Source organism: Tursiops truncatus, chromosome 14 (assembly GCF_011762595.2).
Source record: "Tursiops truncatus isolate mTurTru1 chromosome 14, mTurTru1.mat.Y, whole genome shotgun sequence".
NCBI lineage: Eukaryota > Metazoa > Chordata > Mammalia > Artiodactyla > Delphinidae > Tursiops > Tursiops truncatus.
In genome coordinates this window covers 25,125,925-25,247,898 of record NC_047047.1, presented here as the reverse complement: position 1 = coordinate 25,247,898, position 121,974 = coordinate 25,125,925, and the positions used below count along the sequence as shown (strand labels likewise).

The 121,974-nt window shown below is 46.4% G+C and overlaps 9 protein-coding genes and 1 non-coding gene across 28 annotated transcripts; 3 read left to right on the top strand and 7 right to left on the bottom strand.

Moving 5' to 3' along the window:
• Positions 1 to 2,218: 2,218 nt before the first annotated feature.
• On the bottom strand, positions 2,219 to 3,908 carry LBX2 (ladybird homeobox 2). Its single transcript, XM_033838300.2, has 2 exons — positions 3,636 to 3,908; positions 2,219 to 2,604 (listed from the first exon to the last, which is right to left on the bottom strand). Exons 1-2 carry the CDS (start codon positions 3,838 to 3,840, stop codon positions 2,219 to 2,221), a joined length of 591 nt encoding a protein of 196 aa, XP_033694191.1. The 5' UTR covers positions 3,841 to 3,908.
• A 5,663-nt stretch (positions 3,909 to 9,571) lies between these two features.
• On the bottom strand, positions 9,572 to 11,855 carry PCGF1 (polycomb group ring finger 1). Of its 2 annotated transcripts, XM_033838298.2 has the most exons (9): positions 11,687 to 11,843; positions 11,162 to 11,267; positions 10,852 to 11,004; positions 10,626 to 10,697; positions 10,394 to 10,499; positions 10,176 to 10,209; positions 9,991 to 10,077; positions 9,778 to 9,858; positions 9,572 to 9,674 (listed from the first exon to the last, which is right to left on the bottom strand). In XM_033838298.2, exons 1-9 carry the CDS (start codon positions 11,777 to 11,779, stop codon positions 9,627 to 9,629), a joined length of 780 nt encoding a protein of 259 aa, XP_033694189.1. In that variant the 5' UTR covers positions 11,780 to 11,843; the 3' UTR covers positions 9,572 to 9,626. The 2 variants fall into 2 exon arrangements, with proteins under 2 accessions (XP_033694189.1, XP_033694188.1); XM_033838297.2 differs by having other exon boundaries at positions 9,572 to 9,858; positions 11,687 to 11,855.
• Positions 11,856 to 17,466: 5,611 nt separating this feature from the next.
• TLX2 (T cell leukemia homeobox 2) lies at positions 17,467 to 19,236 on the top strand. The gene is made up of 3 exons (XM_004326310.4): positions 17,467 to 18,141; positions 18,587 to 18,824; positions 18,927 to 19,236. The coding sequence occupies exons 1-3, from the start codon at positions 17,742 to 17,744 to the stop codon at positions 19,141 to 19,143; spliced, it is 855 nt and encodes a 284-aa protein (XP_004326358.1). The 5' UTR covers positions 17,467 to 17,741; the 3' UTR covers positions 19,144 to 19,236.
• Positions 19,237 to 20,823: 1,587 nt separating this feature from the next.
• On the bottom strand, positions 20,824 to 28,258 carry DQX1 (DEAQ-box RNA dependent ATPase 1). Of its 3 annotated transcripts, XM_033838142.2 has the most exons (13): positions 28,143 to 28,258; positions 27,537 to 27,614; positions 26,916 to 27,171; positions 26,449 to 26,642; positions 25,659 to 26,043; positions 25,073 to 25,306; positions 24,882 to 24,981; positions 24,618 to 24,776; positions 24,349 to 24,540; positions 22,392 to 22,511; positions 22,026 to 22,216; positions 21,499 to 21,689; positions 20,824 to 21,278 (listed from the first exon to the last, which is right to left on the bottom strand). In XM_033838142.2, exons 3-13 carry the CDS (start codon positions 27,150 to 27,152, stop codon positions 21,122 to 21,124), a joined length of 2,160 nt encoding a protein of 719 aa, XP_033694033.1. In that variant the 5' UTR covers positions 27,153 to 27,171; positions 27,537 to 27,614; positions 28,143 to 28,258; the 3' UTR covers positions 20,824 to 21,121. The 3 variants fall into 3 exon arrangements, with proteins under 3 accessions (XP_033694033.1, XP_033694032.1, XP_073647313.1); XM_033838141.2 differs by lacking the exon at positions 24,618 to 24,776; XM_073791212.1 differs by lacking the exon at positions 24,618 to 24,776 and having other exon boundaries at positions 27,537 to 27,611; positions 28,143 to 28,255.
• On the bottom strand, positions 28,076 to 31,083 carry AUP1 (AUP1 lipid droplet regulating VLDL assembly factor). 8 transcript variants are annotated; one of them, XM_004318482.4, is made up of 12 exons: positions 30,950 to 31,014; positions 30,731 to 30,868; positions 30,501 to 30,651; positions 30,117 to 30,301; positions 29,785 to 29,857; positions 29,620 to 29,693; positions 29,325 to 29,391; positions 29,127 to 29,229; positions 28,877 to 28,993; positions 28,645 to 28,760; positions 28,339 to 28,457; positions 28,076 to 28,253 (listed from the first exon to the last, which is right to left on the bottom strand). In XM_004318482.4, exons 1-12 carry the CDS (start codon positions 30,997 to 30,999, stop codon positions 28,217 to 28,219), a joined length of 1,230 nt encoding a protein of 409 aa, XP_004318530.1. In that variant the 5' UTR covers positions 31,000 to 31,014; the 3' UTR covers positions 28,076 to 28,216. The 8 variants fall into 8 exon arrangements, 5 of the variants coding, with proteins under 5 accessions (XP_004318530.1, XP_033694036.1, XP_033694037.1 ...); XR_002177725.3 differs by lacking the exon at positions 28,076 to 28,253 and having other exon boundaries at positions 28,412 to 28,550; positions 28,855 to 28,993; positions 30,950 to 31,083; XR_002177724.3 differs by lacking the exon at positions 28,076 to 28,253 and having other exon boundaries at positions 28,412 to 28,519; positions 28,855 to 28,993; positions 30,950 to 31,083.
• Positions 31,084 to 31,374: 291 nt separating this feature from the next.
• HTRA2 (HtrA serine peptidase 2) lies at positions 31,375 to 34,515 on the top strand. Its single transcript, XM_019942146.2, has 8 exons — positions 31,375 to 31,880; positions 31,994 to 32,198; positions 32,288 to 32,482; positions 32,706 to 32,738; positions 32,969 to 33,074; positions 33,218 to 33,287; positions 33,956 to 34,051; positions 34,159 to 34,515. Exons 1-8 carry the CDS (start codon positions 31,375 to 31,377, stop codon positions 34,322 to 34,324), a joined length of 1,377 nt encoding a protein of 458 aa, XP_019797705.1. The 3' UTR covers positions 34,325 to 34,515.
• On the bottom strand, positions 34,464 to 52,499 carry LOXL3 (lysyl oxidase like 3). Of its 8 annotated transcripts, XM_033838133.2 has the most exons (17): positions 52,232 to 52,463; positions 50,505 to 50,829; positions 48,602 to 48,765; positions 47,755 to 47,969; positions 40,850 to 40,906; positions 40,159 to 40,218; positions 38,133 to 38,177; positions 37,727 to 37,943; positions 37,327 to 37,507; positions 37,038 to 37,192; positions 36,635 to 36,802; positions 36,338 to 36,500; positions 35,850 to 36,093; positions 35,642 to 35,757; positions 35,425 to 35,561; positions 35,205 to 35,316; positions 34,464 to 35,021 (listed from the first exon to the last, which is right to left on the bottom strand). In XM_033838133.2, the coding sequence occupies exons 2-17, from the start codon at positions 50,815 to 50,817 to the stop codon at positions 34,948 to 34,950; spliced, it is 2,421 nt and encodes an 806-aa protein (XP_033694024.1). In that variant the 5' UTR covers positions 50,818 to 50,829; positions 52,232 to 52,463; the 3' UTR covers positions 34,464 to 34,947. The 8 variants fall into 8 exon arrangements, with proteins under 8 accessions (XP_033694024.1, XP_033694025.1, XP_033694026.1 ...); XM_033838134.2 differs by lacking the exon at positions 38,133 to 38,177 and having other exon boundaries at positions 52,232 to 52,462; XM_033838135.2 differs by lacking the exon at positions 40,850 to 40,906 and having other exon boundaries at positions 52,232 to 52,462.
• Positions 52,500 to 53,013: 514 nt separating this feature from the next.
• On the top strand, positions 53,014 to 55,902 carry DOK1 (docking protein 1). Of its 2 annotated transcripts, XM_033838143.2 has the most exons (5): positions 53,014 to 53,220; positions 53,573 to 53,872; positions 54,020 to 54,113; positions 54,283 to 54,467; positions 54,665 to 55,902. In XM_033838143.2, the coding sequence occupies exons 1-5, from the start codon at positions 53,149 to 53,151 to the stop codon at positions 55,475 to 55,477; spliced, it is 1,464 nt and encodes a 487-aa protein (XP_033694034.1). In that variant the 5' UTR covers positions 53,014 to 53,148; the 3' UTR covers positions 55,478 to 55,902. The 2 variants fall into 2 exon arrangements, with proteins under 2 accessions (XP_033694034.1, XP_033694035.1); XM_033838144.2 differs by lacking the exon at positions 53,014 to 53,220 and having other exon boundaries at positions 53,736 to 53,872; positions 54,024 to 54,113.
• Positions 55,903 to 57,011: 1,109 nt separating this feature from the next.
• Positions 57,012 to 61,830, bottom strand: LOC101328943 (polyadenylate-binding protein 2). Its single transcript, XM_073791759.1, is given in 5 exon segments — positions 57,012 to 57,120; positions 58,589 to 58,704; positions 59,810 to 60,016; positions 61,263 to 61,732; positions 61,735 to 61,830. Coding segments are annotated over 5 exon segments (972 nt in total). The 5' UTR covers positions 61,805 to 61,830.
• A 13,659-nt stretch (positions 61,831 to 75,489) lies between these two features.
• Positions 75,490 to 80,620, bottom strand: LOC101334244 (uncharacterized). Its single transcript, XR_012325636.1, has 3 exons — positions 80,530 to 80,620; positions 76,488 to 76,650; positions 75,490 to 75,538 (listed from the first exon to the last, which is right to left on the bottom strand). It is a non-coding gene; the product is annotated as an uncharacterized protein (transcript).
• Between the last annotated feature and the right edge of the window lie 41,354 nt (positions 80,621 to 121,974).

Sequence of the window (121,974 nt, the reverse complement as noted above, 5' to 3'; positions counted from 1 at the left end):
CTGAGCTGCTCCTTGCTCTTCCAGCCCCTCAAAGAAATGTCCCCGCCCCAGTACCTCTTAGACTGTCCTGGACTCGAATCTTTCCCAAGAGCCATAGGACTCCTGACACCTTGCCTCCACTTTGTCCCACACTCACACTGCTGACTGGTAGGGTTCTGACCCAGCAGCCTGAGGTCTGAGTCCCCAAGGCTGGAAAGCAGAATAACCAAACATCCTGGTTTTCCTGGGACTGAGGGATTTCCAAGGCTGTGGAGCTTTCAGTGGTAAAACTGGGAAAGCCCTGGGCAAACAGGAATGAATTAGTCACCCCAATCTAAAGGTTCCAGAGAGGCAGTCTTTAGAAGGGGATGAAGGGAATACAGATGGAGCCCTGAACAGGAACCAGGGGAGGTATGTGTGTGTTGTATATGTGTACTGTAGAGGCAACACAGGTGCAAAGAATACTTTTTGTATATAATAGGTGACAGATTCTTAGCTCTGTACTAGTAGTCATTATCTGTTCCTGTCAATGATGTCATTTTCCTTCCAGTGGCCCAGGGTTTCAAGGTTGTCTTTGACTCCTCCAATCTTTGGTCACTGGAGAAATTACACTGATTCCTGTTTCATAACAACCTTCCTCCCGACTCCAAGTCTGGCCCTGAATTCTCTCTGCTCTTACTTTTTGCAGTGGCCAGAGCTACACTCTTTCATCAGGTCTGCGCCAGTCACCCTGCACATGCAGCCAGATGCGCCTGCCCTAAACATTGCTCTTATACCTCTCCTCCCTAAAACCTCCAAGAACCATGACCTGCTCTGTCTACAGTACAATGCCTAAATTCCTACCTTTGGCTCTTCCCTCTCTCTGCTCTGTGAACACTTCTTTCGGTTAGTAGTCCCAGCCCCCACTTACAAGCTTCACGACATGATCATGGGCTTCTGTGATTTCATTCTCCTTATCCTTACAATGAAATTAAAGTCTCATCTCATGGGATTTATTGTAAAGATTAATCCATGCAAAGCATTTGGAACTGTGTCTGAAAATGCCAGGTTCCTTTCTGCCTTCCAGCCTCGTTCACTTCCCTGAAATATCCTTTTCTGGGACTTCTACCTGCAGCTGAGGCCCTAGCTGACACATACCCCTCCCCCACCCCCAGCGCTGGGTGGATTATTCCCAGAGCATCCTGAGGGTGGGATTGTGGCACCTGAGCATGGGAAGGTCTGGGGAGGGAGGAAGGACTGATGAGGAGGGACTCCTAAAGATGAACAGGGATGACCAGGCATGGGGGAAGACTTGCATCACGGGGAGTGTTCCTTTTCCCTCCCCATCACATGCAGGAGGATGATTCATTACCAGCGTTAGAAATTAATCTCAGAAATATCTGTTGGAGGAGGTGGGCTGGGCTCTCTACCCTGCAAGCAGCTACTCTAAGCTCTGCCTCAGCAAGTAGGACCAATCCTTCCCACCCTCCCGCCACCACCATCATCCTGGTGGTGACATTTTCCGCCCAAGTGCGGGGTGGGATGGAGGTCCCAGAAGCAGGGGTATGTCCCCTCTCCCAGAGCTCATCACTTTGCCTGTGTCTCAGTGTAGGATTCTCTCTGTGGGGGCGAGGAGAAGGGTCAGGACTCTATTAACAAATGACCTCAGGGTGGGGAAAAAGGAGAGTCAGGCAGGACGCTGTCACTCTGGGGCCAGTCTATTAGTTAGGTGCAAGGTCTCCCAGGTGGCAGCTGATCAAACGCCGGGTGGAGACCTGGAACTAAGGCGGCCAGTAGAGGAGGAGTACGCGCCCGCAGCTACCAGAGTCCCTTGCCCTTCCCCTCATCCCGCAGTCTCCAGAGCATAGAGCTGACCAGCACCAGCTCTGAAGGCTGGTTGGATGCCTGGGTCCACATCCTGACCTAGGGGTTGTTCTTTTGTAAAATGGGCATAATTATATCACCTACCTTATAGGGTTGCTTGAGGGTTAAAGGAAACATCGGATTTAAAGCGCTCAGCACGGTGCCAAGCACGGAATCTTCGCAATAATCAGCAGATTTTGCTCTTACTGCGGGGAGCGTCAGGATTGAGGCGTGCTGCGGCGGAGTCTCAACTTTATTCTCAACAATTGGGAAAGGTGGGCGTCTGGACTGTGAGCCGGAAGGGGCCCGGGTCGACACCCTCCCTTTACCCCGGAACCCAGACAGGACGCGGAGGCGCGGAGTCCAGGGCCCCAGAGCCCTAGAGGTAGCTTTGCCTTCAATCTTCCACCTGTATCTCCTCGTCTGACAATCGGGGCCCAGAGTCAGGCCGGGCGGGGCCCGGGCAGAGGCCTGGGGCGCCGTCAGGCAGCGCGAGGCGGCACTGGATTTCGGGGGACAGCGAGCGCAGCGAGGCCAGGTCGGCGCGCATCTCCTCCACGTCGCGCTTGAGCTTGGCTCGCCGGTTCTGGAACCACGTGACGACCTGCGCGTTAGCCAAGCCGAGCCTCGCCGCCAGCCCGTCTCGCTCGGATGGTGCCAGGTACTTCTGGAAGACAAAGCGCCGCTCCAGCTCCAGCACCTGCTGCGCGGTGAACGCCGTGCGTGACTTCCGCCGTCTGCGGCCGGCCCGGCCAGGGCCCAGCGCGCCTGGGGCCGCGCGGCCTGCGGGGACAGGGCGGGGGTCAGCCTTCTTCTAGCTTGCGGGAATCAGGCTTCGGTCCGGGAGGAAAAGCGGGGGTGGGGTCAAGCCAGCGAGGGGGGCGTTGGTGCGGAGCGAAAAGACGGACGGGAGCCAGAACCGCCGCCCCTTCCCGAACTTTGCGAGGGGGGAGGGTGGTATTTCAGCCCGGGAGTGGGGCACAAAGTGGAACCGGCCACTGGGGTACTGGAGGCAGGAGGCTGAGGGTATCTTGCGGGGACCGGGGAGTGGGAGGAGGGCGGGACAAGCCAGAGAACTGGTGCACGGTCAGGCGGTCTAGGGCGGGGCCTTTGAGGCCTTCCGGAGCCCCTGGTGGAGCGGGCTTGCAGGTCTGGGCCAGTACCAGAGGCAGGGGCCGACCATGGTCAGAGTAGGGGCATTCAGCTGGAATGGTGAGTGCAAGAGAACCTGCACCGTGCCCTTCTTTAAACTCGTGGGTGTTGGGCACTCTCGGCTTATTCTTTTTGGGTGACACGGGCGCCCCCTCCTCGAGCCCAGAAGGGAGAGAGTGGGGGTACAAAGGGCGAGGAAAGGCGGAGTCCAGAGTCCCGCGGCCCTTGAGGCTCCAAGGAACTTCTGCTCCTTGCGCCCTCTCGAGAGGAGAGCGGCTTGGAGTGGAGCTCGGTCACCCGGAGAGGCCCGAGCCTCGCCTCCCTGCACTTTCTGCGCCGCCCTTGCCCTAGCTCACTCATTTACAGCCTCCGGGCCAGGCCTTTTGTCTCCTCTCTGGCCTTTCTCTGTCGCGATTGCCCCGCACAGTTCTCGACAGACTGGCCCTTCCCCTCGGCGCTGGCGGCCTCCAGGAGCGGGCGCGGAGCCTGGGAACTAACGGAGGGGAGGGGAGAAGAGGAGAGGCAAGCCCCAGCACGTGGGCTGAGGGCAGGGTGCGGATTAGGGTGGCGGCCAGGGTGAACGAAGGTTCGAGACCGGGAACCTGGAGGAAAGAAATGGGGAGAAGGCCAAGTCACAGTGAGCGACCTCGCCGGCGCTATACCTTCAGAGGGCTGCGGAGCGTGCCCGTCAAGTACGCGGAAAGTTTTACTAGTCAGCTCCTCCAGCGCGCACAGCGGCGACGTGGGACCTTGGTTCGACTCTGGAAGCTGCGACGCAGAGGGTCCTCGGGGAACCATGTGCGGGCCTAGGATGTCTGCGATGCTGAAGGGTGTCCGGGGTGTCCGGGGTTCGGATCCCGAGCTCATGGCCAGCCGGGCTGTGGCGGTCCCGCCGCCCGCCGCGCTCGGCTCCGCAGCTGCCTGGGCCCCAGCGCGGCTCCCGATCTGGGCCCCCAGCCTCGGACCCGCCCCCCGCGCTGGGCCCGAGCCTCGAGTGCCCCTCCTCCTGCGCCCCCACCCCCCAACCCGGCCGGGTCCGCGGTGGGTCTGGAGCTGGTAGACGTTCCGGCAGCGGTATTTCTACAGGGTGGGGAGGTGTGGAGAGAAACCGGAGGAACAACCCGCCAGGCCGGGCCGCAGGGCTGCTCTGCGCTGCCGGACGCGGCGCAGTGCACACTCGGGCTGGACCCTTCCTGGGCGGCCCCCAGATTCTGTATACCACAGACTCCCCGCCTAGCCGCAGCTCTGGCTCATAAACTCGTCGGCAATAAAATTGCTTTCCCTGGCCCCAACGGCTGGGGAGTTGCAAAATTCCGAAAAGGGAGAGCAGAACTGGCAGTGGTAGGATACCCAGTCTCACCTAGTAAGGACCTCTGTCTCCTGACCTGGCCCCCTCGTTCCGCCCCATCCCTGCGGAACGCTCTTAAAGAGGTCGGGCGGCTGGAAGTTATTAGCGCGGTGCTGGGGGCTGGGGGACTTGCAACTTGGAAGGACCTGGCCAGGCAGAGCGATTGTAACCGGGAATACTGGGGATGCCATGGGGAAGCAAGTGCAGGTGAGTGGACTCTGCCGGCTCTCTGGCTGGACCCAAGGCTGTCCCGCTAGGGCTCAGAGGCCCTGAGGAAGTCAAAACACATGGAGAAGGGGCCGGAGACCTGGGCCTCAGGAGAGAGGACACAGCAAACCAGAGCTAGTGTTACTGCCCAGGAGGGGTCTTTGCCAGTGAAGCCTGGGCTTCCCGGTTACTCTTTCCATCTATCAGTCGATCTGTCTTTGTTTTCTTATTAAGCTCCTGTAGTTGGAGTAGAGGTCCTTCAGCCTGGAGAGGCCCAGAAACCACCCAGCATCTACAACAGTGGAGGCGGCCACTGGTCACTGCCCAGGAGCGTCAGGGTCACTCGCTATAGAAGAGTGACTTGAAGGGCAGACTTCATATACCCAACCAGATCCTGGGACAGAACCCCTACCAACCCAGGGGCAAATTCTAAGACCTGGGATATTCATTCCTATCTTATCTGGGTTCTGTCTTTCTCACTTCTCTCCCACAGCTAGTCCTGGGCTTATACCACAGCCCTCCTTTGTAGGAAGAAGACAACTCTGGGATAGCACTGCTCACCAGTGGAGGCCCAACAGGGCAAGGGTTTTGTTCACGTCTCACATCCCAGAGGCAGAGAAGCCCCACCACTCCTGAGGAACTCACCACTCCTAAGGAACTCGCTGCTATGATCTCTTCTGTTTTTTTCAAACAGTGCCATGAAGAAGTGGACAAGTCCCTCCTGGACTGTGCATTATGTCACCTTCTCTGTAGACTTCTGTACCTCCGACCGTTTGTGCAGTGATACTCTGAGTCCACCTGTCTATTCTCTGGGGCAAGTGGAGCCTGCAGTTGGGGTGCCCTCAACAGAGCTTGGGAGATCCAAGACACCTGGGTCAAAGACTCCTTGACAAGGACAGGAAAACACTTTGATAATGGGGGTCAGGGAACCTCATGTAACCTGAGGCAGTGACATAGCCCACACCCAACAAAGGGTATTCTTGGTAAAGGGCTCCCTCCCAAGTCACCCCCCATCCCCTAAGACTCACACAGACACTCACATAGTACCTTCATGGCAGCCTAAGCAATAAACTCAGCCCAGTGGGCCACTGTTGGATCAGAGAGCAGACAGTGGAAAGCTGAGATGCCAGGACCTTGTTAATTGGTTATTAATGGTGGCAGGTGGAGGAGGGCCAGGAGAGATCCTCTTAGCTGGACGCCTCAGCCCTCTGAACCATCCTGGGGGTTTCCCTTAATCTGCAATTAAAGAAGGTCTCAGGAGGCTGCAGGAACTGCCTAGCCTATGTCCCAGGCCTGTCACCAAACAGACACTCCAGCCTTCACTCATGCATCTTCTTATGTAGCTTTTATGTCATCTCTTCTGCTCTCAATTACTCCTGTGTGTCTGTGGGGCTCTCCTGAAGGGCCTTTGCTTTCCTCCCCTTCTGTCTCTCCAACATTTTCCCCCTTGCAACCGGGCTTAGGAATGGGGTTGGACAATGGGGTTGGGCAGTCCCCAGATGTGGGTTTGGGGGAGGAGAGGGAAGGAGAGACTAGTAAAGGGAAGAGGCCACTTACAGCAGAGCCCAGCTAAGGTCATCTCAGCAGCCAGGGACTTGTCCAGACAATTGTGGGGCCACAGGAGGGGACTTTTCCCAGCAAAGCCCCTGGAACCTGAGCTGGGGAGAAACCAGATCCTCCGAGGGGGGTAGGAGGAAGGGAATGATTAATGAGGGAGATTAAGAGATTAAACCTGGGTCCTGGGCTGAGGAGCAGGGCGCTTAGCTGTCTCATAGGCTTCCCCCAACCCCAGCTTGGCAGTGCTGCTGCTTTCCAGTGCACCTCTTCCCACCATACCTCCCACCCCCATGGTCTAGCCCTCTCTGACTTGGGTCCTCCCCAGAGCCATCCAAAGACGTGAGCATACATTGCTGCCTGCCACCCCCCCTTCTGCAACAGACTCTCCCCATTGTCCCTTCAGACATTTGGGGGTCCTCTGCTCCCTCCTCTAGCAGAGATCCCCTCTTTCTCACTTTCCCTCCAGAAGGCACCTCCATTCCCACTTAAGGGTGCCTTCTCACCCACCCCCAACACCCTCTTTCAGAATTCCCTTTCCTCATCACCCCCATCTTATTTCACATTCCCTGACACTGCACCTCTGGCCCACCTTGCCCTCCTCAGCCTCTCAGCTTGCAGATTCCTCTACCCAGGCCTGCCCCAGGTGTACCCCCTCTTCTTGGCATCCATATCTGCTCAACAAATGACCTTCAGTCCCCTGGATTTCCCACCCCACGCATTTCTCTGAATTCTGTGAGTGTAAAGGGGGGCGGAATCCCCAGAATAACCTCCTTGGGTTGGTGGACGGCCGAGGACAGTCCCAAGAGATGTGCTTGTCCTCCCCACCCCCCCCCCCCCAGGGGAAATCCCTTAACCAGAGTGAGAGGGAAGTGGGCATTTTAGAGAAGAAACTCCAGGCAGAGGAGCTGGGGTGGGGAGTCCATACATCTCACACACTTCTGGGATGGTTTTCTCTTTCAGAAAACGTTAATGCAGATATAACCGATTCAGACATAAATTTTAGTTTTCTCACTTCTAGGGCCTCAGGTCTGTGAGTTCTTTTAGGCCTTTACGCTGGCTCACAAAAAGCTCTGTGCAATTGCCACCAAGCTGGGAGTGTGCAGGCTGGGGTGCAGGAGCGGCGGGATGCTCAGACACTCCCCCACACCCCTACACTGGTGTACCCCTTGGAACCCATTGTTCCAGGGAAGTCCCTTTTCCCTACCTCCTCACCCCCGCCCACCCCCAAGTCCTGGGAGAGACTGGCCAGGCTGAGAGAGACGGGTCCTCCTCTGTGCCAAAGGCCAGAGCAAATCTTGGTGCCCCCTCCCTCAGGTGAGTGTGGACCACGAAAGGGGTTTGGTGAGAAAGGGCATGAGGGGCAAGGGCGAGCTTGGCCCTGCAGGTGAGGACCGACGCCTCCACCCGGGCGCCCCGCGAGGTCCCGGGCGCCTGAGGGCGGGCTGCGTGCTGGGAAGGCCCTGCGGCCGCTTCTCTGAGCACGGCGCCGGCGTTCTAGGTCACCAAGCCCAAGAGAACCGTGGGCTTGATTTGCCCGCTGTGGCGCAGATCGAGACCCGAGTGACCCCGAGGGTCGGGATCTGCGTGGGGCAGGCCGGGGAGGGAAGTAATGGACCCACAGATGGAGGGAGAACGGCGCGGTTGCCCGCAGCGGGTCTGCATCAGCCACTTCGGGAGACGCACGGCAGCGGCGGCTACCGCCACCACTGCCACCCCGGCTGACAGACAACAAAAAAGGCCCCACTGAGCTGGGGACGAGGAGGGGATCCGCGCCAACCCAGATCCAGGCCTGAGCGCCTTCTGCTGCTTCTTGGCCGCTAGCCATGTGTCATCAAAGGCCTCATCCCAAGGCTTGGATCTCAGGTCTCCCGTCTCCAGCAGCCTTATCTTCTGACTGGGCCTGCTAGATGTCAAGCTGCCGCCAAGGCCCTACTGGACTCCTCTGTAGGGGCGTTTCCATTCTCCTTACCTCCACCACCGCCCCCCGCCCCGCCCCCGGAAATGCCCTTTCACACACAAATGCCTTGAGAACAGTCTAAGTGCTGCGTGCTTGAGTGGGCCTGGGAGTACCCAAGCTTAAATTCAGGGAGAAGAGAATGGGGAACCCTGGGATAGATATAATTCATCAAAAACCTCCAGATACATGCTGGTATAGAGGCAGGCCAAAGACACTGAAAAAAGCCCTGATTCTGGCTGAGGGAAGGTTTTCTGTAGGAGGTGACACTTAGGCTTTCAAGGACAGCTGGTGGGGGTGGGGGGTGGGGGTTGGCGCGTTCCAGGCCTGAGGCCTGAAACATGTGAGGCTCGGGAATCTTGGAGATGGTGCCAGGAAGGAACTGGGCCTGGGCCAGTGGCCCTGCAGTGTCCCTACCCTGGTCCCTGCTGCCTGCCCAGAGGTCACCAGGGGTTCTGCCTTGCTGTCTGCAGTCTCTCCACATGTGCCTTTCTCTTGGCCTACAAGCTTCATCCATGGGGAGGGAAGCCCACGCCTACTGTGCCCTGGGAGAGAGCTCAGGTTTTTGCCCCTGAGTCTCTGGCTCTTTTAGCCAGTTCAGGCCACCTTCACTATGGCCCTCCCCTGAGCCCTCTGCCACCCAATCTCCATCTGGGGAAGCTCAGGCACCTTCAGCCCTCACAAGCTATACCCAATGAGCCCCTTGAATTCATGAGTCAGACTTTGGCCAGCGCCAGATTTAGGCTTTAAAATAAGGTTTAACATTTATGCTGCCTATGCCATCCAGTTTGTCCCAGATTCCACAGCAGCCCATTAGCTTCCTTCAGGAGCTCCTTGCTTTGGCCTCCAGTCCCCTCCTCTGTTACTGTCTGGCTCAAACAGACAAGGAATGCTTGCTGAATTACTCAGTGGAGTTCTCGCCTTGTTGCGTCCCTCTTGTTCCTAAAAAGTGCCTCTCCTGAGCACCAGTTCCCTCTTTTCAACTACCCTCTCCACACCCTGGCTTCACCTAGCCCAGGTCCCTGAAGGCCCACTGAATCTCATATGGACAGCGAGGTTTCCAGCTGTGACTATCCCCATGTGTTCTTGCATCCCACTTTTTTTAAGGCTCCTCCCATAGTGCAATTCTTTGTATTTTCTTTCAAATATCACTCTTCTTCAGTCCTGCAGTGGCCACTGTCAAACCCTAGCCCCATTCTCACCACTATTGAATTAGGATACCTCCAACTCAGGCCTTCATTATATGTGGCAACATTCAAGGATGGTGAGAGCTCCCCTTCCCTTCACCAAAAAGAGCTGGTATGAATGACCTGGTTTCACTTAGGTCACCTTCAGAGTTTTACATATGTAGGGTCCTCTACTGCTTTCCTTTGGCAATTCACTGAGGGAACACCAACATAGAGAGGCCCTCCTTCTTGATGAAACTCAAGAGGGAAGCAGGACACAAGACAAAGCATGAGTGTGTGGCAGGAAAAAAAGGAAAAATTTGCTTTTTTTAAAATTTTTATTTCAAAAAATAAAGCCAAGGTTAATTTCACATAAATATCTGGGGAGGGAAGGGCAGAGGGATAGGTGGGGGCTTGGCCCCTACCTCCTCTTCTCTTTCACACTGTATTGTAAAAGCAAAGGGGATGGCTAAGGAGAGAATAAAGGGAAGAAGCAGTCAGTGGGAACATTCTTACCCAAGAGGCCCCCTCAGTCTGCCCCTGCCCTGGAGACTGCCTTGGCACTGGCTCACCTTGCCGAACCAGCGGGAGAGCCATATCTGCTTCATGGTCATGTGATCAGGGAGAACTTCATTGTCAAAAAGGAGCTGCACCTAGAAGGGAGACAGGGGCACAGTTTCAAGAAGTATCCTCTTGCACAGGTCAAGAACTACCCTGGTCTACCCTATACTCTGTTCCTCCTTTCTTAGCCGCCCTCCCCAAAAAACTTACTATGGGATACTCACATGTTGGGGATTTAGCATCAAGCGGTGACAGAGCACCCTCCGGAGATGGCGAACTTCAGCTCTAACAGAACATCGGACATATTTGTTCTGGGGGTGGGGAGGGAAAGGAAGAGAACAGGTGTGTGAGGGAAGGGCCATGGGGAGGTGAGTCTCCTTAAAGAGGCCCTCCCCTCAGCCCCTCTCACCTGCAGGATGCTTTTATTCTTGTCTTTGCCAGAACTGGGGGGGGGGGGGGAACAGACACAGGTTAGGGAGCTCTCTTTCCCCTGTCCCTTGCCCAGACCATGATATACTCTCTTCAAGTGAACAGACACTCCCTTACTGCTCGCCCTCTCCCTGAGCCCCTCCCTGCCTCTGGGTCATTGTCACTGTCACTTCTGATAGCCCATGACCTGTCCTTCACCTCAGCCGCTCCAGGCATAGGCTCAGCTGCTCATCATAGCGATAGTAGTGGGCTTTTGAGTGGTCGAAGCTGCTGAAGGGGAGGCCAAGGTTGCTCAGGGCTGGCTCTGAGAAAGACAGAGTAATGAGGAGAGTGGCACATGTTCCATATGCCTTTTTCCCCGGGGAGCAAAACTGGGCAGGAGGAATGCTCTGGGGGTTTTACCTTACCCTCCTGTTACCAAGAGACATACCTTCCCCACTGGGCTGGGTGACCCGGTCCAAGCCTCGGGACTGGTAGAATTCTCGGATCCGTTTCTCTTCACCTAGAAGAGAGTGGAGTACAGGAAGTAAAATACAAGCCCTCCCTCATTCTTTGTCCCTCTAGCTGTCAACCTCTTTACCAAAGCCCTTGTCATCTCAAGCTGTCACCGAGCATCAGTCCTCTAGAGGCCCCTCAAAGTCAGGTTGGTTACTCACTGTCTTGCAAGCCTGGCACTAGCTTGTACACGATGTCCTGCATGACCCGGTCCAGTTTGAGGTTGAGCAGTGGCTGTGTCTCGTGGATCTTGATGTTGCACATGGGGCAGTACTTGCTGGTTTGGAGGTACTTCACAATACAACTCTTGCAGACTGCAAGAAGAGAAAAGCAAACTCTCAGGCCCTCTGGAAATCGGGCTCATGGGCTGGGTGGGTCGCCTGGGTGGTTGGGGCAAGCAGCCTAGAGGCTGGCAGCCGGCTTAGTGGGAAGTGGGGCCTGGAAGAAACAGCCAGGGTCCTGGGCACTCACACGTATGAAGACACTCTGTTATGGTGGTGGCATCCACGAAGTACCCTGCGCACAGGCAACAGACGATGTGCTCATTCAAGTCTTTGATCTTTACTCGGACCTCCTCCTGCGGACACACCCTCCGTCAACGATCACTCTCCCAACCCCAACCCGTGCGCCTTCACAACTTGGAAGTCGCCTCTCATCAGACCCCACGGCCAACACCGCACCCTGCGCCGTCAGCCGATTAGCTCCCGGGGATTGACACTCCCCCTCCGCCCAGCAGAGGGCTCCGCGCACAGCGGGGTCTCCCTCCAAGCCAACTCGCCCCACCTTCCTTTCCCAGGGGAGACTACAAAGCGTGAGCGGCACAATGCGCAGGCGTCCTAGCCTGGAGTTTGGCAACCCGACCGCAATCGCGCAGGCGCATTGGGCACCCTGTCTCTGCGCAGGCGCACTGGCACCCGGCCAGCCACCGCCCGTCCTGTAGCCGGCCGCAGTTCGCACCGCTAGCCGACCACAGTGGTAACCTTGCCGCCCCTGCACCTCGTTCCGTAGCGGGTCCATCTTGTACACTGACTGGAGCTGGTTCCGAAGCCTCATCGCGATCGCAATCTGGCCCCCCTGAGGAGACGCCATCTTAAAGGCTGATCCCGGCCGGCCACTTCCGGTGCCGCCTGCGGGGCGGGACTTGTCGCCTCGCAACGAAGGCTTAGGTCTTTTCGGATTCGCTGACCCTCTGTAAGGCCCCGCCCATGTCCCTTTCTCGCCGTGTGCTCACCTGAGCCCCACTGGCCCCTCCCCCTCCTCAATCTGTAATTAGGGAGTCGGGGGGTGCCTGGGAAGGGGTCCTATCTCTTTGAGCTCCTGTAGTAATCATCATAATAGACCCGACATGACCTCGGGACTAACTTTTGGAGCCTGCAAAAGACGGCCGCCTTCAACTCCCAAAGGCCCGGCGGTCTCCTCCCGCCACCGCTCAGGGTCGTCGATCTCCTGTGATGATGTCCCTGCTAAAGAAGCCCCTCCAGGGCCCTCTACTTGTGTCGCCCTCCGCGGCTGACGCGTCCGCATTACGGAGCTTCATCCCGATGGTGGGCCTGGTCCCGGCTTCACAGCGGGGATTTCTCGGAGCTTTGCGGAATCTCGTAGAAGGTGGAGGGGAAGGAGGGACCCCCAGGGACTTGGTAGTGATCGTACCCCCGCCCCCACACTCTCCCCTGCCGCCGAGGATGGGGGAGCAGGCCCTGGTTAATGATGATGATTCAATCATCGGCGCCTGCGGAGGCCTGGGACAGACTAATGCAGAGCAGATGCCCAAGAAGGAGGGGAGGACGGCTAGGACACTACCACACATGGACACGCTGGGGCAGCGAACTCCTGCGGTAGCATAGGCCCAGTCCCGTACTTGGGGAGGACGCAGGGGCCCTAGAGCTGGTACACCGACGTCCATAGTTACTTTTTAAAAAGTGGGATTAAAAAAAACAAAAACAAAGTAAAGATAAAATTACTGTGGAGTATTAACATCAGGTGCAATTGGAGACTCAAGAAGGGAGAGATACCAGTGGAGACCCCGAAAGACTTTCTGGAGGAATTGGGTCTTTGTGTGGGCACAATTTAGAGATTGGGGGTGGGGTGGGGAAAGGAGTGTGGTGGAAATAGAAAAGAAAGGCAAAGTGGGGGGAACGGAGTGAACGGAGAGGGACTGGACTGAGGCCCAGGTGTAGATCTGAGTGTAGTGATGGAAGAAGCAGAGCCTTGTGGAGTTGGGACTTTAGCCTGAGGGCAATAGGGAGCTAAAAGACGTTTTGGAAGAGGGTGAATTATCCTATGAAAGAAACATATTTGTTCATTTATCTTCAGAGTGAATTAGTGGTAAGGAGTTATGAGATTGGTGATATTTTAATCAACTACTTCTCGCTACAGCCACTGCTTACCTCTCTGTTCGAAGACGGCATTATCTCTTCTCTGGATGATTGCAGTGGCTTTTTGCCTGCTTTCCTTGCTTGTACCTTTACCCCTCTTTAGCCTATTCTAAACATAGCAGCTCACAGTGATTCCGGTAAAACATGAATAAAAAAAGGATACGTGGGGGCTTCCCTGGTGGCGCGGTGGTTGAGGGTCCGCCTGCCGATGCAGGGGACACGGGTTCGTGCCCTGGTCCGGGAGGATCCCACATGCCGCGGGGCGGCTAGGCCCGTGGGCCATGGCCGCTGAGCCTGCGCGTCTGGAGCCTGTGCTCCGCAACGGGAGAGGCAACGGCAGTGAGAGGCCTGCGTACCGGGGGCCGGGGTGGGGGGAAGGATACGTGGAAAGTTTTTTTGAGTTGATGGATGTTTATTATCTTGATTGTGTTGATGGTTTCATGTGTGTATACATGTCAGTGTATCAAATTGTACACTTTAAATATGTACATTTTATTGTATGTCAGTTTTGCCTTAAGAAAGTTGCTTAAAATAAAATTTAAAAATGAGGTTTCTTACTTTTCTGTTTAAAACCTTCCAATAGCTTCTCTTTTCAATTAGAATAAAAGTCCAAGTCTTACAATGGCCTTCAAGGCCTTGCATGGTCTTTCGCAGTCCCTCAGTCTCTCAAGACACACTGGACCCCCTCACCATTTGTTCCACAGATACACCAGGATATACTCTCGTGTCCCCAACTTGAAATGCTCAGATATCCAAATGGCCCTTTTTTTCCTTCAGGTCTTTACTCCATGAGGTCTTCTAGATAAATCATAATCCCCCACTCTTACACTTCTTCTTCCTCCTTCCTTGCTTTAGTTTTCTTCTTAGCATTGTTATTATTAAGTTTATTGTATATATTTCCTTTTCACCTGCCTCCCCCACTAGAATGTAAGGTGCTCAATGGCAGGAATTTTTGTTGTATTTACAACTATATTTCGTGGTGGTGATGATGGCCTAGACTAGGCTTTCATCTGTGGAAATGGAAAGGAAGGACTGTGTATGAAACATTTCAAAGAAAAGAATAATAGGAGGAAGTGAATAAGGAGCTTGAGGGGAAGAATTTCCTCCAGCCTGTTGGACTTAAGGTGGCTAGAGTGAAAGCAGGTGGAGCTTGCTAGAAAACTAGAATGGTGGGGTGGAACACAGCAAGTGTCAGAACCAGGGACTGAGGTCTTAGAGTTTTCTGGGTAGCTGTAATAGATGGAACTATTGGAATGGATGAAACCTGAGCAGAGGTAGAGATGGGTAAAGCTGAAGTCTGAGCTCTGAAGAATGCTCACAGTCTTTGGTGGAAGAAGAGAAGTCGGTGGAGGAAAAACATAAGCAGTGACTGTGAATGTCCAAAGATGTAGAATAATATGATATTATGGAAGCCAAAAGAATGGACATTTCAAGAAAAAGTTGATGGTCAGCAAAGTAAAACATGTCAGAGGAGTCCTGGATAACAGACACTGGACACGGGAGCTCTCTGAGAAAGGGTCCATGTAGTGAAGCCAGCTTGCGGTGGGTTAAAAGAATAAATAATGGGGAAATGGAGGCAATGGGTATGGGCAGTAAAAGGGAAAAGGAAACACATAATTTCTCTTGAGAAGTTGGGCGAAGACTTTGTCCAGATAGTAGAGACTTAAGACAGTTGGGGGTAGGAAGGACTAAATTGATAAGAAAAATGATGATACAGGAGTGGGGACATGGCACCAACAGCAGGACGGAAGACAAGATTCAGGAGGATGGGCTGGGAATGTGGCCTCTCCCTTTGAAGCTGCAGGTTTGAAGGCCTGAACAGAAACTAGCAGGAACCATCTTGCTAGAGAATCAGGGAACTAGCAAGGTAGAGGCAAGCCGAGAAATTCCTAGGACTGTGGCTGACAGAATTTTTTTTTTTTTTAATCCCCAGAAGATGTGTATATACTACCAGGTTTGTGACCATTCTCCTCCAAGGATCAGTTGGGTAATCTCTGGGTGGCCGTGCCATCTGTGCTGACCTCAAAAGGCAGGATGTAAAAAAAAAAAGGCAGGATGTAGAGTAAGCAGGTATACAGGTCTGCACAATGCTACCTTTTTCACCTGCATTGATTCACTCATTGATTCATTCAAGAAGGATTTATTCCGCTTGATTGGAGACACACTAGTGCTCACTGTCTCCTGAGGCCCACCCCTGGAGTGGGAAAGGGGACTGACAAACTCCTAACCTGCAGGCCAGTCCCCTTGAGAGACTTTATTTACTTTACTGTCTCCCTAGGCTCTCTGTTCTCATCCAGGGAAATCCAGCCCATTGCTATCTCTGAAGGGTTTGCCTGAACAGTAGAGGTTTCATGCTCTCTAGTAGCCCCAACCCCTCTACTGCTGAGAAAAGATGCTTGGAGTTCTGTGAAGGCTAAGGGGAGGTGGTGATATGTTTCCTTCACCAAGACAAAAACAGCTGCCACAGTAGCAGTACCCGCCCCCACCCCCCCCCACCCCCCCCCCACCCCCGCCGCGCCCTCAGCCCCAGCAACCCTTTCAGAAGGGATTGTTGGCAGGGTGGGGGAATAGCTGGAGAATTGGATGATGGAGGTGGACAAGACTGGGGGAGGATGTCACCTATTATTGATGCCCACTGCCTCCCTCCCCCATCATTCACCCCCTTCAGATTGAGGTTTTCTGAGAACACTGAGGGGCTGGTGGCTTTGTGTGACGAGAAAGCCTACTCCCTTCTTTCTCTTCCTTATCTTCCTGCCCAGATGCCCAAATATCATTCCTGGTTCCCTGGAGAGAAAAGACCCCTTACCGTGCCCTAAGCGCCAGGCTGCCAGCCCATCTGCTAGGGAGAAAGGAGGGGCAGAGTTTTCCCCAGGAGATCCTGGAGAATCAACTGGAAGATCCGTGCTCCCAGGGAGACCCATCTACTAGACTTAGAAGGCATTTCGGCTCACACGGGTAACTGGCAGCCTGTAGGGAAGCACCAGAGTGGGCTGCAGCGGAGGGGCTAGAGCTGGCACAGTGGGGTGGGGTACTTTGGCCACCACGTGCCGAGGCAGGCCAAGCTACTCATCGTGCCCACCCTCTGAGGGATGGTAAGAACATCCCCCTCCAGGCGCCCAGTCTCACCGGCTCAGAGGCGCCAGGAACCAGCCCCCCCAACCCCGGGGTCCGGGGCGGGCCGGGGAAGGTAATGTAATTCCGACCCAGCTAACCCGATTATGGCGGCCTGCACCGGGCTGGGTGGCGGCAGGGGCGGGTCTAAGGCACAGGGGCCCGGCCGGCCCCGGGTCCCATCCCGGGGAAGGATGCAGAGTTCACACGCTCCCAGCTCCTGGGTCCTCGGCAAGAGGTCACAAGGTCACCGAGCGGCTTCTGTCTTTCCCCACCTCCCTTCTCTGACACGCTCCAGGCACAGTTTCCTGGGCTTGGGTGGAGTGAAGCAGCTTTGCGAAATGAGGCTGTTAGGACCCTCCGAAGACTTCTGTGAGGTCCCAAGTGTCGCCTGTGGCGATTTCGTCCTCCCGCCTTTGCGGGGGTGGGAGGGAGTGTGTGAGAATAGACTTCCTAGGCGCAGAGTGGAGGGGCAGAGTCCCGCGTTGGTGGTTCCCTGTTGGGGGCAGAACGCCAGCCCCAAGCCCCACTGACCTGAGTTGGCTCCGGTGGAGCCACGGGTCCGCTTTACACCGATTTCAGAAAATCGAAATTCTAAGAAACACTGGGCACCCATTACGGGCGCTCCCGAATGCAGCTAGGGCCCCTATGGGAGAGGCCGGGAGGAGCACCAGGATCACTGGCCCAGAGTAGTTGCTCCCCGCCCTAGCCCACCGGACGCCCCGCCACCGCCTTCCCACACCTGTCCTCTTCCCGGGCCTCCAACTCGCCGGCCCCGTTCCCCAGCCGCTTCCCATCTCAGCCAGAAAGCCACAACGAGATTTGGTCTTCGAGAGCATTTAGGCGGGGGCCACAACGAATTCGGGAGTCGTCAGGCAGGACCCATCGGGAGGCGAAGAGTGGGGGCTGTGGGAGGAGGCACCTGCAAGGAAGCCGGTGAGGCCGAGGAAACCCCAAAGGCGGAGGCCAGCGAGGATGGAGTTGCCTTGCGCATCTCGGCTGACTCAGCGCGTAGCGGCCCAAGCACCGGCCCCTCCCGTGCAAGTTCATAACACCCTCGCCACCTTCCCCCCTCCAACACCCCCACCATTCCCGCCGGCCAGTCTTCCCCGCGCTCAGAGCAAACAGGCGTCTCTTCCCCTTTAACAGGCCCGGCCCCGCCCCTGCCCTACCCCCAGCCCCCACTGCCCACCCGAGGCTGATCTGTCAGTCACTGCCCCAGCCCGAGCCGGCCAACCCTCTCCACCCCGGACTCGGGCAGAGGCCCTGGCAGTCCAGCGCCCATCTGCTCTTCAGAGTCAGCAAGGGCGCTCCTGGGGCCCCAGTGGGTCGCGCTCCCCCGGGATGCGAGTCCCTGCGCCGACGCCCGGCAGAGGCCGGCACGGGCGCGGTTACTCCCCGTACACAGGGATGAAGATGTCCTGGGGGCCCCGGCGCCTCTCCACGGCCAGCCCCGCTGACCCCTGAGGCCACCGCCCCAAACGCTCCGCTGCTGGGCTCCCAGAGCTGTTTGGGGCGCCCTCCCCAACTGCCAAGCCTCCTGCGGTCCTCCTTGACGCGGACCCATGGAGCCGGCGGTGCTGGCCTCGCACAACCTCCCGCACCACGAGCCAATCAGCTTCGGAATCGATCAGATCCTGAGCTGCCCGGAACCCCCCGGGAGCGGCCTAGGCCCGGGTCGAGCGGGCCAGGGCCATGGGGAGAGTGTGGCGTTCTCGGGTGGATTTCACGGAGCCACAAGCTACGGCCCCGCGGGCTCGCTGGCCCCGCTACCAGGCAGCTCTGGCGTGGGCCCGGGCGGCGTGATCCGCGTCCCGGCGCACCGCCCGCTGCCAGTGCAGCCGCCCGCTGGAGGCGCGCCTGCTGTTCCTGGACCCTCGGGTTTGGGCGGCGCCGGGGGCCTAGCGGGACTCACCTTCCCTTGGATGGACAGCGGCCGCCGCTATGCCAAGGACCGGCTCACTGGTGAGGTTGCCCGATCCCTCCAGCGTCATGCCCCACACTGACCCGGTATCCTCATCTTTGATCCTTCTGCTCCAACTCAAGATCCCCTTTCGTACCCTCCGTCCCTAATCCCAGGGGATCCTCCCTCAATTGGTATCTCTTGGTCCCGCTGCTGAGAGGCGCTGGGGAGGTAGCTGCCGTCGATGCCCGCGCCCTCCTCTGCAGTTCACTGTCCACACCGCGGGAAGGGCAGGGTGAAGTTACGGGGGACGTCTCTCCCTCACCCAAGTGGGAGGGCCATTTCCGAGGCCTTTTCTTGTCTAGAAGCCTCTACTGGTGCGGGGTCGAGCTTGGGGCACCGTAGGGACCGGGCGCGGGAGCTCTGCAGCATTGGCAGCCGCGCTCTTCTCAGTGACACCTCGGGCCGCCCCGAAAACCCTGCCTTGCTCTTTCTTCCTCCCTGTAGCGGCGCTCTCGCCCTTCTCCGGGACGCGCCGTATAGGTCACCCCTACCAAAACCGGACCCCCCCAAAGCGGAAGAAGCCGCGCACATCCTTCTCCCGCTCGCAGGTGCTGGAGCTGGAGCGACGCTTCCTGCGCCAGAAGTACCTGGCCTCGGCCGAGAGGGCGGCGCTGGCCAAGGCCCTGCGCATGACCGACGCGCAGGTCAAGACGTGGTTCCAGAACCGGCGCACCAAGTGGCGGTGAGGCGCGGGGCGGGCGAGGGACCGGGCCGGGCCAAGTGGCGGTGAGGCGTGGGGCGGGCGAGGGCCGGCCTCGCTGACCCCGCGTCTCCGCTCGCCCAGGCGCCAGACGGCCGAGGAGCGCGAGGCAGAGCGGCACCGTGCGGGCCGACTGCTTCTGCACCTCCAGCAGGACGCACTACCGCGGCCGCTACGGCCGCCGCTGCCCCCGGACCCGCTCTGCCTGCACAACTCGTCGCTCTTCGCGCTGCAGAACCTGCAGCCCTGGGCCGAGGACAACAAGGTGGCTTCCGTGTCCGGGCTCGCCTCAGTGGTGTGAGCGACGCCTGCCCGACTGGCCGAGCGCTCTTTTCCGGACTGAGGCGCCGCGTGGAGCCCCGGGCCCAGGGCCTTGGAGCGCACGGCCGCCCACCCCGTGGTTCCGTAGCAGTGGAGCGTGTGAGGAGGAGGTGGCCTCGAGGCTATCGTCAAGAGCTCCTCGGCCACTGCCGTCTCCCAGGCCAGCGTTGCGCTGTTGCCCTGCGCGCTTAATCGTGACCTTTCCCGCCATTTTTCACTTAGACTGTTGCACCGCGGCTGGAACCCGAGGCGCTGAGGGGGCGGGACCTGAAGTATGATAGCCAATGAGATGCGGGGAGGGGGGCGGGCTGGCCAATGGCTGCTCTCTTGAGGGACTCCGGATTCTTCCGTGGGTGTGTTGGAGCTGGGGTTCTGTGTGGCTGGAGTAGGTTTACAGGCCCGGCTGGAATCAGGAGGCTGCAGCCCGCACAGGCCGGGTCTGTAGCAAAGGTGTGAAGGAAGGAAGGAAGACGTCAACGACAGAGGAGTAATGGAGGAGGTGCTGGAAAGCGAGTCTGACTGACCGCGACAGGAACCAGAGGGTTATCTACGCTGGGCGTCTCATCCTTCAACTGTAAAATAATCGCTAAGGACTTTGAGCCCCATGTTGTCTGTGTGTTTAACCGGCTGACTACGTCCTCTCACTTGAGCCTTACAAGTGGGTGGCAGGCGAGACGGATACTTACACACTCAATGGAAAAGAAAATCTGGGAACACTAATCTGGCTCTGGTGTCTCTCGGGGACAGAGAGGGAAGAGGAGGAAGCAATGGACAAAGTTAATGGGCCCAATGGAGTTAGGGTGAGCAGAATTTGGCAAATAATTAGGAAGTGATAGGCCTAAAAATAATCAAAGATAATTCCCAGGTTGGAAATGTAAAGGATCAAGAAATCAATGGTGTTGTGGATGATGAAAGGGAAATTGGGAAGATAGAACCAAGATTAACTCTGCAGGCAAAACTAAATGCTAGACGTAGAGAGAATAAATTCTGGAAAAATGCCTTTTGGGGGAGGTCAGTAGACATCCACATAGAGGTAGGAAATAGATGGAAAGATGAGAACAGACAGAATCTCCAAGGGAGGAAACTGAGGCAAAAAGCAAAGTTCTAAGGATTAAAGGTTCCTTTCCATCAATTTCTATAAATACATTTACAATGTGCAAGATGATTGAGGATATCAAAATTAATAGTCCAAAGGAAGAAAAGGGAACGTAGTACCCAGCTGAAAAGGGAAAAGCATGATGTCCTTGAAGTTGTTAGAAAAACTTGTGAGTGGGCCAGGGGCTGCTGGGAAGCTTGTTGATGGAAAGTTAAGAGTTTGGGTATGGCTGCAGTAGCCTTGAGGTTTAAGAAGAGCAGGATTTAAGTTGTATGAGAACAAAAGGGAAGACTTTGTCTGATTCTTATAGCACAGCCTTTCTTTCTCCCCTGGAGGCAAGAGCAGTGTGATAGAGGGAGGTAAGCTTTAGGCAGGGTTAGAGGCCAACTGTAGTCAAACTACTCATGTTCCATGTTAGTGACAGCTAGGTTAGTCATAGTACAAGTCTTGACTAGAGGTGGGAACCAGGCAAGAGGATGTCACTGTTGGAGTTGACTCTTATTGTTTCCTACTAACTCATCTCTAACTCATGGATATTGCAAATGCCGCAGAACCAAACTCAAATTTGACACCATATAAAAAGAACTTTTATAGACCAAAAGGGAACACAAGGATGGGTTTGGCATAAGTTGGGTATATGAAAGGCATGTTAGTTCCTCTCCAATAAATAGAAGAAAGCTAAGGAAAGGGTCCTACTCTGTTTAGACTGATTCGCTCCACTCCCAGCCCACCATTTCTTGGAACTCAGGTTCCAGTATTTGATCCTTAACTTTGGGGTTCTAAATCTGGCTGGCTGCCTAGGTGCTAGCCTGAAGGAAGATCTAATATAATGAGATGAGCTCAGCTTCACTCTGCAGGCAGGTCACTGCAGGACACAGGCATCTCCAAGCTCTTGGGTGGAGGAAGATTCACTCTCTGTTGAAGAATCTGCCATTTCTTCCCTCAGCTGGTTCAGGAAGTCTTTGCTCTCACTAGGGGGCAAGTTACTCAGGAAGTATGGAGGGGCCAATTCCACCAGCCTGACAGAGACAGTTATAATTAGATGATTTCTGTATCCTCTTTTATAATGCATGTTGTTAAACTTCTTACTACCCCTTCCACAAACCCTGTCTCCTCAAATCATATATTACTACAAACCACTAAGACCCCCTCCTCTTCTTAGGGTCTCTAAATCCCTAGCTTTAATTTTGGCCCCAGGTAGAGGAATGGGTAGTATAAGAGGGTTGTCAGGGAACTCACATCTGTGGTTGAATCTCAGAAACAATGGAAAGGCAGTTGTCTTTGGAAATGGAGAAATTGTGGTAAAGCACCCAGGGCGGGGGTCTGGCAGGAGCCCTGCGGCTTCTGTAGCAGCAGTATGGGGAGAGCTGGGCCACATGCTTATGGGTTAGGAGCAGGTAATTTCCAGTTCCATCTGTGTCTCGGGCCACCTCATTGAAAAACAAAGATATTGAAGGAATAAGTGAGAGTGAAGTGTCAGTCAGTAGAAGAAAGAAAAGGGAGTTGAGAAAGAATTATTAGCAAGGTTGGTGACAGTATTAAAAGTAAAGCATACCTCTAGGTGTTATAGCCCTACCATACTACGATACTGTATGGCATCTCCATAGCCCCTTGTATCCAAAACCTCAAAGGAAAAGTTTCTCCTGGTCCTAAAGAATCCTTTGTATGGCCACCTGGACCCCAATTTCAGAGGTGACATACACCAATCTTTGCTTCCTCTACTTTCTGCTCCTTTTATGACCCTCACCCCAACTCTTTCCCCTAACCTTAAGGAAGTATCCTGACACCAGTGCTTTCTGAAGGGCTCTGCGATTCTGCTCAGAGCCAAAGGCTGGTTGAGACAAGGGAAGTTCAATCCGTTGCATGAGTTCTAGGAGTTCTCCCCGAAGTTTATGGGCTTGGCACAATGCTGCCCAGTTTAGACCCCGAGCCTGGCACCAAGCCTTGTCTGCTCCACCTAGGAATAGAAAGGGACCAGCTATAGCTAAAGCCCTTGAGACCCCCAAAAGAACCCAACCCTTGGCCAAAGGGCTTCCTTTTCCTGGGAATAGAGATCTGTCAGCTGGTTGCACACCACTTCCTCTCTTTGGAAAATCTGGATTCTGTAAGAGGATGCAGATTGGACCACTCACTCTGTATAAAGGCTTCATACACCTGGATCAGAGAGCTGTGATCACCATCCACGTGTTCTAGTGCCCGACGCAGGGCAGCTTCTTCTGCACAGAGTGGAGGACGAGTAAACCCAGGGGCAGCTGGAGGCAGAAGAGAGGAAGTTCATTTTGGGGAATGAGAAAGGACAGCAGTGCACTGAAGAGGTAGAAGTGTCACTTTGGGAACTTTATTCGAAAGACTTCTAGAGACTATGCAGTTTATTAGACATTGAAGATAAATAAATGAAAAACAGTCTCTGCCCTCAAGAAGCTTGGGAGAGATCAACAAGTAAGCAAACTTGATAAGCCCAATAGGTGTGCAGGCCAGTATGTGAAGTTTGAGTAGGAATTAGTTCAGTGGAGAAAGGGCAGAGGGAGTATTCTAGACCACGGGGATAGCATGTTTGGAGAACTGCAAGCACCTAGTATATGAGTGGAGGGGATGGCATGTGTGGCAGGGTGGCAGGAGATTAAGCCGGAGTGGTAGGTATGGGCTAGGTTAAGAGAGGCTGGATGTGCTATGCAAATGAGTTTACATTCTGTTTGGAAGGTAGAGAATAGCTGATGAAGAGTTTTTAAAAGTCCACGTGTTTGGAAGAAGTTCACATGATTAGTTAGGAGGCTACTAAAGGAATCCAGCTGAGTAGTGATGAGGTAACACTGGCATTGACTGTGAGTATGGAGACGAACAGGTAAATTTTTTAAAAATTAGGAAAAGTGAAAAATAATAATGAAAAAACCTGGAGGAAGTTTAGTCTAGAATGATGATAGTGGAGCTGCAGAGATGATTGTATGATTTTGTGGTGGTGGTGATGGTGGTGGTGTTGGTGGTGGTGGTGGTGGTGGTGAGGGGGTAGTTTAAAAAAGTGCTCAGGCTTGGGCTTCCCTGGTGGCACAGTGGTTAAGAATCTGCCTGCCAATGCAGGGGACATGGGTTCAAGCCCTGGTCTGGGAAGATCCTACATGCCGCGGAACGGCTGGACCCGTGAGCCATGGCTGCTAAGCCTGCGCGTCCGGAGCCTGTGCTCCTCAAGAAAAGAAGCCACCGCAATGAGAAGCCCACGCACCGCGACGAAGCCCGTGCGCAGCAACGAAGACCTGACACAGCCAATAAATAAATAAGTAAAATAAATTTATTTTAAAAAAAGTGCTCAGGCTCAACAAAAACGACAACAAAAGTGCTTGAGTTCAGTTCTGGGTTGAAGTATTATGGACAATTCTGATAGAAACATCCATCAGGAGTTAGATATATAAATCCAAGATTCAGAAGAATGATATTGTGGCATTTCAGACGATGGGGGTGAATGAACTTGCTCAGAGAGTTCAGGGAATGGGAAGACAAGAGGGGCAAGGACAGAACCCTGAGGTCCAACTTAACAGTGGAGGAGCAGAGGATGAAGCAGAGGAGGAAGAGCTCAAGAGATTAGGGAGTGGCCAGAGGGGTAGGGTGAAAACCACAAGGAGCGGGTCACAGAGGCTTAGGGAGGGGCAATTTTAAGGTGGGAATGGTTGGTGTTCTATGTGTCAAAAGAAAGTCATGAACAGGGGCTCAAAAGTGTTCATTGGGTTAGGTCTCTAGGAGGCCACTGGTGAGCTTGAAGGCTGTGTCAGTGTTGTGGTGGGCCTGAAGCTGGAATGCAGCGGGCGAGGAATACCCTAGACTGAACAGGATAGAGATTATTCTGTATAGCTGAAGGGGAGTGTAGGGTTGAGGAAGAGGGGTGCAGTTTTAGTAATAACAGGTAGGAGAGATTTAAGCATATTGAGGGGCAAGAACCAACAGAGAGATCGGAGAGGGATAAGTGGTGAAGCCTAGTTCCTTAGGCACTGTGAGCGCTGGGAGCTAGAGCAAAGTGGAATGGGCTGGTTTTAGGAGCACCAGAACACCAAAGGGAAGGCTGAAGTGGCCATAAGAGCCAGAGAGAGAAGCGATTTATACCAGTGAGCATGGCGGCCAGGGTGAGCATCTCATCCACACAGTCAAACTCGCACGAGGCCAGCAGGGCTTTGGCCAGATCAGGGGCCAGGGGAAATTCTGATAGGATGACTCCCAGGTCTGATAGGTCCCCATTATCATCCAGGGCTGCCAGATAGTCTAAATCTTCCAGGGCCTGCATCAGTGCTTCTGGAGCTGGAGAGGGAACAAGGCTTACAGGGCAGGGGGTCTCAGAGCCTGGACAGCAGGACTTGGGCAGGAGGGGTGCTCACCAGGCCGGTCCAGGAAGTGACACTCCCCTGGCTCTGCAATTTGTCTCCTCTTTAGTAGTAATATCAGGGGGCTCAGATTCTCCTCACACACCCTGGGTTGGGGCAGCGGGGGAGCCTCTAGTTCTAGGAAGGACTTAGGATACAGGCAGAGGCAGGATCCTGAGAGGAGAAAGACCTGGGAAAGAAGACCACTGTAGATTTCTCAGGGCTCATGGGTTGGGGACTCTTTTCGTGTTTGATTTCATTGAGGGCAAAGGCTCTTACCTGGTAGGATCCCTGTTGCCCGCAGTCGTCTTGCCTCTGCCTGACACTTGCTGATTGGTCTCAACACTTGGGATTCTGCTCGGATCTGAGGACTGTAAACCTGTCACCACCCCCCAACCAAGGCCAAGACAGATGAGAGAGGGCTATTTCTATCTTTAGCCCCCACGTCCCCTCACCTCTCTTTCACTCACACTTCGAAGCTCCAGTCCTGAGTCAATGACATGTCGGATGGAAGGGAGGGAGAAGGAGAAGTCGGCCAGCCAGTGAGTGACCACAACCTTTCGGGCACCCGATTCTATGTCCTCATACACAGCCTGAACAGCTTGTCCGCAGCCTGGGTGAAGGGGCAGCACCCGTGGTGGAGGCCCTTGGTTCTCCAAGGACCCCCCATCCCTGGACAAGGACTCACAGCACAGGGAAATTTCCTGAGAAAAGGGGTGGGGTGTTAGGGTAGTTCTCACCTTTGTGGGTCACAGACCCCTTTGAAAAACTGATGAAACGCTATGGCCCTTCACTCTGAAAAAATGCACATACTCACAAAGTTGGGGTGTTATAATTTCAGGAGCTCACTGAACCACAAATCCCTGCATTGTATGGAATCAAAAAGAGGGTGGTAGACCTTTTTACCCTGAAACCCCAGAGTTTTTCCTCAGGACTCCAATGGAGAGTAAGTACTAGAACTCCAGTGTTCCTAACAAGCATTGCTCACATTCCCCCCCGGGACAGGAAGGGACAGACATGAGACATGAGTACCTCCTTTTGCATCCCATGTTTTACCTCCTCACTGGGCAGGTACACTAGCACATCTCCTGGAGCCTCCTTCCGACACAATTCAAGCACAGCTTGGCAGGCAGCTTCCACTCTATCAGTAGGGACAGTGTCCCTGTAGACGGGAGTGGAACACCTGCCAGTCTCTCCAAGTACATGTACAACAGGAGGATTGCCCCAGAAGGCCTGGAGCTTAGGTTCGAGGGCTGGATCAGTAACTACAACCACTCTGGGGTCCCCTGGAAGGTTTCCCAGCCTGGCATCTCGCAGGAGCCCCTGGAGCAAATCTGAGGCCACTGACCGCTCCTGAGCCTCATCCAGCACCAGCACACCCCACGCTCCAGTGCCCCGGGTCGAGGCCACCTCCTGCAGAAGCAGCCTGTCCCAGCAGAACCTGTTGACATTGGCAGTGGGCAGAGGAGTCAGTGTAGACAATGACCAGCCCCAGAAGTCCAGAGGAGCTTCTCCCCAGGGGGCCTAGATTCTGATAGTAAAGATCAGAAAAAGACCCTGTGACTGACTTCCTGAGCCCATGGACCTTTACCTGTGACCCACAACCCCACTGGTGACACTGTTTACAAGCTGTACTCCAGTTAGGAAAATGAGACTTTCATGATGAGGGTGAGGTTGAATGTCTGAGGTCCCTGGCTGGGGTTAAAGGGCTGAATTCAGCAGTTGCATCATGCATGATTTAAAGGGTGAGCTAGGCTGAGGGAGGGAATGGTGAGGTATCAGAAGATTGGGCTTGTTTCTACTGGATGAGGGGAAGATCTGGGGTCAGGCCTGCAGGGGGCCACACCTGAGCAGGGTGTCAGGCCCAGTGCAGTCCTCTTGGGGGATGCTGTATCCAACCTCATGACCCAGGGTCAGGTCCATTTCATCAGCAACTTGCAGGGCCAAGCTCAGGGCTGCCAGAGGGTAGGGCTGAGTCACAGTTACCCGGCCCTTCTGGAAACCCCTGGCCAGCACAAACTCTGCACACCACTGTGGGATCTGGGGTAAGGGTAGGGAAGGACAATCAGTCAGTAAGATATAGAACTCCAGTCAAAAGTGCTGGGGGAGCTGTGGCCAGTTTAATCTCTTATTTGGGGAGTCCCCTGGTCCTTCACCAGCTACCCTGGGGCCAGCCTGTCTCCTTTTACCCACCTCCCTTATTACTCCACACAGCTCCGCCCTGCCCCCCACCCCCCTCCCCCGCCTCCCTTGTCCCGGGAAGAGCCAGTTCCCTAGCCCCTCCGTTTGTCCACTCCCAGAATCTTCCCCAACCTGGGTGCTCTTGCCAGAGCCAGGCTCTCCAGACACCAGCACCACTCCACTGGGGCTACTCTCCAACTGCTCCAAGAAGGTAAAGCGAGCAGCCCAGATAGGCAAGGATCGGCGCTGCTCAAGCAGCTCGTAGTAGCGGGAAGAGAAGGGGAGCCCGTCAAAGGGGTTCACAGCCAGTTCAGAATCCCCAGGGTTTGGGCCAGACTCTTCTTCCAGCCCGAGAACCTGAGAGGCCATGGTGGCTGTCTAGCAGGACCTACAGAAGGCAGGGCAGACATCAAGGCCTCGTATTTGGTGACTGACACCATCTGCCCACCTCAGCCCTGATCCCTAACCTGTACCCTCAAGTGATAATGCCCCGGGGTCCATCCTTCCCAGTATTTCTTGCCTGCCAGGAAAACAGTGGAGAGTTGAGTCTCCACGTAAGGGACTATCAAAAGTGGACTATTACCCTGTAGTCAGATAGTAAAAATCCTTTGACTAACACAGGGGTCCTCAGGGGCAGCAAGAATTCTATGAGACATGGTAATCTGTGGGAAGGTCCCCAAGGGAACAGAATGAAGAATCAGAGGAGCGGGGTAGGAATCAGGGAGCAGGGCCACAAGGATCCTGGATTCAAACCTGCTTGCAGCTCTGAGACGTGTCAGGATGGCAGCCAGTTCCAGACCCACACAGCAAGTCACCAATAACCCTGACCTGCTGTGAAGTACAAAGGTAAATTCCGGCTCCACCCACACCCTGGGGTGTGCCTCAACAGTCCTAAAGACTGTTTTGGGGTGGGGCCATGTGCTCCACCTTATTTAATCTGGTCAGCGGCCTATGGAAAATAGGCTCAAGCCACCACACTGAGCATGTGTGAACTCTGCAGACTTTGTGTACTGTGCTCATTAGTGAAAGGCATCCTGGGACTTGCAGTTTTACAGCTTTTTCCTCACATACCTGGGCTGAACACCCAAGCTAGGGTCCAGTTGCTTCTGGGCCTTCAGCTCAGTTACATTTCCTTAATATCACGCATTTCTTGACATGAGAAGGTGATTGCAGACAGTTCCATTCTGACCACCCCCACAAACCCACAAGGAAGCCCTCATCCCTGATCCCTACAACCAAGGGAAAAGGAACTTGCTATGGGGCTTCTGAGACCCAGAGAGGCAACAGAGACCGTGAGTGAAAACCCTGAATTTAATGTGATATTGGGGGGAGCCCCATCCCTCCCTTTTTACCACCCACCCATCCGGCCTGTTGTGAGTTGGGTGAGGGCTGCCCCCAGTCTCCGTCCTGCGGCTCTGGGTGCCATCCTGTACTCAGTCAGCCTCCTGGGCCTGCCTCTCTGTGAATCTCCTGTGGGACATAAGGAGAAGACACTGTATGGGTTTTGTCGTATACAATCGGCCCCTTCCTACCCGCTGTTCTCTAAGCCCCTCACCTTCTTGCGTATTCATACAGCGCCTGCTTGCGCTCCTGCAGATTCTCCTGCCGGGCCCAGGAGGACTTGGCAAATGTTAGGGCTGTGGGCTGAGGGGTCGCCGGGCCAGAGCTGGGGAACTGAGGTGATCACAATGTCAGAGGGCTTGCGAAGTCATCATCATTAAACACGCATCGAATGCCTACTTTGCAAGAGAGGCACTGTGCTAGGGTCTCAGGATCAAAAAAACAGACGTCAGGGACAGGGGATATGCAGACTGTCCCATCCCACCCCAAGTCTTGGACCTGCCCATTTTCTGGGTCTCACCTTGGGCGTGGAGGCTGTGGGAAGGGCCTGGGTCCTCTCAGAGATGTCTTCAGGCATGAAAGTTACAGCTCCCTCAAGCAGATTAGTGATAGTCAAGTCTACACAGCCAGTCCTGGCTGGGCAGAAGGGAAGAGAGAACAGGACAGTCTGTTTCCCTGTTCACCTTCTCCCTTCACCACCCACTTCCCCTCTCTATGCCTGTCTCCTTACGTGAGTCTACCCTTTCTCATACCCAGGTCTCTCTGGATGACACCCAGTGGCACATGGGGTAAAACCTCCTTCACTCTCTGAGCCAGAGTTGCCAACTGCACATCAGGAGAAGGTCCAGGGGAGGGAGGGAAAGACTGGGCTGCAAAAAAGAAATACGAAATAAGGTGAGTGGAGAACTAGGAGGACGGAGAGGCTGACTAGTACAGGCATAAGGAAGAAAGCACAACAGACTGAAAAAAAGCTAAAAAGCTTTGTGTCCAGAGGCCACACACCTGACTGGGGACGCAATCTGGGGTGTCTCTGTCGCTTCATGTGCTCTGCTTTGTCTGCTGGAGTGAGTTGTGTCCCTGTCTGGCCCAACTCTTTGGCCACCAGCTAGGGAGAATTGGAAGATTGGAAGTTTCTTAAGCCTTCCTCTCCTTCCCCATAAGGAAAGAACCCACCTCCACCCTGCCTGTGTCCCCTACCACCTGTTGTACACGGAGGGAGAACTCCTCACTCCCCTCCCCCAGCTGTCGATGAACAGGACGAAGCCACCTGAAAAAAACAACCCAGGACCATGTTGGGGGCACCCACTCTCCACTCTGATACCTCTTTTCTTGGAACAGTGGTGGTGAGGATAGGGGAGATAGTAAATACTTTATATTGCCTCTGTGGTAGGACCTTGATATTAAAAGATCTGCAAATGGACAGGACAGAGGCAACTACTTCCTTGACCTTGAGACGAGTTTCTCCCAGCCACCAAAAAGTGAGGACAGTTAATACCTTACTTGATACACCGTGAAAGGGACGAAAAGTGACCACAGCAGTTCTGAGACCCAGGAGGCATCTGACACCGTCTGAGGGGAGGGCATGAGTGAGGTCTAAGCCAGGGCCAGGAGTGGGAAACTTCCCCTCCAAACCCAGAGCTTCCCTGTTGAACACACTCACCACAGAAACTAGGGGTCTCTGGACTCGCAGGGTAAGAGGCTGTACCACATCCTGGATAGAAAATGGCCAGGAACTAAAAGAGGGAAGAGATAGTAGGATGGGATTCCAGCCAACCCAGTCAGCAGCTCATACCCGACTTAAAAACGGGTAACTGTCAAACTGTACAAGTAGAAATATGGAGAATAAAGGGATTCAGGGGAAAGAAGTAAAAGTGGACAGAAAGTAAATGAACTAGTAAGGGAGGGGGTAGGTCTGAAAAAGGCTGTGAAAACCCAAGGGCTCCCAGGCCTGACCACCTACACAGTTGGAGACAGATACCTGTGCTCACCCACCTGAAGCGCAGGAGCCCCTCCCGGCCATTGGTGGCCTCTTCCTCGGGGAATAGCAGCAGAGGGGTGGGGGGAAGCCTCGTTGAAGCACAGAATCTCTTGAGTGACTCCACCAACTCCCCCCGCCCATCCATCTCCATGAAGCCCCGAGACCAGCACACAAAGCTGGGGGGACTATTGAGTAGAGGCTGGGAATGGGAAGGAGAGAAAGAAAGAAAAAAGAATGTTGGGAAATGAGAAAAACTGACAAATGGGTAGAAAAAGGGGGTCAGAGGTAAGGGTCAGTATCTTGTGGTCCCCAAAGGAAAGCCGGACACGGAGAGGGGAGCCTTGAGCTGGGCCCCAGGGAACCGCCCCGTGGCACTCTCGGCTTCGTCCCTAACTCACGGTGCTACAGCTGGTGAGCAAGTTCACTATGTTGTGGTCGAAAGGTGTCACGTGGTTGGAAATGAGGACCCTGACGCGGTGATCTCGGAGTCCGGAGTCCTCCTGCCGGGCCACGAGCCCCAGCACTGCACACATGGTCCGCACCACGAACCTGGGAACGCCGGCAGTGGTGACTGCGCGGCCTCCGGCCAGGCCCAGCCCCGACCCTCCCCGAGCGCCCGGGTCGGAACCTGCGAAGGACGCTGTCTGGTAGCGCGCAGCTGACCAGGAAGACGTGGATCCCAAGAAAGACGCGCAGGACGAGAAGGCAGAACCCGACTGGAGCGTAGAGCAGCAGCGCGAGAAGCAGGAAGCCGTCACCCGGGAGCCTGGGGGGCGAGAGGCGGGGTGATCGGGTGCCGAAGGCCAACTGGACGCGGGAGCCGGTCTCTTCCCTCCGGGGATCTTACCGGTGCGAATCAAAGAGCCGCTCCGGCCCCGGCGACGGGGGAGGCTCCATTGCCGCCGCTTTAGGGGTGCCGGGCCAACGCCGCCGCCATCTTCGCACCCCGCCGCAGGGGCTCTTGGGAAGGCGGAGTCTTCGGGCATCCGCCCAGGGTGCCGGGACCCGAAATCCTGAGGCGCCCCGGAAGGGCTAGCGGTCCCAGCATGCCTCGCGGGCCCTTTGACCACCTCATAACTCGCGTCCCACTGGGACCACAATTCCCGGCATTCGCGGGGCGGGGGCGGAGTCGGCCTTCCGGAATCCTTGGTTCCGGCGTGCACTTCTGGAGACTTCAGGTACCGGCGTGCTCCGCGTCCCGCTGTCCGCCCGCTAGCGTCCAGGGCGCCTCCTCTGTGCAGGGCGGGCGACGAGGCTCCCGAGGCGGAGCTGATGGCTGCACTGAGGGCGGGGCGGGGTGCAGTCTGGAGCCTCCGAGGATGGCGCGCTTTGGGAGGGGGTCGCTGGGGAAAGGGACCCCTGTTGACCCCTGACCTCCGGGCCTTGCTGACGTTAGGAACTCCTGACCCTCGGGCCCGAGTGACTTATGGGACCCCCAGTTTCGGGGCCCGGTTGTCTGTGGGAGCCCCTGAACCACGAACATGTCTGACGTCGGGGACTTCGGATCCCCGAGCACGGCTGATCCAGGGGACCCCAGATCCCCGGATCCGGGAAGACTCAGGGACCCCTGGAACCCGTCCGCGCGTGTGGCTGGCGGTGGCGCTGGGCGCTGGGGGGGCAGTGCTCTTGTTGTTGTGGGGCGGGGGTCGGGGTCCCCCGGCCGTCCTCGCCTCGGTCCTTGGCTCGCCGCCTCCCTCTCCCCGGAGCCAGTACAACTTCATCGCGGACGTGGTGGAGAAGACGGCCCCTGCCGTGGTTTATATCGAGATCTTGGGCCGGTAACGGTGGGGTAGACCCGGAGGAACCGAAGCCGCGGGTAGAGGGCGGGCGAGAAGGAGGGTCCGAGCCTCCTCACATCCGTGCTTCCCCAACCCCCGCCCCCCTATCCCAGGCACCCTTTTTCGGGCCGCGAAGTCCCTATCTCGAATGGCTCAGGATTCGTGGTGGCTGCCGACGGGCTCATCGTTACCAACGCTCATGTGGTGGCTGATCGGCGCCGAGTCCGTGTCAGGCTGCCTAGCGGCGATACGTATGAGGCCGTCGTCACAGCTGTGGATCCCGTGGCAGATATCGCCACGCTGAGGATTCAGACCAAGGTGGGGGTCTGGGCAGGCCATGTCTGGTTGGGGCTCTGAATTTGCTCACATCTCCAGATGACAAGTCTCTTGTACCCATTCTCCCTTAGGAGCCTCTCCCAACGCTGCCCCTGGGACGTTCAGCCGATGTCCGGCAAGGGGAGTTTGTCGTTGCCATGGGAAGTCCCTTTGCACTGCAGAACACGATCACATCCGGCATTGTCAGCTCTGCTCAGCGTCCAGCCAAAGACCTGGGCCTTCCCCAAACCAATGTGGAATACATCCAGACTGATGCAGCTATTGATGTGCGTCCTGATAAGAGAGAAATGACAGACTAGGTTGGGGGAGGGGGTAGAGGTGTGTGATAGATGGTGGATTAGCCTGTATACAGAGGTTGGGTGGCAAAAACCGTGCCCACCCCTTCATGGGCTGGTAAAGGAGAGAATCTGGAGCAAGTGCCTCCATCCTGGTTTTGCCCCCAGGCATAGAGTCCCTGGATCTCTTCCATATTTTCTCCTTGTCCTGCAGTTTGGAAACTCTGGCGGTCCCCTGGTTAACCTGGTGAGTGGGACATCCTTTCCGAGAATCCCTGCCCCAGGTCAGTGTGGGAAGGGGTGGGTTTTCCCTAATTCAATGATGTTTGGTCAAGTTTCTGAGCAGTTTCTTGTTGGCTGTCTCCGGAATCCAGCCAGGTCTCCCCGACTCCCCAACACTCCCTGCTACTCTTGCTCAGGTACCCCCATCTCCTACTATTTGTTTGGGCTAGAGAATAGTGGGCTCTGTCCCAACAGGATGGGGAGGTGATTGGGGTGAATACCATGAAGGTCACAGCTGGAATCTCCTTTGCCATCCCTGCTGATCGCCTTCGAGAGTTTCTACATCGTGGAGAAAAGAAGAGTAAGCCTGGCTTGGGGGTAAACGGTTTCCTTTAAGTAGTGGGGGGTGGAGGTGGGGGCTTGTTGGAGAGGGGTCTGTTGGGAGGAGCAGGAGGGGGAAGGAAGGATGTAGCTGGGTGGGGCTTATTTGTCCCTCTGTCACAGATTCCTGGTTTGGAAGCAGTGGGTCCCAGCGCCGCTACATTGGAGTGATGATGCTAACCCTGACTCCCAGGTATGAGCTATAGGGGTAGGGCCATCAGTGTAACCAGTTGTGGGCACCTGGCACTTCTGTTGAGCTTCATTCTCAGTTCTGTCTTTATCTAAGATGAGTTGCCTCATACTTGGAACTATCAGAAGAGCTGTCCTCTCTCATCTTGATTTTCTCACCCCACTCCACTTCGCATACCTCCCACCTGATTGATTTCATCCTGTTATTGCTTTGATTTACAACCTCCAATCCATTAGCCTGGTGTTTAGGGGCCATTTTCCATGTCTTCAACTCAACCTTCCGGACATGGCTTCCCTATGAGTATATTCTGTTCCGTCCAACTTGATTTCCTAATCCCATGTTTTTGTTTATGTTGTTCTCATTTTATATAAATATAAGACCAATCCTTCTAGGTTTAGCTAAAGTTATGCCACCTCCTTCTAGCTTCTCTTAGGATTTTAGAATGACATTAGTGCTATTGATTTAATACTGTCATTTGGAATTAGTTACCTTTTATATACATGTCCCACTTCCTAACTCCTAGAAGGCAGAAAGTGAATTGTTTTTGTCTCCAGAGGATCTAGTGCATGCCCTATCCATAACTTATCAGTGTGTTGATGAGAGATTTGAGGCGAACCCAGAATTGGGAGAGTGCCGTGGTGTGGTTAACAAAGTGATCTGTGTCCTTTCAGCATCCTTGCTGAACTACAGCTTCGAGAACCAAGCTTTCCTGATGTTCAGCATGGTGTGCTCATCCATAAAGTCATCCTGGACTCCCCTGCACACCGGTGAGGGAGAGACTGCACTGGGAGGTGGAGATGGGTGAGGTGTTTATGTGCCCTTGAACTGGGCCATCTATTCCCTCCTTTATCTCTCTGTCCACTTTTTGCCATAGGGCTGGTCTACGGCCTGGTGATGTGATCTTGGCCATTGGGGAGCGGCTGGTACAAAATGCTGAAGATATTTATGAAGCCGTTCGAACCCAATCCCAGCTGGCAGTGCGGATCCGGCGGGGACCGGAAACATTGACCTTATATGTGACCCCTGAAGTCACAGAATGAATGGATCAGCAAGAGTAGGAGGCTTCTGCTCTGATTTCTACCTTGCTTTCCTGGCTTGGGTTCTTATGGCACCCGGATGGAGGATTAAATGAACCAGTTGGGGGCAGGTCCCTCCAACTACCAGCACCAATCCCTGGGCCCTGAGGAATCACAAAAACACTTTTTATATAAAATAAAATTATACCTAGCAACATGTTATACTCAAAAATGAGGGGAAGGGTGGCGCACTGCTCTTTCCCCCCACAAAAAGGCTAGAGGTAAAGCCGTATCTCCCTGAACTGAGAGGAGATATTGGAGTTGACCATTCTGACCTCCCTATTTAAGAAAACGAGCTGCTGCTGTCTTTTCCTGGGCAGTCAATCAGGTGCGCCTCTTTGTGGCGTGCTTGGTTTGGTGCTGGGCCTGGGAGCAAAATTCCCCATGCCTGGCCACAGATCCAGACAGCCGGCGTAAAAGGAGGGCAATAACTTCTGCTTGACAGTTCTACACCCACAGTGCACAATGGATGAGTGCCGTGGGCCTGCTGACGTCAAGGATTCCTTGGTAAGCTCCTGAGGTAATGGCAGCCTCAGACCCCTGCCATTAGGGGCCAGTTGTGGTCTGCAGAGGAGGGTGGTGGCACCTTAGATGATCTGGTTGCTGGTCTGGCCAGGGTAGCGTTCAAACCTCCTGTTGGCCTCTTCACTGAAGGCATCGCCTGCAAGGTGAACATGTGGTTTGGGCAGGAAGATTGACCCGTTGTGGGGAAGGGTGGGTAGAAGTGGGGAGACTGGAAAATACGGAAGTGGGTGGGAAGACATAGAAACAACCTAGGGAGAAGAGAATGAAGGCCTTTCCCTCCCATCCCCCAGTCTTTCTGGCTTCTCTTCCCACCAAATACCAATGTGGCAGTTGTGCACCCAGATGCGATGTCCATCATATTTGCAGTTACATTTCATTGCATTGTTGGTGAAGTCACTTTCTGCTACTTCAAAATTGGGGTTGATGACCACCTGTGAGTGGGAAAATGCCAGCTTAACCAGCTGCAGTCCTCAAATCCAAATGTGTCTTTAATAAACACTCCTCCCACTCAATAGCTGGAAATCTTAGATCCCAGGCACCTGCAGAATGTAGTTTCCTGGCTTCACATCTGTGATGTCAATCCATTGACAGTCGATGTCATGCCGGTAGAGATCCCAGCAACCCACAGTAATGCCCTGCTCTCCAAAGTTGGCACACTCATACCTCTTGGAGACATCTGAAGAGATAAGCGTATGTCAGTGTGAGGCAAGGCTGTGGGGATGAGGAAACTGTAGTCTACTCTAGGCCCCAACTCACCCTCCTGACACTCGGTGTCTTCTAGACAGAAACTAGCTTTGTGGCCCTCAGCCACCTTGGTGCCGTTGGGGGTCAGGATATCATAGTGAGTGAAGATGTCCATACTGTGATAATGCCTGTGGGGACAAGGGAACCCCTGTTTCCTTCCCTGCCCACAGCAGGCTTGCCCCGTCCCCAGTGGCCTTGCCCTTCTACTTGACCCTCTCACCCATGACACTCATGCCACACCCAGGAGTGGCGCCCAGCCTTGGGCCTGAAGTCAGCGCGTCCCAGGTTGTGGATCTGGGAGGAGAATCGGAGCAGACGCCGGTGGCCGTAAGGCCAGTTGGCTGAGCGGGCCGAGCTAGCGAGGCAGTTCTCTTCAGCAGCACAGTACAACATGTGCAGGGGCCTGTCCTCGATGTACGCGGTCTCCTGCACCAGTGCTGAGTGCAGCAGCAGATCTGACGCGGCTGCACCAAGGAAGGAAGGAGAGGGTTAGAACTCACTGCTGAGGGGCAGGGACAGATGGGAGTGCGTCCATTCTCACCCCCACCCCCTGCCCCGCATCCCCTTCCCCCCACCCCCAGAAAGTTGGGTGAGACTGGTTTTCTGCAGGGAAGGTGGACCCCTCCGGATTGCAGCTCTCTCTCTCCCTGCAAAGGGGTAGGCCACAGCCTCCCTTCCCTGGCTTGAGTCACCCGACCCTTCACTCACTCTCAGAACAAATGACTCCAGCAGTGAAATGGCTTCCTGTCCTCTTGCAGGCGACGTGGGTGCCATGATGAGCACATTGGTCCAGGGACAGCTCAGTCCCTGTGCAGTGCACTCCACTCATCACCACCTCTGTTATATTCCCTGAGTCCCAGTACCAGGTCTCCTGGGGACATACAGAGGTGTTTTTGTGAGGCCACCATCCAGCCTCCCAGGCCAAGGGACTCATTTTGACAGTCCTCTGCCCCAAACACAGCCTTTGGAGGCAATAGCCTTGGTTCCTCTCTCCTTCCCACTCACCTGCAGGCCATGGTTGGCATAGCCCAGTCCGAGTTGCCTGCAGGCAACCATGGCCTCCAGTGTCCCCCAGTCATCCCCACAGATGAGGCCCCAGCGAAGGGACCCAGGTCCTCCTGTTTGCACCTCGACTCGCCCTTCATGTCGGCTGCGGCCCCCGCTGAGTCGGATCTGTAGTGACACAATGGAAGTACTGGGGAAGCTTTTGGGGGTGGAGTAGTGGGAGTCTGTAGCAGGCCTATGGCTGAATGGTGATTCAGAGGCACTTAAAGGGCTAGCAAGTGGTGGCATCAGGTGGGAGCTGCAGGATGGCAGGGGCATGGGGCAGTGGGCATCAGACTGCAGATCATGACCAGAACTGGATAGGATGTGAGACACCTGAATCAAGGTGGAAAGAATGACTGACCTTGGTCTCTACCCCAGTGTAGGGCAGGTTGCATCGGACTCCAGCATCTTGGCTATGGGAACAGTCCTCAGCTGTGATGTTCCTGTGGGGGCACTTCCAGAGGGAGGGTTCCTGGCCAGAGCATCGAACTTCACTCAAATGGATGGCACCCATGCCTAAGGTCAGAGGTCAAAGATCAGGAGGTTCTAACTTCCTTATCTGTCCAGGGGTCTCCTTCCTAAGGAATGTACCCTCCCCCAGGAGTGTGTACCTCCTCCTTCCCTCTCCCTCCCACCTGCACCCCCCTCACCCTGCCCCATGCGGGCACCGCTCAGAGCCTCTCGAGCACTCCCGAAGCCCAGCTCCCGACACACCACACTGGCTGCCTGCAGGTCCCACTTGCGGTCACAGACTGTGCCCCACGTGCCAGCCTTCAGGACTTCTACCCGGCCCTCTCCTGGGTGGGCTCCACCCTTTAATCGCACTCGGGCCTGTAAAGGAGAGAGAGGTGCCCAGCAGTGAATGGAAACATCAGCACAGAGAGGGCTGAGTAGACCTGGGAGATGAATGAGATTCTGGTGGGAGGGAGCATGGGAGGTAGGAGGTTCCTCTCTGTCCTCAAAGGTCAAGGCTGTGCTTAATCAGGGGCTGGCCAGGCTAGGGGGTTCTCCGCCTGGGGTGGGGAAGGTCATAGTCACTGTCTCACACACCTCCCCCTGAGGCTTCGACTGTTGCTTCTTCTGGCCACTGGACGCTGCGTAGAGAGGGCTTGGCACACAGCTCACCACCGCAGGGCCCCCCCCAGGGCACCTGGTGGTGTCATTGGCACGATAGAACTCCAAGGAGCAGAGAGAGAGGTGGGCCTCCGTGCCCACGCACGCCACCCCATGCAGACCAAAGGAGTGTTGCTGCCGCTGGGCCAGCAGCCTGGGGGGACAGGAGTGGGAGCAGTAGGGTAAAGCAGTGCTCCTGCCTCTTTGCCCACATCCCTCCCCCAACTCCGTGCCTCCACCCATGACCACTTTAGCCCTTCTTCTTCCCCTCTTCTCCGCAAAAACACAGAGACAAAGAGACAAAGGTAATGGCGAGTTTCTAGGCCGAAAGAGCCTAGATTACCTGGACGGGGGCTGGTCCTTGGGGACCTTCTGCAGCAGAAGAACCCTATGGGAAGGAAGGCTCGTCTTGACTTGCCTGACAGAAACCTTGTTCTGTACGGTTTCAGGGTGCTGGCCCTAATGGAGGCTGAGGCTGACGCTACTGTGCAAAGACAATAGGAAGCCAGGACTGCCCAGCTGGAAGAGATGGGTAGGAGGGAGTAGCTGACACAAACAGGAAGCCTGAATAGCCAGAGTGAGCAGATCCTTCTATTACGCTGTGACTGAAATAACTAAATGAGTCAGGATGCAAAGGAGTGAGTAAGTCTTGCGTCTACATGGCTTCTTAGAGGCCAGAGGGGTTTCCAGGCCAGAGGATGATGGGCAGTTATGGAAGAACAGACCAGATGGTGAACACAGGAAAGACTGGAGCTGGTATATACAGGAACGAAGATGTACAAATGCAAGACAGACAAAGAGGGCCCACGTGACCAGAGAAGGAGAGTGAATATGAACAACAGAAGGGTGAAGATATCCCCAGACCTGAGCTGAACTGTATGAGTCTTTAATGAGGTAGTCCATGCTTCTGCAGTTTAAATGTAACAGAAAGAATGTTCCGTAGCCCCTCAAGTGGGAAAATGGGACTAAATTAGAGATGTTAAAACTTGGAAACACAGCGGAGAGATGCTAGAGAGAATGAGGAGACTTGCTTATTGACACCAACGGAATGAGATACTGCAGTGAGCCATGTGATGAGAGAAGTACTTTCTTCCCAGAACAGCTGGTTTGAACCCAGAGAGGAAAGGAACCAGATGAGGCCTGGTGTTGGTGGAGTGGGTCTGTGAGGCTGGTTTGGCAGTGAATTATTGCAGTAATGTGCTCCATTACTTGATGTCAGAGGAAGGAAGGAATATGACGATTTGAAGCCATTGGCTGGGAAGACACAGAGAGATGGACAAGTTATAAACAAATCAGACAAAGGAAGCCTGGAGACTTTACAGAATACCTTTGCGAGCTCAAGATAAGTGGATTCAAAGAGACCAGGTATTCTCCCAAAGTCCTGTCTGGCTGAAAATAAAAGTCAAAGACGCCATCAGAGGAAAAAGACATCTCTCTTCTAAACTCTCTCCTCCTTTTTTCCCCATAACTGACAAAATAAAAACACCAGTGTGCATTTTAATGTGGGGGGTCAGGGAAGGCCAGAGTATGGCCATGTTGGGCAAGATGACCCTAAGCTGGAAGGGCACTACAAGAACACCCCCAAATTCCAAGCCCCTTTGAAGGCACCAGAGGGAGGAGCTGGGGAATGAGGGGTACCAGGGGCCACTGGGTGATCTCGGAATGCTGTGAAGAGAGGAGGAAAGAATAGAAAGGGATGACTTCTCTATGCCTCAACTACTGCTGAAGAAGCTATCAGAGAGACTTTTCATGGACAAATTGCCTTTAGAAACCAAGTGAGACACAATCATCGGGATTGGAAGCTTTCCATTCCCTGGGCTTCTGAAGGAACCCAGGAGGAAAATGATGGGACTGGGAGCCTAATTGTGTGAACTGGGCCAGAGATCAGGACTTCCATGTGACTCCATCCCTGACAAAGTTTCCAGAGGGGATCCTCAGTCTCACTTCCAAGCTGGTAGCACTTATTTTTAACAATTAAATAAAGGTAGGATGGGAACACTGATCCCTTAGGCAAACTTAACTTCTTGGGGGAGAGGCAAGCATGGCATCTGAAGGACAAGAGTGCCAGAGTATCGACTAAAATCTGCTGGGGGAAGATAAATAAGCATGTGGAACAAGGGTAGTCAGTGGATGAACTTCTGAGATTTTCAGAAATCCTGTGACAAGCATAATTCCTCAGAGAACCACATAAGGGCCAGTCTTACTTTACATTTCGGTGACTCATCTGGAAGGTGGCTTGTAACAGTTGCTGCTGCTCTTCCACCTCTTGGTGGAGGCTTCTCTTGGACCCCTTCCTGACCACAGCCCGACGCCCCTGACTCGTCACTCGGCACTCCCTCTCCTCTCCACTTAGCCTGAACTTTATTTACCTCTTGATTGGCCCCCTGCCCACTCGGGGTTTGGGTTTGGCTTTAAGCTTGATGATTGGTCTGAAAAAAGGAGAAAGAAGTTATTGGAGGTAGTGGTCAGGTATGTTGCCAGGGAAAAGTAAAGGATTATTATTATTTTCTGTTTCTAGGAAGGACCCTTCATGCAGAGTATGGGGAGGGGCAAAGCCAAGGCAGTCAGATTTTCCACATATACTGCTGCATACCACTTAACTATTTTTGGAATACATGCTGCTCTCTGGGTTCAGCAACAGTTATGAGAAAACTAGTTATGTCAATCCAGGTGGTGAGGGGAGAGGAGATAAGAGGAATGGTAAAGGGAGAAGAGAGAATGGGAATGCAGATGAATTAAGGGAGGTTAGGAGTTGGGGCAGGGGAGGAAGCGTGCAGGTGGCTGAGGCTGGAGTCCAAGCTATTTGGGGGAAGTATAAAGATGCAGAGGCTTTTCCTAAGCCATTCCTGCATTATTTCCTCCTTGGGCTTCCTAAGATCAAAGCTTACCCATCCCCATGCCTGCCTCCCCTCCCCTCCCCCCTGGAATGGCCATTTTCCAGTCATATGCCTGATTCATCAGCTTGGGTTCTGGGATGGACATGGATAGGCTGCCTTCCATCCATCCACCTCCTGGGGTCACAGGGATGAGCAGGAGGTCCCGGGGCTCTTGCCCCATTACCTTCCAAGGGGCTTGGAGCGTCGGGCCGAGGCTTTGGCCGCTCGCTTCCTCAACTTTCTGTGAGGATAAGACAACAGCAGAGTCAGGATCAGTCTAGAACTAAGTGGGAAAAGCTAGTGCAACTGGGACCAGGGGCAAGATTTCTTTTCCAATAGTTAGAGGGCTCCTGGTGGCAGGATCTTATAACATCAGATACCTCCAAAGTTCAACCCTTCACAGCTGTTTGGCCTCATAAGCACGTAACCAGACAGGTGAGCAGCAGTGAAGGACATGGACTCGGGGCTGATAAAGACCCTATACCAGGACCCACAGAAATTAGGTTAAGGCAGACAGGGAATAAGGACTCTTGGGTTGATATTAGGGCTGATCTAAACCTGGAGGGAGGGCTAGGGGAACGGGTGTAAGTAGAAGGGTGTTAGGATTGTTAGGATTGCCAGACTGACTAGGCAAGGAGAGGGAACTGGCTTGGTCACACCTAGAGAGGCTATGTATTCTTTTCTCGGATGCTCTCTGGCTTCTGGCATGTCCAGGCCTGAGGCCAGTGAACCAGGACCACGGACCAAGGCTGGATAGTAAGGGACATTAACTTGGTCTGACTGCGGAGCATAAGGCCAGGCTGCTTAGGATGACAGAACCCTTCCTGCTTTAGTTAAATCCCATATGCTTTAGTCATTGCTTTAGTCATTCACAAACTGAGCTCATTTCCCAAACTTACTTCCAGGGATTAAGTTCTAAAACCTTATTTCTTCTTAATTGGCCTAAATATTTGACCTATTTTATTCTTCAAGAAGTTGCCTTAAGTCTAATGCATGGAAACTAGGTCTGTTTCTCCACTCATTCTCCCTTTGATTTCAAAGACTTTCACTTTGCCCCCTTTGTCCTGCCCAACTATGTATAATGAATGCAGGTCTTGTCTGTCCTTACAAAATTTATGGAATTCCCTGTCATCCTCTTAGTTATCATCTCTTTGAACATGTTCCTGCTCTGCTGTTTCTCTTGAGGAGTCATCTTTGGATGTGGTATACTATGTGCAGATGTGCTAGGATTTTAATAAATAGATTTTAACAGGGCTGAATCTGCTTGGTACCTCCTGCCCTGGCTTCTTACTGAGGATGTACTTAGTTGGTCTTTTTGCCAAAACGTTCAATATGTCCAACATTCCTAGCAAAGAGTCTACAATAACTCTCGGGTCCCTTTCCTGAAAGACTACTAAGAAACTTTCCTGAGACGCTACTAAGAGTTTAGAATGTTTCATCATATATGTATAGTGTGAAACTTTTTCTCTAGATGTGTTTTTCTCAAACATGTCTGAAATGAAGTATACTTGGCACTTTCTTTCACCAGTAACCCAGAGAGATCATTCTGATCTCCAGCGTTGTATTCAGAAAAATGTTGTATTACCTAGAAATTTAGAAGTACTTCTTCTCTAAGTTATATAAGGACTATGTAAGGTCTTTATATTATATATTATATGGTATATATAATAATATACATTATAAGGCAAATACAGGTTACATTAAGGACCTGGTACTTGTTTAGGACCAGTACTGATATTTGTCTTCATTGATATTTCTTCATTCACAAATGTGCTTGTTTTCCCTATCATTTGTTCCTTCAACCATCAAACATAAAAAGCTACCTGCATCTGCACATCCTTTTCTCATTCCAACTGTCTTTCTTCTCTAAGGCCACTGCCCCCAAACGTTTCTGAATTCCTTCCCCTATGTTCCTTTCTCTCCTCAATTGAGAAGTTGCACATAACCTCTCCTTCTCAATCGAATCCTTTTAAACATGTTCAGCTCTCTCTCTGTCTCTTACACACACACACACACACACACACACACACACACACACACACCCTCCACCCCACATCTTTCTCCCTCTTCATAGAAAAACTTTTCAGTGGTTGTCGATACTCATCATCTTTCCTGCCACTCACTCCTTAACCCACCCCTTTCTGGTTTCCGCCCCCCTGCATCACTGCGATAATAAATCCAGAAGATTTTTTTTCTTCTTTTTTAGTCTTCATCCCATTGACTCTTGGTAGCATCTGGCACTGCTGTTCTCTCTTTCCCTCCTTGGCTGTCACAACACTACTGGCCTTGTTTCAGTCCTAATTCTGGTTGCTCTTTCTTGGTCTTCTTATCAGGCTCCTCCTCTATATAGTCATTTAAATTTTTAGAGCTCTAAGGCATTCTTCTCACTCCACATCCTCTCTTTATATGTTCTCGTTCACACCTAACCTTGTATATTCCATTGCCTTCTTGATGTTCCTACTTAGATATCTCAAAGTTATCTAAAATTTAATGTGGGTCTAAAAAATAAACATAACTCTTACAGCAAAATCTACGCCGGAAACCTAGGAGTCAACCTTGACTCTTCTCTCTTCAATCCGTAACGAAGTCCTGTTAATGTTCTGTCCTAAACAACTCTCTAATCCATTTGCTCTTGCCCTTCTCTAAACCATTCTCAGAAATGCAGTCAAAGTAATCTCTCAGAGCCACAAACCTGATCATGTCCTCTCACAGCCCTCCTCATTAAAAAACTTCAATGATTTTCCATTACTTTTATCATAAAGATCCAAATCCTTAACATAGCCTACAAGGTCTTCTATGATTTGGTGCCTAACTAACTCTCTCGTCACCTCTGTATTCTGAGCACCTTGCACAGTGCTTGGCAAATAGTAGGAGTTCAATAAATATCTATCAAGCTGAAATGAACTAGAAGAGTGACTTCTTAAACAGCACTTAAGCTCTTAGAACTTCAACTTCTTTGCCTGAAAAAGGGCAGTAAATGGTTCAATTATCTGTACATTATTTTCCTCTTCTAAGATTCTACAACTTTCACATGTTCTAGGGTAGAACTAACAAACCAAGTTTAAAAATGATAAATATATCACATTCTGATTTTCTTATTCTCTAAATCTTACTGACTTCCTCTAAAAGCTAGCAGATGCATCTTCTTTCTCTAAGGAAGGTAGAGTTGTTTATAACTATCTTGCCTAGGCTTTATAATTGTATTACCTACGAGGATTCTCCCTCTGTCCGACTTGACCTGTGACGGCGTATCTATACCATATCCAAATCACAGAATCTCCCAGGACCCCTGTAATCTCTTTCCCCACTAAGAATGAACACTGTACTAAGTATATTTCCTTCTCCAGCCTTCATATCCCAGACTCAGTAAGAGATCCCAATAGGTACACAAATATTCCTGATTTCCGAAACTTACTTGAGGCTGTATATACGTGGGGACAATTCCTGGGCCTCAAAATGCCCCGGGACGGCCCACATCTAAAGTTAGTTCATATTAACTTGAAGCCCAGAGATGCCTGATGGATACCATCCTTCTCTTGAGCAGCTTCAGTATCATTTTAGTTCTTTCTTCTCTTATTTTCTATATTCTATCAGTCATCCTACATCTATTCATTCCCCTCTCTCCTCGTTGTCATCCTCCCCATCAGCTTCATGTTGATAACTCCTGACTAATCTTACTGCATCTAGAACTTCCTCTTCCAGTTCACTACTATCAAACTTTTAAAAACATTGGCCTTATTTTGTCACTGTCCCATACAAGTACTTTTATTTTTTAATTTTCCATAAGATAAAGGTAAAACTCTCCAATCTGGCATTAAAAGTGTTCCATTTTCTAGCCTTACTCTATCCATTCAGATCTTTCTTCCACTATTTCTCAGTATAAATCTTCTACTCTTGTCAACTGTCTTTCAAAATATCCTATTCATTTTCATCTTTGTTGGGGTCAGCAATAACTTCATGTTGCTAAATCCAGTATTCATTTCTCAGTCCTCATGTTTTTAGACCCATCAGCGGCACTGACACACTTGATCACTCTTCCTTGAAGCACTTTACTTGGCTTCTAGGCCTCCACACTCACCTGCTTCTTTTTCTACCTCACCTCCGTTTGCATTTTTTTTTTTTTTTTTTGCGGTACGTGGGCCTCTCACTGTTGCGGCCTCTCCCGATGCGGAGCGCAGGCTCCGGACGCGCAGGCTCAGCGGCCATGGCTCACGGGCCCAGCCGCTCCGCGGCATGTGGGATCTTCCCGGACCGGGGCACGAACCCGCGTCCCCTGCATCGGCAGGCCGACTCTCAACCACTGCGCCACTAGGGAAGCCCTGCATTTTATTGTTGTTGTTGTTTTTTGTTTGGCCACGCCGCACCACGCCATGCAGCACGCGGGATCTTAGCTTCCTGACCAGGGATTGAACCCGTACCCCCTGCATTGGGAGCACAGAGTCTTAACCACTGGACTGCCAGGGTAGTCCCCTCTTTGCACTTTGCCTTATCTTTGCCTTATCTCCCTGAGCTTGATTCTGCCACATCCCTTACAGTCTATTCTTAACAAAGCAGCCCAAATAATACATAAAAAGTGGAAGTCAGATGTCACACCTCTGCCCAAAACCTTATCTCACACAGAGTAAAAACCAAAGACTCTCACATGGCCCTACATGATCTGGCTCCCCATTCTTTCCCTATCTCCTCCTGCATCACGTGTCCTATCATTTTCTCCCTTGTTCACTCAGCTCCAGCCCCAGGGGTCTCCTGGAGCATGACAAGAATCCCCCATCCCCCACATCGTGATACACACCACCACACTCCCCAGGATCTTCTCATTTATGATGCCTCTTCCTGGAGATGCTCATCTAGATTTTTGCATAGCTTGTGCCTTCGCCTCCTTTAAATATTTTCTCAAATGATGCCTCCTCTGACCTATTTAAAACTGCAATCCCAGTCCCGCTTCCTAACCCTTTCCCTGCTTTATTTTTATCTATTATGCCCTTTGCCATCCTTACATTTTGTAATGTTACTCGTTTTCTGGTATTTCCCTAGTCCATGAGATCAGGGATTTTTGTCTGTTTTGTTCATTATTGAATCCCTAGTATCTACAACAGTCCCTGGCACACAGTAGGCACTCAATAAATAAATGTTGAATGAATGACTTTCTACACTTTTGTTCATGCTACCCTCTTCACCTGAAATGCCTGCTATTTAAATCGTACTAATCTTTCAGAACCTGGTGTTTGGATTAGGAAAGGTAAAGAACAAGCACAGGGAAAGAAATATAGCCCCAAGGTAGATAATAACAAAGGAGCACAGCACATAGATGTTTTAAACCATATGAGTCCCTATGCCAGATAAAGTATATTCCTTGGGGCTGAAAGATGTGTTTCAGAGCCAAGGCAAAGAAAATCTGAGCAAGTATGGAAAAGACTGGAGGTTGGATAATGTACTGATTTTTGAGAAGGAAGAGGATTCTTCAATCTACAGATAATATTCTAGAATAAGTTATTAAATAGAAAGTTTGTGAGCATTGAGGAAAAATATGGTGATCCTTAGAAATCTAAAAGGATTTCAGTAAAAATTAGCCCAGTCAAACCACCAAGATTTCCTTTCTTGGTAAGATTACTAAATTGGAAGGCTGCAGAATGGCTGTGAACATAATATAGCTGGATTTTAGCAAAGACTAATAACATCTCCCATGATTTCATTACAGATAAGATGGTATAATGTTGGCTACATCATTGTAGTGTTCAGTTTGTTCCCAATTGGCTGAAAAAACATTTTACAACTAATGATTAAAGGTTTGATGTAAATCTGGAGGATTCATAAGAAGAGTTAGACTTTGGTTTTAAAGATTTCAACAATTTTAACAGTCACTTTGATGAAGTCAGGAAGCAGAGCTATCATATCTATTGAACAGAGGAGGCAGGGAGGGATGACAAGTGGAAAATAATGTCAAGATTCAAGATAATCTCATGGGATCATCATGGCTTTTTAATGGTTTTTAAATGATGTATAAACTAATAGGGTAAACTCAACAGATTTAGGCTGCTCTATCAGTATCAAGGATGAGAGAAGACCCAATTTAGGTGATTACAGGGTCAATATGAGCAGTGGGATGCTGCCTCAACAGAAAGGCAATGCAAAATCTACACATGCTTTAATTAAAAGTGAGCATTTCTGCTGTACCCTGCCCTGATCAGACCACATCTGAAGTAGTGTGCCCAGTGGAAGGTCACCCAGATGTTAAGAAGTCTTCCTGCAAAACTGATCTAAGGAAGAGATGAAGAAAACAATCATTTAAATTACAGAGAAATTTCTAAATTTCTCAAAATGCCAAATTAGATGCTCCAGGGAAGCGAGACGCTGTTAAGCACAGAACCGGTCACCAGTGTGATCCGTTTCCTAGAGGCCGGCGCGTACACCAGGGCTCCAAAGCAGGTGAAGAGGGCCGGCTTCTGGGCCGAAGCATATTCTGGAAAACTTGCCTAGGAGTCCTGAGGGCTCGCGCGGTCACAGACGCCTCGTGGGCCGCCTGGACCCAGGGAGGCGCCAGGCCCCTCCCGGCGCCCTCCGGCCTTCAGGGATTGGCGCTCTGGCGGGGACCCACCGCCCCGGGGATGCTCCGGGCCTGTCACCTTCAGACTCCCGGCGTCCGGCCCCGCCCCAGTTCCGCCTCTGCAGGGCATGGCCGCGCCCCCACCCCCCCCAACTCGACCCGCGGGTTCCTGGGCCGCGCCAGCGCCGGCACCGTAACCGCGACCGCCCGCGGGCCTGCGGGCCGCTGGGCATGGCCTCGCGAGACCCGGCGCTCGCCCCGGGTCGCGGAGACGCCGCCTGGCGACCGATGGAGTCACGGGCACCGACGCCATAGCCGCCGCTCACCCCGCGCCGGCTTGGGCCTCTAGAGAGCTCGAGCCTCGCCGGTCCCGTGGCAGACTCGCCTCGGGGACCGCTTCATGGTCCCGCGATATTTCTCAACTCTCCAGTTTAGCAGAGGCCTCCACATTTCCCCACTCTTCCGGAGCCCAGGTTCCCCCAGTGCCGCAGCCCCCTCGGAGGTCTCTCAACACCATTCCCTAACAAGCGCCCTCGTCCCTTCACCTGTAGAAGGCCACGTTGACCCTCTTTTCGCTAGGGAAGCCCAGCATCCCGCAGACCACGTGGCTGTTATGGGCGCTCCATCCTTTATCACACACTTGCGACCAGCCGTCCGGAAGCCTGACTTCGACCAGTCCCTCAGTCACGGGCAGGGGCCGCCTGCCCCGCCCAACGGCTGGTCGAATTCGTACCTCCTCCACTTGCAGGTGATGCTCTACCTGGGGATGGGACCACAAGTAGAAGAAGGAATCCCAATGACACCTTTCGTATGTCCGGCCACCCTCAAGGAACCCTGATTGAGTGTGCTTGCTGTAAACCCAATGGCGAGACGGGGCTGAGAGGCAGGCCTGCTCTCTAGGAGGTGTGTGGGTGTGTTGACCCTCCTGCAGCCATGATGTGCAAGGACATGCTATGCTCTGAGAAATGACTAAGGGTCCAGAAGAAGCTGGGGAAGGAGCATCTAACTCTGCCTGGAGCCTGAGGGAGCACTTCACAGAGGAAGTGGTATTGAAGGAGGAGGAGAAAGTAAGAAGGGAGATGTCCCCGGAGAGGAGGAACATGTGACGTGAAGGAGAGCACAGTGCCCTGAGGACCAGGGATGAAGTTGGAGAGGCTCATGCCAGGCTTAGTAACTTGAATGCTAATGCTAAAACCGGGACTATACAGTGTCTCGGAGCCCTATAATTTTGTGCCCCCCCAAGTCCCCCACCAACCCAAATTATCCCCTTGGGCATACGGGATCCTCTACCTTCTAGTATCTGCGCATATAACCACTCCACAGCCCCCTGTGTCTCGCCACCCTGGGTGGTGTGTGTGTGTGAGTGTGTGTGTGTGTTTATGAACTACAGACCTCAATGACATTGGAATCCGAGAAGCCGGGGAGGCGCTCGTCCTTGCAGATGACCCCGGCATCCTCATCGTGGGTACAGTCACTGTTCCCCCAGCCCCGGGAGGCACATTCAGTCACACTCCGCTCAGTCCCACTGCAGCTCAGGTTGTCCAGCCAGATGCGGCCTGTGGAGGGGCGGGAGATAAGGGGACAGAGGGGCTTGGAGAGGTAGTATGGGGATGTTGGTGAGAATGAGCATGGAAGCCTCATACCTGGTAAGGTAATGAGTGGGGAAGGGACAGGGGACCCTGGAAAGGAATACGAAAGGGAGCATAGGATTGATGGAGGGTTGATAGTGATCTGGGGATACCCAAGAATTTGGTAGGGTGAATAAAAAAAACCAAGAGTCAACACTGAAGTTCTGATCAGCCCTTACCCATTCAATGACAGCTACAATTAATCAAGTACCTACTGTATGTGAGGCAATCTGCCGAGGTATGTACATATGTGAGCATCCTTAGAACAGAGTTGCCAGAAGGTATTATCACCATTTCGTATAAAGAAATTGGAGTTCTGAGGAGTTAAGTAACTTGACTAAGACCACAGCCAATACATGGGGGCTTAGGGATTTGAGCCATTTGTGAGATTTGGAAATGTAAAATCCTTTCACCTCAGCCTTACATTCTCCCATGTGCCCCCCATGTGCATTGCCACATTGCCCTGCGTTCTTCTCTCTGCCTGGACCAAACTGAAATGAATATCACCGACTTTCTCTCAGAATTGGGTGGCCCCTCAAAGGTTGGTCCCAGCTAATGTGCAGGGACCCCTCATGCATATCCTGACAGGACTTACCCAGCTTCTGCTGGGATACCTACCTCCTGCCCCAGCAGGCTGTTGGAACCATCACAAAGTCCTTGAGACTCTTTTATGACTCCCCCACTCCAGGTCTGATTCAGTCCTTGATGCCATCCAGAAAAATCCCTCAGCCAAACGACTGTACTCACATTTGAAGACAACCATCATGTAATTGTTATCCAAAGCTTTTTCCTTTCATACCAAATATCCCTGGTTTCTTCAGCTATTCCTTGAAAATTGGCTTCCAATCTTTCACATCTGGCCAGCTCTCCTCTGAATATACTTCCATTTTTAGGATCTTAGTTCCCTGACCAGGGATTGAACCTGCACCCTTGGCAGTGAAAGCGCGGAGTCCTAATCCTGGATCACCAGGGAATTCCCAGTACTTCCATTTTCTACTGTCTCTCTGGAAATGTGGCATCTAAAGTGACACTTCATTCCAGAAGTGATCTAGCCAGTGGAAACTAGGGGATTAGCTTCAGACTGCACCAGTTTCTGTCTATCAATCTCACTGTGAGCTCATACAGTGTAAGCACCCCCAGGTCTCAGAATTGTTCCTAATCCCCTACTACCCACACTCATACTTGTCCTAGAGTTTATACTTGTCTTTGGTAAGTTCCAGCTTGTTGGTTTCAGCTCTGGTCTATAATCTGATTTTGTTGGCTGCAGTATCTGTGATTCCTTCTGGCTTTGGGACATCCAGACATCATTTACCTGCTTTCAGCTTCCCATGAAACCAGTTGTACTTTAATCATACAGGGCTCACCTGTGTCAGCGCTGTCTTTGCACGTGGCTTTGTAGACTCATACTTTTGCAGCAGAAAGGAACTTAAGAGTTCACCTAGTCATTTTGCACATGGGGCATCTGAGGCTCAGAGAAGGCACTGACCAGCCTAATTTCACACAGCTCTGAGAAGTGACTGCTGGTTGGTTTGTCCCCCATGGTTGTACTTGACACTGGCTTTTCTTGGTGTTCTGTGTCCCTATGGCTGTGCCATCCTGGTGTTCCCTCTCCCTACATTTAGGTTGCACTTTGGCAATACCTAGGCTGTGCCTGGAGCATTGCTCACCTGTTCCAGGGCCGTATTTGGCACTGTGGGTCCAGCCTGTGGCCTCTGTGAAGCCCAGCTCCCGGCATAGGACATGGGCAGCCTGCAGTGTGAAGTCGTCATCGCAGATGGTGCCCCATTCGCCAGCCCGCTGGATCTCCACGCGGCCCTCGAAGGGCTTCCTGGGGAAGCCGGCCAGCCGGAACCGTAGCCCCTGGCTCCCAGCCCTCTTCTCAGGGGCCGTGGATGGGGATGGAGATCCCAGGCACGAGCTGCACAGCAGGCACAGCAGCAGCCCCCACAGGCTCCACTGCCAGACACTGACAGGTCGCATGGCAAGGAAGGCCTGGGTGCCCCAGAGAGAGAATATGTGAGAGAAGCTGAAATTGAGCCAGGCCCAGGTCTGAGAGAGGTCATGAGAGGAAAAGAGACACTGGTTAAGACCAGAGACAGACAGTGCGAGAGAAAGAGAGGGACCCACGGACTAAGAGAGACAGTGAGAAAGGAACACATACTAAATAAGAGCAGAAACACAGAGTCAAAGAGGCACACAGACTGAGAGACCCAGATTGGGGGGCGGGGGAGGGAGAGAGAGAGGCTCTCCCTCCCTTTTGTGAAGAATAAAACTCTCACTATTAGTTGTTATGTCTCACAATGTCCTTTCCCTAGTTCTGCTATCATCACCTCCATACCCCGACTCGTGGGTCAAGGAGACCCAGTGATCAAAAGACAGAGATTAGAGACCAAGATCAGAGAATGGTCCAGATAAATAGGAAGAGACTGAGCAAGAGACACGGAGAGGGAGACCCAGACAGAGAGAATGTGAGAGGAAGGGAAACTGTGGGAATGAAAGGGGACCAAACAGAGACAGTAGAGAGAGACACAATGTTGAAGATGGATAGAGAGGGATCAGGAGAGAGCCTGGCACACAGAATTGGGGGGCAACTGAGAAAGGCAGGCAATAGGTGAGGAGGAGGGGAACTGACAAGAGCCAAGGAGCAGAGGCAGAAGGGACCCAGATGATCCTATTCAGCCAGTCAGACAGAGGACAGATAGCTACTGATTGTGGAGACAGGCAGGCAAGGAGGGGCTTAGGAGACCCTCAGATCTCAGGTCCCCTGAATGGGAGCCAAGCCGAGTCCTCTCTGGGCAGATTCCAGGCAGAGAAGGCAGAGAACCAGAATGCACTGGAGAACTCTTGCACATCCTACAAGCCCTGCAGGGTCAAGGGGCCCAGGAGGGCCAGGCCTCAAGGTGGGGGGGGGAATGGGGTGGGGTTTTCCAAGCCTCCTGCCAACACCGCCATCTCTGTCACGGGCAAGCGGAGGCGAGAGCACCAATCGGCTTCTCTGCCAAGGCCTTCCCTCTGTCTGGGGCGGAGAACAGCCCCTCTACAGCGAGCTCCCCCCTCCCCCCCCCACATGCTTCCCCCAACTCAAACAACCCAACAGGGCAGCTTTGTTTGGGAACATTTTGGCTTGGGGACCCAGGGAGAGGGCCTCACAGAGGAACCCCCAGCCTTAGGGCCCTCCCGGCTGCCCTATTTGGAACATCCTGCAGCCCCCGCCCCCCAATATCTGCTTCATTTCTCCACTCTTCTTGTGTTTCACTCTTCTTTGACAATAATAAAACCCTCAGTACCTTGACTTCCCTTTGACTTTATCCCACATCACCCCTTTTCCCAGGTCCCTCCACCATCCTCCATCCACAACTCTCCTTCCTCCCACGGGCAGCGTGACTCCCCCTACCTGTGGCTGAGCGGGGGCCGTAGCGGCTGGGAGAAGAGTCCTGGTCCTGGAGTTCAGTCCTAGGACTTACAAAAAAAGTGCTTGTCCAGGGGAGACTTACCCCCCTTTCTCCCCCAGCCCTTTCGTTCCTCCCACGTCCCCTTGAGCCCTCCCACATTCCGCCTTCTCCCACGATCCCTCCCAGGCCAGTTCCCTCCTCTTCTCCTCCCCTCCTCTTTGGAGCAGGCCGCAGTCGCCGCTCCACCTCCCTCCCGCCCCCCTCCCCGCCTCCAAGCCTGCTTAATAAAACTTCCTTTTCTCGCGGGTTGGGTGCAGGGTAGCTGCGGCCAGAGAGCTGGACACAGAAGAGGCCACGGGGCCGCAGACCGTCCTGCGTCCCGTGCAGCGACTCGGCTCCGAGTTCCGGAAAGTCTTCAGTCCCTAGCCCTTCCCCCACGTCCCCTGCTCCGCGGATCTTAAAACAGCCCAACTCCGGCCGAGCAGGGGTCGGGTCGTGTCTGGGGAATTGAAGCCGCGAGGGCACGTATGGTCCCTCCAATGCCCCAGGGTGCCCGTCGGCATTTTCGAGATGATGTCACGGCCTTCACTCTGACGTCACGTTGAGCATCTGATGTAGTACGCAGCCCCCAAGCCTAGGCGCCGGAGTCCTCTGACCGAAACCACGAGGTTTCCTTCGGTGGAGCCACTTGTGCGCGACCCAGGGTTCGGGGGGGGTGGGCCGGACGTGGTGCACCAGCCAGCTTATCTGGGTACCCGCTCCCCTTTCTTCTGGCTTGTCTCCTTCCTCCCCTTTCGCGGTACGGGGAGGTTGTGGGGGCGGGAACGCCTCCTGCGCGAGCCCCGCCCCGCCCTCCTCCCCGCCTCGCCCCGCCTCCGGCCCACAGGGCCAGGAAGGGCGGAAGGAACCGCCAGGGGCCATGGACGGGGCCATGGACGGGGCCGTGATGGAAGGGCCGCTGTTTTTGCAGAGCCAGCGTTTCGGTACCAAGGTAGTGTGGGTAGGGGTTGCCGAACCCCATCAGAGCTAGGGGTGGGCAGCTGAGCCTAGATGGAGGGAGGGGACCGGCAGCGGGTTGGAGCGCGGCGCCCGGAGCCGGAGAGCCTTATGAATTTCCGGCTAAATTGCTTTGCACACATTCGGAAGAAGCGTCTGCCTGCCTCCGGCCTCGCCTCTCTGGCCCTGGGGGAGGCGGAGCGGCATCCTCCTTGGGAAACTTCGCCTGCCGTCGGGAAGCCTCAGACCTGAAATTGGCCCGCGCAGGTCCCTCCCTCCCTGTCGGGGCCCGGGCCGCCGGTGTTTGCCTGCTCTCCTTCCCCAGTGTCTCTCCGATCTTTCCCCAGAGGTGGAGGAAGACCTGGGCGGTGCTTTACCCGGCCAGCCCCCACGGTGTCGCGCGGCTCGAGTTCTTTGACCACAAGGGGTCGAGCTCTGGAGGGGGCCGAGGGAGCACGCGCCGCCTGGACTGCAAGGTGATCCGTCTGGCTGAGTGTGTGAGCGTGGCCCCCGTGGCCGTGGAGAGCCCCCCTGAGCCTGGCGCCGCAGCTTTCCGCCTGGACACCGCACAGCGTTCCCACCTGCTGGCGGCCGACGCGCCGTCCAGCGCCGCCTGGGTGCAAACGCTGTGCCGAAACGCCTTTCCGGTGAGGGGCTGGGGCGAGCTGCACTGGGCCCAAGAGTCCATGCGGGGTGGGAGCAGTTACAGCGGCAGAGGAACTGGGCTGACTCAGACCCTGGGAACCGCGGTGAGGGAATCACAGTCTCCTTCATACTCTTTCTCTTTACCCCAGAAAGGCAGCTGGGCCCTGGCGCCTGCCGAGAACCCACCCAAGCTTTCTGCCCTGGAGATGCTGGAGAATTCACTGTATAGCCCCGCCTGGGAAGGTAGATGCCTGAAAAGCCCCAGCAGGGATGGCATGGAAAGAAAGGGTGTCCTACAAGGGGAAGTAGAATGCTCCTGAGAGCTGGCTTTCACGTGTATGCTTGGACAACCTGCTCCCTCCCCCCACCCCAGTCCTGGCCAGGTGCCAGTCTAACTGTGTATTCCTTCCAGGATCCCAGTTCTGGGTAACCGTGCAAAGGACTGAAGCCGCTGAGCGTTGTGGCCTGCATGGCTCCTATATGCTGAGAGTGGAGGCTGAGAGGCTGACTCTCCTGGGCGTGGGGGCCCAGACTCAGATACAGGAGCCACTCCTTTCCTGGCCTTACACTCTGTTGCGTCGCTATGGCCGAGACAAGGTGCGGTGCAGGACTGGCTCCCTGGGTTGGGCAGCTGTGGGAGGGGTGGGGCAGGACCGGGCTTTCTTGCCTAGCCCATGACCCCACCTCCCTTCCCAGGTGGTCTCTTCTTTGTAGGTCCCCTAACTAGTTCCAGCCCTGTGACTCACCTCCTCTGATGGCTCCTGATTATGTGTTTCCCTCCACACTCTCTTCAGGTCATGTTCTCTTTTGAGGCTGGCCGCCGCTGCCCCTCTGGCCCTGGAACCTTCACCTTCCAGACGGCGCAGGGAAATGACATCTTTCAGGCAGTTGAGACTGCTATCCACCGACAGAAGACCCAGGGAAAGGCCAGCCAGGGGCAGGATGTTCTCAGAGCTGATTCCCATGAAGGAGAAGTGGCAGAAGGGAAGTTGGCTCCCCCGCGGGGCCCCCAGGAGCTCGCAGGCAGCCCTCCAGCCCTGTATGCTGAACCCTTAGACTCCCTGCGCATTCTTCCAGGCCCTTCCCAAGATTCCCTATACTCAGACCCCCTGGACAGCACCCCTGCTCAGGCAGGGGAGGGGTTGCAGTTAAAGAAACCTCTCTATTGGGACTTGTGTGAGCATCTGCAGCAGCAGCTGATAAAGGCCAAGTTGACAGACCCCAAAGAAGACCCCATCTATGATGAACCTGAGGGCCTGGCCCCAGCTGCTCTCCGGGGCCTTTATGATCTGCCTCAGGAGCCCAAGGATGCCTGGTGGTGCCAGGCTCGGGTGAAGGAGGAGGGCTATGAGCTCCCCTACAACCCTGCTACTGATGACTACGCCGTGCCACCCCCGCGGAGCACAAAGCCCTTCCCAGCTCCCAAGCCCCAGGGCCTGGCCTTCTCTGAATCCGGTGCTGCAGCTGGCAGTGGCAGCAAAGGCCATAGCTCAGACACTGCCCTGTACAGCCAGGTCCAGAAGAGTGGGGCCTCAGGTAGCTGGAACTGTGGGCTCTCTGGAGCAGGGACTGACAGGACTGGGGCTAAGTCAGAGGGCTCCACATGAGAAGAAGGGCAAGGCTGGGGTTGCTGACAGGAGGACCATGGGGAGGTGGCACTGGGGATCAAAGAAACCTGTTAGAACCAGCAGGAACCAGAGGGGTCTGTGTGTAGAGACCAGGGTACAAGGGGAGTCAAGGGAAGGATGATGTGTCCCAAGAAGTCATGGAAGTGGGACAGTTGGCAGGGGCTCAGGGGCTGGATCTGGGGGAGGCCAGCACCTCTAAGTCATCCCCACCAAAGGAAGGGATAGCTGCTGGAGCAGTACTAAAGAAAGGGGTGTTTGGTCAGAGTAGGTACAGTTTGAGGGGCCTGTATGGAGGCTATAGGGAGACACTGGGCTGTGTCTTGATCTTTACCCCGGCATCGTTCTTTGCCAGAGAGAGATATTTTTTTAAAGTTTTATCCTCATTAAAGTCAGTTTGGGTTTAAGAGGTCTATGTGTGTGAATAGTCACAGAGGGGACAGAGTGGCAGGCTGTGCTGGGTAGATGTGGAGGGAATCAGGAGAACCAGGAAGGTGTTGGGGGCCACTGAAGGAGGAAAGGGCCTCGGGCAGGGGGGTCAAGCAGTGTGGTCGTTCAGAGCCTGGGTGGTCCAGTCAGGCCCACCTGGGCCTGACCCTATCTCTGTGACCCTGTGTGTAACATCTGTAACGCTCAGTTTCCCCCACTGCCCCTGTGCAAAATGGGAAAGCTTAATTACACATACAACCTCACAGGGTTTTTATGAAAGGAGTTAAATTTCTCAAGTACTTAATACGATTTCAAGTGCAGAGTAAGCATTGTATAAATGGTAGTTATCCTGTGGATGGAGAAAGCTGATGGGCAGGTATGAGGAGAGGGGAATAGGAAGGGAATAGGTCTTTTTCACACCACCCTCTCCCCTGTTCTCAGCTCTAGGATGCCTTCCCTCCCCCTTGTCTCACACACCGACACACACACATACACACACACACACACAGACAAAAGCACACTCACGCGCCTGCGCACACTTTGCGTGTAGGTACCAAGCATCAACCACTTATCTGTTTGGAGGCTGAAGGGAATTGCACTGTGGTGGGTGTAGTGGGAGGGGCATGGGCTTTGGAATGCGGTTTCGATTTCAATTTCAATCCTACTTGCTTTTCATGAGCTCTGAAAACCTCATCCTTGTCTCCTGAGGTTCAGTTTCCTGATGGTGACCTGACTTCACCCACCTACTTACACAGCTACAAGGAGAAAATCAGGCCTGGGAATGCTCCTAACAATGGTGGAGACTTACTGGTTATTTAATCTTCATTTGTGTTAACAGTATCAAATGATCCAAAAGAAAAATGAGTCCCTGCTTGGCGAAGGAAAAGGGTCGGTGCGTCTCTTCCCAGCCTGAAGAGTGGGGCAGTGGCAGCACTGAGGACTGCGGAGGGGAAGGCTGTGTTTCCCAGCCACCCGGAGCTCACAGAGGCTCAGGTGGATAGGAGGCAAGTCTGTCCACAGAAAGCCATTGTGTGAGCCTTGGCATGGATGTGCTTGCACAGGGCAGCTGGGCTGTGGTGCTGGTGACTTAGGGCCCTGAGGGATACTCCTCGTCTGCCTCCTCCTCCTCCTCCTCCATGGAAGGCTGGAAGAAGACATCCGAGGAAGCTTTGCTGGCTGCTGGCATCTTGGGGGCTCTGCCAGGGGCTGGAGTCATAGGCAAAGGGGCCACTGTGGCTCGAACTCGGTTTGTTTGCAGTGGCCCAGCCTGCAAAGAAAGCAAGAAGAGCTTCCTGTGAAGACCAGACCGTTCCCGATCTGTCCAATTCCCTGCCGGGCCTTCTGTCCTAACTCCTTCATGTGTCCTGTGAGTGACAGCCTCGAGGCCCAGGGCAGTGGAGTCCCCTAGGCTCCAGCCTCCACAGTGCCTGTCTCCTGGCTAAGTGTCCTCCTCTGTTTGCTTGTCCACCAGCTAACTTATGGTCGGTTCTGTTCCCACCTCTAGACTGACTGTAGTTTGGAAACATCTTTCTCTTGTAACTTCAGGTAAGACAAAGCGGGGGTTTTCCTATAGGCTCTGTTATTGAGAAACAAGGAAAAGATTAATAAGGGCACAAAAGGAAGCCCAAATACTATAGAACATGGATTTCATAAAAATAAACACCCCTTGGGACTTCCCTGGTGGTCCAGTGGTAAAGAATCTGCCTTACAATGCAGGGGATGGGTTTGATCCCTGGTCAGGGAACTAAGATCCCACATGCCGCAGGGCAACTAAGCCCGCGTGCCACAATTACTGAGCTCGCACGCCTCAACCAGAGAGCCTGTGTGCTGCAAACTACAGAGCCCACGTTCTCTGGAGCCCATGCGCCACAACTAGAGAGAGAAAACCCACATGCCACAACTAGAGAGAAGCCCGTCCGCCACAATGAAAGATCCCACGTGCCTCAGTGAAGATCCCGCATGCCACAACTAAGACCCAACACAGCCAAAAATAAATAAATAATAAGATAAATCTTAAAAAAATAAAAAGATAAATACCCCCTTCAATTACTCTTCTCTCTCAACCCCTGTCACTAGAGCCCTGTCTCTAAGCTACTAACCTTGATCAGCCTCCCTTTACTCATCTGTAAAATAAGCATAACACTTACCTTGCGGGGATGCTGTGAGGATTAAATGAGAAAAATATATGTGAGAACACATGTCACAGAACCTGGCAAATGACTGCTGGTCGGTAAATGCTAATTCCCCTTCCCTTAGGCATTTCTTTTCCCACCTTCCCTTAAGCCTTTTCTTTCAACAGAGGCTTGTGGTTGTAGTTCCAGTGCCGCCAGTTTGCTTAGTGGGACAATGGTCTGTTAAATGACTAATGATTTATCACAAACACTGCAATTAAGATACCTAAACATATGTAAATGCCCAAGCAAAAAAAAAAAAAAAAAAAAAAAAAAAGCCCCCTTACCGGGTAGGGGTTGTAATTTTCTTTGTTTAGGGCAAAAGGCTGCTCTTTTTCTTCCTCCCCTGTATGCCCTCTTTCTGCCAGAGGGGATCCAGGGAGGATACTCCCTTGGACGGGGGGGAGTTGGGCACAGGGGAAGAGGACTCTCTGGGATTCTGGGCATAAAGGGGAGGGAGGGAAGTACCTTTCTCAGAGCCCGGCTCTCCCACCTTGGGTGGAGCGGGCCCTGAGGCTTGGCAAAGGTGCTGCTCAGGTGTGAGTACAGGTGGCTCCAAACCTGCAAGGGGTTGTAGGTGGGTTCTAGCTCCAGGTCATCCAGCATGCTCTGAGGAAGAGAGAGGAGGAGCCTCACCTGGGGGTCTTGAGGTCACAGAACCCAAGATGTCAGGCAGAGACCTGAGTGTGAGAAGCTGGAGGAGGTATGATGACCCAGGGCTTCACTGAAGGATGTGAAATAGATGCGTGTCCTGCTGGGTGTTCTGCCCCAGGTCTGAGTGCTTGTGAGGTAAGTGTCAGGCAAGGGTACAAGAAGTAGCAGCAACTGAGTGGTTAGGGACACTGAACACTCTGGCCCTGAGAACAATGTCACAGGATTCTGAGAGGGGCCAGAGCGCTATGAAGGTTACAAGGGATCCAGTGTGCGAAGCTGTGAGGGAGGGTGTGTCCCGGCTGGGGTGCTCACAGTCTGCAAAGCAAGTACACTGAGTTCTCGGAGGCCTTTGAGGTGAGTATAACCAGAGGACATGCCAGCAGAGCATTCCTGAGCAGTCAGGTTTTCCGGCCACAACATCCTGTGCCAGGAACCACTGGCCCTGAAGTGAGACACTGAGTGAGCCATGGCCACTTGTGCCCACCTCTCTGCATCCCCGTGGCTGCCAAGCCAAGAGTACAATCCCAGGCTCTGTCCTCTCTGCACATAAGTCAGCAACCTAGCAGCAACGATGTGGTTCCAGTTCTCTGTACCCAGAGGACCCCCTCCCCCGCCTCAGCCTGGGGAGGCTGACAGAGGAAATCCAGAATCCAGATCCAAGAAGAGAGGAGGGGGAGGAGAAAATGGCCTTCAGAACTGTTCCCTCCTTCTCATCAGAGTCTTATTTTAAAGCTCTTCCTATTCTCGGTGCCTACATTGGCTGCCTTTCCCTCTTTTTCTCAGAAATAGATGCACACAAACACAGGTACACACACATGTATACACATATTGCAGAGAAAGACCCATGAGAATACACCGTCACACAGATGCTTGCTTACTTCCTTTTGTCTGGCCTCAGTTCCTTGCTTTCTTCTCTGCTCCTCTTACCACACCCTTGGAACCACTTCTGCCTCTGCTCCCGTCCTTTCCTTCAGGGGCTCACTCCTTTCCCTCATCCCTTTCTTCAACTCTCTTCTCTTTTCTCCCCTCTATCTATTCCATGAGATCTGGGCTCACTTGCCTCCACAGTCTTACGGCTGTCATCAGGCATGTCCTCAGGTAGCAGGGGGAAAGGGCTGGGCAGCATCAGTTCCCGAGTGGCCACTGCCTTCACCAGCAGAGTGGGAGAGCGAGATGGCAGGATCACGTAGAAGGTGCTGGCGGGCTTTCTCAGGCTGTGTCCTTGGCTCAGGGGCTCCCCTTTGGCCAATAGCACCCATTCTCTTTTCTGAAACAAAGACATACATAAACGCTGGTTTATCTTTAGTCTTTGGCGTGTTTGGAGGATTAGTCCCAATTGAGGCTTCCCCAAGTTCCTCGGGGGGTGTCAGGGATGGCTGAGCCATTTCACCCTGGCCCTGGGGAGAGAGGGACTTTCTGCCTGAATCACCAGTGCCGCAAGGTACTACTGTTTTTCCCTGATTAGGGACATACACAAAGGGTTATCAATGCAGAGACAAGTTCAGAGACGAAGTAGGTGTTCACCTTAGAGGGGGCTAATATATTACTCAATGATAAATGTGGAGTTTCAAGAACTGAAATCCTTAAAAACAGAGCCTTAAAACAGAGACTTCTGTGGGACACTGTGAAAATTCAGGTCTCATTTTGAGAGTGATAAATTTTGCTTGTGTTGCACAACTGGGGATAGAGTGGGCTGATTGGGGAATGTCCCTGGAAAGTCCAGAGAGGGCTTAAAAAGAAGGTGGTCAAAGTCACCTGGGAAGAGAGAGGAGGAGGAGAGATCAGGGAGAGGAAAGCGTTGGTACAAGGAGGTGGGTGGGGACAGGGCCCTTGATATCAACTCAGCCCATCACAGGACAAAAAGAAGGGTCAAAATTCTGGGGGTGGCAACTCTTTGAGTGAAGGGTACTGCAGAACAGAGGGGTGACACTTTGTCGTCTGCCATGGAGATTAAATAAGTTAGCATATGGGTAAGAAGAAGAGACAAGCAGACATATTAGCAGATTTTCTGCATGTACCCTTTTAAACCAGGAATGGAAATGAGACAATTTTCTGTGGTAGTTTTTCAAGGAAAACCACAACTCCCGGAACCATGGAGTCAGGACTGTTACAATCATCTTTAAATCTTTAAATTGTGTTCTCTTCCTTGAGGTGATCATCATAACAGGTACATAACAGTCTGCTTGCTACATAAGATGAAAGAAAGCACACTAGTTCTACCCACTCTAACATATATGAAAAGTTGGAAGAAATAATACAAGAGGAAAGGCAAAAAGGAGAAAAAAGATTTTAAGGGGATAGAGGAATTATCAGTGTCTTGTGGAAGACAAGTGGAAAGTGACACAGTGAAGCAGAAAAAACCTGCTGTGGCATTAGAATTATACCCCAGAGCAAATGTGCTGAGGTGGGGGTGGGGCTGGAATTCTAGAAACTTCTTTTTTCCTGTTTTTCTTTTTTTTTAAATTCTTTTGTCCCCTTCTTTCCTCTTCCCCACCCCCACTCCTAATACACACTTTTTTTAAGTAAGGGGAATACCATGATGTCTCTTTAGCCCAGCCCCTGTAGACGTGACCCCAGGGCCTGCTGTTAAAACCACTGTAGAATTGAGAGGGGGAACTGTTGTAGTCGGGGGTCCGGGCTCGGAATCGGACTTGTGGGAAACCCTGGTCTGCTGTGCTCATGCCTGGTCTGTTGGTTCGCTTTGGGATCACCTTGATTTGTCTTCCTCTAAATAGGGAGTCATCTAAGGCCAGGGAAGCCCTCACTGACTGTTTGTCTGAGAACTCTATATAAGCAAACTCTTTGGGATGGCCACTAAATTTGTCACAGAGTATGGTAACGTGGTTGACTGAACCACAGCCATGAAAGTGTGCTTCCAGCTCTTCCGCTGCTGCACCACAGTCCACTTTGCCAACGTAGGTGGAGTGGGCATCGGCCTCCATCTTCTCCTCAATGGACATGATCAGTGGGCCTGCATTGCTAGAGGTGGACTCATATTCATTTGCTTCTGTACTTCATTCTGCAGCCCCTTTAGCCTCTCAGCTGCTTCTTCCATCTCCCGACTCAAGCTTTGATTGCTTCCAGTTCCTTCTCTAGAACAACACATCAATCCTGGGCCCCTTCTGGTGGTCGAGGCTGCATCACGTTATTCTCCGCAACCCTGCCCCGCCGGCCAGTCGGTCGCTGGCCTGCTTGCTCGCCCTCCTCTCACCCAGTTCTAGACACTTTAAAGCAGTGTCATCATTTTGTACAGCACAGAACTCTGAGGGGGTCTGGTAAGCCAGGCAGGTGGTAGGTGCCTTCAGAAGTTCATGCTTAACATTTTGCTTATATCTGGAGATGCGCTGTCTTCCTGAAGAACAGATACAAAATGTATGGAAAGTCTACCTGATGCTTCCCAAGTCCATCAGATTGGAAATAAATGATATAGAAATCATGGTGTATGTGTGCATGGGGAGAATTTGCTCCTGCTCTGAGGACATGGCCTTTTTTTTTTAACATCTTTATTGGAGTATACTTGCTTTACAATGGTGTGTTAGTTTCTGCTGTATAACAAAGTGAATCAGCTATACATATACATATATCCCCATATCCCCTCCCTCTTGCGTCTCCCTGCCACCCTCCCTATCTCACCCCTCTAGGTGGACACAAAGCACCGAGCTGATCTCCCCGTGCTATGCGGCTGCTTCCCACTAGCTATCTATTTTACATTTGGTAGTGTATATATGTCCATGCCACTCTCTCACTTTGTCCCAGCTTACCCTTCCCCCTCCCCGTGTCCTCAAGTCCATTCTCTACATCTGCGTCTTTATTCCTATCCTGCCCTTAGGTTCTTCAGAATCATTTTTTTTTTTTTTAGATTCCATATATATGTGTTAGCATACTGTATTTGTTTTTCTCTTTCTGACTTACTTCACTCTGTATGACAGTCTCTAGTCCATCCACCTCACTACTAATAACTCAATTTCACTTCTTTTTATGGTTGAGTAACATTCCATTGTATATATGTGCCACATCTTCTTTATCCATCCATCTGTCGATGGACACTTAGGTTGCTTCCATGTCCTGGCTATTGTAAATAGAGCTGCAATGAACATTGTGGTACATGACTCTTTTTGAATTATGGTTTTCTCAGGGTATATGGACATAGCCTTTTTAAGCCTGGAAGGGATGTTCTCTGGAAGGGATATTAGGAAATTGTAGGGCACTCCATTTAATTTGGCTCAAGTAACTTCCAATGTGGCTCAGGCTTTGAATTATTATCATTATTTTAATCTTCTTTTTTTCATGCTGTTTCATGAATTTGTTTGTAGATTAGTTTGTTTATTTATTAAGAATTTACTGAATGCCTATTATGTCCCAAGCACTAGGCATGGGTATATAGAAATTCATTAGACATGTTCGTTGCCCTCTTAGAGCTTGTAATACAGTAAGCAGAAGGTTTGTAAATTAATGTTTGTCCAAGATTTAGGATGACCAGCTGTTTCAGTTTGCCCATCTTTAGCACTGAAAGTCCTGTGTCCCAGAAAACACTTCAGTCCTGGGCAAACTGGGGCAGTTGGTTACCTTTCCAAGACTCCATGGAGAATAGAATATCTTGCCACTGTGGCAAGTCCCTGGGGGCTAAAACTATGGCAATATGACATTTCTTGCACCTCAGAGTTATGAAACAAATTCAAAACCACTACACCCTGGGATTACTAAGAAACTTTGAATGTGGCACACAAAAAAATTATGATCTTTAGAATTTGAGTCTATTGACTTTGAGACAATAGCTAAGATTCTGTTAGAGAACTGGTATGCAGAAATACGTGAGGTCTCTCAAAAGTAACTCCTGATGTGGGAACTATCAGAGGACTGGAAAGAGGCTGATTTGAAAGGATTTTACAGAATGCTTTAAAACTTCTGGGATAATTTACAGAGAGGTTGACGGAAGGCTCTGGAAGGAAGACAGGCAAATGTACTTATTAGAGTTTGATAAAGATATTAATTTATCTGCAGTTTCCAGGAGCATTCTGAGACAGTGAGAGATAGGGAAATTGAACTTTACGGCTTCTATTTTGACTCTGAATTTCTAACCTCTTCCTGGACAGTGATAACTTGAAGTCCAGGACCCAAGCTTGAACGAGGTCATGGGTTGACTTGTTTGTACAGGCATTGTACCTGTGATGGAAATGGTTAACTGACAAACCAGGTATCTGAGGCTGAGAAAAGGCAGTGGCATGGTGATGCCCCAGAAGACTAACCTTTGGGGTCCTCAAATTGAACAATGCTTAATGACTGTGGATGACTGCTGAGTACTTTAGAATATGTTTTTTCTAATTCTAAAAAAAGGAGCATGAATTGGATGCTGAAATTACTGGAAGGCAGGTGAAAATGTGTCTATATTTATGTTGTGCTTAGGGACTTTTCTACAGAAGGTGCCAGGAGGTTTAGATTTTAGGAAGTGGGGATAGATTCTTATTAGAACAGGTGTGACAGGGACAGAATTGAATGCAATGTCATACTCCAAGCTCAGCCTGATTAAAGTCATCCTCCCCCACTTCTAACTACTAAAGCTGTGAAGGAAGGTGTGGCAGCCACTGTTGGTTTCCTGGCCACTGCTCCTCTCTCCCTTGCCCTCTCCCTTCTCTTTACCCATTTTTCAGTCTTTCAGTGATTGGTGTGGGGTGATATGTGACCTACACTTAAATAATGAGACATCATCAGAAGTTGCTGGGTGGGGCTTCTGGAAAAGCTTTGTAATACTCTGGCAGGCTTTTTGCCTCTGCACCCTACCCCTCTTTCTCCCTAGGACAAGACTTGGTCTTAAGGTGCAGCAGCCATCTTGTGGCCATGAGGCAGCAGGCATAAGGATGAAAAGTACACCTGCTGTGGATGCTGCAGTGGGAAAATGGAAAGAGTCTGGGTCCTTGATGGTGTTGATCAACTGCGTCAGCCCCAGAATTGTCTGTCCCTGCACTTCTTGTTACATGAGAAAAATAAACTCTTAATTACTCAAAGTAGAGTTGGGTTGGTTTTCTGTTAGTTACAGACAAATGGATCCTTTACAGATTTCAAAGAAAATGAAGAGGATGTGGTTACTGACTTCCGGGTATATGGGGAAACAGGAGTAGAAGGGACAATCTTAATGGCACTGTCAGAAGGGCAGATGGGAGTTTATTATATCAGGTAAAAGCTCTAATCTCACCAAACCAGCACTCCCTTGGTTTGCCATCAATATGATGATGTGGGACCAAATCCATCCATTAAAGAAGCGTTGACCAACTCCTGAGTGGGAGTGTTCCTGAGGCAGCCGCTGAGAGTGGGGAAGGGCAAGAGCACTCATTTTGCATTGCTTGTGGGAAGAGAAACACTTCATTGTCATAATGCATCTAGGAAGAGAAATCACAGCTAGTTACAGAAAAGCCATGCATACCTGGGGGTTTTGGGGATCTGGAAGGACATCAGGAAGAAGTTGTTAATTTGGCATTATTTGCTTATTCTCTCACTCCAGAAGGCAGGACCCAGGAGGGGAAGAAAAAGAAGCGACAATATCCACTACTCCGCTACTCTCACACTGGCTTCCACAAAGGAGACCAAGGGAAGATGGTAAAAGAGATTTCAAACCCCCAAACAGCAGATTATACATTCTTCTCAAGTGAACATGGAACATTCTCCAGAATAGGCCATGTGATAGGCCATAAAACAAACTACAATACATTTTAAAAGATTAAAATCATCCAGGGCTTCCCTGGTGGTGCAGTGGTTGGGAATCCACCTGCCAATGCAGGGGACATGGGTTCGAGCCCTGGTCTGGGAAGATCCCACATGCCATGGAGAAACTAAGCCCCTGAGCCACAACTACTGAGCCCACGTGCCACAACTAACTGAGCTCGTGCACCTAGAGCCCGAGCTCCGCACCAAGAGAAGCCACCTTAATGAGAAGCCCAAGTACCACAACGAAGACCCAACACAGCCCAAACTAACTAACTAAATAAAATTAAAAAAAAAAGATACTGGATTGTATCTGAAGAACTTTAAAAAAAATCATATCATCCAAAGTATCTTCTCTGACCACGGTGGAATGCAATTAGAAATCAATAATAAAAAGAAATTTGGGGAATTCATAAGTATGTGAAAATTAAATAACATACTCCTAAGTAATCAGTGGATCAAAGAAGAAATCACCGGGGAAATTAGAAAATAATTTGATATGAGTTTAGGTAAAAACACAACATACCAAAACTTATGAAATACAGCTAAAGCAGTGCTTAGAGGGACATTTATAGCTGAAAACTCCTCTATTAAAATAAAAAGAAGACAGATCTCAAATCAATAACTTAACCTTCCACCTTAAGAAACTAGAAAGAGAAGACCAAACCAAACCTAAAGCAAGTAGAAGGAAGGAAATTAAAAAATACGGGAGTAGAAAGAAATGAAATAGAGAATATAAAAACAATAGAGAAAATCATGGAACCAAAGTTGATTCTTTGAAAAGATCAAAACAAAACAAAACAAAAACAAACAAACAAAATTTGTTAGCTAGATTGATCAATGGAAAAAAGAGAAAATATCTTAGTTACTAAAATAAAAAAAAGAGGTGGCATCACTACTCACCTTACAGAAATGAAAAGGATTACAAGACAATATTGTAAACAATTATATGACAACAAATTAGATAACCTAGATGAAAAGGAGATTCCTAGAAAGACACAAACTGCTGAGATTGACTCAAAAGGAAATAGAAAATCTGAATAAATCTGTGTCAGGGGTCCCCAAGACCACTTCCAGGTTCAGTGATTCATTAAGAAGACTCACAGGACTTAGCATATAGTCATATTCATAAATATTACTTATTACATCCAGAGAATACAAAGGAAAATCAGCATGGAGAAAATCTCATGGTATGAAGTCCAGAGGAAACAAGGTGCAAGCTTTTAAAAGTCCTCTACCTATGGAGTCACACAGAATGTACTTAATTCCTCTAGTGTTGAATTGTGACAACATGTGTAAAATGTTGCCTACCAGGAGAAGTCATTAGAGAGTCAGTGTCCAACATTTTTTTGGAGGCTGGTCACATAGGCACTCTGTACCTAGCACATACCAAAATTCTAGACTCCTAGAAGGAAAGCAGATGTCAGCATATACTTTTGCACAGTTTAGGCACAGTAAGCCACTCTTATTATTTAGGGGATGGTGGAAACACTCCCTAAATCCAAGTTCCCAGATGCCAGCCAAGGGTCAATCTTGCAAGCAGGACTTTCTAAGGAAAGGAATTTCAGGTCTGCTATATTAACTTTTTTGTACAACCTATAACAAGTAAAGACATAGAATTAGCAATCAGAAAATTTCCCACAAAAATGTCAAGGCCCAGATGGCTTCACTGGTGAATTGTACCAAACCTTTAAAGAAATAACACTAATCCTTCAGAAATTCTTCCCAAAAAACAGAAGATAAAGGAACACTTTGCAACTCATCTATAAGGCTAGTATTACCCTGATACTAAAACTAGAAAAAGACATCACAAGAAAATTACAGACAAATCTCCCTTATGAATATAGATGCAAAAATCCTCAACAACATACCAGCCAACCAAATCCAGTAATATATAAAAAGGATTATACATAACAAGAGGGATTTATTCTAGGAATACAAGGTTAGCTTCATATCCAAAAATCAAACAATGTAATAATATATCATGTTAATAGACTAATGGACAAAACTACATAATCATCTCAATAGATGCAGAAAAAGCATTTGATAAAATTCATGATAAAAACGTTCAACAGGATGGAACTTCTTCACCCTAACAAAGGCCTCTACAAAAAACCTACAGCTAACATCATAAGTAGTGGTGAAAGACTGGGTGCCTTGTCCCTAAGATTAGGAGCAAGACAAAGATGTCTGCCCTTGTCACTTCTATTCAACAATACTGGAGGTGTATTGAAGACCAAAGGGGCATTTTCCACATTTTCTGGACTGTTAGCCCCCCTAGGATTATGAGGATGACCGTAGGGAAGGGGAGAGGCACTCATAAAGATATTGAGTGTGTCAGCATCCTAGCACTTGGGGACTAATATTTTTAAAATTTGATTTAGAAAAATATAGTAATGTGACATTTCTCACATCAGAGAGCCAAGGTGCATATTCCTACCATTTATCAGTTCTGTGAAGTTCAAAATAGATGTGGCAATAGGTACATGGGTGGGGAAGGGTCAAAAAGGATGAGTGGGGGCAGGCTATGGTGGGGGGCAGGAAAAGCTTCAGAGTGAAAGTATTTAAGCAGAATCTGGAAAAAAAATTAAAAATTTGTCAGGTTCAAAGAGGCAAGGGGAAGGGCTCAGCATGAAAAAGGGTGTGGCTGTGTGAAGCAGTTTAGCATCTTTGAGGAACATTTAGTAATTTATTAGTGTGGCTGGAGTGAATCATAGAAGGGGCATGGTGAAAGATGAAGCAAGAGAAACAGACAAGGCTGGGTCACAAGAAGCCCACTGACGTCGTGCTATCCTGCTATTCTAGCCCCTGTCTGTATCCCCTGGAGGCTGTATATGCTAACTTCATTCTGATCACTTTTTAAAAAATAGCTCCTGGGACTTCCCTGGTAGCACAGTGGTTAAGAATCCGCCTGCCAATGCAGGGGACACGGGTTCAACCCCTGGTCTAGGAAGATATCACATGCTGCAGAGCAACTAAGCCTGTGCTCCACAACTACTGAGCCTGTGCTCTAGAGCCTGTGAGCCACAACTACTGAGCCTGCATGCTGCAACTACTGAAGCCCACATGCCTAGAGCCTGTGCTCCGCAACAAGAGAAGCAACTGCAAAGAGAAGCAACTGCAATGAGAAGCCTACGCACCGCAACGAAGAGTAGCCCCCACTCACCGCAACTAGAGAAAGCCCGCATGCAACTAAGACCCAATGCAGCCATAAATAAATAAATAAATAAATTTATTTTTAAAAAATGGCTCCTGACCTGCCATCACCCCACTCTCAGCTTGGATTCTTGCTCTTGACTCTTCGCCTAATATAACCAAGGAATTTCCATTTCCCCACCCATTTACAGCCCAACCAGGTCATTGCCTATGTACTTAGACTCCTGCTGGGCATATCTTGGCTTGAATCCTGTCACTTCTGTGTCCAATTAGGGCAGACATGGCCCGTAAAACTCTGGAACGTGTCTCCAGAAACTCTGACATTTTAAGTATGAAACTGAAAGATCTAGGTGGTATTTTCATTTCTTTTCCTAGTTCAGACAGACATGACTTTGTAAGAGAAATGAGGATGTGAAAAGTGAGTCACTAGCTACATAACTGGGACTATGTAGTAGGATTTGGTAATTGAAATGATGTTTTCCTGGTGATGAATAAATTCATCTAATAAATACTTAGAAAAATTATAGATATAATTCCCTACCACATTCCACAAAGTAGTTATCCAAGTTTAGAAAAAGGCAACAACAAAAAATATAAAATAAACAATTAGGGGGATTAGGCAAAGGAAAAATAAGGGTAGGGTGATAATAGAGCCAAGATTAGATAAGATCATAAAAATGCAAACCACCCATTTTTGCCAGAAGCTATGCTTATACATACTTGTAAGAAAACCCAGGAACCTGAAAATGAGAACATGGTGGAACCAGCCAACTAACTGAGGGTAAACCAGAAAAATGTATTATAGGCCGTCTAGCCAGATAAAGGATGCAAAAGGGAATAAATGAACATTTAATAACCATCAACCTCTACATTTGAGTGGGTTGGAATGGCCAGAGGCAGACTGGTTTTCCTGCCTAGAATAACTAGCAAAGCTGAAAAATATACAGAAACCATTTGTCTGAAGGCAGTGAGAAGGTGCTGAAACAATAAAACTGAGAGATGGCTCCGTCTCTGGAGAAGGAAGAATTCAGAGAGGTGAGGGAGGGCTTGCAATTGCTTTTATCCTGAGGGCATATGTTTATTCTGAGTTGGAGGGAGTGGGGGTGGGAGCTGAGAATCTAGGATTTGTACCTCCTGAGGCACTTGTAAGGGAACAGAGAAACTACCAGAACTTTCTGGTGGAGACTTGGATGGGGTAAGATAGGTGCTCAAGCCAACTTCTCACTCAGCACATTTGCCAAATACTGGGGCTGCATGGAGCAGAGGACAAAAACACCCAAGGAGAAAACCTCTAGAAGTAGAGCATTTTAGCAGACTTGGGAAAGAGTGATTAGAGTTGGGATCGTCCAAGGGGAGGGGATACACATTATAGACCAGGTTTTCAGTGGAAAATCCTAGAGGGCAAAGAGCAAACCAGGGGTAGATTGAGCCTTAGCAGGACTGCAGTCCAACCTCGACTCAGCATAGCTCCTGAGTGGAAAAGGATGATTTGCCAACACTCTATCTGCTTAGTGCAGGGCAGGATGAACCCTCTCAGAAGAGACCAACACCAACTGGAGCCTCTACAATTTATTTAGACACAATGAGTATCTTTCACCAAAATATTACTGGGTTCATCAAAAGACAGGACCACATGTCTGAAAAGCAAATGAAGACAGAGACAATAGAAACAAGGCCACAGGTGATCCAAGTCCTGAGGTTAGCAAAGTACCTTAAAATAACTATGATTAGTTTGTTCACGAAAATAGGTGAAAATACGGAGAATTTCTCCAGAGAATTAGAATCCATAAAAAATAAACAAATGGAATTTGTAGAACTACTAACCAACCATTATGTACAAATCATATGCCAGATGTATGCTACGTGCTTTACACATGTAATATTACTTAATCATCTTAAAGACAACGTGAGGTATATTTTACGTGAGGTATATCTGTTTTATCTGTGAAAGGGACAAGGGTCACTAATATGTTTGTCATGCACCTTCTCCCTTTTTTTCCTTCTCTCCCACTCCACTTCTACTCATGAAAGGAGAAGCTGTGTGGGTTCTATTGCTGGATATTTTAAATAGGTGGAGAGAGACAGGACCTAAGAGGGAGGGGAGTATGTCAGAGAGGCTAAGTCAATCTATAGAATATATATATATATATATATATATATATATATATATATATATATATATATAGCTGAGAGAGGAAGAAGATAGAGGAACAAGGACTGGGGATACAGACGGAGTTTTAGTTTTTGGGTGTGCGTGTGTGTGAAAGGCTCTTGGAACATCTCCAGGTTAGATATGATCGAGGAGTAGAGGAAGAAAATTTGAAAAATGTCATTGTGGGTAATGAACTATTTCCTCTTTGGCGTTCTTGGAAAGCACACATAAGTTAATTTTAAAATTGCTTTTTGTCCTCTGGGCAGTGCTTCTTTACATGCCATTTATATAGAGACAAAACCACATGGGACCACTAGATTTGTTAGGGTTACAAATAGATAAAGACACTGAGGCTTAGAGAGGTTAAGTATATGGCCTAACTTCACACAATTGGGAAATAATGAAGCTGTCAGGAACCTAGGACCATCTGAGCCCAAAGCCCATGCTTTTCTCAGACAATACGAATTATACTTTACCACAACAGATTAGAAAACTGCCTGGCCTTGACTCCCAACAAAGAGAGATAACAAAGGGACAGTTTCTACTCTAAACCTAAATTTGACTAAGCCTGAGGAATTAGTTGGTAAAATGGGGAAGTGGTAGAAATTTCAGGAAAAGGCAACCACGTTTTCCTGGATTCTGTGTAGGCAAATTTATATCATAGACTTTAACCAAAATCATAGGATCATATATTTAAAAACTAATTGAAATATGCTTGTCTCCAAAAAGAAACAGAACACACAAAGCTCTAGTGATAAATATAGGCATCCAGAAAGGCCTCATTGCAGAAGCACCATGTGAGCTGGGTCCTTCAGAATGAGGTAGGATTTGAACAGATGGAGATAGGAGAAGGGACAACATGAAAAAAAGTTCAAAGGTAGGGCAATTTAAAGTTTGTGTATTAATTTGGTTGCACTGTATGATACAGGAAGGGGAATAATGGGAGACAAGGATGGAGTTTGAATACCTGCCTAAGGAATATCCACTTTAAGTATGATTAATAGTAAGCCACAAAATAGCTTTAAGCTGAAGAGTGCTGTGTTTCAAGAATATTAATCTGGTTGCAGATTGGAAACTGGATTGGGAAGGGGAAACACTAAAAGCATTGAGACAAGTTAAGAGATTATTGCGATATTAAAGGAAAGAGGGAAAATGAGGGAAATATAAATTAAAGGAAAGAGCGGAAAAAATACATACAGTAGATGCTATGGGGTTAGAGCGGGCAAGACTTAAGTCACTGGGTGAACAACATGTGATAGGGTAATGCTTCAAGAAGATTAATCTGGTCTAATGAACAGGGCAAATTAGAAGAGGGAGAGATTGGAGGTAGGGAAGCTAATTAGGAGTTTCTGAAGAAGTCTTGGTGAGAGCAAGCAGCAGGAATGGGAAGGAAAGGACAGTTACAACTTATGAGAAAAAATTTGATATGACTTAGTAACGAAGTGGGTGTAAAAGGAGAGAAGGCTGAAAGTGACTGAGGTTACAAGCCTGGGTGAGTAGACAATGGTGGTGCTGCTATTAACAGAAAGACAGAAGTTAGAATGAGAAGTTAGCTGGAGGGGAAACAGGACAATGAGAAACAGAAGTCAAGAGTCAACTGATTACATCAGATTTTCACAGAACATGTGAAAGAGGTGTAAGAAAGAATATAAAACCAAGGATGGACTTAAAGAAGTGCTGAAAACTTGTAAAAATAGGATCTGGAAGGTTAAAACACTAAATAAGTCTTGTCACATAGTAGGGACTCCAAAAATATTTGTTGTTGAATGAATGAACTGAAGCTTGTGAAGAATTCTTCCCTCCATAAGACACCACCTTTCAGGCTTTTTGCTGCTTGGAGATGTCAAGTGGGAAGCAAGAAGGAAGAGCCATTCAAACACGATTTTGCTTCTTCCTTTTCTAGGAAAGGAGAGTGGTCTTTGATCTGGTTGAGGTGAAACACAAGAAGCACAAGATGGGTAAGGAGCTACTACAAGTACCTAGTACTAGTTTAAGTGAATTCAAGTCCAGTGGTGTACAGAAGCTTGGGGTGCTAAGGGAGAAGAATTAGCCTCAGTGCTGTGATCTGTGTTTATCTGGCTACACCTGGAGTAGGAATTTAGCCAAGGAGTTAAAAGTATGAGATACACAGTCAACAGAACTACATTCAACTACATTCTGACTTGGCCACTTCAGTGGCTGTGTGACCACTGGTAAGTCACTTGATCTCTTTAGACTTCAGTCTTCTCCATCTGTAAAAATGGGGACAACAATCTATCTCACAGAATTATTGTGAGAATTAAATGAGGTAAAGTATGCAAAGCACTTGGTTAAGTGACCAGCTCTTAGTAAGTGCTACTGAAAATGGGTATCTTATTAGACATGGGTCAACCACATACTCGTGAGTTTCCATGAGAGAGGAGTGGTAAAGAAGAGGTCTCTTTGGCCCCTACAGCTGTACCTGGCCTGTAGTGCTCAATAAATTTTTGTTGAATAAATAAATAAATACAGATTCTCAAACCCCAAGTTCAGAGACAGAGAGACTCTGATCTCATATAATACAAGCCAGGATGGAAAAGAATACTCTTTCCCATCCTTACTATAAACTATTATGGCTACATAATATATAGCCATAATAGTATATAGTACATACTGTAAACTATTATGGTTCATTGTTTGGCTGAATTATTGTTCCTCTAACTTTCCCCCTATTTCAATTTAACCATTCCTCTATTTAGGACATTTAAATTGTTTCCAGTTTCTTACCATTGTAAATAACACTGAGATAAACATGCTGGTGCCTATATCTTTGCTCCCTTTTCTCATTGTTTTCTTGGGCTATATTCCCAGTAGTGGAATTGAAGTGTTGAAGGGTACCACTTTCCAGAAAACTTACACTCCCTCTAGCAGTGTATTAAAATGCAACTGTCTGTTTAAAATATCATGTACTATAAGAATGCACTGGGCTTCCCTGGTGGCGCAGTGGTTGAGAGTCTGCCTGCCGATGCAGGGGACGCGGATTCGTGCCTCAGTCCGGGAGGATCCCGCATGCCACGGAGCAGCTGGGCCCGTGGGCCATGGCCGCTGAGCCTGCGCTTCCGGAGCCTGTGCTCCGCAATGGGATGAGAGGCCCGTGTACCGCAAAAAAAAAAAAAAAAAAAAAAGAATGTACTGAAGCCCCATGAGAGCAATTTCTCCCGAGTAGGTCTCCAAGATCCTGAGGAATTGGGTAGAGTATAGTAAATGGAGCTCTTGGGCTTTAACAGTTAGGAGGTATCTGTTGTCTCTGCTCTGCAAAGACAGGAGATGGGTGTTCTTCAGATAGAAAACAGGAACTCAGTGGGTGGACCTAAAGGGGAGTGTGGGCTTTGAAACAGGAAAAAAGAAGTCTGCTTCTGATAGTGAAAGGGACACATTACTGTGCTGTCTTGATCTCTCATATCCTACTGGGTCAAACTGCTATTCTATATCCACTTAGCAGTTATACACATCCTTGAATTGTATTTGCAATTGTTTTATTTTGCTTTCTAGGTGTTGTATTACTGTTTCATGTATATGCTCTTTTAGTTTTTTCATTTCAGGAAATGGTAAATCAGAAACCAGGCAGTTATTTGATACTTCGCTATTCCTCACTCCCTACATCCAATCCTTCACATGCTCTCTTTCTCTAAAATACTTCTTTAATTGGTTTACTTTTCTCATCTTGACTTCCAACATCCAAGTCCAAGCCACAATCATCTCTTGCCTAGACTACTGCAGTGCCCTCCTACCTCATTTTCTTGTTTTCATTTTTCTTCTGAAAGTTCATTTCCAAATTTTGGCACAATTAATTGTTTAAAAACTTAAATAGATGATGTCATTTCTAATGATTTCTTTTTGTATGTAAAGTCCCACGTCGTTTTTGGACTACAAATCTTTGTATGATTTGACCCCTGCTCACGTTTGGCTCCTCACCTTTTGGCTCTCTTGGTCCTTGCTCTTTTTGTTTCAGTCACAATGGTCATTCCACTCTTGATTTGAGGATCAGCTCTTTCCGGCCTTTGGGTCTTTGCACATGCCTTTCCCTGCACCTGGAATGCTCTTCCTGCCACCCTTCACCTAGCTAATTCCCATTCACGTGGCAGATCTCAGTTTAATTGTCGCTTTCCCAGAGAGGCTCTCTTACAGCAACCTCTTATTTTCCCTCATAAAATTCTCACAATTAAGAATATACATATTTAATTCTGTCTCTTTCATTAGAAAGTTTCTTGAGACCATAGATAATGTCTATCATAATAGACTGAATATCTAGGGTTTAGCACAATGTCTGGCACAGACTAAGTGCTCTTCATTGAAATAAACCATAATGTCCAGCACAGTGACAGGAAGAAAATAGGGTTTAAAATATAGTTACTTAAGGAAAATTCCCTGTTGCCATTTAAATGTACAAAATCAGGGATTTTCAGGTTTAGTGTCATATAACTGAGTTCAGGAATTATTCTCTATAGTGTGAAACCAACAAAGGCAAGTCATATTTAATCCACATTTCAGAGTATGTCCAGTTTTCCCCTGTGCTCTGGAAGACGGGGACAGGTTTGGGATCAGGGTAGGATTAATTAGCTGCTTCTCTGTGTTGGGTACTTTAACACTCTTCCTCTTCTTCACTGGGTGACATGGGTACTCACCAGTAGGCTGTGACACAAAGCATGGAAATGCTGCTGATTTGTTTCCAGCTCATCCCATTCCAGCTGCCAACAGCTTGTGGGTCTGAGGATGAAGGGGAGTCCATATGTCAATGATTCACAGACCCCACTGGATTTTAGAGCCCTGGGAAGAGACAATGGCAGTGAAAATCCCCTCAGAGATATCCAGAGCCTTGACGCAGATCCACTTAAATTTAGCTTAAGTATAAGACCCTATTGTGAAATCCTTTAGGTTAGGGCCTGTGAATTATTCACCTTAGTATGGCTAGCACCTATCAGGGTATGTTGCACACAGCAGAGTCTCAAAGCCTGTTAATCAATGAATGGAGCAGCCATCATGAGGCCTCAAGACTGATGGATATTTCCTCTCCTGAGCTCATTCTGTCCCATTCATTCCTGCTGCAGCGACCACATTACACAAGAGTACGCTAAAAATCTGCATCCCAGGCCTAGTTCTTCTGTGGCAAGGTGCTGACAGAAGACACATTTAAGAAGAGGGTACGTTTAAGAAGGTTCCCCAGCAGTATCCATGGTCACAAATCCATGGACAAGCTTACTCAGATAACTGTACATGGCTACTGTGATAGGAACTAGGAAGCAGTAAAAATGGTCTTTGCCATCATTGCTAATTCCACCCTGGAACTGATTCTTCTGGAAACAGGAATTCTAGTACTTAAAGAAATGGGAAGGTGGGGTAGATCCTCTGTGTCACTTGCTCCTTGAAGGTCAGATCTCTGTCACGATGGTATTCAATAAACATTTACTGAATGGATAAACATCATTCTGCTGATCTTTTTTTTTTCCTCTGCATTCTCAGAGACTATATGGATATCCAGTCCTCATCCAGACTTCAGAATACCCTACTGAGGCACATCTTCCACAATCTCCTCATTCATCTCCACATACTGAGTAGCCTGACCTTACTCTTTTATGCTCATACCTGTAGTTGCTGCTTTGGAACTGACTCCCTGCTGCCTGACACTTGGGGATGCCCTTTACCTCTGTTCTTCCTAGCTGTGGAACCAATAAGAATAAATATTTGCATGGATGGGAGAGGTTCTCTTGGGCCATACTTGATCACCCGGAGCTTGTAACGAGAGGCTGATGACTGGGAAACCATCTGGTAGAGGGTGCTGAAGTCTCCTTTGGGGTCATCCATTCTCAAGGAGCCATCAGCTGTTCCAGGGAGCAGGGATGGGCTGAGAAGTCGCTCTTGGAGATCACATTTCAGGCACACTACGATAAAAACGGCATTGGGGGAGGGATTGTTTTTCACAGTTTACTTCAGGTTATACGGTTAAGAGAGAACATCTGCCACCCAATTCCACCTCCACCCAGCAAGTAGGGCTGGGAGGAGGCCAGGGAGTGACAGAGGAAAGTACAGTTGGTTTGGGAAGGGAGAGCAAGTCTGGAACAGTATTGCTCTACACAACAGGTAACTTATTTTCTGGTTGTGGCATGATCTTTTTCTTATTTTACTTCTGGGCTGGCTGAGCAGTTGTCTCATAGTGAGAGATCTGGCTTGTGATCGAGTCTGAGAGGAACGTGTGTCCTCTGCGGAGGAGGCGGCTAACACTGAAATATGCAGGGCCTTTTGGCAATCACAGAAGGAAATTTTGCCCCTCCTGCTTCCCTGTGGCTAAGCTTTGGCAAGACTGCAGGTCAGATGAAGGAAGAACAGGAAAGCAGAAGTCAGGCAGTCAGCTGACAGCTACTGCTTCTCTGTGAGCTCTTCTAGGGACATTCGAGGGAGGGAGAGGAATAACTTCCTGAAATAGTTTATTTTTTAATTCCCCAAGTGAATAGAATCTTCTGGGCCTTGGAACATGATTGCAGTGCCAGACAACAGTTCTGAGGGGGCTTCAACTAACTGTGTATGGGTTATTCATCTGCTTCTGTATTAAGCTTTTGCTCCAGCACGTACATTCACATGTCACAGTGTACAATGTCCTGTTGCACTAGATTTGAATCCTTGGTATTATGAAGGTTTTAAATAAAATGTATATTGGGTTTAAATACTGTTAACAAACTATGAATGTATGAGTGCTGCATACTTGTGAGAAGGCTAGTAGTTGATGTCAGTGATTTATGAAATGACTGTAGTAACTGCAACATGAGGTAAAAATGAAAGTAGAAATAATGTAGAAAAAATAGGATGCCAGAATAGATGTCAGATCTAGCTGGCCCTCCTGGGCCTAGCAATCAGACCTAGACATCAGTTCTGGGTGAGACAGCTCTTGGCCAGGTGTGTCCTAGAGCCCAGGAAGTGCAGGAGGGACTTTGCCTAGGACTTCAGCTTCCCCTCCTTTCCTCTGTGCCTGACTGCTCCATTATTGGGTCCCTGGGCTTTAGGACTAGATGGCTGTGCTCATCTGGCTTAGGTTCTCAACTCTGGTTGTAGTAAGAATCACCTAGTGAACTCGCAAATGGTACTGATGTCTGGCCCCTACCTCACACCAATGAAATTGGGATCTCTGGGGATGGAGCTGATATTGGTATTTTAAAAAGTTCCTCAGGCTTCCCTGGTGGCGCAGTGGTTGAGAGTCCGCCTGCCGATGGAGGGGACGCGGGTTCGTGCCCCAGTCCAGGAAGATCCCACATGCCCCTCATGTGATTCTTACTGTAGCCAGGGATGAGAACTACTGGAGTTGTAGTCTCAGCAATGTTCCAAAGCTGGGAAAAACGTTTTACCAGGGCTAGAGTCTAGAACCAGGTATGCTTCTCACCACTCAGACTCAGGTGCAGAGGTGGCAGACCCCCAAATCCAAGATATGGGAAAAGACACTCAGCTGAGGTAGACTATGCACTGTGAGAAAGATGCCTCTGAGGGAAGCACCTAGAGAGTGGGTGAAGGGCCCGAGGCAGCTACAGAAGCAGGTGGTGTTGGGTGGAGAACCTTGTAAGGAGCAGTCAAAGTGGATAGCTGAGGAGCAGTCCTCAAAAGATTCTATAGTAGGAGAGCTCAGTGTTTTTGTTTTGTTTTATTTTTTTGTGGGGAACCACATTTCCAGAAATCTACATATGGGGCAATGCATCAGTTTTGTAAATAATGGATAACTATGATATGGTCTTTATTGTGCTTGTTTAAACTCTCATGTGGGTCACGCCCACCCCAGAGGAGGCCTACTTTCTCTGGACCTCATTCCAACTTATGCCTGAGCATCTGGATTCCAGTGAAGACCTCTTCAGCACAAGAGTCTGGATCTAAGTTCTACCACCCATCCTTAAGACCTGTGGTTTCCAAAAAATAATTGCAGATGGAGATAAACATTCTGGCTCTGACCCTGGTGCTGAAAGCCATGGAACAAGGGAGGGCAAAGCAGAGAAATTCTCAACACTACCATGGGCAAATGCCATGCAACAGTAGAAGAAAGGCTGGCTGTAGGAGCTCCTGGCTTTGGATGGCCCCAGCCCTCCTAATGAGAGATGTGCCCAGCATGAGGCAGCCCCTTTGCTCAAAATTGCCCAACATGAGGCAGGTTGCACAGTAGGTAAGGGCCCAGGCTCTGGAAGTGATAGACTTGAGTTTGATGAATGTCCTCTAGGCTGAGAGTAGTCAAATGTATAAAATATAGATTTCTAATCCTAAGGGTTAAGAATGGGATATGGAGTTGCCTGGCTTCAAATTCTGGCTTGAATATTAATTTTCTGTGCAGAAATGTTTAATTTCTCTGTCTCAGTTTTCTCATCTGTAAAACAGGGATAATATTATATTTATTCATTTTAAGACACATTTTTTTTCACTTACTAACAGCTCTATGTATGTCTTGCAATCACCATCGACCAGACAGGTACTCTTAACCCTTACTTACTACTCTAACCTAAAAGAACTCTCTCAGTAAGAATAAAATAATATTTCTAAGTGATAAAAAAGCAATGTGTCACATTTAATTGGCATTGTTTTTCTTTCTCAGTGGTATATAAAATAATGGTGTATCTTATAATGGACAGCATCTTAGATTCAATGACATATGATAATAGTACCTGCACCATGTTGTTGTTATGAAGGTGAAAGGGGATGATGCAATAAAAGGAGTTAACATAGTGCTTGGGGAAAATAGATAAGAAGTGAGTAATTGGTACTGTTAGTCTCGGACAAAGTGCGTGGAATGGAGGTCCTGGGAAGAAAATTTTACACACAAAAGAAAGACAGTAAAATCAAGTTAAGTTGTTAAAGGCATCCCAGGCCCTAGATTGAAATGTGGGGGAGGGGGAGGGAGATTAAGTACCCAGTGGCTATCCCCAGAAAGAAAGGACCAATGTGTGTCCTCCCCTTTGGGGATGGAAGGAAGTCTATACCCATTTTTCTCATTGAGTTCCCATCCCTAAAGGGGAAGACAAAATTTAGTCTGTTCCCTTTGGAGCTGTGGCTGACTATACTGATGGGTCCATTTGCGGGCCCTGCCACCCAGGTCCTAGGCCAAGTTTCAAAGGGGATGGAGACTAGAAATGGCTTTATCCCTACAATCTAGTGGGACCTGAATTAAGTAACACTGTCAGCCATAACAATATCCAGGACCTTGCTGACATGCCTGGAACACTGGTTTGACCTCTTGGTTTCTACAATTGCCAGAACATACTTTGTGAACATGGTATAGGGCCACTAGTTGTACTCCCTGGGGCTTGCCTCTGTAGTTGCTTTAGTTCCCCTCAGTTTGGTGTCTCCCTATTGAGAAGACCTCTATTTAATCATTTAATTTTGGTTCTTTTCCTCTCCTCACAGGCCCTATTGATATTGTCAAGGTACCAGCTTACCTGAAATTATAATGTCAATGATATCTGCTGCATCAAAAATGAAAACTTGAGAAAACATATGATTCACTGTGCTCTTATGTAGTGTAGCTGATGCCCTATTATTGAGGTGTTTAAGTCTTTACACTGAAACTAACTGGCCCTTGCTGTCTGGGCTTAATCAGGCTCAATTTTCTAACTGTGGTGGTTACTTTTTAGAAATTCTTTTCTTACTCCTCATGCTTACATGGAGAGCCTCATCCAATCCTCCTCCAATCCCTAAACCTCAGCTACTCTGTATTCTGATGAGTTTCCAATCTAGAGTCCTAATCCTAGACTAGGATAATTATTATCTATATAATATGTCTTTTGGGGGGTGTGTACTTGGATTATCTCTGGCTCTGGAAATGTCGCTGAAACTCCGTGAAGGAAGAAGAAGGTGGACATGTTCTTGGTCTGTTCCATTGTTATGCAGCCAGGCTTTGAAGAAAATCTCCATGCTGACAATATCATTGTCTATAGTCTGAAGGTCAATATCAGTTCCCAGGATAGAACTCTCTGCAGAAGAAAGGGAAACAGTGGTTAAAGTGTTTAATTCTTTAATTACAAATTTTGAAAAATATAAAATATTAAATGCACCCATTTTTGGATCCATCAATTCCACCTCTAGATATCTAGCCTAGAGACGTTCTTGGACAGTACACAAAGAAACATATGTGAAGATGTTCAGTACAGCACTGTTGTGATAACAAATAATCAAAACCCCAAACAGGAAGCAATTCAAATGCCCATCAATAGGGGAATGTTTAAATAAATTATGGCACAGACTGTGGAGTATTATACAGCTGTTAACAAAGTAAAGCTAAATGTACTGACATGGAAAGCTAGGAGATAGTAAGTGAATAAAGAAAGTTCTAGAACAGATGTATGGTATGGACCCATTTATATAAAAATAAAACTGTTAGCCTAAGTGCATACATATGTATGGAAATGCCTCTTACAAAGCTCTGGAAGGCTATTATCAAACTCTTAATAGCGGACAGGAAATAGGGTAGAGTTCTGAGATACATTCACTTTTTATTATTCATACTTCTATAGTGTTTGTATTTTATTGTATTCATGTATTTCTTGTATTGAATATTTTTAAAAACTCTAGAATACAAGAACAGCCAAAAATAATATAGCAATGCAAGTTAAATACTTAGTTAACAAGGGGGACTTCAGTTTTATGTTGTTGTTTCACAGTGAAAATGTATTCAGTTATTATCTCTGTTATAAAAAAAATAAATTTAAAAAAGACTAAAAGAAAAAAAGATGAATTCCTGACCTCCACCTTCTGACACAGATTATACAAGTTTGCTATTGACATACTATATCTCACAAGTGTGATTAGCAGCCAAGAAGACAGGGATGGTCTGGTGGAGTGTGGTTTGACTCCAAATCTGAATCTCCAAATGAGAGTAGGTAGGTGGGGTAATGAGGCTTTGATGGTCTACTTCCTTCTTTAGGCAACACTAGCTCAGGAATTGGGATCTAGGTCTGGAGGTAAAGTTTGTCAGTAAAAGCCAAGTATAAGGTGATGGAGGAAGCACTGAGAGAGGAAATGAGACAAGAGCTGGAAAGAAACTGAAGAGGAGCATGACTTTTTTTGCCTCACCATGAGGGACTCTCTGAAATACTTTTACAAAGGGCCTAAGAAAAGCCAGTTGCTCCAATGAATTAACTTCTATGTATGACTCATGGACCCCAAGGAGAAAGCTGGTTTATTTCTAGAACAACATTCCTGAGGACAAGTCTGCAGAGGTGGCAGACTCTCCACAGGAAACAAAGGGCTTCAGTCCAACGTATTGGCACCCAAGCAGGGAAAGTGTGGTGAGACTTAAGTGACTTCATATTATATTTAACGACTTATTCTGTGGCTGAAAAGGGGCACCAAATGCATTTCTCTTCGACCAGTATAATTAAAACTGTACCATCAGCTGCTCTCGCCCTCTGTGACGGACCACATTCTGCCTATGGAATGTGTATCTCTCTAAATAAACTCGCTTTCACTTAAAAAAAAAAAAACTCTACCATCTTCTGTGGATAGTTATGAGGGTTCATTAGCTTACTAGCTATTTCATTCATTGCATCAAGCAATAATATTAATTATGTACTACATGGAAGATGAAATAATATACAAAGGTATATGATATTCTTTGCCTTAAGGAGTTTATAAAGCAACATTATTCTTGACCATTTCTCCTTAAAATCTCATCTGCTCTACTATGTTTTCAGGTACTACAGTGATAAATGTGAAGTCATTGTCAAAGAAACGTTCCTCATGAGTGAAGAGAAATGTTCTTTTTAATAATGTGAAACTTATTGTGTCATAGGAAAAACAAGAAGTAATTTTTCTGAGCCTGGACTTCAACTTGAGTAAGAAGTACGGAAATGACTGAACAGCTTCTCTTCAGAGAGGCAAAATGGTTATTAAAGCATAAGGAGGCAGATAAAGAACTAAATAAATGAAATTGAACAAAGGATCTCAAAAAGTAGAGAGGATAATATTGCCCCAAGTTGAAACAACAGAATTTTGGATAAGACAAATAAGTGTTTTTTTTCTCCCCAGGGAAAGGGTTGAAGATTAGAAATTCCTACCATGGGCAGTACATGGGGACAATAGCAAAGTTGAGAATCTGGAAATAAGAACAATAGGTGTTTCCTCAAATAATTAAACAATAAAATCAATACAGAGTGATGAGGTCTATGAAAAACAGTCACCTTAAAAAAGGAGAATGGGGATTTCCCTGGTGGCACAGTGGTTAAGAATCCGGCTGCCAATGCTGGGGACACAGGTTCGAGCCCTGGTCTGGGAAGATCCCACATGCTGTGGAGCAGCTAAGCCCGTGCGCCACAACTACTGAAGCCCACGTGCCTAAAGCTCACGTACTGCAAGGAGGAGTAGTCCCCACTCGCCACAACTGGAGAGAAAGCCTGAGCACAGCAACGAAGACCCAACGCAGCCAAAAATAAATTAATTAAATAAAACAAAACATATAAAGATTAAATAAATTTAAAGAAAAGGAGAATGGCTTACAGACCAGAGCAAGATTTGACTAGAGCCTATGGATGGTACTGGCTTATCTAAAGAATGAATGTGTCCATTAGAAGGGGTTGGCCAGAAATGGAGCACAGAGGAAGGGAGCAACAGTGGCAGATGCTGGCAGCCATCATCCAAGTGTGGCTCAGAGGAGAGGGAGTGCTGGCTCAGTGAGGCATCCTGATGGCAGGATGTGTTTGTCAAGTTTCTGTTCTTCTTGATGATTATAGTGGTTATGGTTCTTCCTCTAAAATATTCTGGCTAATACTTTAGTCTTGAGCTTGATAAGGTGACTCTATCTCCGAGAGGATGTTGATAAAATCAACTTTCTGATTCTGTAAAGCTGAAGAACCAGGCCTGAAACATGTTGCCTCTGTGAAGGAAAATGCCAGTCTTCCCTACAGACACTCCATCAATGTTGCTAAAGTTCGTTCCAACTTCTTTTTTCTCTTCCAGTTTTATTGGGATATAATCGACATAGAGCACTGTGTAAGTTTAAAGTGTGCAGTATAATGACTTGGCTTATGCACATCATGAGATGATTACCACAATAAGTTTAGTGAACATCTATCATCTCATAGATATAAAATTAAAGAAATACAAAAAAATTTTTTCTTGTAATGAGAACTCAGGATTTACTCTATAACAACTTCTATATATAATGTACAGCAGTGTTAATTATATTTATTATGTTGTACCTTACATCCCTAGTACTTATTTATCTTATAATTGGAATTTTGTACCTTTTGACCACCTTAATTCAATTCACCCTCCCCCACTCCCTGCCTCTGGTAACCACAAATCTGATCTCTTTTTCTATGAGTTTGTTGGTTTTTGAAGTGAAATTGACTTACAACACTATGTTAGTTCCTGGTACACAACATAGTGATTTGATATTTCTATACATCCCCAAATGAACATTATGGTAAGTCTAGTTACCATCTGTCATCATACAAAGATACTACATAATTATTGACTATATTCCCCATACTGTACATTTGATACCTGTGACTCATTTATTTTGTAATTGAAAGTTTGTACCTCTTACCCTCCCTCAGCTATTTCTCTGCTCTCCCTACTCTCCTCCCCTCTAGCAACCACCTGTTTGTTCTCTATATCTATGACTTTGTTTCTGTTTAGTTAGGTTTGTTCATTTGTTTTGTTTTTTAGATTTCACATATACGTGAAATCTGACAGTATTTGTCTTTCTCTGTCTGACTTATTTCACTTAGAATAATACCCTCTGGGTCCATCCATGCTGTTGCAAATGGCAAGATATCATTCTTTTTTTTTTCTATGGCTGAGTAATATTCCATTGTGTATATATACCACATCTTCTTTATCCATTCATCTATTGATGGGCACTTAGGTTTCTTCCGTATCTAGGCTACTGTAAATAGTGCTACAATGAACATAGGGGTGCATATATCTTTTCAAATTAGTGTTTTTTCTTTGAATAAGCACTCAGGAGTGGAACTGATGGATCATATGGTAGCTCTATTTTTAATTTTTTGAGGAAACTCCATACTGTTTTTCATAGTAGCTACACAAATTTACATTCCCACTAACAGTGCATGAGGGTTCCCTTTTCGCCACATCCTTGTCAACATTTATTATTTGCTGTCTTTTTGATAATAGCCATTCGGACAGGTGTGAAGTGATTGTGATGTTGATTCGCATTTCCCTGATGATTAGTGATGCTGAGCATCTTTTCATGTGCCTGTTGACCTTCTGTATGTCTTCTTTGGAAAAATGTCTATCTAGGTCCCTTACCCATTTTTAAATTGGGTTGTTCATTTAAAAAAAATTATTTATTTTATTTATTTATTTTTGGCTGTGTTGGGTCTTCATTGCTGTGCGCGGGCTTTCTCTAGTTGTGGCGAGTGGGGGCTACTCTTTGTTGCGGTGCACGGGCTTCTCATCTAGGTGGCTTCTCTTGTTGTGGAGCATGGGCTCTAGGCACACGGGCTTCAGTAGTTGTGGCTCGTGGGCTCTAGAGTGGAGGCTCAGTTTTGGTGCACGTGGTTAGTTGCTCTATGGCATGTGGGATCTTCCCGGACGAGGGTTCGAGCCCATGTGCCCTGCATTGGCAGACGGATTCTTAACCACTGCGCCACCAGGGAAGCCCCGGGTTGTTCGTTTTTTGATGTTGAGTTGTATAGGTTCATTGTATATTTTGGATATTAACCCTTTTTCAGATACATCGTTTGCAAATATCTTCTCCCATTCAGTGGGCTGGCTTTCCATTTTGTCGATAGTTCCCTTCACTGTGCAAAAGCTTTTCAGTTTGTCGTAGTCCCGTTTGTTTATTTTTGCTTTGTTTCCCTTGCCTTAGGAGACATGTTCAAAAAAATATTGCTAAGATTGATGCCAAAGAGCTTACTGCCTGTATTTTCTTCTGGAAGTTTTGTGGTCTCAGGTCTTACATTTAAGCCTTTAATCCATTTTGAGTTTATTTTTGTATATGGTATGAGAGTTCTTTCCAACTTCTTAACCTACAGGTTCTTGGAAGAGCCACAGAGCGGAGCTTCTTCCTTTGAAAAAGTTCTCAGGTAATCGCCATAGAGGCGCTTTGCTTCAGATTTGAGGGGACCTTCTCACATCATCCAAGCTAAAGACTAATGTGTAAACCAGAACACTTTAGAGAGAGAACTTCTTTTCCGTATTCTCTGCCACTGGTCCAGGCAGCCATTTCCTTGTGCCTGGATTATGGCAGTAGCCTCTTAGCTGTCCCATCAAACTCCATTCTTTCCCCTCTGGTACTTCTTACTACCAGTTAATTTTTCTAAAACATAGTTTCATCAGATCCTTCCTTTCCTAAAGAGCACATACTGCCTTCCTGCTGTCATCTTTATTCCCTTCACTCATTTTGTACCACTTGCTGCTACTCATTATTCCTCAAATACCCCCATTCTTCCCTTACTCTGTATGGCTCATATCAATACATTCCTCCTCTTCTCTGCCTGTTGAGAACCTATCAACACCCCCACCCCTCCATCCCTCAGCTCAGCAGCTTGCAGAGAGCTGAAGATTAGCAAGTGCCTGTTGAGTTAAACAATTGCTCCCTCCTCCTCAGCTCTCATTACTTTTTCCTGTAACTCTTGGGCTTCAACTGAGCTAGTCTCCCTGCCACGTGACTTCCTTCCTTAGTGCTTTTATTACTCTTGTCAATCCATGGCCTGCAGCTCCTCCAGGTTCCAACTCAGAACTGACTTTGTCCAAGAAGTTATGCTTAATTATATCCTCCCTATTGGTTTTAATCAGTACCTCCTGGGTATCTGTGGACTCCATACAGGCAATACTAATTATACTTGTTACTTTGTTTCTCCTGAAGGGTTTTCTTAATTTTTTTTGAGTTTATGAAAGGTGGTGGAATGTAGTGGAAAGACCAGGGTTTGAATTGTGGCTTGAAAGTTGTTAGCTATGTGACTTTGGGCAAAGTGGGGATAGCACAACATATTTCATAGTTATAGGAGGCATAAGAAGTGAGATGATTACCTGCATGAATGGCATGCAGTAGGTCTAACAAATGGCATTTTCTTCCTTTTCTCTCATCAACAAAATGATTTGCTCTTATAGGAAAAGAATGTGCTTTCCTTTTTTAAAATTCTTTTTTTCCAATCACTTATCTCGGTGACTTTCTCCCTGCCACCAACATACGTAAGAACATCAACACCTGGTCCTGTGTTCTTCACAAATATAACTAAATGTACTAAACCTGGGGAATGGGAAGGAGACTTCTCAGACGTTGAAGAACAGCTTCCATATTGACTGTCTAGCAGGGACTGGTCACACTGTTATGAACTAGAAAGGTTACTGGAGTGAAGGTGGCGGCTCTGAGTGTCTGGGTGTTCCTGACAAAAGAAGGCCTAGTCTGTTGCAGTCTAGCTGCAGCTGGCATTCACATTCAGTTTTTGGACCTACCCTGCCTCCCTGTGGCCATAAGCAGTGACATCCTTCACTGGGCTAAGCTTTTCTGGAAGAGGCACAATAATGGGAAAGACTAAGAAAGCCTAAAGGTAGTAAGGTAATGCCTAAAGCAATCCTTTTCAGAAGTCAACCCTAAAATAGTGTTACAAAATTGAAATGTGTTTAAAATGGGAGAATTTAACACTTTAACACATACTTACATATATAATGGCTATATTTCTCTCTTGACATAGAATGTCTAAAGTAGAAGCCCAGGAAAATGATGCTCCTGCACATCCTCCCCAGTCCCACAAAGGTCTTGACCTATAGGCCAAACCTATTTCTTTCTATTTTTTATTTTTTTTGCGGTACGCGGGCCTCTCGCTGTTGTGGCCTCTCCCGTTGCAGAGCACAGGCTCTGGACGCGCAGGCTCAGCGGCCATGGCTCACAGGCCCAGCCGCTCCGCGGCATGTGGGATCTTCCCGGACCGGGGCACGAACCCGTATCCCCTGCATCGGCAGGCAGACTCTCAACCACTGCGCCACCAGGGAAGCCCCCTATTTCTTTCTAAATGACCATCATGTCACCCGTCCTTGGGTGTTATGGATGGGCTTCAGGGGTTCTGGGAACCCCTGAAATTGTATACAATTTTGTCTATATGTGTATAGGTGTATTTTGGAGGGGTGGAGGAGGGGGATAGGACCTTAGCTTTTATCAGATTCTCAGAAGAGCTCTGTGACCCCAAAAATGTCAAGAACCACTACAGAAACTGTATAATCATGGTACCTTAGCCTTCCTGGGTCAGTTTACAATCAGTGCTGTGTACCCTGTGAATACAGGAGTGGCTTCAGGATGTTAACAACTAGGATAAGTAATCAGAGCAGACAAAGTTGGCTCAGGAACAACTGTGCAGAGGCATTCAACCACTGTCTTAAAATCAATAACTGCAAGGGGATAGTCTCTGACAGCTCAAAATGTTAGGGGCAGTCTAGCTTGTCTTTCTGAGCTCATTTGCCTCATTTGTGGTGGTAATGATTGGACCCTGGGAAAAAGGAGAAGCCCCTTGAAAGGAGGTGGCAGGGGTAGTGGGGGTTAAGGCAGCGTGTCCTCTGCAGAGAAGTGAGCACAGGACTGACCAAGTGGTGATCATCTTCCTAGGGCCCCAGTCTATAAGTAGAAGTGTAATGAGATAGAGAAAATTTATTTCCCAGAACTATACCCTCCCAGGGAGACTACTGCTGCCATTCATTCATTCATTCACTTATTCATTCATTTAATTTGTCATTCAAATAATTATTTATTTAGTGCCTTCTATGAGCTAGGCACTGCTTGGTGTCAACAAAGAAAAAGACAAATTCTCTGCTTTCATGGTTCACCATTCTAGTGGGAGAACAGAAAGTAAACAAAACAGAAAAAAATTACAGATAATAATAATGAAGAAAAATAAATCAGGATAAGTGTGTGTGTGTGTGTGTGTGTGTGTGTGTGTGTGTGTGTGTGTGAACCTTTACCTTGGCTGGCCAGGGAAGAAGTATGCTCTAAGAAGGTAATAGTTGAGCAGAGACTTGAACCAAGTGAACGACTGAATCATGAAAACATCTGTGGGAAGACTGTTCCTTATAAAGGAATCAGCAAGGTCAAAGGTCTTGAAGTGAGAATGAGGTTGGTATACTGGAGGAATAGCAAGAAGGCTAAAGCAGAAGGGAGGAAGTGAGGACTGACACAAACTGCTGGGGTGAAGGATGAGACCCCCACAAAGGAACACACTCATGTAACAACAGGTAGTCACTACACCTATTTCTAAGAAGGGTGGGCTTTGGCTCTGCTTAGGGAAGTGTGCAAGACTGGGCAGAACAGAGCCAGTACTCCTTTCCTTTCTCTTCCTCTTTGTAGCCTTTGGCTCCTAAACAATTGTTGAATTAGTATTTTAAAAATATTTGTTTGAAGGTGTGCCGAACTATTAGCTTGTGCGGGATGCCCACGTCTCAGCCCAGGCCTCCCACACATGCTTTCCTGTTCTGTGGTGGTAGTGGGCAGTGGTGGAAAGACGGGAGAGTAATCTGGGAGTCCCATGAGCAGAACACAAGCAGAGATCCCTCAGCTTGTAGTGGACATGCCTCTTTTCCAGCCCTAGTCAGCTACCCAGAGAGTTTTATGATGGAGGGTCAAGGCGGTGCAGGCTAAGGTGGGCTAAAAAAAAAAAAGGCTTGACTGTTAACTAAAGAATGAAATACTAATGATTCACGATGGATGATTTACATTATTGGAGACAAAATAGGGACCTGTGGGCACCTCTAGCTCTGAGACATGTCCTAACCTAATTCCAAATATTTCGGCCCTCAGTAAGAAGATGAATTAGGAAAGAAAATGTTTCCAGAGCAATTACTTTGGCTGGGAAAGTAATCTTCTCAGAATTGCTTTTTCTCAGGCCTGTGTGTTTCTAAGGGTGAAGAAGCCTGTGATTGGTGGTAGGGACTTCTCTAAGGGAGAAGCTGCACTGCATCCCCACACATCTGGAGCTGTGGGAGCAACATCCTGTGACAAGGAGTTGACAATATTCCCTGCCATCCAATCTTGCTTTTTTTTTTTGGCCGAGCTGCATGGCTTCTTAGTTCCTGACCAGTGATTCAACCCGGGCCCCCTGCAGTGGAAGTGCAGAGTCCTAACCACTGGACCACCAGGGAATTCCCATCCAATCCTGCTTTGAGGTGCCTGACTTGCCCTGCCCTGGCTAGCCCAAATAGAAAGGAGATCCTGCAGGTGCAGTAAAGAGGGTCTTGGTTATGGAAGGGTGTCTCTATGCCTGTGGATACCAGATGTAGCACCTTATCCACCTCTGCACCCTCAGCACTAGCACAGTGTCTGGAATACAACAGGAGCTCAGTAAATGCTGCACTGCACAGAATGAACTAATCTTAGCCATTCTGCTCCTAACTTGCTCTGTGACCTTAGACCAGTCACTTCATCTCTCTAAGCTCAATTTCTTCATCTGTGAAGTGGGAATGATAATAATACCTAGGCTTAGTGTTCATTTGAGTAGGAAATGATGGCACCTGAAAGCACTTTGTAGACTTTAAAGCATCATGCAACTATAATGGATGAAAGATTAGAAAGCTGCCTCCCAGCTGTCTACACATGAACATTTTAGTTACTAAATGCCAGTGCCATTTCTTTCTTTCTTCTTTTTTTGGTGACATTTTTCTCTTAAATAACGTATATGGGGCTTCCCTGGTGGCGCAGTGGTTGAGAGTCCGCCTGCCGATGCAGGGGATACGGGTTCGTGCCCCGGTCGGGGAAGATCCCACATGCCGCGGAGCGGCTGGGCCCGTGAGCCATGGCCACTGAGCCTGCGCGCCCGGAGCCTGTGCTCCGCAACGGGAGAGGCCACAACCGTGAGAGGCCCGCATACCGCAAAAAAAAAAAAAAAAAAAAAAGTATATGATTCAAGGTGTAAGAAAAAATATTTTATTTATGGGTCTCAATTAGCTCTATTTTCATTTTACTGAGGAAAAAATGCAACCCACCTGCGAAAGGGGTTGATCACTACTGATTGAGATTTACCAAAATCTAAAGCATAGTTTGACCTGGGAAACACTATACATAGAAGGTATTTTAAAAGCCTTTTCCTGCACAAACTAATTTACATATTCTATAAACAAAAAGCATTTAATGTAAATTGCAATGCAAATTAGAAAAGTGGACTGGGAAGAAGTGTTTTGATAGGCACTGAGGTGGGGAAGGAGAGTAGGGAAATGGTTATTTAGGAAAAGGAGGAAGTGGGGCTAGGAAGGCATTAAATCTGTTGGTGAGGGCCTGAGAACTAGACCAAGGAATTTTGCCTCTTTAATGCCCAAATGAGCTGAGAGATCTACTCTGAGATGAAAACAAAAGTAGGAGGAACCAAGAAAGAATATAACACTTACAGGGGAGTTAGGTAGAGTAAGGAAATGTTAAAAAAAAAAAAAGGCACAGAAACTGAAGAAAGTCCTAAAGCATATCCTAAACAACAAAAATAAAAATCTAGAAAGACTGTATAACAGCTTTGTAATCCTGTATATATGTATGCATTTTTATATTGTTAGAGGTATATCTTCAGGGTATTGGAGTTTTAGAAGTGGGAATGGTGAGTCAAAAGTAAATGCCTAAGTAGCTTTGTTAGATACTGCCAAATTCACCTCCAAATGTGTTGTACCACTGTGCCTTCTACCGGCAATAAATGGAAATGTAGCCTCACCAACAGAATGTGTTGTCATACTTTTTAACTTTTGTTGATCTAAAGGTGGGAGATGTTGGTGTAGTCTTAGTTTTCATTTTTCTAATTATGAGTGAAGTTGAGCATATTTTTATATGTTTAAGGACCATTTAAAATATGTTTTGAATTATCTGTTTATGTCTTTTGTCCATTTTTCTATAGGGTTTTTGGTCTTTTTTTTCCCCTTGAATTTTTTAAAAAATAGATCTTTACTGGAGTATAACTGCTTCACAATACTGTGTTAGTTTCTGTTGTACACCAAAGTGAATCAGCCATATGCATACATATGTCCCAATATCCCCTCCCTCTTGAGCCTCCCTCCCATCCTCCCTATCCCACCCCTCTAGGTCATTGCAAAGCATGGAACTGATCTCCCTGTGCTATGCTGCTGCTTCCCACTAGTTAACTATTTTACATTCGGTAGTGTATATATGTCGATGCTACTCTCACTTCGCCCCAGCTTCCCCCTCCCACCCCGTGTCCTCAAGTCCATTCTCTATGCCTATGTCTTTATTCCTGCCCTGGAACTAGGTTCATCAGTACCATTTTTTTTTCTTTTAGATTCCATATATATGCGTTAGCAGGAGGGTTCCCTTTTCACCACACCCTTTCCAGCATTTACTGTTTCTAGATTTTTTTGATAATGGCCATTCTGACCAGTGTGAGGTGATACCTCATCGTAGTTTTGATTTGCATTTCTCTAATAATTAGTAATGTTGAGAATATTTTCATGTGCCTATTGGCCACCTGTATGTCTTCCTTGGTGAAATATCTATTTAGGTCTTCCACCCAATTTTTAATTGGATTGTTTGTTTTTTTGATATTGAGCTCCATGTGATGTTTGTATATTTTGGAGATAAATCCTTTGTTCATTGTTTCATTTGCAAATATTTTCTCCCATTCTGAGGGTTCTCTTTTTGTCTTGTTTATTGTTTCCCTTGCTGTGCAAAAGCTTTTAAGTTTAATTAAGTCCCATTTTGATTATTTTTCTTTTAATTTCCATTACTCTAGGAGGTGGGTGAAAAAAGATCTTGCTGCGGTTTATGTCAAAGTGTGCTTTTCCTATGTTTTCCTCTAAGAGTTTTATAGTGTCTGGTCTTATATTTAGGACTTTAATCCATTTGGAGTTTATTTTTGTGTATGGTGTTAGGTAGTGTTCTAATTTCATTCATTTACATGTAGCTGTCCAGCTTTCCCAGCACCACTTATTGAAGAGGCTGTCTTTTCTCCATTGTATGTTCTTGCCTCCTTTGTTATAAATTAGGTGATATGTGCGTGGGTTTATGTCTGGGCATTCTATCCTCTACCATTGATCTGTATTTCTGTTTTTGTGCCAGTACCATACTGTCTTGATTACTGTAGCTTTGTGGTATAGTTTGAAGTCAGGAGTCTGATTCCTCCAGCTCTGTTTTTCTTTCTCAAGATTGTTTGGCTACTCGGGGTCTTTTGTGTTTCCATATGAATTGTAAAATTTTTTGTTCTAATTCTGTGAAGAATGCCATTGGTAGTTTGATAGGGATTGCATTGAATCTGTAGATTGCTTTGGGTAGTACAGTCTTTTTCACAATATTTATTCTTCCAATCCAAGAACATGGTATATTTCTCCATCTGTTTATGTCATCTTTGATTTCTTTCATCAGTGTTTTATAGTTTTCTGAGTACAAGTCTTTTACCTCTTTAGGCAGGTTTATTCCTAGGTATTTTATTCTTTTAGTTGCAATGGTAAATGGGATTGTTTCCTTAATTTCTCTTTCTGATTTTTCATTGTTAGTGTATAGGAATGCAAGAGATTTCTGTGCATTAATTTTGTATCCTGCAACTTTACCAAATTCATTGATTAGCTCTAGTAGTTTTCTGGTGGCATCTTTAGGATTTTCTATATATATATTTGTCTTTTTTCCCCCTGAGATATAAATTGCAAACACTTTCTCCTAGTTTTGCAGTTGTCTTTTGACTTTGTTTATGGTGATCTTTGCCATGCCTAAGATTTTTACTTTTACATAATGAATTTTTTGTAGTTAAATAAATTATTGCACCTGGATTTTGAGTCATAGGTAGAAAACCTTTCCCTATGCTGAGATTATAAAAAACTTCACCAAGGTTTTCTTTAACTACTTTAAAAATGTCATTCTTTACATTTATGTCCCTGATCCATTTAGAATATTTTCTAGATGGCTAACCACTTGACCCAGACAATTTGTGAACCATCTTTGCTCTAGTGATTTGTCACCTTCATTCTACACTAAATTTATATATGTACTTATGTCTATTTTTGGCTACAATCAATATTTGTACTGTGCTAACTAGTGCTCTAGTGCTAGGTATAAGATAGGCATGATTTCAGATAGAGAAGCAGCCAGATTGTCCTAAGGTTGGGTGGGGAGCAATATAAGTCATCTGCCTAGTAAAGCAGGGGTGTGTTTGTTTCTGAGTGTCAGGGGATGAGGGGGAAAGAAGAGGAGGAATGAAGAGTTGGGATTTAATTAGAAGAACTTCTTTTAAGTCATAATCTCCTAAAGACACAGAGAGAAATGATGAAAAACTTGACCTTATTAACCTGAACAGAAGATGGAAGAAGAGGTAAAAAGAAAGAACCAAACTGATCAAGAGTGAATAAGGGCCTTCCAATCTGGTTAGGTTCCAGTACCTAACAAACTGATCTTCCTGTAAATAACAGACAAACTCTGGATAGTATTAAAAAACAAAACAAAACAAAATAATTACCCGAGGGCTCTTGAGACTGAACAAAGATAGGTTTGTGAGGGGAGCTGAAACTTGGAGTAAGTGATCAGCAAGGAATGAGTTCCCCATTTTTTGCACCTTTGCCCTGAGGGTAGCCTCGATCACAGCTGTGCAGGGGCAACAAAAGCTTCAACAGAAACCCCTCTGTCTTTCACTGGCATTACCAGGGGAAGCAGCCTGGGGCAACCAGAGCCCCTGGAGAGCGAGGAATAAATCCAAGGAAGGAGAAAGCCAGAGCCAGAGAGCCTGAAATTATGTATTTAAACTCAGTCCAGGCACCTAGCTGAACCTAGGTGGGACAAACTGAAAGCAGTTCATAGTTTAGGCTTAAAGAATGGAACTGAGATTTGAGTGAGGGGCCTACTACAGGCCATGAAATGTTGCAGTTTGAGTCTAACGAAGTTAATTGTCTGCTAAAACAAATAATTTTCAGAGTAATACAATAGATTCCAGAGTCTATACAATATAATATTCAGAAAATACAATCCAAATGTTTTTGGCATACAGAGTCAGAAAATATGGCCCAATTTCAGAGGAAAAATACAGTCCACAGATGCAAACCCCAAGATGACAAAGATGTTAGAGTTAACAGACAAGAACTTTAAAGCAGCGTAATTAAAATTATGGTCATAAGGAACGGAAAATATGTTCATAATGAATGAAAAGATAGGAAATATCAACAGAGAAATAGAAAATATAAAAAAGTACCAAATGGAAATTTTAGAACTGAAAAGTACAATATCTGAACAAAAAATTCACCACATGAGCTTAACAGCAGACTGGAGATGAGAGATGAGAGTCAGTGAATTTAAAGGTAGATCAATTGAGATCATCTGATCTGAAGAAGAGAGAGAAAAAAGTTTGGACAAAACAAACAAGCAGAATACCACAGAGCCTTGGGGAACTGTGGAAAAATTTAAAAAGGTTTAACATGTGGTAATTGGAGTCCCAAAGGAGTGAAGAGAGGGAATGAGACAGAAAAAAATTTGACTAAATAATGGCAGCAAATTTCCCAAATTGGGTTGAGAATATAAATTTACAGACTAAAAAAGCTCAGTGAACCCAAACAAGAAATCTGTGCCTAGTCACAGCATTGTAAACCTGCTTAAAAACAAACATAAAGAGAAAATTCTTGAAAGCAGCCAGAAAACCGATCCTTTACACAAAGGGGAAAGTGATTTAAGGACTATGACTTTTATTGAGCAACCATGGAAGGCCAGAAGACAGTGGAGCAACATCTTTAATGTGCTGAAAGAAAAGAGAATCCTGTCAACCCATAAGTCTATATATAAGAAAAACCTCCTTCAAGAATGAAAGTGAAATATACATTTTCAGAAAATAACAGCTAAGAAATTTGTCGTTACCAGAACCAAACTACAAGAAATACTAAAGTTCTTTGAGCTGAAGGAAATGATACTGAAGGGAAAGCTGGATCTTTAGGAATGAATGAAGAACACTGGAAACAGTAAATATAAAAACTATTTTTCTCTTAGTTTCTTTAAAATACACATGATTGTTTAAAGCAAAAATTTATAATATTGCTTTGTGAAGTTTATAATGTGTATGTAATACGCACAACAAATGCAACAAAAAGACAATGTGTGTGTGTGTGTGTGTGTGTGTGTGTGTGTGTGTGTGTGTGTGTAGGGGATAAATGGACCTACATAGTTGCAAAGTTTGTATATTTTCCATGACATGGTACTATGTTAAGTCTAAGTAGGCTATAAACAAGTTTAAAAATATATTTTAATCCCTACAAGGTTTCTATATTTTATGTGAAGTACTGTAATCTTGAGGTTTCTACATTTTATGTGAAGTTTACTATATTGACTCTAAGTAGACTTTGAAAAGTTAAGATTGTATAATGTAATCCCTATAGAAACCACTAAAAATAATGCAAGAAAATTAGCTAATGACAATAGATAAAATAGAATTCTGAAAATGTTTAATAATCCAAAGAAAGCAGGGAAAAGACGAAGAAAAATCAGAGAGGACAAAAAAATAAAATAAAATGACTGACCTAAATCCAACCATATCAATACTTATGGTAAATGTTAATGGAGTATACACTCCAAAAAAAAGCAGAGAAGAGCATAATGGATAAAAAGCAAGACCCAATTTTATGCTGTCTATAAGAGATACACTTTAAGTATAAAGACACAAATGCGTTGAAAGTAAGTGGATGGAAGAAGATTAACCATAAACACGGTAAGACCCATGAAAAATAAAAACGTATGTCCAGGGCTTCCCTGGTGGCACAGTGGTTGAGAGTCCGCCTGCCGATGCAGGGGACACAGGTTTGTGCCCCGGTCCGGGAAGATCCCACATGCCGCGGAGCGGCTGGGCCCGTGAGCCATGGCCGCTGAGCCTGCGCGTCCGGAGCCTGTGCTCCACAACGGGAGAGGCCACAGCAGTGAGAGGCCTGCGTACCGCAAAAAAAAAAAAAAAAGCAAAAACGTATGTCCATACAGAGATTTGTGTACAGACATTTGTAGGAACTTTAGACACTACAGTCAAAAACTAGAAACAACTGAAACATCCATTAACAGCAGAATGGGTAAACAATACGTGGCATAGTCATACAATATACTACTACTCAGAAATAAAAAAAAAGCTAACAACTACTTGTTGATATAAACAACATGGATGAATCTCAAAATCTAAATGAAAAAAGCCAGACACAGAAGAAGTATATACCATTTATATGATCCCATTTATATAAAATACAAACTAATTTACAGACAAAAAACAGATCAGTGGTGTATGCCAAGGATGGAGAGAGGGATTGAGTGTAAAGGGGCAAGAGGAATCTTTTGGGATTGATGGAAGTGTTCTGTATCTTGATTGTGGTGATGGGCATATTCAACTGTCAAAACTCATTGAATTGTACACTGTGGATGCAACTTACAGTATGCAAATTATTCCTCAAAAGAGGTGAGGAAAAAATTTAAAAGACCTAATTTTCAAATAACTTTAGATTTTCTATGGAACTCTAAAAAATATTCTTCAATTCAATTTTTGCCATTTTTCTGAGACCATGGTTTCTGTTAATAAACGTCTCTCTGTGTTAAAAATCTTTAGGTATTAAATAAAACAGTGGTTCTAATTTAGTCTTAAAGCCATAGGGACATGACTTTAATGTAGTTTTCAAAGACAAGCTCAATAAACAGCTGCATTTTCTGGTCTATTTTTGAAGACAATGAAAGGAGAAAAAATCAATAAGTGGAGTCTGACAACTGTACTGAAGCATGAATCATAGAAAAAGTTTTTTTTTTTTTCTGGAACACTTTAGGAAGCAATGAATCTTTATCTTCTATGTTTGGGTTGTTAACATTTGGTGTTTCCTGAGAACACATATGGATAAAATACCTTTCCAAAAGAGCTTGACATCAATCCCTAGCAAAGACTGGGAGGAAATATTAAACAGATGGTTTGTGAGCACTTAGAAAGGGAACCTGATATCCTTGTGTACCAAGGCTGAGAAATGGAGGCTGGTTGACAGCATCATTAAGATGATTTGTAAATGGTTGAAAGACTTACATACCCAATGAGTGCAGACTGCTGTCAACCTGGACAGATGCCCTGTGGATGCCAAAATGCATTGATCACAGTGGCCGTTTTAGTTTTGTCATATGTATTACTTAGTCATTCTTTGGAAAGCCATTATAAAATTTTTTATATGAAAATGAATACATGCAACATATATTTAAGCTATGAAGCATAACAGCAAAATGAACACTCATGAAGCCTTTATTCAACTTAAGATGTAGATCATTGACGCTACTAAGATATCTATATGCTTTGCCCTGATCTTCTCTAAGGGAAACCTTGCTACACTGAATTTTTAAAAATCATTCTTTTCCTTTTAAAACTAGTTTTTTTATTTTAAACAAACACGTTAGTATTTTGTTTTGCTTGAGCTTTATAAAGAGATATCTTATTGTCTATATCCTTGGTTATCTGCTTTTTTTCCTCAATATTGAAAAGATTTATCTACATTGTTGTAGGTAGCTGTGGTTCACTCATTTCCACTTTGTGAATAAACCTTGTAATACTTATTCATGCCTCATTCAATGGACATTTGAGTAGTCTAATTTCTGGCCTTTTAAATAATGTCACTATTCACATTCTTGTACATGTCTCCAAGTGCACATTTGTAAAAGTTTTTCTAGAGATATTCTTCTAGGAATTCTTCTAGGGTATTGTGACTGTTACTTTACAATAAAATGACAAGTTGTGAACCAATTACATTCTTTCTGTCAGTCTATAAGAGTTTCCATGCTCTGCTATTGCCAACACTATAGTGAGACTTCTTAATTTTTTGCAAACTAGTGGGCATAAAATGGGATATCATTGTTTTGTGTTTCCCTGATTACTAATGAGGGTGAGAATTTTTCTTATGTTTATTTTGAGATTTCCTCTTCTGTGAAATACCTGTTCAGATTTTTTGTTTATTTAAAAATTAGATTGCCTTTTTAAAAAAAATTGGGTTTCAGGCATTCCTTATTCTGGATACCAACTCATTATTGGTCATATGAGTTGTAAATATAGTTATGACTTGTCATCACTTTCTTCATGGTGTCTCTGATGGACAGACATTCTTAATTTTGAAGTAACCATACTTACCAATCTTTTACTTTATGGTTAGCAAACTTTATTCCTCTTCTTTCCTACCTTTGGTGATAAAATTTTCTCCTATATTTTCCTGCAAAAGTTTTAACTTTCATATTTAAATCTTTAATACATTTAAAATATAGTATTGTAAATGGCATGCAGAGGGATCAAATTTCATTTTTCCCATACGGAATACTGATAGTTCCAGTATGATTTAATGACTAGATCCATCCTTTCCATGCTTTGCCATGTCAACTCAGCCACATATCAAGTTTTCATATAATATGGCTGTCTGTTTCTGGGCTCTCTCATCTGTTCTAGACTGGACAATTTGCCTTTCCCTGTGTCAATATAACACTGTCTTAATTAGAACAGCCTTTTAATCATCTTAATATCAGGCAAGGTAAACCTTTAGCCTTAATATATATCTTCGCATCTAATATATATATTAGGATCAGCTTGTCAGGTTCATTAAAAAACTGATAGCATTTTGATTGGAATTGCATTGATAGATCAATTTGGGGAGAACTGAATCCTTATGATATTGAATGTTTCTATCCATTAACATGCTCCACTTAATTATATCTTCTTTAAGGTGCATCAGTAAAGCTTTAAACTATTCCCAATAACTATTCTATGCATCTTTTGTTAAAATTCATTTCTAAATACTTTACTTTTTTATTACTGTAAAAGGTATTTCTTTAAAAATTGAAGTTTCTAAGAGTTTGTTTCTAATTATAGAAATGCTATTGACTTTTTTTAAAAACATTTTTATTGGAGTATAATTGCTTTACAATGTTGTGTTAGTTTCTGCTGTGTAACAAAGTGAATCAGCTATACATATACATATATCCCCTCCCTCTTGTGTCTCCCTCCCACACTCCCTATCCCATCCCTCAAGGTGGTCACAAAGCACGGAGCTGATCTCCCTGTGCTGTGTGGCTGCTTCCCACTAGTTATCTATTTTACATTTGGTAGTGTATGTGTCCATGCCACTCTCTCTCTTCGTCCCAGCTTACCCTTCCCCCTCCCACATCCTCAAGTCCATTATCTACATCTGTGTCTTTATTCCTGTCCTGCCCTTAGGTTCTTCAGAACCATTTTTTTGTTTGCTTTTTAGATTCCATATATATGTGTTAGCATACAGTATTTGTTTTTCTCTTTCTGACTTACTTCACTCTGTATGACAGACCCTAGGTCCATCTACCTCACTACAAATAACTCAATTTCCAGGAAATGCTATTGACTTTTGTATGTTTATCTTATATCCAGCCAACTTGTTAAACTCTTACTAATTTGGTTATTAATGTAGTCAATTAAATATGTTTCAAATAAAAACAGTTTTGTTTCTTTCTATTCAATCTTCACACCCTTTAGTATTTTTCTTATCTTACTAGGCTAGGACAACTATGCTGAATCAAAGTGGTGATGGGGCATCCATGTATTATTCCTGATTTTTGAAGGCAATCCTTCTGGGTATTCTTGGTTATAGGTTATTCCCTTTCACCACTTTAAATATATTGTGCCACTCCCTTCTGGCCTGAAGAGTTTCTGCTGAAAAATCAGCTGATAGCCTTATGGGAGTTTCCTTGTATGGTATTTGTTGCCTTTCCCTTGCTGCTTTTTAATATTCTCTCTTTATCTTTAATTTTTTTCATTTTAATTACAATGTGTCTTGGTGTGTTCCTCTTTGGGTTAATCCTGTATGGGACTCTCTGCACTTCCTGGACTTGGGTGACTGTTCCTTTCCCAGGTTAGGGAAGTTTTCAGCTATTATGTTTTCAAATATGTTCTCCGCCCCTTTCCCTCTCTTCTCCTTCTGGGACCCCTATAATGCGAATACTAGTGCACTTGATGTTGTCCCAGAGGTCTCTCAAACTGTCCTCATTTCTTTTCATTCTTTTTCTTTTTTCTATTCAGCGGCAGTGATTTCCACTACCCTGTCTTCCAGATCACTGGTTCATTCTTCTGTAGCATTTAGTTTACTGTTGATTCCTTCTAGTGTATTTTTCATTTCAGTTATTGTATTCTTCATCTCTGTTTGGTTGTTCTTTATGTTTTCTAACTCTTTGTTAAAAACTTCTTACTTCTCACTTGTACATCCATTCTTCTCCCAAGTTCTCTGATCATCTTTACAATCATTACTCTGAACTCTCTTGGGTAGATTGCCTATCTTCACTTCGCTTAGTTCTTCTGGGGTTTTATCTTGTCACTTTGTCTGGAACATGTTCCCCTGTTGCCTCATTTTGTCTAAGTTGCTATTTGTATTTTTATGTATGTGTTAGGTTACTTTTCTTGACCTTGGAGAAGTGGCCTTCTGTAGGAGATGTCCTATGCATCCCCTCAGCATACATTCCTGTTGTCACCCATGTTATATGCTCTACGGGTTCCCCCCACGAGGGCTGTGTGGGTGCTTCTGTTGTGGTGGGCTATGTGGGCAGTCTGGTAGGCTTTGTTGGTCCCTAGCCAGGTTGGTTGCCAGGCCCTGCCTTGTGTGGATGCTACTAGCTGCTGGTTAGTGGGTTCTGGTCACAAGGTGGCTAATTATAGAACCTCAGGTGGCCCCGGGGCTAGTGCTGGCTCACTGGTGGACAGAGTCAGGGTCCAGAAGACCCTAGGTCTGTTGCCTGCCCACTGGTGGGTGAAGCCAGGTCCTGAGGTTAGTGCAAGTCTATTGGCAAGCAGATCCAGGTCCTGGAGTCTAGCTGCGGGGCCCAGGGATCCCAGAGCTGGTATCATATTGCTGGGGAGTGGGTGGGGAGGGCGATTCCTGTCACAGTTGGGTATGGGGTCTGGGGTGTCACAAAGCTTGTGTTGGCCTGCTAGTAGGCAGGGCTGGGGCCCAGCTGATCCTAGGGTAGGGTCTGGCCTGTTGTCAGTGGGCTGGGTCTGCAGGCTACAGGATTGTGGTTTTCTTGCGTTTAGTGTCTGCCCCCTGGTGGGTGAGGCTGGTCTAGAGGTTACTGCAAGCTTCCCAGAGGGCAGGGCGGGAGCTGGGTTTTGGCCCTCTGGTGAGCAGGGTTGTGTCTAAAGGCATATCTGGAGGTGGCTGTGGGCTCAGGTAGTCTTTAGGCAGCCTGACTGCTGATGGGTGGGGCTACGTCTCTGCTTAGTTAGTTGTTTGGTCTGAGGTGTCCCAGCATTGGTGCCTACAGGTTGTTGGGTGGGGCCAAGTCTTGGTGCTAATGAGCCAGAGGGAAGATCCCATGATGGTGCCTGCCTGCACCAGTGTCCATATGATAGAAAGCTCCCAAATATGGCTGCTGCCAGTGCCTATGTCCCCAGGGTGAGCTGCAGCTGCCCCCCATCTCTCTGGGAGACTCTCCAAGACAAGCAGCTAGGTCTGGCCCAGGCTCCTATCAAATTACTGCTTTTGCCCTGGGTCCCAGTGTGTGTGAGATTTTGTGTGTGTCCTTTAAGAATGAAGTCTCTATTTCCCCCAGACCTTTGGGATTCCTGAAATTAAGCCTGCAAAGCCAAATGCTCTGGGCCTCATCTTTCTGGTGCAGGACCCTGGGCTGGGGAGCCCAATATGGGACTCAGAACTCTCACTACAGTGGGAGAACCTCTACAATATAATTATTCTCTGTTTTGAGGGTTGCCCACCCAGGGCGTATGGGACTTGATTATATTGTGAGTCTGCCCCTCCTACCAATCTTGTTGTGGTCCCTTCTTTATGTCTTTAGTCATAGAAGATCTTTTCTGGTAGGTTCTGGTCTTTTTCATTGATGGCTATTCTACAGATAGTTGTGATTCTGGTGTGCTCGCAAGAGGAGGTGAGCTCAGGGTCTTTCTACTCTGCCATCTTGGCCACTCTCCTTTTTTTTTCTCCTTTGTGCTTAGTCTGGTTTCACTTGCTCATATGGTGCTGCATGTAAAGGCCTGAAGGTAATCTTTCACCAGTAAAGAACCGTATTATAGATTTTTGATAGAAACATTTTGCCAAGTTACAGAAGTTATTTTCTATCCCTAGTTTACCAAGATTTTTTTCTTAAATAATGAATGGATGTTAATTTTATCATATGTTTTTCTGTATCTATTAAGATAACATAATTTTTACCTTTATCTGTTGATGTAAATTATATTTATACATTTCTTTCTTTTTTATTGAAGTATCGTTGATTTACAATGTTATATTAGTTTCAGGTGTACAACATAGTAATTCAATCTTTTTACAGATTATACTCCATTTAAAGTTATTATAAAATATTGGCTATTTCCCTGTGCTCTACATTACATCCTTGTACCTTTATACATAGTAGTTTGTACCTCTTAATTGCTTTCCCCTATCTTGCCCCTCCCTCTAAGCCCTCTCCCCACTGGTAACCACTAATTTGTTCTCTGTATCTATAAGTCTGTTTCTGTTTTATTATATTCATTCATTTATTTTTTAGATTCCACATATAATGATAATGTACAGTATTTATCTTTCTCTGTCTGACTTACTTCACTAAGTATAATACCTTCTGGATCCATCCATGTTGTGCAAATGGCAAAATTTCAATCCTTTTTATGGCTGAGTAATATTCCATTGTATATATATATACCACATCTCCTTTATCCACGCATCTGGTGATGGACATAAGTTGCTTCCATATCGTGGTTTTGTAAATAATGCTGCTATGAACATTGGGGTGCATATGTCTTTTCAAATTAGTGTTTTTGTTTTCTTTTTTTTTTTTTTTGCAGTACATGGGCCTCTCACTGTTGTGGCCTCTCCCGTTGCGGAGCACAGGCTCCGGACACGCAGGCCCAGCGGCCATGGCTCACGGGCCCAGCCGCTCTGCGGCATGTGGGATCTTCCCGGACTGGGGCACAAACCTGTGTCCCCTGCATCAGCAGGCGGACTCTCAACCACTGCGCCACCAGGGAAGCCCCCATTTTTGTTTTCTTCAGATATACACACAGGAGTGGAATTGCTGGATCATATGGTAATTCTATTCTTAATTTTTTGAGGAACCTCTATACTGTTTTCCATAGTGGCTACACCAATTTACATTCCTACTAACAGTGTACTAGGGTTCCCTTTTCTCCACATCCTTGCCAACATTTATTATTTGTTGTCTTTTTGATGATAGCTATTCTGACAGGTGTGAGGTGATAGCTCATCATGGTTTTGATTTGCATTTCTGACGATTAGTGATGTTGAGCATCCTTTCATGTACCTGTTGGTCATATATATGTCTTCTTTGGAAAAAATGTCTATTCAGGTCTTCTGCCCATTTTAATTGGGTTGTTTGATTTTCTGATATTCAGTTGTATGATCTCTTTATATATTTTGGATATTAATCCCTTATCAAATGATATCACTTGCAAATATCTTCTCCCATTAACTAGGTTGTCTTTTCATATTGTCAATGATTTCTTTCACTGTGCAAAAGCTTTTAAGTTTAATTAGGCCCCATTTATTTATTTTTGCTTTTGTTTCCATTGACTTAAGAGACAGAGCTAAAAAAATATTGCTATGATTTATGTCAAAGAGTGTTTTGCCTATATTTTCTTCTAGGAGTTTTATGGTTTCTAGTCTTACAGTTAGGTCTTTAATCCATTTTGAGTTTATTTTTGTATATGGTGTGAGATAATATTCTAATTTAATTATTTTATACATAGCTGTGCTGTTTTCCCAACACCACTTTATTGAAGAGACTGTCTTTTCTCCATTGTGTATTTTTGCCTCCTTTGTCGTAGATTAATTGGCCATAAGTATGTGGGTTTATTTCTGGTATCTCTATTCTGTTCCATTGATCTATGTGTCTGTTTTTGTGGTGGTACCATACTTTTTTGATTACTGTAGCTTGGTAGCATAGTCTGAAGTAAGGGAGCATGATACCCCCAAATTTTTTCTTTTTTCTCAAGATTGCTTTGGCTCTTTAGTGTCTTTTGTGGTCCTATGCAAATTTTAGGATTATTTGTTCTAGTTCTGTGACAAATGTCATGGGTATTTTATACAGATTGCATTAAATCTGTAGATTGCTTTGGGTAATATGGACATTTTAACAATATTAATTCTTGCAATTCATGAACACAGGATATCTTTCCATTTATTTGTACAATCTTTAATCTCCTTCATCGATGTCTTATAGTTTTCAGAGTATAGGTCTTTTCCTCCTTGGTTAAATTTATATTTATATATTTCTAATGCAAAATCACCTTGTATTACAGGGATAAATCCAACTTGATCAGTTATATAGTCTCTTTTTATACATGATAAGATAATTTAAGATGGTTTTATCTATTTTCATGAGCAGACTGGCCTGCAATTTTCTTTTCTCACATTGTTCTTGTCTGGTTTTCTATCATGACTTGGCGGTGGGGGGGTATTTTCTTTTTCTTTCTTTCTTTTTTAATTTCTAGAAGAGTTTGTATAAGATTGGAGTGATCTGTCCCTTGAAAGTTTGATGGAATTTGACTATAAAACCATCTAGGATTGATAATTGGTTAGGGGAACCATTTAGATTTTTATTTCTGAGTCAAAATTTGTATCTTTTAAGTAATATATTGGTTTTTGTCTAAATGTTTGATTCCAATGTTTTGATTCTGCAGTTATGCTCCTTTTTCACAACCCTAACATAGTTTATTGTGTCCTCTTTCTTTGTCTTTTCTTCATTGATTTCACCAAAAAATTCTCTATTTTATCAGTTTTTTTCAAAGAACCAACTTTTGAATTTTTGATTATCTTTATTGCTCTTTTCAACTGAGGAAGTATAGAGAATGGTTAAGTATGTGAGTTTTAGAGTCAGACTGCTTAGAATCCCTGTTCTGTATCTTAACTAAGAAACTTTGCGAAAGCTAATTTGGACAAGAAACTATGCCTTAATTTCTTCATCTAGATATATGAGATTAAATAATAGTGGAAACTATTTAAAACAGAAAGTATTTGGACAGAAGGTGTTCAATAAAATGTTGCTGTTATTATAATCTATAGACAACTGTAGAGTATTTAAGAGACTATGGCTTTTAGTTCACATATCTTTTCCTTGAGGCTCAGAACTTACTTAAAAATAAAACCAGCTAGCAGCATTATTCTCTCCATTGATGGCTGTCCTATGTGCTTAATTTTGGCTGCTGGAATTGGAAGGCTCTCCCAGATCTTAAATTTATGATCAAAATCCAGTATTAGAGATCTGCTCTAAAGGTGTCAGGTTGGCTTACATATAAAGAGGGCATATAAAGATAAAGAAGTATTCCATCTTCCCCTGTGAGAAGTATATCTCTTCACATCTCTATTACACAGACCAACATTTCTAGTCCTCTTTTAAGAGCAAAACAGGAACAAAATGGATAAATAACAGAAAAGAAGGCTAAAAAACTATGGAAAAAGTTCTATAATATTATGTTACATGAAAACAAAAAAATTACATACATAAATTATAACTCTGAAACCTAAAAATGATTGTGGACAACTGAGAGGTAATGTGCAAAAACAAAATCAGTGTAATGGAGTAGTGGAATTGTGAATGATTTTGAATTAAAAATTATTTTATAGTCACATTTTCTTTTCAATAAAAAATTATTAGAGCCTGAAATTTTCTCAGTAAAAAGGTATGTATAAATTTTCTCAGTAAAAAGTTTGTGCGAGGACACCATCTCTCACAAACTCTTACTATTACTATTAATATCAACAGAAAACATTTATGCATTGCTCACATGTGCCAGGTACTGTTTTAAGTACTTTACATGCAAGTTATATTTAATCCTTGTAAAAACTCTATAGAATAGCTACTATTATTAGCCTTATTTTATAAATGAGAAAATTGTGGGATGAAGCGTTTAAGTAACTTGTTCAAGGCCACAGAGTTCAAATAAAAATTCAGCTGGATGGTTAAATAAATGGTGATGAATTTATACAATAGAATATCTCACAGCTACTAAAAGGAATGGGTTAGAGCCCTATATTCCAATATGAAAAGAATTATTGGATAAATAGCTAAATAAAAAAATGCAGATCAGTGGGTATTATATAGTTCCATTTTTGTAAAAGTGGATGGTATCAAAAACCCTAATAACATTACATGTATGTTCATGTCCAATATATGTGTAAGGAAAGCAATCCAGTAGAATGTGTCCTACACAGCTGATAGCAATTATCTCTGGAGGGTAGAATTTTGGGTCATTTTGAACTGTTTATATTATACTTCTGTATAGGGAGTGTTTACTTGTAATAAAAAATTAAAGAATAACTGGACAAAAGCTACCACAGAGACAGCTAGGCGGGATATTTCAGCTAAATTTTTTTTCAAGTTTATACAAATGACTTATTTCCACACTTGCAAGGGTAAGAAATGGTTCTTTAAAGCAAGCATTTACTTGAGCAAATTTTAAAACAATTCCTATGGGGTTACAGGATGGAGAATACAATCTAAGACCATTCTTACAAGCCTTAACATATAACTAAATAAGCTTTTCTAAATTAAAGAAAAACATTTTATTAAAGATTCAACATTGCTTACAACTCCGAGTTTATTGAATGTGTGTAAAGAATGTGTATTTAAACTGGGGATTTATTTGAGGCTTTTATTATAGTGACCACACATATAGTAATAATAACACTGATGATAACTTCATAGATTTTATACTGTCTTTGCATTCAGCTAAGAATGGGGGGGGGGGCTTCCCTGGTGGCGCAGTGGTTGAGAGTCCGCCTGCCGATGCAGGGGACACGGGTTCGTGCCCCGGTCTGGGAAGATCCCACATGCCGCGGAGCGGCTAGGCCCGTGAGCCATGGCCGCTGAGCCTGCGCGTCCGGAGCCTGTGCTCCGCAACGGGAGAGGCCACAACAGTGAGAGGCCCCCGTACCGCAAAAAAAAGAAAAAAAAGGAAAAAAAAAAAAGAATAGGGGTGGATTTAATTTAATTTAATTATTGTATTTCCTGTTGGATGACCACCTAAAAAATTTTAAGATCAGTCAAATTCATTTTCAGCTCCATAAAACTTTGTAAACATATCTCTGTCAAATACATCTGGTGAACTTCTGATGTTCTTAATATCAGCTAAATTTTAAATAAAGAAAAAATGAACAAGTTAGGCTAATCAAGAACAGATGGAAGAAAGTGTCATTTATACACTTGAAAGAAAACATATAATAAGCCATAAGCCTGAAAATGTATAGAAAACCTTAACTGATATGAATGTGATTTAAAGTTAACCTTTTCATTAAAATGAAATTATCTTGCTAAAGAACTCTCTAAAAGGTGAGTCTACCTTCTTAATTTCAAAGTTCGCTTTTTCTTCAACAATTCTGGATCTTGCAGTCTCCAAGTCATCTTTGTAATAATTAGATCTCACTATGCAGGGCTGCACTAAAGAAGGCAGAAATTAGACCAATCGAAGGACATAGTCTCATAGCTCCTTTTAAAACTGATCTGTAATATCATTTCCTTGTATGGTAACCTGTTTCTTTCTTCAAAAGGTAGCGTGTAGACAATTTTTATTTAATTGATGATCATGGTTACCACAGTTAAAAAATTATAAATAGATTCAAAAAGGGTTTGAATCAATTCATGATATTCATGGGCTACGAAGGGAAGCTACAGGTGTTTGGCATATGTCCCTAAATATTTGAGTTGATGTCAGAGAGTGTGACCACCACCTCTCACAAATTGTTTTTTCCCAATCATTATTTATTTATTCAAGAAACATTTATTGAGACTCTACTATGTGCCAGGCAGAATGATATATGCTGGTGATACAAAGATGTATAAGACACAGTCTTATCCTCAGGTAACTCACAGTCCACTTGAGGCCTGGCCATTAAAAACAAATCTCAGGACTTCCATGGTGGCGCAGTGGTTACGAATCCGCCTGCCAATGCAGGGGACACAGGTTCGAACCCTGGTCCAGGAAGATCCCACATGCTGCGGAGCAACTAAGCCCGTGCGCCACAACTACTGAAGCCTGCGCTGCCACAACTACTGAGCCCATGTTCCGCAACAAGAGAAGCCACCGCAATGAGAAGCCTGCACGCCGCAATGAAGAGCAGCCCCTGTTCACCACAACTAGAGAAAGCCTGCGTGCAGCAGCGAAGACCCAACACAGCCAAAAATAAATAAATAAAAAACAAAAACAAATCTCAGAAATATTAAACCATCCATATACAAAAATTTTCAAAAATACTAAGAGTAGCTAACTTTCATTTAGCATTTACTGTATACTAAGTAATTAACATGTATGATCTCATTTAACTCCCATAACTACTGGATGGGGCAGGAATTAAAGGCTTACACAGGCTAAGTACCTTCTCCAAAGCCACACAGCTAGTAAGTAATAGAACTGGGATTTAGACTCAGGCATCCTAATTCTAGAGCACTCATCCTTCTGAGAATAAGACTAGTTGCTGTTGTTAATCTCTTGACAAGAACATCAGATATAGCAAAACATTAATGGAATAAAGGAATTAACTTTGAGGAAAGTACAGGCAAACTGGGAAGATTTCAAGCCATGAACCATATGTACACTTAACTCACAAAGAGGAATTACAAGCAATTTATGGGATAATGTATTATTTATAAGCAAATAGGAAGTTACTGGAAGAATCGTTAGCAGTGACACAAGGTAGAAAGCTGCCTTCCTGCATTTAAAAGCTCTTCTGTACAGTGCTAGCCTCTAACCATTTTAAATAAAGCCATCAGGTACCCTCAGAGTACTCTGAGTTTTGTGCCATTAGAGATTCAGTACTTTCTGGGTACAGTCACTGAAGGGAGAAAAGGACATAGTCCATGCCTGATCTGTCCATGATCAAAGAGAAATAAAAAGAGCTTCTCTCTCACAGATTCAGTTTGAGAACCCACTGGGAAAGACTCTGATTAGTAGCCTGGAGAGCTATGATTGCCTCCCCTGGGTCATAGCCCACCCTGTGACCATGAAAGTAGAGGTGTTACCAAAGAAGGGGGATGCAGGGGATGCTGGGCAGACCAAGAACAGACTCCACAGGTATCACTGTCATCAATTCATTCAACAAATATATACTGATAATCTAGGATATACTACAGAGTGGGGCGCAGAAATGAGTAAGACAAATTTGTAATGCCAAGGCTTAATGCTTAAGAGTTAATACAGATAGAAAAGATATCAAGTAGTTTACAGTTTAGGTGAGAAGACAAAATTATCACACAATAAAGCAATGGTATCATCAAAAAATCTACAAACAATAAACGCTGGAGAGGGTGTGGAGAAAAGGGAACCTTCTTACACTGTTGGCGGGAACGTAAATTGATGCAGCCACTATGGAGAACAGTATGGAGGTTCCTTAAAAAACTAAAAATAGAATTACCATATGACCCAGCAATCCCACTACTGGGCATATACCCTGAGAAAACCATAATTCAAAAAGAGTCATGTACCACCATGTTCACTGCAGCACTATTTACAATAGCCAGGAAGTGGAAGCAACCTAAATGTCCATTGACAGGTGAATGGATAAAGAAGATGTGACACATATATACAATGGAATGTTGCTCAGCCATAAAAAGAAACGAAATTGAATTACTTGTAGTGAGGTGGATGAACCTAGAGACTGTCATACAGAGTGAAGTAAGTCAGAAAGAGAAAAACAAATACTGTATGCTAACACATGTATGTGAAATCTAAAAAAAAAATGGTTCTGATGAACTTAGGGGCAGGACAGGAATAAAGATGCAGACGTAGAGAATGGACTTGAGGACATCGGGGGGGGGAAGGGTAAGCTGGGATGAAGTGAGAGAGTAGCACTGACATATATACATCACCAAATGTAAAATAGATAGTGGGAAGCAGCTGCATTGCATGGAGAGATCAGCTCGGTGCTGTGTGACCACCTAGAGGGGTGGGATAGGGAGGGTGGGAGGGAGCCGCAAGAGAGAGGGGATATGGGGATATATGTATACGTATAGCTGATATACTTTGTTATACAGCAGAAACTAACACACCATTGTAAAGCAATTATACTCCAATAAAAAGGCGTTAAAAACAAATAAAGCAATGGTAAACAATTCTATGTGGTATATAATTAAATGCTAAATTGTGTTGTGTAGACCACAGGCTACGTGGTTGTTCTAAGGAGAGGAAAATCAATTCAGTAGTCATGAACCTCAATTAGGCCTTAAAGGATGGGGAGGATTTGGTTGGAAGAGGATAAGGGGAGGAATTCAGAGGAAAAGATTACTACAAGTGGAGGGATGGAAATAGAAGCACAGTCAGTGAGGAGACTGCCTTGAGAAAAGCAGAGGGTGTGTAGTAGCTGAGAGCTCATATACCACACAGCAAGGCTAGTTACCCTCCCGCCCCAACCAGAACAATGTCAGTGGTCCATGATGCTGGAAGGATCCACATGTGTCAGAATTTGATGGGAAACACATCCTTAGTTACCAACCCCCTAACCTAATTAGGGCATGAAGGGAAGAGTGAGGTTATTTATATGGAACCAGGAAGAGATCAATGGTATCAGAACAGTGGACACCTCCAGGTGTGTATAACCTTGGAGAAGACCAATATAACCAGAAAGAACTGACAGAGGGTGAACTGTAACTTGAGTGTTGGATAAATTAAAACCAGTCAAAAACCTTTTAAATGCTGTAATTTGAGAATCTCTACTTGATCTCCTGACAAAAATCTTCTCATAAATTTCCATTGCTTTAGCATGAAATCTAAATGTCTTAGAATGGGTTTAGGGCATATATGGACTTTCTTGATCTAACCCTTGCCTACCTTTAGAGCCTTACTCCTGCCTCTGCCTGATAGGCTCCTGACATAAGGAACCATGGGCTCATCTCTGAAAGTTGATTTATCTTGATTTCTCATGTCCCTGGGTCTCCTTTTTGAGTCCCCCTTTCCTCTTCCTCTGCTTGGTTAATTCCTATTTGTCCTTTAAGACTCAGTTTGAATATTTTCTCTTCTAGGAAGTGTATGATTACTGGTGATTTATGGGGGATTTATTAGCAGAGATCTGAGTGCCAGTAGTTACTGGGTTGGGGTAGGCGGGCTGGGGACATCAGGGCTGGGAATCCAGTGACTCAAAACCCATTCTGGGGAGGTAGGAGGTAGGCAGGGCACATATGAACCGAGACTATAATCCCCTGGCACATGTTCCATTGTTCCATCAAACTTCACTTACAAAACACTGATTAAGAATTTCAAGACTGCAACCCAAAAGCATTAAATCCTAAGCATAGGGGCTTTCTGAATGCAGGGCCTTGTGTGACCGCACTGGTCATAGGCCAATGAAGCCAGCTGTACATATAAGTCTCTTCATACACCATTGGTTATGATAGCAAAATGTAATAAACCAAATTATTCATTAATAAGCGATTAAACAAACTATGGTCCAACCACAAAGTAAAAAAAATCATGTATCCAGTAAAAAACGAGGAATGTCTATAGATACTAACATAGATAGCTGTACAACATGCGAAGAGGATTACAGAATATTATGTATGTCATGATCCCATTACAATATAAAATATTTCTTCCTATTATCTATCTATCTAATGGAGCATTAAGAGTGATACCCCAATCTCTTGAGGAGGAAGGAATTTTTACTTTTTATACCTATATTTCAGGTTTTACATTAACATATATTAAAAATATATATATTTATTAACATAAATTAAAAATATGATTAAAAAATTAAACTCTAACATGTAGAAACACCTGTCTGAACCACAGTGAAATCTGTTGGTTTCATTTCATTTGAGAACATAAAAGACCATGGAAGAGATTTCCCTGGTGGTCCAGTGGTTAAGAGTTCCCTTTGCAAAGCAGGTGGTTCGATCCCTGGTAGGGGAGCTAAGACTCCACATGCCTTGCGGCCAAAAAACCGAAACATAAAACAGAAGCAATATTGTAACAAATTCAATAAAGACTTTAAAAATGGTCCACATCAAAAAATCTTTTTTTAAAAAAAAAGTCCATGGAAAATAATCTTCCTGATCTGTAAAAGACTACTCATTAAAATCTTACCATTCTTTTTACCTTTTCTTTTAATTCTTACCGTCGTTGCTGGCCTCTTCAACAGGGGATGCTGAGTCCATACATTCTAGGACTCCCTTTGTGATCTCAACCACCTGAAGTCTCCTGACCCTGACTATGTCTGTATCTTTCAATCCTTCCTCCAATTGTTTGACCACCTCTTTTCCAGGCTGTGAAGTCAGAACAGTAATCTGGAAATAAATAGAAGAATCAACGTGTCTACTTTCCCTGATGTACAGAGGTTAGAATGTAACAGGTTAGATCTGGAGAATTAAACACCCCAGAAATCTGTGGTAGTGGCTATTGTCTTTAGGGCAAAGAAAAAGATTTATATGTAATTTGCAAATCAAATTTCATTTGACATATTCTGGTGCGAGAGGTCTGGTGGGACAGATCATCACAAGACCCTGCCAAACAGGCTGAACCTACCCCAGAAAGTGACCAATGAGAAGCCATCCCTGTGTTTTAGTTTTAGTTTTTCTTTTGGTCGTACCGCATGCAGCATATGGGATCTTAGTTCCCCAACTAGGGTTCCCCGATTAGGGATTGAACCCGCACACCCTGTATTGGGAGCGTGGAGTCTCAACCACTGGACTGCCAGGGAAGTCGCCCACTGTGTTTCAGTTTTTAAGACTGCTTGAATCATTGACAGTATCCCTCTTGCTCAAAGTGCTTTGATTTCTTGAGGATACAAAGGAAATAGAATCCTTAAATTCCACTCATTAAATGTGTACTAAAGATCAGAGAGCTTATATGCTCTTTTCTCACAGTGGTACTTCCATGTAGATTTCTCTCCTTGCTCAATCTGAATCTGGGTTGAACTTGAAACTCTGGAAGGCAAGTATTAAATACATGCAATTCTCTTTTGTACTTAGACATTTTTAATTGATGAATAAGCATGCAGATGAAAGCATAATTATTTTTAAATTCATTTGTCTGATGCCTGATGTTACTAGAGACTGAATGTGTTTTAACTCACAGTCACTCATGTACCCAATGGAGTATCTAGTCATGACTTTCAATGTGAATGAAACAGAGAACAACAGAAGGATGACAAACAATGAAGGATCTAGATGGACTGAAATGGGAAGATGAGTTAGTGTCCTAAGCCATCTTTTACCTCCAGGGAAGTGTAGGTCAGAGCTGCACTTGTGGTCATGTGTCCGCTGTACTGTTTGAACTGCTGGAGCCCATCCTTTATTGCCAGCTGCAGAGAAGTGGCTTGTGGTCTGAAACAACCTTCTCTTTGCAATATGCGGAGTTCTGAGATGCAGGCCTGCAGCCTAGCAAAGTTCCCTTTCACTTGCTGCAGAGAAAAATGAATCAAAGATGCAAATCTTTAGTGACTCACGTTTCAGATTAACTGGCAGTCTAATTTCATTATCAATTACTCCTCAAGAGTACTTTTCCCTTCTTGAAAATCTGTTTATTTGACCAAGATCTATGGAATGCCTATTATGTTCTAGGCACTGCACTAAAATATTCCCTAGACCAGAGGAAGGAAAATTTTTAGCCAAAGGACTTTGATTATGTGGAATTACTAGAAACAGGAAAGAATGTGTTTTAACTCATTCACTCACCCAAAGGAAGGTTCAGTTGTGACTGCTTAGTTTTACTTTGGGGTGGTCTGCAAATTGGAGGCCTAGCAGCGTCACTCTTAGACATTATCTTCATTTCTCAGTCAGTCTAGGCACAGTGAGCTTCTCTATTCAAGAGTGATGTTTTATCAGAAATGAGGATTTTGATCATTTTAGAAATGATAAGGTCCTACCTAATCTTCCCCTCAGGATCACTTTGAGCAGAGATGCTTGGCTTAGTCTGCAGTCAGGTCAAGGAGCCAACACGTAAATCTCCTGGCTCTCCTCACTTTCCTTCACAAAAACTTGTTCTCAGGAAGTAATCTAATCTAATCTGACTCTAGATCGATGTTACGTCTTCTAAGAATATATGCATTTTGAATAAATGTGGAATTAAAATTTGTGACACTATTTGAAGGAATTCCAAGCATCAATAGCAGGTGGGGGTGGAGTGGGGAGGAATTATATTTGGGATAAGGAAACTTTGCTGATCAAAGAGCAGAATTGAGCAATATTTGCAAAATGCACATAAAATTCATGAGCGTGTTACTTTGCTTACATGCTCCTCTCCATGAATCTCTGGGAAAAACACAAGAAATAGTATATAATTCTTACACAAAGAAAACTTGTAATCTAGATAGGAAGATAAGAAACCTACTCAAGTACAGACTAGTAGCCTTTGAGCATTTCTTTTCATGTACTCCCTAAAAGAATATGAAAAATGATATACTCCTTTATACGTTTTTAAGTTGACATCTAGATTTTAAGTAAGTACGTAGTTGTTAAGGATATAACTTCCAGCATATTTAAATATCAATATTTCAAAATAAAACTATACCACTACTCTTTAAAACATAATCCAATAGAATCTAAATATCATAGGGATTTGATACTTGCATTATTCAATTTAAAAAGTACATGAGCAAGCTCTTTTTTCTTTTTAACAGATGGAAATGAATATTATTCATTTTTCTCCTTGAATTCATATTTCCATTTCACTTTTCTCATAGAGTTTTATCATAATGTAATAGAATTTTTTGGTTGGCAGTTTGTTTTTTTTTTCGGTACGCAGGCCTCTCACTGTTGTGGCTTCTCCCGTTGCGGAGCACAGGCTCCGGATGCGCAGGCCCAGCGGCCATGGCTCACGGGCCCCGCCGCTCCGCGGCACATGGGATCTTCCCGGACCGGGGCACGAACCCGAGTCCCCTGCATCGGCAGGCGGACTCTCAACCACTGTGCCACCAGGGAAGCCCCGGCTGGCAGTTTTTTATTGATCATCTTATCATACTTCTCTGTGTCAAAAATATTTACATGTTGTAAGATTTTAAAATTTCCTATGACTATAGGCTCTAATTAATAATCTAGATTGAGCTATTATTAAAATTATTGCTCATATACAATTGATCAAAACAACATATATATTACCTATTTTGATAATTATTGGCATTAAGCATAAACTTTAATTAAAAATGCATCTCAATGGCATGAGCATGTTGCGTTCTTTTTTCAATTAGTTAAGGTATGTGTGAATAAATTACTGATTGAATGGCACCAACATTCCGTATTAATCCTATTCCTATTTTCTAGGAGGTTTCTAGTGCTGAGAACCATTGTCCTGATAAATATAGAAGTCAATCAAATTGTCAAACTCATTCTGAGCTATATGCCAAAAATTATATAGGGATATAAATACTAATAAAAATTATTTTAATGATCAGCTGCTACTCAGTTGTTTGTTTTTTAAGATTTTTTTTGATATGGATCATTTTTTAAAGTCTTTATTGAATTTGTTACAATATTGGTTCTGTTTTTTTTTGTTGTTGTTTTTTGGCCACGAGGCATGTGGGATCTTAGCTCCCCGACCAGGGATCAAACCTGCACCCCCTGCACTGGAAGGCGAAGTCTTAACCACTGGACCACCAGGGAAGTCCCTCAATTTAGTCTTCCTTCAATTTTGTTAAAATTGGACATCACCTGGTTGCAAAAGATTTTTTTTTTTTTTTTTTGCTGTACACGTGCCTCTCACTGTTGTGGCCTCTCCCATTGCGGAGCACAGGCTCCGGACGCGCAGGCTCAGCGGCCATGGCTCACGGGCCCAGCCGCTCCGCGGCATGTGGGATCTTCCCGGACCAAGGCACGAACCCGTGTCCCCTGCATCGGCAGGGGGACTCTCAACCACTGTGCCACCAGGGAAGCCCTGCAAAAGATTTTTAACCCAATCATAAGTCCTTTACTTTCTTACATTGATGCCAATATTTTGAATTATTCCTTGTTTGGTGCCCCTGCAAGTTTTAAAACCACATGGCAATTCATCACAGTAAAATTCATAGTGGGTGAAAGATTTGTACCTCTCACCTCTTCCTTTTTATTTTGGATTTTCTTTGTGAAGTGGAAGAAGGGTAATTGTGAAAGGGATGGTGGGAATGATGAAGTAGTCTGACACTCTCATCATAGGCATAATTAGTCAGAGAAATTTTAGAAAAGAATACTAGTGGAAATTGAGGATCTATATATCAATTCTTTAAAATTATATATTCTGTGTACTCTGGGAAGTCTTATAGCCCTAGTGGTATGTGTATCCCGGTTGAAAGAGACTGTTATAGACTATTGATACTTTAGAGATTTAGAAAAAGAAAGGTAAGTGTTGGTGGAAAGGGGGTGAGATGGGGCTGAGAATTGAAAGGGTAAGATTTGTAAAAAGAATACAATATTTTATGTGTTTATGTGTGTGTGTTGGGGGATTGGTAGAGAGGCTGAAAGTTCAATACAAGCATCTATGCAGGTTGAAAGTGAATATAATGTGTCAGAGAGGAAGAGGAAATGTGCCTGACAAGAGTAGAGGATGCTTGTTGAAGAGTAGTGGGCATTTTAGTTAAAGAAGTACTAGTCTTGGTTAAGGTTTTAGATCCAAATAGACTTGAGTTCCAAACCTATCTCTTCCTCTTACTGACTATGAGTCCTTAAGCTAAAATGTCTTCAATTAGAAACTGGGGACAATGGAAATACTTATCTTACAGACTAACTATTAAATGACTTAGTTCATGTCACACAGTATGTACTCAGTGTTAGCTGTGGTTATTATTTTTTATCACTATCAAACCCTAAAAGCACTTAAATCATTGCTGATTAAACAGAAGGGGTTTGTATTGACTTAATGGCCCTATTCTACAACTGACAAAAATAAGTGGAAAAAAAATAGTATCTATGTAAATGACATAGGTCCATTCAGTCATCCATTTTAAAAAACATTTATTATTATGTGCTTATGATGTACTAGGTACCTAAAAAAAGACATAATTCCCACTTTCTACTAACTTACAAACAAGTGAGATAAATAGCCTCAGAATAGAAAGGGATAAGAGTCACACTAGAATGACATTTTCCAAAGTATGTTGACAAGTTATTGTCTATCTCACTAGAATATAAGCTCAATATAATAATATACTAAAGGAGGAATCTGATCTATCTCTTCATTGCCAGGTCTGCAGGGCCTAGGACAGTACCTGGAACACAGTTTTATTAAACAAATTATTTTTGAATAAATGGTAAATGGATGCACATATAATAAGTTTTAGGGGGAAGAAAAATATAAGTTAGAAAATATAGGCATTCTCTGTACTGCCTTTGCAACTTTTTGATGAATCTAAAATTATTCAATAATGATAAATTTATTGAAAAAATAAACTAGGAAAATAGTAGGAAAAAAAGGATACTATCTTCTGGTAGGGAAGGCCTTTGGAAACATGACAACAAAGGTAGGAAACCATAAAGGGAAAAATGAGATCTGACCACATTAAAATTTTCTGTTAAGTAAAGGAGAATATGAATAAAGTTAAAGACAAAAAACAAACTGGGTAAATATTTGCAATGTATGAGATTAGCATGACATTAATATTCTTAATATGTAAAAAGCACCTACAAATAAACTAGATATCTGAAACACACTCTTCTACCACCTAACAGTATACATACTAGATAAAACACAAATATCTTTTATATGCATAGTTGAATTCATAAGAAATTAAGGGAAATCCCCAGGAACCAAAGTGGGGACAACAGGAAACTACAGTGTGAGATAGGTATAAAAGCCTTGGCTTTACTTGTTGATCTTGGGAACCTAGGGCTTTGTGTTGTAAAGGAGAAGGAGACAAGGCCTTAGGCCCTCATAAGGAGTAGAATTGGAACTGCCATCCTGGCTCAAAGTTAAGACCATTCAAAAGGTTATTTTCTCAGTGAAAAGGTGGGCTAGAAAGAATCTACTCACTGGTCAAGGGAGGCGACAATGAAACTTGTTAAGTTATGTGAACTCTAAGTAGAAATGAGAAAGAAATCACTGCTGGGACCTAGAAACCATATATCTCCCCTCATGTGGGTTTGGGATTTGTCTTTATCTGCAGGGTCCAGGAAACCCTAATTTTAAAACATAACTTAAAGTGGTCCTGGGTTGATAGCACCTCAGGGCACCTGACTCAAGCAAACATAAATCCTTTCTAGAGGTATACACCCTAAACTCAGGCCCCACAGAATTCTCACACATTAAGATCAGCTTAAGGTAAGCTCATAATCCAAAATTACAAAATCAGTGAGGAAACCAAACATTATGAGAGAGAGTCTGCAGAAACAACAAACAGGAGAATTAGAATACCAACAATTTCAGATATTAGAATTATCAAATATATTTAAGTACCTTTAAGATGTTTAATGAAATAAAAGAGGGATTCAACACCATGAACAAAGAATTAAAAAACTATGAAAAAAGGACCAGAAAGATTTGAACATTACCAGGGTAACTGTACACTGAAGTAAAGGGGATAATCAGACATTTCAGGGTCTACTGGACACTGGCTATGAACTGACACTAATTCTAGGAGATCCCAAACATCATTGTTGCCCACTAGTCAGAGTAGGGGCTTGTGGAGGTCAGGTGATCAACGAAATTTTATATCAGGTCCAGTGGGTCCCCAAATGCAGCCTGTGGCTATTTCCTCAGTTTTAGAAAGCATAATTGGAATAGACATGCCTAACATCTGGCAGAATCCCCACATTAGTTCCCTGACTTGTGGAGTGAGGGCAATTATGGTGGGAAAGGCCAAGTGGGAGCCTCTAGAACTGCCTCTACTTACGAAAATAATAAAAGTAATACTGAATTTCTGGAGGAATTGCAGAAATTAGTGCCACCATCAAGGACTTGAAAGATGCCGGGGTGGTGATTTCTACCACATCCCCATTCAACTTGCCCATCTGGCCTGTACGGAAGACAGACGGGTCTTGGAGAATGATAGTGCATTATCATAAACTTAACCAGGTGGTGACTCCAACAGCAGCTGCTGTGCTAGATATGGTTTCATTGCTCGAGCAAATTAACACATCTCCTGGTACCTGGTATGCAGCTATTGATTTGGCAAATGCCTTTTCTCCACGTCTGTCTATAAGGTCCCACAGAAGCAGTTTGCTTTCAGCTGACAAGGCCAGCAATACACCTTCACTGTCCTACCTCAGGGGTATATCAATTCTCCAGCCCTATGTCATAATTTAGCTCACAGAGATTTTTTTTTTTTTTTTTTTTTTTTTTTTTTTTTTTTTTTTGCGGTACGCGGGCCTCTCGCTGTTGTGGCCTCTCCCGTTGCGGAGCACAGGCTCTGGACGCACAGGCTCAGCGGCCATGGCTCGCGGGCCCAGCCGCTCCGCGGCATGTGGGATCTTCCCGGAGCGGGGCACGAACCCGTGTCCCCTGCATCAGCAGGCAGACTCTCAACCACTGCGCCACCAGGGAAGCCCTCACAGAGATTTTTGACTGCTATTCCCTTCCACAAGCTATCACACTGGCCCATTACATTAATGACATTATGCTGAGTGGACCTAGTGAGCAAGAAGTAACTTATTGGTAAGACATTTGTATGCCAGAGGGTAGGAAATAAATTTGACTAAAATTCAGGGGCCTTCTACCTCAGTGAAATTCCTAGGGGTCCATTGGTATGGGGCATGTTGTGATGCCCCATCTAAGGTGATGAATAAGTTTGTTGCTTTTGGAGTAGAAGAGAGCATCTAAAGGTCAAACTGCTTTTTATACAGATGTTCAACATCTTTCTACTTTTAGCTCTACCTTCATTCTTACCTCCAGAAGTACTTGATTTTACCAATTCCCAAGGCTTTTGAGAACTTGGTGGTTTAAAATGCTTTCTTCCTTGGGTTTCCCACTACTGGCTTAAGATTTAGCTCTCTTGGGACTGCTAAGTCAATTGTCACTTTTCACCTGTATTATCGTTTCCAAAATTTTGTTGAGATTTCTCTTCTCACATTCAACAAGCATTCAAGATTCAAAGGTTACAAAAAAATATGTAGAAAAAGTCACCTTCCTACTCTTGTTCTTTAGCTAACCAGTACTTTACTGGAGGCAATCAATATTACTAGCTTATTGGGTATCTTTCCAGAGATATTTCTTTACATGGAAGAAAATATAAATGATAAACTTGATCTTTCTTCTTACCAAAATAGACCAGATTATGATACTCTTTCGTATCTTGATTTTGTTGCAGAGTAAATCTGGGTAATCGTTACATTCAATATATAAAAAGTGTCTTAATTTTTATGGCTACATAGTATTCCATTAATGGATGGACCATAACTTTATTTAACCAATTCCCTATTAATTAACATTAGGTTGTTTCCAATCTTTTGCTACTTCAAACAATGCTGAAATGAATAATCTTATACTCAAATCATTTTTGCACATATGAAAACATATCTGTAGAATAAGTTTCTAAAAACAGACTTGTGAGACTTCCCTGGTGGTCCAGTAGTTAAGACTCTGTGCTCCCAATGCAGGGGGCCCGGGTTCGATCCCTGGTTGGGGAACTAAGATCCCACATACTGCAACTAAGCCCATGCACTCTAGCGCCCATGCGCCACAACTCGAGAAGCCCACGTGCAGCAATGAAGATCCAGTGCAGCCAAAACAAAACCAAACCTATTAAAAACAGACTTGCTAGGTTAAAGGGTATGTAAATTGTGATACCAAATTGCCCACTATAGAAATTGTGTTAAAATATATGCCCATAAATGGCATATAAGGGTGTCTGCTTCTTTATATCCTCATAAACAGTATGTCATTAAACTTAAAAAAAAATCTTTGCCAGCCAAATAAGTGAAAAATAATAGCATCTCAATGTAGTTTTAACTTGCATTTCTTTTATAAGTGAGACTGAACATATTCAATGTTTCAGCATCATGTGTATTTCCTTTAATGAAAACTGTGTACATAATTTCTCACTATTGATTGTTGGTCACTATTGATTTCAAGGAAATCTTTATGCGGTTAGGGAAATTAACCCTATGTGATATAGAAGCAAATATTTTTCCTCATATTGTCAGTTGTCTTTATTTTATTTTATTTTATTTTTGTGGTACCCGGGCCTCTCACTGTTGTGGCCCCTCCCGTTGTGGAGCACAGGCTCCAGACGCGCAGGCTCAGCGGCCATGGCTCACGGGCCTAGCCGCTCCGCGGCATGTGGGATCTTCCCGGACCGGGGCACGAACCCGTGTCCCCTGCATCGGCAGGTGGACTCTCAACCACTGCGCCACCAGGGAAGCCCTGTCAGTTGTCTTTAGATTTTACACACAGTATTTTTTTTTTTGGCCAAGTGTATATTTTCTATTTTCTATATTTATTCAGCTGAATTTATTAATCTTTTATTTTTGGAATTTTGGGTTT

Coding starts and splice junctions, on each gene's coding strand:
- LBX2 (XM_033838300.2), bottom strand. CDS start 3,840: ATGAGCTCGGGATCCGAACCCCGGACACCCCGGACACCCTTCAGCATC. Junction 2,605..3,635: donor CGCTCCGCAGCCCTCTGAAG/GTATAGCGCCGG, acceptor CTGTCCCCGCAG/GCCGCGCGGCCCCAGGCGCG.
- PCGF1 (XM_033838297.2), bottom strand. CDS start 11,779: ATGGCGTCTCCTCAGGGGGGCCAGATTGCGATCGCGATGAGGCTTCGG. Junction 11,268..11,686: donor TGGACCCGCTACGGAACGAG/GTGCAGGGGCGG, acceptor GTGTGTCCGCAG/GAGGAGGTCCGAGTAAAGAT. Junction 11,005..11,161: donor AACAGAGTGTCTTCATACGT/GTGAGTGCCCAG, acceptor CTCTTCTTGCAG/TCTGCAAGAGTTGTATTGTG.
- TLX2 (XM_004326310.4), top strand. CDS start 17,742: ATGGAGCCGGCGGTGCTGGCCTCGCACAACCTCCCGCACCACGAGCCA. Junction 18,142..18,586: donor TGCCAAGGACCGGCTCACTG/GTGAGGTTGCCC, acceptor TCCTCCCTGTAG/CGGCGCTCTCGCCCTTCTCC. Junction 18,825..18,926: donor AACCGGCGCACCAAGTGGCG/GTGAGGCGCGGG, acceptor CCGCTCGCCCAG/GCGCCAGACGGCCGAGGAGC.
- DQX1 (XM_033838142.2), bottom strand. CDS start 27,152: ATGGCCTCTCAGGTTCTCGGGCTGGAAGAAGAGTCTGGCCCAAACCCT. Junction 22,217..22,391: donor GTATGAAGCCTTTATACAGA/GTGAGTGGTCCA, acceptor TTCTATTCCTAG/GTGGAGCAGACAAGGCTTGG. Junction 21,279..21,498: donor TCTGAGATTCAACCACAGAT/GTGAGTTCCCTG, acceptor TGTCTCTGTCAG/GCTGGTGGAATTGGCCCCTC.
- AUP1 (XM_004318482.4), bottom strand. CDS start 30,999: ATGGAGCCTCCCCCGTCGCCGGGGCCGGAGCGGCTCTTTGATTCGCAC. Junction 30,869..30,949: donor CGGCTCTTTGATTCGCACCG/GTAAGATCCCCG, acceptor CTCGCCCCCCAG/GCTCCCGGGTGACGGCTTCC. Junction 30,302..30,500: donor TGCTCACCAGCTGTAGCACC/GTGAGTTAGGGA, acceptor TCCCATTCCCAG/CCTCTACTCAATAGTCCCCC.
- HTRA2 (XM_019942146.2), top strand. CDS start 31,375: ATGGCTGCACTGAGGGCGGGGCGGGGTGCAGTCTGGAGCCTCCGAGGA. Junction 31,881..31,993: donor TATATCGAGATCTTGGGCCG/GTAACGGTGGGG, acceptor CCCCTATCCCAG/GCACCCTTTTTCGGGCCGCG. Junction 32,199..32,287: donor CGCTGAGGATTCAGACCAAG/GTGGGGGTCTGG, acceptor ATTCTCCCTTAG/GAGCCTCTCCCAACGCTGCC.
- LOXL3 (XM_033838133.2), bottom strand. CDS start 50,817: ATGCGACCTGTCAGTGTCTGGCAGTGGAGCCTGTGGGGGCTGCTGCTG. Junction 37,193..37,326: donor CGGTGCCCGCATGGGGCAGG/GTGAGGGGGGTG, acceptor CTCTGACCTTAG/GCATGGGTGCCATCCATTTG. Junction 35,022..35,204: donor GGTGCACAACTGCCACATTG/GTATTTGGTGGG, acceptor TTCACCTTGCAG/GCGATGCCTTCAGTGAAGAG.
- DOK1 (XM_033838143.2), top strand. CDS start 53,149: ATGGACGGGGCCATGGACGGGGCCGTGATGGAAGGGCCGCTGTTTTTG. Junction 54,114..54,282: donor GTATAGCCCCGCCTGGGAAG/GTAGATGCCTGA, acceptor TATTCCTTCCAG/GATCCCAGTTCTGGGTAACC. Junction 54,468..54,664: donor GTCGCTATGGCCGAGACAAG/GTGCGGTGCAGG, acceptor CACTCTCTTCAG/GTCATGTTCTCTTTTGAGGC.